We start from the raw sequence: 138,200 nt of genomic DNA, 5'->3' as shown, positions 1-138,200 counted from the left end.
AAATATTTAGATTCAATTTATCAAAGAGAAAGCCAAACACGTACCTCTCGTATTTCTTGGAGTCAGAGATGATTCCAAAGTTTTTGGCCTGAGCAGCCAAGAAGATAGAGTTGCTACATACGGAAATGGGAAAGACTGCCAGAAGAGGAAGTTTGAAACCAGGAAAGTTCAGTTTTGGACATGCTGAATTGGAAATGCCCACTGGGGACACCCAAGTTGAGATATGACTTAGGCAATTGAATATCTGAGTCTGAGCAAGATATAGGCGAGAGGTTTAAGTTTGGGGAATCATCAGCATATAAAAATCATGAGACTGGACGAGGGCATAAGCATAATGGAGAGGAGATGTGGAGTAACCAAATGATACTGAGATGGAGCAGCCAGTGAGTGAAAAAGAAAAGGGGGTCTGGGCAACAGAGTGGTTCCAGTTTCTTCATATAAGTGAAGCTAGTGTTTCAAGAAAGAGGGAGTAAGCAACAAATTTCTCCACACTCAGTATAGATTGGTACAGGTGTCTATGGAGAGAGGAATATCTTTCCTGCATACTAAAAGTAACCATTTAGATAATATAATAGAGTATGCCATTGTACAGCATCCATGAGGAAAGAAAGCAAAGTATAGGGTATCCATAAAATCTTTATACAGTTTGAATTTTTAAGAATCTGTTTCTGTATTTTATATAAATATTCTATAAAATGCAACAGTATATTTAACTCGAGATTTGGCATAGTAAAATGCAAAGATATTAACTTTTAACCTATTCACCACTATTTTAATTCACCTGGATATAGCTGTCCAATATAATGTAGGGTTTATTAAGTGAATATAGAAGAAAGTAATTTGAACAAATGACTCATTAACAGTTTTGTTTAAATCTTGATACATTTCCTCTGTTGTATCTTTACAAATTATTTATATCAAGTAGCAGTAAATTTGTTAAAAATTCAAAGTGTGCTAGTACTTTAGGGACATCCTGCACAGTGGGAAAAAAAGATCTTATTTATAACTGGCACAAAATATAAAATGCTCAAGTGACTAACCTTAACAAAAAATGAGGCAACATATATGAAAAGAACAACAAAACTCTAAAAGGAAATATAGGAGAGCATGTGGTTTAAAATAATAAATATGCCATTTCCTAGGTTGTAACCTAAATACTGTACAACCATCAGTTTTTCCCAAATTAATTTCTAAAGTTAATGTAATTCAAATCAGAATCTCAAAGGAATTCTTTTTCTGGTAGAGCAAAGAAAGTTTCTCAGCAGACTCCATCTAAAATAGGATGAGCAGGTGCTGTTCACTGAGAACACAGGCGCTCAGACTCCTCAGGCGGCTAGAGGATGTTTAAGGCTGTCAGCGCTTCTGAGTGCAGCTTGGGCACACGTCGTGTGTTTGAAATAAGGAATTCTCACTGTCTTTCATTTCTAAGAGAGTATTTCCAATTTCAATTTCTTTTACTCAAGAATTGTTTTAAAACTGTTATATATGACTAATTTATTTCATTATATTGTGGCAAAAAAATTACTGCAATTTCTCCATTTTTAGAATATATTGAAATTTTCTTTTAGGTGTCATAAATGAATAAATATTTTTAGAGTTCTTTGAACTTTTAAATCAAAATGTATACGAATAGATCAATGGAACAAAATAGAGAGCCCAGAAATATATACACACAAATATAGTCAGTTCATCTTTGACAAAAGAGCAAAGGCAATTCAATGGAAAAGGGTAGTCTTATCAACTAGCGGTGCTGAACAACTGGACACCTTTCACAAAAATTAACTCAATTGATTGTAACCTAAATCTAAAACACAAAACTAGAAAATGCCTAGAAGATAACGTAGGAGAAAATCGAGGTGACCTTGGGTTTGGCATTGACTTTTTTTACATACAACACCAAAAGCATAATCTATGAAGGAAAAAAATTGATAAACTGGACTTCATTTAAATTAAAAATGTTTGCCCTATGAAAGACAAGCCACAGACTGGAAGAAAATCTTTGCAAAACACATATCTTTCAAGAACTGTTATCCAAAATATACAAAGAACTCTTAAAACTCAATAATTAGAAAGCAAACAGCCTGATTTAAAAATAGGCAATGGATCTGAACAGACACTTCACCAGAGAAGATACACACATGGCAAATAAGCATATGAAAAGATGCTCCACATCATATGTCATTAGAAAATTGCAAATTAAAAAACAATGAGATACCACTGTACATCCACTGTAGCTCAAAATATAATGGCCAAAATCCGGAACACTGACTACACTAAATGCTGGCAAGGAGTGGGGCCAGGAGCTCTTGCTCACTGCTGGTGGGAATGCAAGTGGTACAGTAGCCACTTTAGAAGAGAGTTTGGCAGTTTCTTACAAAACTGACACCACTCCAGCCAGTCATATGCTCAAGGAGTCCCTGATATCAGCATCTGGTCCAGAAAGCCAGGGTATTTTACTGGTGCCATGACTGAGCAAATACTGGGCTCCTCCCAGAATGGGCTTATCTGACCTAGTCAGCAACCCTCTTAAGCTGAGCATCTCAGCTTTGGAAGCTTGCATCTTTTTAGTCTTTGCTAACTACGTGTGTGTGCAAATGTTTTTATAGGCACTGGGGGTAACGCCTAGAGGAATGAAGAGCTCTCTGGGTCCCTATTTAGATGGGTTTATTTTTGTATTCAATATATAATAGTAATCCATAGTATGGCTGTGGTAACAGCAATAAAAGAAATGAATGATTTATTCAGCAATAATAAGAAATGAGCCATCAAGCCACAAAAGACATGGAGGAACCTTAAATGCACATTGCTAATTTTAAAAAGCCCATCTAAAAACACTGCATACTGTATGACATTCTGGAAGAGGCAAAACTAGGCGAACAGGAAAAGATCAATGATTACTAAGGGTTCTGGGGGAGGGTGGAGGGATGGATAAGTGGAGCACAGGAGATTTTTAGGGCAGTGAAACTATTCTGCATGATACAGTGATGATGAACACGTGTCATACATTTGTCAAAACCCATGGACTATACAATGCAAACAATAGACTCTAATGTAAACTGTGAACGTCAGTTAATAATGTATCGATATTGGCTCATCATTTGTAACAATCATACCACACTAAGATGCTAATAATAGGAGAAACTAGGGGAGGACACGGGTATTACCGGGACTCTATGTACTCTGCTCAATTTGTCTATAAACCTAAAATTGCTCTAAAAAGTTAAACCTATTTATTAAAAAAGATTTTTGTATATGTTTGTATGTATATATGACTGATTTTTTTTCTGAGTCGAAGTAGATGTATGGCTAGATTGAACCAACCTTGAGTACAGAATATCCCCAATAATGTTATATAATATTTTGTGCCTTGAATTCAGTTCTACTTTGATATTTATATTACTGTTCATCTCTTGTCTTATTTTCCTGATTTACCTTTATCTACCCATTTCATTCGTTTCAACCTTTCTGTTTCATTTTGTTTAAGTATATTGTTTTTTAATTGGGAAAAATATTTGTTTTAAGAAATAGAAGTCATAGGTTTTCTAATTACACATTAGCTTCCAATAGCTTCACATGTACTTCACATCAAATATCTATTTGTTACTCATTTTAGGGTTAAAATTTGTGCCTTTCCTCCTTTTCATATGTTTGGAGTTTGCTGTTTTAAAATGTTCCTACTATATTAGGTAGTTAACAAGTCTTTGAAACTGCTCTAAAATTACTTTATTTCTCTTTTCTCTAAAACCTTTAGGACAAAGTTGCTTTAGGAGCTAAGCCCTATAAAGAAGAAATTGAAGAGCTCAAAACAAAGCTGGTGAAAATAGACCTAGAGAAGATGAGAAATGCCAAGGAGTTTGAAAAGGAGTATGTCTTTGTCTTAATTGAATATGACTTTAGTAGCTTAAACTTCCTTTCTAAACTGTATAAATTTAAAATATATTAAGATATTGTTATTGCTTTTTATAAAATAAATACAAACATCTACAGATTTTAAAGTTATTAAATTCTCATTATGTATGCAAAGGTTTTGAAAACAAGCACAATTCTGATCAATTACTGACATACTATGTCTTTGGATACTTCTTGTTCAATCATATAGGAACAGCTTAAAAATGGCCTTTTTTGTTTGAAAGTGAATATTAAGAACGTGTGTGTGTTTTTAGCAGTTTGTCTAAGGTTTCTGTTGGTTCTCTTAATTTCATTTGTTCTTCCTATTGTATTTTTGTGTAAGGTTTTATTTCCTTTTAAATTGTAGTACTTAGTGCCCAAGAGCATATTCCCTTTTTATTGATTTATTTATGTATAGTACCATATACAATAGCATGCCTAAAGTTCTTTGTGGTATAGCATAATGAAAAGAACATTAAACAGAGAGTCAAGGAAACTGAATTAGAAATATAATGTTGCCACTTATTAATATGTCACCTCTGACTCCTCACACTTTTTATTCTTCCTGTAAATGTTTAATAAATGTTTAATGATGATATCTAATTTTGCCCAAAAAGTCGCACTCTGAATCTTCATGCATTCTAACCAGCCTTCTATTGATAGGACTGTTGGTTTTAGTGGAGCATCATTAAAAAGGCAATTTTAGTGGCCAGCCCAGCGGCACGGTGGTTAAGTTTGCACATTCCACTTCGGTGGCCCAGGGTTCACCATCCTAGGTGTGGACCTACACATCACCTGTCAAGCCATGCTGTGGTAGGCATCCCACATATAAAGTAGAGGAAGATGGGCACCGATGTTAGCTCAGGGCCAGTCCTCCTCAGCAAAAAGAGGATTGGTGGCAGATGTTAGCTCAGGGCTAGCTAATCTTCCTCAAAAGAAAAAAAATTTTTTAAATAAATGCAAAGCAATTTTATATAGAATAGAATCAGCAGATACTTTCAGTCTCTAAGAAAGGCAGAAAGTCTCATAATTTAGCATTGCCAATTAACACTCAAGCAAATAATTAACAGAATGTCTTTTTCTCCTGGGTGCAATGAGCAGACTGTGACCTCTGACTGTGTCACCTCAGATCAGAGCTGCAGTCGAGTGTGCTTTCCTTACAGTGTATACAGAAGGTGCTTTTGGTTTTACGCTTTGGTAATTGTTGTACCTTCAAGAGGTTTCTAGGACCTCATGATAACAACCCAATTATTTGTTTTATGGTGCCCCTGAATGTAATTTTGCTCAATATCCAGTTAATGATACCTATTGGGCTTTCAGAAATTTTAAAAGAATTGGTTTCTCAATGTTAAAAAAAAATTGCCCCTGCAGCCAAACAGAACACTTCCAATTTGATGGTGTTATTTATGGCTATAAAGTGCATGATACCAGGGGGTATCGTGAGGGCTTACCTACTGCTGCTTATGCATATCATATCAATGTGATGTATCTTATCAGAAAATTCTTGACAGCAGTTCTGTTTATTCTTCCATTAAAAATTAGTGGCTGGCCTTTTACATATTTCTGTTGTTATTCTTAATAGAATTACTTGTACAAAAGCCACTGTAGAACATCAAAAAGAAGTTATAAGGCTATTGAGAGAAAATCTTAGACGAAATCAGCAGGCCCAAGATACTTCAAGTAAGTAGAAAATGCTGATATTTCCAGATCTTTTTCCATCTTACTTCTCAGTATACTTACACATTTTGAAGACTGCTACTATATATATGACAGTCAAGAATAAACCTGTTAATCACTAATTTATAAAGAACTATTTTTAAAATGAATTCATTGAGATCATATTTATCCTGTGATACCTCCTTAAGTTTCCTGTAATCTCAACTATTTATCCATTATAGATTCTTAAAAACTATGAATGTAACCTGTGCGCTATCAGATCTTTACATATCAGTGAAGATACCTTCAGTAGTATACAAGAATGACTTACCTGTCAAGGTAGACGTACCCTTCCCAATAAAACACAAGCATATCTTAATAGATTTTAACCATGTGCACTGTAAAAACATAGTCAGTATACAGTAAATATTATCCTACTTGTTGTTGGTACTGAAAATACAGACTTGATGCTTACTGGCAAACTCTTTGAAACTTATCTTAGATACAGTTTTCAAATCTAATCATCAAATTTCTGCATATACATTCCTCAAACTGTATCTTTTCCCATATTTCTGTCTCTTATGTTTCATTTGAAAAGAGAGAATGCTGAACAGTACTTGGGGCAGCTTTGTGTAGTGGGTCCAGCATCGAAATAACGTCACGAACAGTTCTCTAAGCTGACTGCCCTCACTTAACAGCCTGTGAAATCATGAGGAGAACGCCTGACCTTCTAGATTGGATATAGACTTGTAAGGATCAGGCTAAAAGTTGTGTGTGAAAGCACACTGAAAATTCTAAATGTCAGGCAAATGCAAGATGATGTTTGTGTGCATTATTGTCCACGCATTGTCTGGTGCTTGTTTAGTTTGAACTGCCCTAGTGTCCATTGCAGGATAATTGCAGCTCCTACCTGGAAAACTTCAAGGGGTAAAAATAGAACTTTTGTTGTTAGAGAAGGGTCAGGATGATTCCTTCTAATTTGTGACTTTCAGGTACGTGTTGTACCTGAATTCAGAATAATTCAAAAGGAAATGGACATTGAGTGTCTTCCCCACACTCATCTTGCCCCTCCCTTGTAAACAGTCAGTGACCCAGTGGATCATTCCACTTTCTAAGCACCTCACACTTTTATGCAATTTTACCTAAAATTTACAAAACAGTTCTTTACATTACTTGTACACATATGGTGTAAAATACTGAATAGTATATTCTTTAATAGCAGTCTAAGGTTTATTTAGTTAACAAATACGTGTTGAGTATTGGGAGCACATTGACTGCCTTGGGGTGGACCCCACACACGCTGTGTGGTGGAAGCAGCCCTCCAGGGGACCCCACTGGCGTCGAGAGTAGACAGTGAAGGGCAGCTCCGACTGCTGCCGTCACCGTGAGTGATCCTAGCAGGTGGTGGTGGTGGAGGTAGTGGATGGAGAGAAGCAGGGGTTCCGCAGATACTTAGAATCCATGATGGAATTGGCATAGGAGGTGAGGGAAGAGGAGGAAGTCAAGGATGACGTTCAGGGAGATGGTGCTGAGATGTTTTGTTTTTTATAGTGATTTATTGAACTTACTAATGTTTCCTTTATTGTGAACTTTGGAGATAATTAAAATTATCACCTGTCTGTGTGTTTGCCTCCCACAGTGATATCAGAACATACTGATTCTCAGCCTTCAAGGAAACCCTTAACCTGTGGGGGTGGCAGCGGCATTGTACAAAGCACAAGAGCTCTTATTTTGAAAAGTGAATATATACGGCTAGAAAAGGAAATTTCTAAGTTAAAGCAGCAAAATGAACAGTTAACAAAGCAAAGGAATGAAATGTTAAGGTAAGATCTGCTTACCTGATACAGGAATTATGCTTATGGTGGTACGTGTGGGAGAGGATGATGCCTACACATGCATATATATTTTTTGCAGTGGGCAACCCCTCACACATATAGGGGAAGTAATTTTTAGAGCTCATGTAATGTGTCTTTTTTAAAAGGAATGAGAATATGGTAGCACCATTCCAGAGGTTTGCTATCCATCAACTGACCTTTTTTTTTTCCTGAGGAAGATTCGCCCTGAGCTAACATGCCAATCTTCCTCTATTTTTAGTATGTGGGCTGCCAGCACAGCATGGCCACTAACAGAGTGATGTGGGTCCACACTCGAGAACCAAACCCAGGCTGCCAAAGTGGAGTGCCCGGAACTTAACCACTAGGCCACAGGGCTGGCCCATCAACTGATTTTAGCTAAGCCTGTTTTTAACTAAGCCAAGAACCAAAAAGTAAACCAAGATCTTTGAGGGGAGCTTAAATATGCCACAAATATGCCCAAGTCAGTGAGGCTTTACTCAAAGGAGAATCCCTGAGGTCCATTATTGTAGCCCATTAACCTTTATAAACAGTTGTAAAAAATTTAATTAATTGGCTTCTACCAAAGATTAGAATCTTGTGCTAATCTTTACTAATGATGCAATAGAAGAAAAATAGGCATTAAATAAATATGCAAATAGCTACTGTTCTGTGTGAGGCTATTAAACAACAAAAAAAGCAAACAGGACATTATGAAAGGGTCCAACAGAGGGATCAGACCTTATCTAGATGTGGGGAGGGGCGGTGATCAAGAAACTAATATGTAAGAGTAGATCTGAAAATGAGTAGCAGTTAGGCTTGATGACAGGAGAGATGGCTAAGCCTTCTAGGCTGAGGGAACAGCATGTGCACAGGCTTTGAGTCAAAGAGGAAAGTGGAACAGAAAGACATGCAGTGTGGCCAGAGCATACAGAATGAGGCAGAGTAAGTGCAAGATGCGATGCCAGAGGCCACTGGTCCAGATTACACATTGCAGGTCATTCTGAGGCAGCTGGGGTGGTCTCCTAAATGTAACGGGAGGATTACCACCACTGGAGGATTTTAAGCTGGGGCCTAATGAGCTCATACGGCGTCTCTAGCTGCTAGAGCAGAATGGGGGGGGAACCCAAAAGTGTGAGGTTGTATCAACACACTTGGCTGACTGATCAAAGAAAGGAGAGCAGGGCCTAGGATTGCTTCCCAGGCTTCTCTGAAGGAGTGAATAAATGCAGGCAGCATTTCCTGTGGGAAGCAACACTATAAGTAATCCAGAAAAGCACAGTGTAATATATCTTTTAAAATAACAAAGGTACATTAAAGATTCATCCATCCAGAAGACTAACTTATCAAATTATTGCCACAGAGTATCAGTAGATAAACCATGCTGGACGACATCACTGATTCATTTGAAACCTAATATCATACTTTTCAAGATTCTGTGATCACGGAGATTTAGTACAATTTTTCAATTTATATTGACCTGATTTCATTTTCTGAACTGTGGAAATAATCCAAACCTAGGAAGCATTAGCTTGAAATTAAAATGTAAATATGATAAAATGGTAAATTATATGTCACATATATTTTACCACAATTAAGAAAAAAAATTTTATGTAAATATGAATATATTTCTGGAATTGAGCAGTCTTACAGTCTCTTTTATTTTTCCCCACATTTAAGCAATAATCATCATCTTTCCAATGAGGTCAAAATGTGGAAGGAGAGAACTCTTAAAAGAGAAGCTCACAAAGAAGTGACTTGTGAGAATTCTCCAAAGTCTCCTAAAGCGACCGGACCAGCTTCTCAAGAGAGACAGCATACGCCTTCTCAATGCAAGGAACAGAATTTACAAGATCCTGTGCCAAAGGACTCACCGAAATCTTGGTTTTTTGATGGCCGATCAAAGTCTTTCCCAGCACCTCACCCAGTTCGCTATTTTGATAACTCAAGTCTAGGCCTCCGCCCAGGTGGGTAAATATACTGGTTACTTGGGGATCGGGGATAACGGTTGGAACTCATTTGTCACCTGTGGCCCCAAAGGGCAAGTTTAGACAAGAGAAGATGTCATGGAGAAGCTGCACTGCAGAGATGTCATTTGCTGTCTCTGTGAGAAGTTTCTCCAAAGCACAGCACTGAAGTGAAATCACTTTTTACCCCGAGGGAAGTCTTATTCTGCCTCCTGAACCTTCAACTTTTCCCTCAGATAGACAAGCAGCTCTCGAGGACACAGAGAGACACCATCCTACAAACATAACTACTTTTACTGCAAAAGACCTTCTTATCAATTCAATGGGCCAGTATTTCCAGTAGCATTATATTCATTTTACACAAGCCAGATCATAGACTTATATCATTTACATATTCATTCAATGAACAGAAATTTTTGGTCTCCACCTATGTGTCACATATTGCACCCTGATGGTACATTGATAACCAAACCAGATATGGCCCCTGCCTTCCTGGAGTTCACAGTCTAGTGGGTATAGACGGTGATCAAGTAGTCAAAAAAGGAGGTACAGTTCTAGAGTTCAAAAGCCTATGAGTTTTTAATAGGTTGTTTTAGGAACATAAGGAAGTCTTCCTTGAAGAAGGGGACTGAGATCTAACAGGTTAAGGTGAGTTAGCTTAACAAAGAGGGGAGGGGAAGGCGATTCAGGCAGAGGGAACAGGGTCGGCCCAGCTGGGAGAGACCGTAACCAGGGGAAGGGTTGGAAAACCACGTGTGGCCAGAGCGCAGTGCACACAGGTTCCTCTGGGTGAAGTCGGTGAAGCCAGAGAGAGAAGAGCCAGATGCGCAGGACTTTGTGGGTTGTGGAGAGGAATTTTTACTTCATCCTGGGAGCATGCTAGAGGAAGCCGTTGAAAGATGTTAAAGAACAGCAGGAGAACATAATGGGTTATCAATTTGAAAACATTACCTCAGCTGTAAGGTAAACTGTATATAAGCTGTATGTTGTGTTGCAACCAAACGTGTTTTTTAATAAGATGACTTTTGCTTTCCATTTTTTTCTCAGAAGAACAAACTGCTGGAGCAGAGAGTGTGGATCCTCAGCCAGGCCCTTGGCACGCCTCCTCAGGACAAGCTGTGCCCGAGTGCAAGACTCAGTAAACTCTGCTGTCACTTTTCTAGGGGCCTAGTGTTCCTTATTTAGAAATGACTGTATTTGTTACTTTATTTTTCTATCCCTGGCAATGATGTCACAGTCCAACTTAATTTCAATTCAGTTTGCACTTTGCCATTAGAAATTGAGGCATTCCAGTCATTTAGAATGGTGATAGACTGCCTTCTTCCTGAATGTGGTAATACTTTAGAAGTTGAATTGTTTTATTTATTTATATATTTTGTGAAGAATAAAGTTATTGAAGGAAATTTCCAGTCTTTCCGTGTATACATAAAATGTATACATTTTCATTAATCTCGTTATCCACATGTGACTTAGATAATACATAAATTAAAGCATCATTTAATTAACAAAATTCCTAAACCTGGGCTCCCCGCAACACATAAAGCATCTATGGATGGGCTTCACACAATCTGTAAAACCTCTGAAATTTTATCTTTTGTGTGTGGATTCAGTTTTCTAGGATACTAGGGTCCCTACTTTCTTATAACATACTCTCTGAGAGGTCTGTTACTCTATAAGAGGTTAAGAACTGTGGTTTTAGAGAGTATCTGATAGTACTTTTATATCATATGACTTTGAAAAACCATATAAAACAGCAAGTTGCATAAGGTTTAGAACAGAGTTAGTGATTTCAAGGCATTCTTGGCTCTTTGGTAAGAAGACTTATTCAAAGGGAGAGATTATTAATTGTATCATAGCCATCACTGTTAAAGTCTATGAATTGGTTATTTCCCTTACCTTAACACACTGTCACAGGTTCACTAGGGTGAAGTGAAACTGTGCCTTCCTATAACGCTGTCCCTCAGGCCTGTCCCTTGGGAGTTTGGTTTCTCCTCTGCACCCAAACCAGACATGATTACAGAGCTGCAGGTTGATTCTCTACGATGTTCACTCCTCCACTGAATAAGAGTAATGCAAAGTAGTAGGTATGTTCACCTGGGTAATAAAACGACTTTAAGGCCATTAAAAATATAATCAGTCTTAAAAATAGATGATGACATAAAGAGATGGAAAGAGATTCCACGCACATGGATTGGAAGAATAAACACGGTTAAAATGTCCATACTACCCAAAGCAATCTACAGATGTAATGCAATCTCAATCAGAATCCCAATGACATTCTTCATGGAAACAGAACAGAGAATCCTAAAATTCATATGGGGCAACCAAAGACCCCAAATTGCTAAAGCAATCCTGAGAAAAAAGAACAAAGCTGGAGGTACCACCATCCCTGACTTCAAAGTGTACTACAAAGCCATAGTGATCAAAATGACATGGTACTGGTACAAAAACAGACACACAGATCAGTGGAACAGAACTGAAAGCCCAGAAGGAAAACCACACATCTATGGACAGCTAATCTTTGACAAAGGAGCTGGGAACATACAATGGAGAAAGGAAAGTATTTTCAACAAATGGTGTTGGGAAAACTGGACAGCCACATGCAAAAGAATGAAAGTAGACCATTATCTCATGCCATACACAAAAATAAAATGGATCAAAGACTTGAAGATAAGTCCTGAAACCATAAAACTCCTAGAAGAAAATATAGGTAGTAGACTCACTGACATCAAACTTAAAAGGATCTTTTTGAATACCAGGTCTTCTCAGACAAGGGAAACAGAAGAAAAAAATAAGTGGGACTTCATCAGACTAAAGAGCTTCTGCAAGGCAAAAGAAACTAGGATCAAAACAAAAAGACAGCCCACCAAGTGGGAGAAAATATTTGCAAATCATATATCTGACAAGGAGTTAATCTCCATAATATATAAGGAATTCACACAACTGAACAACAAAAAGACAGCACAATCAAAAAATGAGCAGGGGATAAGAACATTTTTCCAAAGAAGATATACAGATGGCCAAGAAACACATGAAAAGATGTTCAACATCACTAATCATCAGGGAAATGCAAATCAAAACTACACTAAGATACCACCTTACACCTGTTTAAATGGCTATAATCACTAAGACTAAAAATAACAAAAGTTGGAGAGGGTGTGGAGAAAAGGGAACCCTCATACACTGCTGGTGGGACTGCAAACTGGTATAGCCACTATGGAAAACAAGATGGAGGTTCCTCAGAAAACTAAAAATAGAAATACCATATCCAGTTATTCCATTACTGGGTATCTACCTAAACAACTTGCAATCAATAATCCAAAGAACATATGCACCCCTGTGTTGATAGCAGCACTATCCACAATAGCCAAGACCTGGAAGCAACCCAAGTGCCCATTGACCAATGATTGGATAAAGATGATGTGGTATATATACAATGGAATACTACTCAGCCATTAAAAGAAGACGGATCCATCCCATTTGCAACAACATGGAAGGACCTGGAGGGAATTATGCTAAGGGAAGTAAGACTGAAAAAGACAAACACCAGATGATTTCACTCACATGTGGAATATAAACAAACACATGGACAAAGAAAACAGTTCAGTGGTTACCAGGGGAAGGGGGGTGAGGGGTGGGCATAGGGGGTGAAGGAGAACACTTACGTGGTGACAGACAAGAAACAATGTACAACTGAAATTTCACAATGATGTCAACTCTTATGAACTCAATAGAAATTATATATATATATAAGATCAGTCTTCAGATATCCAGTCTAGTAGAATGTTGCTTAACTCTTGAATTTGGATATCTTTCATTCCTCAGATTTGGGAAGTTTTTGGCCATTATTTCCTCAAATAAATCTTTTGTCCCTTTCTCTTTCCTTCTGGAAGTTCCATGATGCATATATTGGTCCACTTGCTGATGTCCCATAAGTACCTTAGGCTCTCTTCACTTTTCTTTATTCTTTTTTCTTTTTTCTTCTCTAACTGAGTAATTTCATATGACCTGGTTTCAACTTATTGATTCTTCTGCTTGATCAAGTCTGCTATTGAACCCCTCTGTGAATTTTTCATTTTAGTTATTTGTATTCTTCAGCTCCAGAATTTCTGTTTGGTCCTTTTTTATAGTTTCCATCTCTTTAATATTCTCATTTTGTTTGTGCATCATTTTCCTGATTTCATTTAGCTGTCTATTGGTGTTCTCTTGTAGATCATTGAGCTTCCTTAAAACTATTATTTTCAAGTGTTTGTCAGGTATTTGTTCATAGGTCACCATTTCTTTGGAGTTGGTTTCTGGAGATTTAGTTTGTTTCTTTGATTGCATCGTGTTTCTCTGTTTCTTTGTGTGCCTTTTGATTTTTTTGCTGACTTTTATGCATTTGAAAAATAGCCACCTCTTCCAGTCTTTGTGGGCTGCTTCATACAGGGGAAGACCTTCATCAGTCAGCCCAGTTATAGATTGTGGGCCCTCTGAAAGCTTTTGGGCAGATGTGACTCTCTAGGCTTGTGTATGTGATTTGCCAATTAGAGAGGTTTGCCAGTTTCTTTTTCAGGAGCTCATAATCTCTTGCTCCCTCTAATATCTGTCTGTAGTACTGCAGCTTCTTTGGTGCTGCAGCAGGAAGCCACCCCACTCTCCTTTGTTCTCATTGGCCCCCAGGCATCCAAATTACGTCAGCTCCCATCAGCACCCCAAATCAGGTGAGATAGAAACCAGTCCCAATGGCAGCCCTCCAAAACGCTGGCACATAAGACACACGCTCTGCTCTCCTCCCTCCCTCCCTCCCGAGGATGAAGCTTCGAGTTGGGCACCTACTCCTGATGGTGCTGAGCCACACTAGGCTCTGTCTGGTGCCAGACCATGCCAGTTCCATCAGCAGTTCGGGTCAAGTGAGACAGAAACCAGTCCTTCAGGCAGCTCTCCAAAAAGACGGAACTGTGACTGAATTTTCGTCTCTTTTCTTTCCCCTGCTCCTCACGATGGAGGAGCTGTAAGCAGGGGTGAGCTGTGCTGGCTTGGGGGAGAGGTGGTCGCAGGGAAAATGAAAGGGCTCTTCTGCCTAGTTTCAGGGTGGAAGTTGTTAGCTTTGCCCTTACCCAGGGGACTGCAACTTCTTACCTGGCTTCTGAAGTTCTCACAAAGATACTTTGGTCCATGTATTGCTGTTACGACAGTGTCTCTGTCAGGGAAAAAGAGCCGGGACTTTGTATTCCTCCGTCTTGCTGATGTCTCCCTCAGAATGTTGCTTAACTCTTATGACCTGAGTTTCAGTGTCATGATGAAAGATTGTGAAGGAACAATGATGAAAGTTAGCAATGGAAACTTGCGAGAATGTTAAAAAGCAATAAGATGGTCAGACAACACTAAAATCTGAAAAGTCAAGTCAGGACCAGAGAAGACAAAATACAGTATTGTTCATAGGAAACATTTTCTTGAGAGCCTAGCAGAATCATGTTCAGGAAACTTATTGAGAGCCTGCCATTCATACTCAAATATTTAACTACCTTCTACTGTGTGCTGATCACTGGTCTAGGCACCGAAAGGCACTGCCTTTGTGGGACTCATGTTGTAGCTGGAAAACAAATAACTCATACTTTTAATATGAGCTGATCACAATGTAAGGGTGAAAAAGATATGGTCCCTAACCTTAAACAAATTTAGTCCACTGACTATACAGAGGGGTAAGCAAATATCTGCAATACCATGTGACTTAGGCGGTCGTAGAGTAAGCATAATTGTTGAAGATCTGTGAATAAAGGGAGGCTGAAGACAGCTGCATCGAGAAAGAGGTACCTGAGTTGGCCTTGATTAGGGAACTCTCATATTCATAAAAAGTCTATTCCAAAATCCTCAAAAGTCAAAGGAAAGGTATTGGCGCTGGCCCCATGGCCAAGTGGTTAAGTTCGCATGTTCTGCTTTGGTGGCGTGGGGTTCACTGGTTCAGATCCTGAGCGTGGACCTACCACCGCTCATCAAGCCATGCTGTAGCAGTGTCTCACATAGAAGAGCTAGAATGACCTACAACTAAGATATACACCTATGTACTGGAGCTTTGGGGAGAAAAAAAAAAAGAGGAAGATTGGTAACATGTTAACTCAGGGCCAGTCTTCCTCACCAAAAAAAAAGCATAAAAAAAAAGAAAGGAAAGATGTTGTTAGGAACACAAGGAGCACAGCTGCGTGTGATTACAGTCATTAGACCCAGTGTTAGAAGCTACAGTGGGGCAATGAGAGACAGTTTTACCAAAGACCTTATGTGAACACAAGCAGAAACTAGGGCAGGGTTTTAAAAAATCTTTAAGGGTAATTTTTACCATCCATTATAATTGAATTTCTAATAATCATTCACATTTTTAAGTACAAATGTAACAAATATTGTACATGCCAAGTCCTTCCTCCTCACAACATCCCTGAGGTAGGTGCTATGCCTACCTTCATTTTACAGACGTGAAACAGGTTTGGTCAGCTGTGTAACTTACTCACTTAGCTGGTGAGGGAAAGATGTGGGACTTACCTGCATCTTTCTGACTCCACAGTCTGTTCTTAACCACTGTGACTGTTACGGATACACTTAGCTCCAAGAACGAAAAACCTGAAAAGTGACTAAAGTTTATTTTTCTCACATAAGAAGTCCAGAGGAGTTAGTTTAGGGATTTTGTCTTAAGCCTGTCTTCAAGGAACTAGGTTCCTTTTCTTCCCTATTGTCCTTAGTGTGTGCCTCTGACCTCAGACCAAGTCACAAAATGGCTGCTAGGTCCCAAGGCATCATATCCACGTTCCAGGACCGCCCCCCCCAAAAAAGGAAGGAGCAAAAGCCAAAGGCCTTTCTATCCAAGAAGAAAGGCCTCCTCAGAAACTCCAGCCCACATTTCATTGGCCAACCCTAGCAGCAAAGGAAGCTGGCAATTTGAGAGTTTTGTTTTCAGCCCCTTGACACAAATAATCCACATCAATCTACAAATCAAAATTGGGGTGAATTTATTATGAGTCAGGTCTGAGGACTAGCCTGGGGCCTTCCTCCCCCAAGGAAGGAAGGGCACCAAAGAAGTGGGGTGTACCAAGTGGTTATACACAGTCTTGGAACAAAGAGCATCCATCATATATGGCAGGAATATCCCTTTTACAATTATCGCGAGATGCTTTGCTGGCCCAGCAGGTCAGAGGTCAGTGGTCACAAGGTGGGTGGTCACACGGTGAGCACAGCAGGTCCATAATTAATCCTTAGTTTAGGGAGAGATGCATATTAAAGGAAATGCCGATGTGGGGGGAAGCTACCTCCTTATCTTTAAGGGCATTGTTCTTATCTTTGGGACATTGTAAGCGTTTAAAGCAGATGTACAATGCATGCTCAACAGACCTTTCTGGAAAAACAAGGTCAGGTCAAATTAGTTTCAAACCAAATGGCTTCCTCATATCCTCCAATATAGCCTACTGCTTGTCATTTATTTATCACCCTTACAGTGTAGGAGGCAGGTGAAAGTGAGTTGGGTGGGTGCTGAGTGAAGCCACTTAAACAGCACGTGCACAAACAACCTACACACTCACTCTGCTCAGTTACCTGCCTGAGAAAGTTGGAGTTACGAAGCCTAGTGTAGAGGGCTCACGTGACCCAGTCCTTTCTTTTCCTTCTTGTGTCTCTGTTCTCTTCAGCCAGACTTGGCTTTTTGCTCTTACCCAGCATGTTCTTTCCTTGAAGCCTCCACACTCCCACTGAGGCTCAACCTGCTCCCTGACGCCACCGCCAGTGCAGTCAGGACGCCTGCATTCCGCCACTAAGCGTGTATTAGTGTTAGAAGAGACGGCGCGTCACAAGAGAACCACAACCATACCTTCAACGCGAGAGAACGTGTGCTGCCCTCTCAGCAATCATGTCAAGGGCCAGGAGAGAAGGCTCTAGTATCTTCAGTGACCTGGGCTCCTTCTGTTTCGCGGCTCTGCCGTCTTCCACGTGCGACTTCTGCCTCATTCCATCTTGAACACCGCAGAACAGCACGTAGTAGACACAAACGACAGGGACTGAGAGGGGTCAAAGCCAAGGGAGTGGTTTCCAGTCCTGAGCATGCTGCGGGGGCTTTTTCCGCTTTTCACCGTTTACTCGGAGTTAGCAGTTCGACCTGAGCTCCACTAGACGGCAGCACGTACACACATTGAGTATACCAATGTGCGAATCCTTAAAAACTCAAGGAAACAGAACCAGCAAACTAGGAAGAAACCTGAACTACACATCCCAGCATTCATCATTAAGCGCCTGACTTGTCTGCACGAAGGTCGGTCTCCGTTTGCCGCTCGCGCAGTGACCTGGAGGACGCCATCCACCTGCTGCTACTCTAAAGTAAGATTTCCTGGTATTTTTTCAATGAAACTTTAAATGGACTGGGAAAAGGAGATGTTTAATTTTTAGATGTTGCTTTGCTCTGCACGTTACTTATTTCAGGAAATCTTAGCAGTTAGATCAGGATAAGGATGCATTTGGAAGTCTGGTATCTTAAGTTTTTCAAAATAACCAAAGAAGAGAGGATTTTTCAGTGTTTTAAGTGAACATTTTTCTTCCGGGCTCACGAAGACAGAATTCCTGAAAATGCTCTGTCTCTGATAATGAAAAATTAACACTTTGATTCCAGTGTTTACAGTAAGAAAGCCATCAAGTTTGCTTTTCATATTGGATTTTACCATTTCAGTCTATGTTTGCAACTCATTTTCCCAAAAACTCTGTTTTAGCGTGGCAGTGCAGTTGACCTAACAGTAAACCTTCGGCTCCAAACTCCAGGCCCAGAAAGGCAGGGAGGCCGCCCGGAGCACGGCGCCCAGAGCCGCGGGGCGCACGGTCTCAAGTCACAGCGTTTGATCCGCACGCTCAGGACTGGGGGTGGGTAAAGGTTCCTGGAGTCTCTCATTCCTAAAGTACATACTGAAAATATCTCAACTCTCCCCAAGTTTAAAGTGAGTATGAACCTCTCGTGTAAGAAGGGGGAAAACCAGTGAAAATTTCGTTGCCTCAGAGTGGCTGGGCTTCTTGGTGGCTGGCGAGGGCGGCCGCGGTCGGAGCGCCTCGGGCAGCGGCGAGCTGGTCCCGGAGTCGGGCGCCGGCAGCTCGGGGCAGCGCTGGGAGCAGAGGGAGCGAGCGCCCGGGCAGGGGCGGGGACAGCGGGGCACCCCCTGGAACGCCCGCCGCCTGTCCGCGCGTGGACGCCGCGGGCCCCGGGCGGCCGAGGGCTGGACGGCAGGCGTCCGGGCGACACGAGGCCCGCTGGGCCGGCTGGTGGGAGGCCCGGGTGCGACGCCGGCTGGGACGCGGGAAGGAGCGCGCGGGACCCGGCCGCACCTCGGGCCTTCGCCCCGCGCCCCGCCTCCCCCGGCGCGCCCGCCCCCGCCTGCCTGACGCCCCCCGCCCCGCCCCCCTGGCGCGCCCGCCCCCGCCTGCCTGACACCCCCCCCGCGCGTCCGCCCACGCCTTCCTGACGCCCCCCGCCCCCGCTTGCCTGACGCCTGCCCGCGTGAGCGCCCCCGGCGGGCGGAGCCGCGCGTGGCTGAGGAGGACGGAGTGGGGCTCGGGAGGAAAGGGCTTCGGGGCCCAGGCCGGAGAAGCCGCCTGCGCCTTCTCGGGCGCGGTGTGTGTGCGCGCGTGCTGCTTGAGTGCGTTCGCTCAACGCCCTCCCAGCTCGCTTCCCTGCCTTTCCCATCCTGAGGGGGGAAGACGGCGCCCCCACACGCCGGCCCCCGCGGCTGCTAGGGCTGGCGGGTGAAACGTGGGCCGGGGTTCTGAGCAGGCCTTCCTTCTTGGGTAGAAAGACCTTTGGCTTTTGCTCCTTCCCTTGGTGTTTTTTGACGCGGATGCGGATATGGTGCCTTGGGACATAGCAGCCATGTTGTGACTTGGCGCGAGGTCAGAGGCACACGTTGAGAACAGCAGGATGGGGGAGAGAGCCTGGCTCCTTGAAGACCACCTCATTTGATCATCGTTTGACTCCTCGCCACCCCGACCTCAGCACTAGCCGTTCCGCGCGCCCTGCAGTCGGCACTGATCAGACCTGATGCACGCCACCTTTCCCCCGGTCACAGTGTCTCAGTCCTGCCTGTCAGAAGTGACTGACTGTGGCTGTTAAAGCGTTAACTCCCGCCGGCTTAAGCTTGAGAAGAGGATTGGCAGCGTTATGGGGAGGCCTGCGTTTCGTCTGTCTCTCTCACCTGGACCAGGCCACATCAGTTTCCTCATCTGTAAAATGGGGGTATTGGACATGATTTGATTTTCCGGTTCTTTTGTTCAGTGACTTTCTGAGGCCGATGGTGAAATCTTTCCAAGGGACAAGGAAAAACCACAGATGAGAGCCAGCCCTGATGGCTTAGTGGTTAAAGTTTGGTGCACTCCACTTCAGCCTCCTGGTTCAATGTTAGCTTAGGGCGAATCTTCCCCTGCAAAAATAAGAATATAAATAAACAAACTAGAAATGATTGATGGTGCAAACCCAACGGAAGTTTACAGGACAGAAAGCAGGAAGGACATGCCCAGTGGCATAGCAGTGCGTGCGGGCACAGCGGGGAGGATGGGCAGGGGAGGACTCCACCCCTTCTGGATCAGCATTGGGTTCTCAAAAAACCGAAAGGTGGGTCAAGTCCAATGTCTGTCTCTTACTGAGTATCAGTTGAGTGGGCTGTGCCAAATGGTTTTGATGTACAAAGCTAGGTATCTAGAGTGGGCGCTCTTGGAGAATTCTCATGGTGGGAATATTTGTGCTGAGGTGCCATCTTCAGGTTCTTAAAGGAGTACATTGAACCATTCATTCTAGATGTTACTGCATAGGACCATGTCTACAGTGCATGCCATTAAATACACGTGTCTGTAGATTAAACCGCAGGTTCCGTTATGGGTCGACTTGATGGGAAGGTCATCGTCCTGACAGCTGCTGCTCAGGGGATCGGCCGGGCCACTGCCATAGTAAGTTACTATCTCTGTTTGCTTCCTGCCTTTGGAGGTGTTGAATCACGTGGACAGATCCCATGGCTGTTTAATTCTGCTCTACTTTTTTTTATTGGCTTTTGTGCTTCTGTTGTCTTAAGTTACAAAAATAAAAGTTGCTACTCCTGATCCCAGGCGGATGAAGCAAGGCTTACCTCACATATTTATTATGTGACGTCTCATAACTTTTGACTCTGAGAACTTATTTCTTTGCCTCAGTTTCTCTGCACTGTAATAAATTTATTACAGGGGGCCTAAAGGAGTGCATAGCCCTCTGAAATCATGTCAGTTCAGACATAGGACTCCAGAGTTCTAAGACTATCAGGTTACCGTTACCTTTACCTTGTAATTTATAGCAGCTTCTTGCACATTATATTCCTCACCTGAGCTAATAATGCAGCTTAACTGTAACGGTAGGATATAGTTTGATATTTGTGAAAACACTAGTATACTCTTAGGAGGAAAAGTGTTGAAATAACCCATTTTTCTCATTATTTGGGGTTTAGTCACCTGCTCAGAAATGGAATAAAGGCTGTCAAATCACAGAATAGTAGTATTTTGAGAGGTGTTAATAACAGAATCCTAGTTTTTTAAAAACACTATTGTATTTGATGTTACTAAAAGGGACAAAGTCAGATGACAAGCACAATGTATGTCATGTTGTACTAATTAATGATAAAAATAACAAAGGGAAGGGCGAAGCGAGACTAGATAGTTTGAAATTCCACCCATGTATAAGGAAAACAATGAAAATAAGATAAAGGGAGAAAAGGCTAAAGGATTTTCTATTCATGAGAGCAGCTTAACCAAGTAAACAAAGGATTCATTTGTGTGTTGTCTTCCAGGCTTTTGCAAGAGAAGGTGCCCAAGTCATAGCCACAGATATCAATGAGTCCAAACTTCAAGAACTGGAAAAGTACCCGGGTAAGCAACTCAGCAGCTTGAACTTGGGATTCAGAGTCCATAAGGTATTATAAAAAACAGTACTCGTCTGCTGAAAGAAAATTACTTGGCTGGTCAGCTCCACCGGCCTTCTTCTTAGAGCCTGATTCTTTGATATCAAATCTATATTCTGTGAACCTACAGACAAAAATCTGTATACTTAAATATATAAAAGTTGTATACTTAAAATTTTTTTTATCCAGCATGTTGAAGGATTCAGTACCTAATTACAAAGTTGTATGTGAAATTTAACAGTTGTTGCGTTAACTTTTAATGACAACTTTCACTTCTGTGCCCTACTCAGCACAGTGCTGTCCAGTAGGAAAATGATGTGAACCACGTGTGTGATTTAAATTTCCTGTGGCTACATTTAAAAAGTAAAAAGAAACAGATGAAAATTAATTTTAGTAATGTATTTTATTTAACTAAATATATCTAAAATACCATTTTAACATACTCAATATAAAAAAAATTTATGGAATATTTTACATTCTTTTTTCATACTAAATCTTTTAAATTCACGTGTGTTGTACACTTACAGCGCATTTCAGTTCTGACTAGCTGCATTTCAAGTGCTTAGTAGCCACATGTGCCTGGTGGCTACCATATTGGAGACAGCTCAGCCCTAAAGTCACATATGATCAGAAACCCTAAGAGATCATGCAAATTATTTCGCTGTGTATCACCCCTTACTGCACCACACTGAACTCAACTCCAGCATCAAAGGACTTCAACTAGAGTTCCTCTGAAAGAAATCAGAACAGACAGCTCATTTGAAAGTTAATTCTTCCAGCAAAATAGAACAGGTTATATAATCAAATGCAAATTAGCACATTGAATTCATGAACGGAATTAGACTATGCTATTTTAATTATTGGATTGTTTATTTATTATTGGAAAATTATTTAATTTTAATAATAGGGAATTTTAACTCCAAGTCAGAAAAACGCTGTTGTACTGAAAAAGTACTAAGGGAAGAAAGTCCTCCCAAAACTTTCTCCCCTTTCTCTCCTTTTCTATGTTTATAATCTTTTCTTTCTATATCTATAAAAGAATAATAAACCATATTTTTTTTAAAAACATTAAAATAGTGACTTTCTTTTATTAGAGAATGTTTGGGGTTTTTTAGTAACTATTACAGTGTGTCTCTGAGATCCAATGCTGGATCTCTCATGTCTAGCTTTCAAGTGTTTCATCCCTTCTCCTGGCCCCTCATTTCTTCTCCTTGCAATTTAGTGCAGAAATAAGTGATTATACCCTTGACTGACAAAGTTGTTTCCAATAAATAATGGAATTGACATGAAGGTAAAGTGCACAAATGGAAACAGTCTCCTGTCTCACTGCCCTGCCCTTCCCTACCCCTCACTCAGATAGGATTCAGTGTTCCTGGGGCAGTGACTCGCCTCTGGGGAAAGAGCAAGCCTGCGCTCTGTTATTACTGCTGGCTCACTGAGAAGCATCTAATATAGATCATTCATACTTCACTGTAAAGTCTTTTCTCAGAAAAGGCCTTTAGTATTCAATTTAGAGAGTGAAGAGAAAGGGAGGGAAAGAGAGGTGTGTTATTGGGAGTTCAGGATGGGGAGGATTTTAAGATTTTTATTAATGAGATTCTTAAGATTCTTAAGACCCTACCAATGGTCAACAATCCTATGAAGGCAAAATGGACAGATACTGTAATCTTTGTACTTCAAAGCAGCTACATCTACAAGACTAAACATTTTTTATGGGTATAAGTAAATAGTTTCCCTTGTTTTATGTTTCAGGTATTCAGACTCGAGTCCTGGATGTCACAAAAAAAAAAACAAATTGATGAGTTTGCCAATGAAATTGAGAGAGTTGACATTCTCTTTAATGTTGCTGGGTAATTCATAACTTTTTAATTTCATTCTCCTCACAGAAAGTTTTCTATGTCTTTTATTAAAAGAAATTTGATAATATGGCCAAATTATTCTTTGTGAACCCTAATATATTCCTTAGGAAATAAAGCTGGATTTTGGACAGAATTTTTGTTACAAGTAAGATTCAGCAAGTAAAACAGCCATAGAAGTTGACATGTGCTTGGGGCCTAAAGGCACTTAAGGATACTCAAGACAACTGCTACCAATCCAACGCTGTTGATCTACCTAAGGCTGGGGACAGGCTCACACCAGTGGACTTGTCACTGATGTTCCACTAAGACTTATAAAATAAAATTAAAAACTGTTTTCCAGGAGTGTCTTTAAGGCAAAGTATATCTGCCAAAAACTGAGTACTCAGTTTATTGAAATGCGAATGTTCCCCATTTGTTGGCACAACATTCTGGCAAGTTCTTTCTACCTCCCAAGCGCAGCATTTCTTATTAGGACAATTAATCCCAGCAAAAGAAGTTTCACTCTGTTGCTTTATATACAGCACAAAGAGAATGGCTTAATTGAACTTGATAGAGTAGTACCAAACTTGCTGAACCATGCTTGAAGGATGAGAGACTGGAGCTGGAGCAGCCCCATGTGGAGCAGCTAGTGCTTGTGCTCACTCTCCCTTTTCAGGCATGACAGTAGAGATGAGGACAGTTGAGGCTTACGCAGGACTAAGTAGATAGAGTCTGATGTTCCACTTTTCTTGTGTGGTGTTAACGTTTATACTGTGGCATTGATAGAAAAATCCTAGAGCCTTCTTATGTATTTTTATGATTCTTCCTAATCATGTTTCAGTATGAAAAAAGTCTGTCTATTCATAGTTTATCATGTGTTACAATGTATGGAAATTAAAGCAACAATTTATGATTATCTATTTTATAAATAATCTGCTCATCTTTCATAGAAGAATATATTCAGAACCATGAAAAAATCAACTAGCAAAATTATTTTTTGAGCATCTATTAAATTTTCAGCAAAGTAAGGGATATAGAAATATAGCATGTGGTTCTTGCTGTCATTTGATTGAACTGGAAGTACAGTGGTACATGGGAATCACAACTGACAATATTTTATAAGTAATTACATAATTTTGGTCCAGGGGACAGTGAAATCAATTAGGACCCCATTGTTATAAAGCTTCCTTGAGGAAATGTGACTTGGAAAATAGCAAAGGCTATTTTGAGGGTTTTCTTTTGTTCTGCTTTGTTTACTCAGTATGTCAGAACTGTACAGTAGCGATATTACTTTGCTGCCCTGAGATGGTGAGATACTTGTTTTCCCTGCAACTTTGATTTCCCTTGAGAATGATAAGTTCTTGCCACCTGAGGGCACTGCTGCTCTTGAAATCAGAGTCCACTGGGGCAAGTGTCCTCAGTTGTTTGTAATGGCGTTGATATTTCCTGTGCATTTGGTATAGAGCTTCTTATGTTTGGGGGCTCCAGACACTTGCCGCCTTCTTTTAAAAGAAGGATCTTGTTTTCAAATAACAAATTTTTTACCTTAAGTTGTTGAGACACTTACTTACCTAATGTACCAAGTGATACTATGTTTGAATTGTTAAAAGTCTTGGTTAGGGAAGGGACAATGGTCTAAGTCAATAAATGAAAATAAAAATGAAAAGGAAGTGGAATAGAAATCGTTTTTAATGATAACTTTTCCCCATTGTTTAATTACTCTTCCAGTTTTGTTCATCATGGAACCATCCTGGACTGTGAGGAGAAAGACTGGGACTTCTCAATGAATCTTAACGTCCGCAGCATGTACCTGATGATCAAGGCCTTTCTTCCTAAAGTAAGGTGACCACCACCAGGATGACCACCACGTTAGTCTCCAGGTCTCCATCCTGGGCATCCAGAAAGAATCCTCACATGTGCTGAAGAGTAATGGTAGTTAACGTAATGACTAACATGTAGTGAACATAAATACCAAGGCATTTAGTATAAATTAATTCGTCTGACCTTCCAGTTCATCCATTCAAAGAATATTTATTAAGCACTTTCTACATGCCAGGCTCCATTCTAGGTGCAGAAGACAAATCAGAGAACTAAACAAAGTCCCTTCTGTCAGGGAACTTCCATTTTGGAGAGGTGAGACAGGATAATATGTAATCAAATAAACATATAACATGTGAGGTAGTTATAAGTACTATGAAGAGAAAAAAAGCTCAGTTATTAGAGAGGTCCCAGAGGGCCTCACTGATAAGGTGAGATTTTCATAGAGGCCGAATGGAGCAACGGAGCTAACCATTCAGGTGTTTGGGGAGAAGCTTCCAGGGAGAGGGACAGCAGGAGGCCTGTGGGACCAGAACAATCCGATGAGGTAGGTACTACTTTGTCCCATTCACTGTACAGAGAAAGAAACTAGGAGGTTAAGTAACTTGCCCAAATCACATAACTAGCAAGTGGTTAGAGCTAAGATTAGGCACACGCTCTCAGGATGGATGTACCCCACTGCTTTTCTGTACCTTGAGTACCCTCCTTACTCTCCTGTCTTTAGCTGAGCCACTGAAGTTCCAGAGAGGTGAGAGACAGCATGTGCTGAAGAGAGAGTATTCCTCCTGAGTCTGCCACCCTTGAATTCTCCAGCCTTCACACAGCTCATCAATGTTTTTCATTTTGTTATACAAATAAGCTTTAAGTACCTTTTGATACAAAGCACCACACCAGGTGCTCTAGGGGAGACAGGTGTAAATATGAAAAATGTTGACTTCAAATGAGCTTGTAAGCCAGCAGTAGCAGACAGCACGGGCTCAGACAATGGACGGGTTGACTGTGTACAGAACCAGCTCAGTTCAAGGTTGTAAATTAAATCCTAGTGAAATGCAGAAGAGCCATTCTTTCCATCCATCCCTGCTGGATGAGATGACTGGAGTACTGAATGCTGCCCTGTGCGGGACAGGAGAAGAGCTTTTTAATGGCGCAGCAGGACTGATACTTTGCTCTGAACATTCAACCTAACGTCAAGAAGGATGCAGATGAATGCTAAAAGGAAAGTTAGAGAAATTGACTTAGTAACAAAGGAATTTGTTTTTAATCTATTTGTTTAGTGCCTAGAAGGGATCTTTGGGTGGGCCCACAGATTGTTGAACTAGCAAATTTTTTAAAAATATAAATTGCCTTTTTTACCTATCTGGAGGTGATGAAAATCTGTTATTTGGAACTTGGATGCATTTTTTGAAGGCTGGTCCTTAACACAGGATTTGGGGAGAAGCAGAGGCTGTGGTAAAAGGGGAGAGCGTCCGTCACAGCTGGTGAGACGTGTGAGACTCATTTGTAAAATGAGCTTGTTCGTGTCTGCAGTGCTTCACGAGTATCAGTGAGGAACGTAGGTGTGAGGCACAGTGGAGCTGAAATTTACACTTGTAAGTGTTAACTTTTAAAATATCGAACAATAACTTGCAAATTAGTGAGTTTGCCTGTGATTTAAAGCACCTCAACAATAATCCATATGAAACAATGACACTCGTTTGTAAAAAACGAAAAGAAAAAAATCCCCCAAAATATTAACCAGTGGGATGGGGAATCAAAAGGAGTCAGTGCCACTTGTTAAGGTGACCCTAACCAACCTGACCCCAAGGTCAGACTCTGGTGTCAAAAAACCTTCGGCACAGCCTGAGCTCTGCCCCTAATTCGCCAGGTGCCCTAGGAGATGGTACTTAGGCTCTCTCAGCATGTGTTTCTTCTATTTATTTATTTACTTTTTTTTTTTTCTAAGATTTTATTTTTACTTTTTCTCCTCAAAGCCCCCTGGTACATAGTTGTGTACTTTTAGTTGTGGGTCCTTCTAGTTGTGGCATGTGGGATGCCACCTCAGAGTGACTTGATGAGCAGTGCCATGTCCACACCCAGGATTCAAACCAGCAAAAGCCTGGGCCACCGAAGCGGAATGCGCAAACTTAACCACTCAACCGCAGGGCCAGCCCCATGTTTCTTCTGTTTAAAATGAGGGTGATAGATTACACAATCCCTTCCAGCAGTAATTGTCTAGGATCCTCTTGTGTTCGTTAACCATGACACACATATACCCAGTTAGAACTTTCCAGAGGAAGCCAGGATTTGGAGTCCAAGCAGATCTGCAAGGTCAGGTGGTCAAAATATAGGAACACTTGTAGGAAATTTCTGTTCATGGATAGACATTCCAAGACTGAAAGATCGGTCAAAAGGCAGAGGACAAATTGAAGATTCTGTAAGAGGTCAGTGCAGAATCCAAGGTCCACTAGAAAAGAAGATCCATTACGACAAGGATCTGGGGAGGGCTTGGATGTTTGGGGATTTTTCCTCCTTTGCTGTATTGTAGAAGAGTCCCTAGCACACGGAAGTGCTTAGCAAATGTTGGTTGAATGAGTAAGTGAATCTAGGTTATCAGTCCAGGTTGGGGTCAGGCATGGAATCACTGAAGACCCAAGGAGCCAAGGTCTGCCAAGTTTAGGAGCTGAGTTCTGGTTGATGGGGACAGAAGAGCTGAGTCAGAGTGGGACTGACTAGATACAGCTAGAGGAGATCTTTAGAGACCTTTGTAGCCCTGCCTGAGCTTCTGGAAGATCAGTCCTATGTGGCCTTACTATGTACAGACACTCCACTTTATGGGCCACAGAGGGCTGCTGCTTGGCAGGCAGAGGGAGCATCACACGGGACAGCAGGTTCTGAGCTGGGGGTAGGAAGGCAGCATGGAGGGAGGCAAGGACTTTGGGCTGGAGAATCAGCAGACAGGCCCAGCCGAATGTATGGTACCAGTGTTGGGGCAGCAGTAGCATCTCTAGGCGCGAAATTCTAGTTTGCCTGAGAGATTATTGCATTTCAGAAGATTGGAGACTGAACTCACTTAATAGCCCATTTTTATATATTAAGTTGGGCTATATGTATTAAAAATGGATTATGTATGTTAATTATATTTCAATAAAACTGGAACAATAAAGTAAAATGGGTTATTTGCTAAAATGGATAAGAAAGAATAATTTTAAGGCTTAGTTTTCAACACCATTCTACTCTACTAATTTTCCTAGTGTTTTTTATGAGGACCCCATTTCATTATGATTCTCTTTATTTTATAGACACACAAGTTGAGTTAAATATATTCTCCCCTCCATCTTCCTTGACTTGGTGGGTCACCTCAGCCTCTCCCAGTGTCCTTCGCTGTCTCCAGCACCATGCCATAGGCTGGTTTCAGACTCTCTGCTTTTAGTATGATTGGTAGCTAAGTATCAAAACGGAAAGTAGGAAGATGACCATAAAGAGATGTATAATCTTGGCAGCCTCATCCCTGATCCATTCGATCATTCACCGTCTCCATTCCTGCCTCTGTCTGAAAGCTACTGGAGAAACTCACCCCAACGGAAGTGACTTTTTTCTCTAGACCCTTTACACTGCCTCTCAAGACTCTGCTCTTTTAGAAACTTCACTTGATTTTCATGATAGAGTATATCCTGGTTTTCCTTCCTCTGTTCTCTAGTTGATATTCTCCCTTTTCCTCCTGGCAGTTATTTGAACTCTTCCCCACTGTCTCGTGGCCACCATCTCCCCTTGTTCTCTATAGTCATCCTCCCAGCCTCTGACTTCCATGAAAAGTTAGTGCCCATTAGGCCCATTCTCTCAACCTCTTGCTTCTTCCTCCAAAACGTTTATGAGTACCCATGCCCTTGCATGTACATAATATTATCTTGAAAACATACGTATATGTTATAATTAATAAAGTGTAAGTTCATTGAAAACAAAACATTTTTTAAGTCATAGCAGCCTGTTTCATTATATATTCTTTTAGGTCTGGGGCAGGGCCCAGTAATCTGCACTTTAAACTAGCACCTCAGGAGATCTTAATTCATCAAAACGTATTGACCGCCTACTGTGCCCCTTGTCTAGGAGGACAACACAGCCCCAGACCCTCCTCTCTCAAAGTTCACAATTGAGTGGGGAAATCCTGCAGGACGTATTTTTAGGAAACACTGCCCTTGACAGGAGGCTGCCATCAGTGCATGTGGCCATGGACTGAGCTCTGCCTGCTGTGTCTGCTTTTACCACTCCTTTCCCGAACCACTACTGCAGCTTCCAGTCGTCTCCAGCATAGGCTGCCAGAGGAACCTGTAATCCCCGGATCTAGACATACCGCTCCTCCTCTGCACTAAGGCCTGCCTTATCTTCAGGGGAAATCCCAAATTCCTAAATTTAGTCCCTGTTGGCCTCTAAGGCCTCTTTCCTCCCAGGGCCTGCCTTCCAGCCAGACCCATCCCTTCCCCCCAGTTCCATAATAGAACCTTTATACCTATGGTTCTCATTCCTTAAAACACGCTTCTCTTTTGTTTTTCTGACTGTTACTCCACAAAAATGGGGTTATCCTACCCAATGCACGTAGAAAAAAAACAATTAATTACAGCATCAGATTTGGGGAAAGAAAAAAGCTTTATTGCTAGCTTGATCTGCAAAGAGACAGGAGGCGTATTCTCTCAGATCTGTCTCCCTGATCAAGGACTTGGGGCAAAATTTATGGGATGAAGGGCAGGGTGGTCTGAAGGGTGGAGACGGATACTTGGAGGTGAGAAATGAGGTGAGTGATGATCTGTGCAAGTGCAGTCAGCTCCATGGCTCTTCATAGGACGCATATTCACAGAATGGTGATGTTGGCATGATCTGAGGGTGGAGTTTTCAGCCCTTTGATGTCAAAAAGATTACTTAACAGGCATTTGCGCAGGCCCACTTGATGGAATGGTGGTCTTACCTGGCCTGAACTGGACAAGGGGGGACTCTCAGTTCCTGAAAACCCACTCTTATTACTCTGTTGGTAAGACGGGGTCAGTTGAACTGGTCCTGGAGGGCCCACGGTTACACTAATACTCTAGTTTTCAAAAACCGACCCACATATTTCCTCCTAGGAGCCCTCCTCTGAGTGTCCAACAGTGGATTGGCCCCTTCCTACCACCCACCACCTGTTCTCTGTGAAGGCCCATGCTGTCTCTGGATGCTGATTATGTCAGCCGCCCAGTCAGACTGGCAGCTCTCCATAGGCAGGGACTGTGTCACTTATCTTTGAATCTCCTGGACCTACACAATACCCAGCCACTGTAGGTATTCATCAAATAATGTGTTCACTGGAGTAAGAGTTTTCTAACATCAGGAACACAGTAAATATGAACATTCATTTGCACTGGCTTAGAGTTCATCCTCGGTCTTGCTGATACTCTTGTGACAGGGGAGGTGGTAGTCCCCCTGGGAGATGTTCTTGCCAGTGAGAGTGTACTCTGCCATCAGTTCCCAGCAGTGATGAGGAGGTTGTTAAGACTGCTTAATAGTACTTCATGTTAACAGCTAATAAGATGGTTCTGCAAACCCAGAGTAAATGCAGATCTTTTAAAGAGGTAGTATTTTTAGCCTGCAGAGTGGCATTTTTTTTTTTATTATTTGTTTTATTTTGGCAGATGCTCACAAATCTGGCAATATTATCAACATGTCCTCTGTGGCTTCCAGCATCAAAGGTAAGTCTGTTTTCCTCTGGGGGTTGTGATGAACATACTCATAATCTTCACAAGCTAAGGGTTTTGGAAACAAGCATAGCAGATATGATAAAACTTACCCATAACTTCAAAACTGCTCTTTTAAAATTAGTATTAAGTTCCTTGTCTACCAGTCCTTTCACCTTACATGTGATCCAGTGACATTAAATGAAAGTTTGTTTTTTGTGCTCTCCCGTTTAGTTCTTCTAATGGATATGGCAGTGGAGATCAAAGTGGGAGAAGGAAACATTTATTCATTTGATTAATCAAAAATGTATTGAACACCTACTGTGTGCCCCTGCCCCCAGAGAGTTCACAGTCCAAAACGGGGAGTGGGGAGAGGCTCAGGCAAACACACGTCTTCCACCATGTGATAGTTCCACTAAAGCGGAACACGCGCACTTAACCACTGAGCCACCAGGCTGGCCCCAGCTATTTCATTTTAAACTTGAAAATCCATGTGTGCCAGACTGTGCCCTTATCTCCATCTTGCACTGCAATCCTGGCCCTTCAACTTGACTTCTCGTTTAGGGCCCAGATCAACTGTCTTTGTGAAGCACCCCCCCAAGCCCACAGGCAGAGTTACTTCCCGTATTGTCACAGCACTTCATACAAAGCTCTGTTACAAAAAAAAAACAAAAAAAGAAATAGCCACTGCTGAGAGAACATTCCTTCTCTTTGCGAGGATACACACATTAAGCCTGCATGAGAGAGAAATGCAAAGAAATGCCTAAGCTTCTTGGTCTTTTGTTTTGCTTTGCTTTACCCTAATTTTCTTTTCTTTTCTTTCTTTTTTTTTTTTGAGGAAGATTAGCCCTCAGCTAACATCTGCCGCCAATCCTCCTCTTTTTGCTGAGGAAAGCTGGCCCTGAGCTAACATCCATGTCCATCTTCCTCTACTTTATATGTGGGACACCTGCCACAGCATGGCTTGATAAGCGGTGCTGTGTCCACACCCGGGATCCAAACCGGCGAACCCCAGGCTGCCAAAGCAGAACGTGCAAACTTAACCACTGCGCCAGTTTTCTTTTTTTATCTTTTTTATTTTATTGAGGTCATAATAGTTTATAACACTGTGAAGTTTCAGTTGTGCATTATTATTTTTCAGTCACCATATGTTGCCCGCAGCCGCAAAGGGCAAGGAATGACAGGCACCGCCAAGGCTATTTGGTTGTTTCAGCAATCAAAGGTTTTGGATAAAGGGAAACAGAACAAGGAGTGGGCATAAGGGAGAACAACAAATCGGTACTTACAACATCCACACCACAATCAGCTGGGGAAGTCCCAATAGTTTGTACGGCGGGTGGGAGTGCCGATTGTCCGGGTCTGAGGCAAGGTGTCCTTTCCTCAGTGAGACTCCCAATTGTTCTATGCCTGTGACTCCCTTTTACCCTAAGGTTTCTCTGGGTTCTGACTCAGGGTTTTAGACATTTGGATATTTTGAGTTATTTCTTCTTGTTCCCACAGATGGGGTGCTTCTATCTTTTTCGTTCCCATGGATAGGATGTTTCTAAAGTCCTGTCAGGTGCCCGTCAGGGTGGCCAGCCCAGACAAGGAACATGACACAGGACTCATTCTTTGTAACTTGTGCCTTAGAGTCAGGGCCGAAGTGGCCCTGAGCCCAGACACATTCCTTTGTGTAGGGCCCAGGCCCAGTATCCTTGGAAGGTGGGGAGGTCAATGAACTCTGTGCACCTTATAAATGGTGCCCCTTTACCCCTTGTGCCCACACCCTAACCCCCTTCCCCCTGGTAACCACTAAACTGTTTTCTTTGTCCATGTGTTAGTTTTTCTTCCACATATGAGTGAAATCATATGGTGTTTGTCTTTCTCTATCTGGCCTATTTTGCTTAGCATATTACCCTCCAGGTCCATCCATGTTGTGGTGAATGGGACAATTTTGTCTTTTTTATGGCTGAGTAGTATTCCGTTGTATATATACCACATCTTTATCCATTCATCAGTCGGTGGACTCTTGGGTTGCTTCCACATCTTGGCTATTGTGAATAATGCTGCAGTGAACATAGGGGTGCATATATCTTTACACATTCATGTTTTCATGATCTTTGGATAAATACTCAGTAGTGGAATAGGTGGGTGGTATGGTTATTTCTATTTTTAACTTTCTGAGGAATCTCCATACTGTTTTCCATGGTGGCTACACCAGTTTGCATTCCCACCAGCAGTGGATGAGGCTTCCCTTTTCTCCACATCCTCTGCAACATTTTTTGGTTTTTCTCTTGGTAATTATAGCCATTTTAACAGGTAAAAGGTGATATCTCATTGTATTTTTGATTTGCATTTCCCTAATAATTAGTGATGTTGAACATCTTTTCATGTGCCTGTTGGCCATCTATATATCTTCTTTGGAAAAATGTCTGTTCGTGTCCTCTGCCCATTTTTGGATCAGCTTGTTTGTTGTTGAGATGTATGAGTTCTTTGTCTATTTTGGAAATTAACACCTTGTTGGATTTATGATTTGCAAATATTTTCTCTCAGTTGGTGGGTTGTCTTTTTGTTTTGTTCCTGGTTTCCTTTGCCTTGCAGAAGCTCTTTAGTCCAATGAAGTCCCATTTGTTTATTTTTTTCTTTTGTTTCCCTTGTCCAAGTAAAAATGGTATTCGAAAAGATACTGCTAAGACTGATATCCAAGAGTGTACTGCTTATATTTTCTTCTGGGAGTTTTATGGTTTCACATCTTAGCTTCAAGTCTTTAATCTGTTTTGAGTTAATTTTTGTGTGTGGCAAAAGATAATGGTCTAACTTCATTCTTTTGCATATTTCTGTCCAGTTTTCCCAGCACCATTTATTGAAGAGACTTTCCGTTCTCCATTGTATGTTCTTGCCTCCTTTGTCGAAGATTAACTGTCCGTAGATGTGTGGGTTTATTTCTGGGCTTTCAGTGCTGTTCCATTGATCTGTGTGCTTGTTCTTGTACCAGTACCATGTTGTTTTGATTACTACAGCTTTGTAGTATATTTTGAAGTCAGGGATTGTGATGTGTCCAGCTTCATTCTTTTTTCTCAAGATTGTTTTGGCTATTCGGGGCCTTTTGTTGCCCCATGTAAATTTTAGGATTCTTTGTTCTATTTCCACATCATTGGGATTCTGATTGGGATTGCATTGAATCTGTAGGTTGCTTTAGGTAGTATGCAAGTTTTAACTATGTTTATTCTTCCAGTCCATGAGCCTGGAATATCTTTCCATTTCTTTATGTCATCATCAATTTCTTTCATTTAACGTCTTAAAGTTTTCATTGTGTAAGTCTTTCACCTCCTTGGTTAAATTTATTCCTAGATATTTTATTCTTTTTGTTGGGATTGTATATGGGATTGTATTCTTAAGTTCTCTTTCTGTTAGTTTGTTATTAGAGTATAGAAATGCAACTGACTTTTGTAAGCTGACTTTGTACCCTGCAACTTTGCTGTAGTTGTTGCTTGTTTCTAATAGTTTTCCTATGGATTCTTTAGGGTTTTATATATATAAAATCATATCATCTGAAAACAGCAAGAGTTTGACTTCTTCCTTGCCAATTTGGATTCCTTTTCTTTCTTTCTCTTGCCTAATTGCTCTGGCCAAAACCTCCAGGACTACGTGGAATAAGAGTGGTGAGAGTGGGCACCATTGTCTCGTTCCTGTTCTCAGAGGAATGTCTTTCAGTTTTTCCCCATTGAGTATGATGTTGGCTGTGGGTTTGTCATATATGGCCTTTATTATGTTGAGGTACTTTCCTTCACTACCCATTTTATTGAGAGTTTTTATCATAAATGGATGTTGGCTCTAGTTAAATGCTTTCTCTGCATCTCTTGAGATGATCATGTGGTTTTTATTCCTCATTTTGTTAATGTGTATCATATTGATTGATTTGCAGGTGTTGAACCATCCCTGCATCCCTGGAATAAATCCCACTTGATCATGTTGTATTATCCTTTTAATGTGATGCTGTATTTGGTTTACCAATGTTTTGTTGAGGATTCTTCGTCTATGTTCATCAGCAATATTGGCCTGTAATTTTCCTTCTTTGTGTTGTCTTTGTCTGGCTTTGGGATCAGGGTGATATTGGCCTCATAAAATGTGTTAGGAAGTATTTCATCATCTTCAATTTTTTGGAATAGTTTGAGAAGGATAGGTATTAAATCTTCTTTGAGTGTTTGGTAGAATTCTCCAGAGAAGCCATCTGGTCCTGGACTTTTATTTTTTGGAAGACTTTTGATTACTGTTTCAATCTCTTTACTTGTGATTGGTATATTCAGATTCTCTGTTTCTTCTTGGTTCAGTTTGGGAGGTTGTATGAGTCTAAGAATTTATCCATTTCTTCCAGATTGTCCAATTTGTTGGCATATGGTTTTTCATAGTATTCTCTTATAATTCTTTGTATTTCTGTGGTATCCATTGTAATTTCTCCTCTTTCACTTCTAATTTTATTTGAGCCTTCTCTCTTTTTTTTTAAATTAGTGAGTCTGGCCAAGGGTTTGTCAATTTTGTTTTTCTTCTCAAAGAACTAGGTCTTAGTTTCATTGATCCTGTCTACTGTTTTTTTGGTTTCAATTCATTTATTTCTGCTCTAATTTTTATTATTTCCCTCCTTTTGCTGACTTTGGGCCTTTTTTGTTCTTCTTTTTCTAATTCTGTTAGGCGTAATTTGATTGCTTATTTGAGATTTTTCTTATTGGTTAAGGTGGGCCTATATTGCCATGAATTTCCCTCTCAGGACCACTTTTGCTGCATTCCATGTGAGTTGGTATCGTGTATTTTCATTTTTATTTGTCTCCAGTTGTTTTTTGATTTCTCCTTTAATTTCTTCAATGATCCATTGGTTGCTCAGTAGGTTGTTGTTTAGTCTCTGCATGTTTATCTCTTTCCCAGCTTTTTTCTTGTAGTTGATTTCTAGTTTTATAGTATTATGGTTGGAAAAGATGCTTGATATGATTTCGATCTTCTTAAATTTATTGAGGCTTGCCTTATTTCCCAACATGTGGTCCTTCTTTGAGAATGTTCCACGTGCACCTGAGAAGAATGTGTATTCTGCTGGCTTTTGGGTGGAGTGTTCTATATATATCTATTAAGTCTGTCTGGTCTGTAATTCATTTAGTTCCACTATTTCCTTGTTGAGCTTCTCTCTGGATGGTCTATCCATTGATGAAAGTGGGGTGTTAACATCACCTGCTATTACTGTGTTGCTGTTAATGTCTCCTTTTAGGTCAGTTAATAGGTGCTTTATGTACTTTGGTGCTCCTGGGTTACATACACATATGTGTTAAATCCTTTTGGTGGAGTGTCCCTTTTGTTGTTATATACTGCCCTTCTTTGTCTCCCATTGCCTTTTTTTTTTTTTTTGGGTGAGGAAGATTGGCCCTGAGCTAATGTCCATGCCAGTCTTCCTCTTTTGTATATGGGATGCCACCACATCATGGCTTGATGGGCAATGTGTAGGTCCACGCCCAAGATCTGAACCCATGAACCCTAGGCCTCCAAATCAGAGCACGTGAACTTAACCACTACATTACCAGGCTGGCCCCATCTCATTGTCTTTTTTATCTTGAAGTCTACTTTGTCTGCTGTAAATATGGCAACACCTGCTTTCTTTTGTTTGCCATTGGTTTGGAGTATTGTCTTCCATCCTTTTACTCTAAGCTTGTTTGTCTTTAGAACTGAGACGTGTTTCCTGGAGGCAGCATATTGTTGGGTCTTGTTTTCTAATTCATCCAGCTATTCTATGTCTTTTGATTGGGGAATTTAATCCATTTGCATTTAGAGTGATTACTGATATATGAGGGCTTAATGCTGCCATTTTATCACTTGTTTCCCAGTTGTTCTGTATTTCCCTTTTTCTTATCCCGTGTATTTCAGACGGATGATTCAGTTTGGTGGCTCTCTATGATGGTTTTCTCAGTTTTCTGCTTATTTATCATTTGTGTCTCAGTTGTGATTTTTTTAGTGGTTAACCTGCACTTTGTGTACAAGATCTCATAGATGAGATAGTCCATTTCTGATAGACTCTTATCTCTTTTGACTAAGCAGTTTCCATCCCTTTCCCCTTCGCCTTCTGCATTATTGTTGTCACAACTTGTTCCATTTTGTATTGTGAGTTTGTGGTTAAAATGATGAGACTATATTTATTCTTGATATTTTCCTTCCCTTCATCTTTAATGTTATGCTAATCTGTTCTGATAAAGAGTTGCAGTTTTCTGATTTTGTCTGCCTGTTTATCTCCTTGCTGAAGGCTGTGTAAACCCTTTCTTCTTCTTTTCAGGTATGAAGGCCTTCTTGATCAAATCTTGTAGGGGGCCTTGTGGCAATGAACTCCCTGAGCTTTTGTTTATCTGGGAAAGATTTTATTTCTCCATGATATCTGAAGGATATGTTTGCTGGATAGAGTATTCTTGGCTTAGAGTTTTTGTCTTTCAGAATTTTTAATATATCATTCCAGTCTCTCCTAGCCTGTAAGGTTTCTGCTGAGAAATCCAATTAAAGCCTGGTGGGGTTTCCTTTGTAGGTGATTTTCTTCTGCTTTACTGTCCTTAGTATTTTTTCCGTGCCATTAAGTTTTGCCAGTTTTACTAATCCATGCCTTGGAGAAAGTCTTTTTACATTGATGCAATTAGGAGTTCTCTTAGCTTCTTTTACTTCTAATTCCAGCTCTTTCCCCAGGGTTGGGAAGTTTTCAGCTATTATTTCTTTGAACAAGTTTTGTGCTCCATTCTCCTTCTCTTCTCCCTCTGGAATACCTGTATTTCTGTTCACTAAATTGCTAATTTTATCCTCCGTAATATCAGCTCTGTCATTCAAGGTCTCCAAATTTTTCTTTATCTCATTTATTGTGTTTTCATCTCCAACATTTCTGATCGTTTTTTTCTTTATAGTTTCAATCTCTTTTGTGAAGAATTCTCTCCGTTCATTAATTTTGTTCCTGATTTCATTGAACGGTCTTTCTGAGTTCTCATAACTTATTGAGTTTTTTATGATGGCCATTTTGAATTCTCTGTCATTTAGATTGTAGACTTCTGTGCCTTCAGGATTGCTTTCTGAGTATTTGTCTTTTTCCTTCTGGTCAGGAGTATTAATATACTTCATACCATTCAATGGGGTGGATTTGTGCATTTGCATACTGATAGTATCTGGTCATACATTCCACCTGCCACCACTGGAGAGGGGGCAGCACCTGTGTAATCTGAGCCCACCGTGATCCCTGTCAGCCCTGCTTGTCCGAGCCTGGGCCACTTGTTGGGACTGCAGAGGCCCTGTGGGCTCTCCCACCAGACAAGAAAGCAATTATGCAGGAGCTCAGGGCTGCTGCCTGCTCCCACAGTCCCACTGAGTTGCAGTCCACCCCTTGGGGCCGCAGTGGTACTATGGGCATTCAAGGCAGCTGGGAATTTGTTTGCCTGGGTGCACAGCTCCACTGCCATCTGCTCCTAGGTCACACCAGCCATTAGTGCTTTGTGGGCAGGGCCTCCCCACTGGGTCTGAGCCTAGCCATTCCCTGGGACTGCAGTGGCTCTGGGCTCTCCCACCAGATGAGAAAGCGATCATGCGGGGGCTCAGGGCTGCCATCACCTGTTCCTGTGGTCACACCGAGGCATGCTCCCACCCTTGGGGCTGCAGCAGTACTATGGGCCTCCAGCTGGGAGAGCAGCTGCATGCGTGTACAGGTCTGCTGGGGGACCAGAAGAGTACTCACCTATCTCCACCACCTCTCCAGGGGTAGTCCATCCCCCTTCAAATGTATAGCTGCGCAGGTCTCTCAGGCATCCTGAGGTGCTGTGTGGGTATCTTCTGCTGATCAATGAATGACCATTTAGTTGTAGTTCGAAGAGGGAGAGACAAAGGGAACAGCTCACTCCACCATGATGCCGATGTCACTCCTAATTTTCTTTTGGAATCTGCCTAAGGTTTCTCCCAGCTGATGATGAAAAACTAAAACCACTTGTCATTTAAGTGCAGCATCTCAACACCTGAGTCTCAGTTGAGTTGTGCCGATAATGATACTATTTTCCTAAATTCAGAAACTCACCCTATTAAGGGAGAAAACCTGATATCAATTTTTAAAAAACAGTGGGGTGAGAGGAAGCATGACACTGGTTACTGGGGACACTAATTTGTGTTCCCTTTCTAGAGGAGACTGTGTTTTTCATTCCTTCACTTGTCGAACCTTCTCTTCATCCTCAGGAGTTGTGAACAGATGTGTCTACAGCACAACCAAGGCAGCCCTGATTGGCCTCACAAAGTCCGTGGCTGCAGACTTCATCCAGCAGGGGATCAGGTGCAACTGTTTGTGTCCAGGTGAGTTAGGCTCCACAGGGCTATGAAATTGTCCTTTGTGACATCCCACTTGCCACTGTGAGAGAGATCTCCATAAGCTTGTTTACTACCTGTTACTGTGGCCTGTCATTGGGACAAGTTCAAAAGGGAAAGAGTCCCATCCTGTTAAGGTAACAGTCTAACAGTCAGTTGGGAGAGAGATCCTAAGTCATCAGGAATAAGCCACTGAGGCAAACAGTTTACATGCTGCTCATGCACGTGGCGGCAATTCTAAACCACTGGGTTAAGAGACATGAGTCACCAGGGCTTACTGTTTTGGAAGCAGACCAGGGATGACTGTGTCGGGGGGAAGATGAAAAGTAGCCCATGCTCACAGGACAGCGGAAGAAAGTAAGAGGAGCCTCCCAGAACACAGGGGCTCTGCCGTGGAAATCACCTGGGTTGGCCCAGGGATAAAAAGGAGGGATTAATACCTTCCTTGATGCTATACAAAGTGAGTCAGCAAACTATGGCCTGCAGGCCAAATCCAGCCCACCGCCTATTTTGTAAATATAGTTTTATTGGAACACATCCACACCCAGTTTGCTTCTTGTATTGGCAATGACTGCTTTCATCCTACAACAGCAGAGTTGAAAACAAATGGTTCTTAACACCAAGAATATTTACTGTTTGGCTCTTCACCCAAATGTGCTGACCGCTCATAAAAGAAAGGAGAAAAGCAGAACTTATTAGTAGCAAGGACATTCAATGTGTCCAAACTAAAGCATTCAATAACCTATTTCTTAGGAATGACTTCTCATTTTCTTAATATCTGTAGGTGTGTCTATTAATTAGATATGCCCTTTCACCTGGTTCCACTGACCAACATGAATATAGGCTACCTAAGAAGAATTACTAACTTCCTCTCTGGAAAGAAATGAAATGAACATCCAGGATCCAGGTTTTTCTCAGTAGTTCACAGCTGGTGTGGGGATTGAGGAGGGGAAGCATTGCAGTTCCCTGTGGGACCTTTCACGACCTGGAGGGTATGCTAGGATCTGGGGGGGAGTTGACGGGGAATAGGCTGGACAGCCCCACAGGAGATTCTGATGTAATCCAGCCTGGTCTCCCCTCAGGTTGAAAACCACTGATTTATTAAAGAGGGAAGACGACTATATACCTTTTGTTGACACAGAATAACTAATAACCATTTTATAGATAAGAAAGATAAGGTGCGTTTTACTTGAATCAGGCAGTCTCTACAAAGGAAGAAAGCGTTCCAGAGAGGCATGGTTTTCAGTACAGTTTTATACCTTTTTAGAACACAGAACATCCATAAAACACACCCAGGATACATATTCATCAAAGTTTCAGAGAGATACTCAGTTGCAAATTAGCAAGCAGGTCAACATGACCCTGATGTCAGGAAGGGGAACCTATCTTTAAAGAGTTCTGATACTGGTGGGCACAGGAGGGGAAGTGTGCATCCTTATCTTCAAAGAGTGCCTTCTTTTACTTTGAGATAATGCATAATGCCCTCTTTAATGGTTAAGGCAGATGTTTGATAGGCTATAAGTCAGGTGTCTTTAGTTCAAGCCAAATCAGTTTTAAACCAAAATAGCTACCCCATATACCTCAATATGTGAAAATTTCTTGTCACTTTCAAGCTACAGCATTCCCCTTATGGAGGTGTTGTGTATAATTTTTCTTGGACTAAAAAGGTAAACATCGGTAACACTAAGAAACAGGAGGATACAGAAGAGACAGTTTCACTTGGTTTTAACATACAAACTGGTGATACCTGAGCCTAGCTGTTCTTGGTACCATTTACCCGGTGGAATAAATGGCAAAATGATTTGGAAAATGTGATTGTTTTAGCAGCTAGCCTTTTCAGAAGATTGGAAAATATGTTATCAAATTCTCTGGGACAAGGAACTAGCTGTGACTCACTGAGCCAGTCCCAGAAGGAAACATGATGGGGAATGAGTGTGTGTGGGATGGTGCTGATGGCTGTAGAGTCACAGCTGGTCAGCACGACTTGGGTAGACAGTAGCATGGTGTGTCAGCCTGTGCCATGGACACAGCAGAGTCAGGTGACAGTGGAATGAAGCAGAAGGCATAGGCTTGATCCACAGCTCTCATTTAATGGCCATTCATACTGGCCACATGTAAGATGTGACGCTCATTTTCCTCAGTGGGAGGAAGCTGTAGAAGCTGTAAGGATTTTGAGGAGAGTGTTAGAGAAGCTCAAGGCATCTTGAGCACACTGCTGGTGAAATTTTGGACTTTAAGGAGGCTGTTGATGAGAGAAGTAAGCAAAATGTTGTCTGAGGGGCTGGCCCCGTGGCCGAGTGGTTAAGTTCGCGAGCTCCGCTGCAGGCGGCCCAGTGTTTCATTGGTTCGAATCCTGGGCACAGACATGGCACTGCTCATCAGACCACGCTGAGGCAGCGTCCCACATACCACAACTAGAAGGACCCACAACGAAGAATATACAACTATGTACCGGGGGGCTTTGGGGAGAAAAAGGAAAAAAATAAAATCTTTAAAAAAAAAAAAATGTTGTCTGAAACTGGATACAAGGGGGTCTTTGTTATGTGGTTTCAGAAATTTTATCAGCACTATTGGCTGCAGTGACATGGAAGGTATAAAATGTTTCTAATGAACCAGGCAATGTAGCGAAGGCAATTTCATCCCAGAGTGGGGAGAGTGCCGCCCCTCCGAGTAAAATGTGAGAGGAGAAAGGGTTCTTAGACAGAAAAGTGTCAGAAAGTGCAAATTTTGAAGCTTCCCAGCCTCTCCAGAGAAATGGCAAATGGTCATAAATTTAAGGAATTATTTCTGAGCAGACCTCAAATCTGCAGTGCTGTGAGGAGCCCGCTCTAAAGATGGACCTGAAGGATGACTGCAGATCATTTTCCGTGACCGTAGGAAGACCGTGTGGCCTCCTGGAGTACTGTCAGTCAGAAAGAGGCTTCCTGAGAATTTACAGGTTACATACGTTAACAAAAAAAGTCTGGGGAACTTGCTCTGTAGGAAGGTGAACTAAGTGGGGTTGTAAAAATTTTAGTGTCATTCTTATTTTTCTTTTTTTAAGTAAAATATTGTAAATTATATTTTTCAATGAAAAACATGAAACAATGTTAAAATAGGAATTTGAAGCCAATGAAAACTGGCAAGATAATGAGGAAAATTTAGAACCAAGGACTGTGACAAGCATGGAGCTGTCCCTGAGGATTCAGAGTGAACGTGACAGCAAAGAATGGTTTTGAGATCATTGAGACAATGTGGGTCCTTGTACTGGTAAAGAATTGTGTGATATTACCTAGCCCTCAGGGTTGTTGTGAGGATTACTGAGATAATACCTGTAAAACTGCATACAGTCCATAAAGTATCATGTCAGTGTAATGCGACTAAAATGCTGGTGTTTCACTCAGAGTCCCTGCCTAGTGTCATAGTGAATTGTAGTCTGTGCTTTTAAAAATCATGGAAATGCTGTTAAAGAAGTTATAAGCCTATGAAATAAAAGGGCAGGCAGAAGAGGTGAAATTGCTGTTCCAAGTTATGGACAGGATTTCTCTGGTACCTGTATCCTACGGAAAGGAAGTTTAAAGTTGAGTTGCCAATTTCTTTTTCAGTCTAAGTAAGTAACCAAGCTGAATGTCACCCTTTGATTTAGGAACCGTTGATACCCCATCTCTGCAAGAAAGAATACAAGCCAGACCAAACCCTGAAGAGGTATGTCTCCTATTTTAAATGTGTTTAAATCTTTTAGTTAAAAAAAATGCCCTCTTCCTTACGCAGAGTAGACAAATGCATAGAGACAGAAAGTAGAAGGGTAGTAGCCGGGCCTGGGGGAGGGGCCTGGGGAGTTAGTGTTTAGTAGGCATAGAGTTTCAGCTTTGCAAGATGAAGAGACTTCTGGAGATTGGTTGCACAACAGTGTGAATGCACTTCATGCTACTGAACTGTACACTTAAAAATGGTTAAGATGATAAATTTTATATTATGTATATTTCACCACATTTTCAGAAAAATTTAAAAACCCTCTACTTTAAGATTAACTTCCTGATCTGTCACAGTGTCTGTAGGTTTTAGTATAACACAAATAGTTTGAGCAGCGTAGGAGTCACCATAGTCCTGCGTGGCCCACAGTTAATAATATTAATGATACTCTCATGTATCATGCGTGAATAATCGAGGCAGCAGGCCAGTGGCCTCTGTAGATCTCTCTTGCTTTGCCTCCTGAAGGAGCTGCCAGTGAGTTCATACTTTAGCTCACACCACTGATGTCTGGTGTGGTGTCTGGTCACAGGCACGGAGCGACTTCCTGAAGAGACAGAGGACGGGAAGATTTGCAACCGCAGAAGAAATAGCCCTGCTCTGCGTGTACCTGGCTTCTGATGAAGTAAGCGCTATTCTTCCCAGGGAGGTCATTATTCTCAATCACATTGGCCCGCTATTTTTGCTCATCAAGTAATGTCATTTTACAGAGTTACAGCATATGATCGTTAAGTTGCTGCATTTACGAGGTAGGGATAAGTTCTGATTTAATTTGCTCAAAGAAAGACCACTTTGATCTGAGCCACTAACTCTTCCTCATTCAAGTTTATATGTCACCAAATCTTGTAGCAAATAAAATGGAGGATGGAAAAAAATTAAATCACTCAATTTTATGAGAAACAGTTACTTTCAAAAATTACAGTTGGGGAAGCCTTGATTAAGTGTAAATCAAACGAACCTCCAAAATCATGAGAGCTTCAGGTGAAATGGGGAGAGAGTTAACCAGATATAATTGTGTCCAGGAGACACAGAATTGGCATCTGGTGTTCTTAGTTTTACTGGAAACTTATTTAGAAGAATCCCACTGACTCTTTTCCTATGAATTTTTACTGTTTGTCATCATATATGGAAATTCCTAATTCTGTCTCTTTCCACTTTGCATCTATTTAGTAACCAGTTTCTTCCTTTTTTTTTTTTTTTGAGGAAGATTAGCCCTGAGCTAACTACTGCCAGTCCTTCTGTTTTTTGCTGAGGAAGCCTGGCCCTGAGCTAACATCCGTGCCCATCTTCCTCTACTTTATATATGTGGGACACCTGCCACAGCATGGCATGCCAAGCGGTACCATGTCCACACCCAGGATTCAAACCAGCGAATCCCGGGCCGCTGAGAAGCGGAATGTGCGAACTTAACCACTGCGCCACCGGGCCAGCCCCCCAGTTTCTTCCTTAATGGCTATTGTATATTTTTAAATGGCTTACAACTGTGAAGGCAGAAACTACATTTATAAGGAATAGAGCACAAGAATATCCCCCTATGTTATGTCTTGAAATGTTACATGCCCTGGAAACTAACGTGTGAGCAGAAAGAAGGAAAAGGGAGCAGGCAGGAGAGAGGTGTGTCACTGGCCACTTAGCTCCTCTTTACAGTGATTTGGTGCACATGAGGTGGTTGATGAATGTGGCAGATAGAAGGGTTGAAATGTTTTAGTGACAGAGCAGTTACTACTTGTCAGAACTATTACAACAGCTGTTAATAGCTGGGGAAATTGCTAGGCATTTGATTAATGGAGCATACATTGGCTTTTGTGATTTCTCTGAATCTATATCTTCAGAAGAGCTCACTTGATTTTGAGGTACTGCTGATAAGCTAAATTGTCCTTGTTTAGCCAGAACTTAAGTTACCAAATATTTAGAAATGTTCTGGCTTGAAATGTGCAACAAAAGGACCATTGGCCTTTTAGAGGAGACCAGAGGAGTCCATATATAAAACAGAGAACTTGCCTTTTTAAAAAAACTTGAGGGAATTGGGGTTGTTTCTTGATAAACTGATTTATCTGCTTTATATGATCCGTTTTCATATATTGAACTTGGGGCCAGCCTGGTGGCGCAGCAATTAAGTTTGCAGTCTGCACTTTGGTGGCTAGGGGTTCACTGGTTTGGATCCCAGGTGTGGACCTATGCACCGCTTGTCAAGCCATGCTATGGCAGGCATCCCACATATAAAGTAGAAGAAGATGGGCATGGATGTTAGCTCAGGGCCAGTCTTCCTCAGCAAAAAAAAAAAAAAAAAAAGAGGACGATTGGCAGTAGATCTTAGCATAGGGCTACTCTTCCTAAAAAAAAAAATTTCTGTTCTTCTATTATGATGTCTTTCCTTCTTGCCTCTTCCATTGTCTCAGGCTTTAGATGAGTTTAAAACTAAGAACACAAATTAGAGTCTTTATTATCCATGTTTAAGTTAAAAGACTGTTAAACCTCTACCACAAGGATCACTTCACCTTGAATTCTTTAGAAAATGAAAAATTCTGTGGGGAAAAAACAGTAATATTTTTAACTCCTTTAGTTTTACACAGATTTAGATGTCTGAAGTTAGTATAGAATATTTTTTTGTAGTTCAATAGATAATTATTAGTATTCACATAAATTTTAAAAACACATTTAGCATGCTCCAGTTCGTGGAATTACCTGTGTATGTTGACCAACTAAATATACACCATCTTTTAAAACAATTCTATTTGTAAATTGACACCACCACTTTATGACTGACACACTTGATTATGTTCAAAAGTTTATTAGTGGCATAAAACTCAGCTTGTTTAGAATAGTTCTGAGTCTCAAAATTAAAGTGTACTATTTTAGCCTCGACTTTATCCTAATTTGGAGAATGGGTATATATCACCAAACTGCTTAATTTTCTGATTCTGAGACCAAATACCTAATAGCCCCTGCGTAGAATGTGATACATGCTCAAACACCAGCTAGAGGCCACTTAGCTCTGGATCACAAGAACACTCAGAAGTTTTAAATCACCCAAAACTTAATTCTAATTTTCCTAAATTCTGTTTGTTAAGTGAAGTTTCCTGTTACCAGGAGAGTAAATTGTTTAGTTATCTCAGTCATACAAAAATTGAAGAAACACAACCTGTGTTAAACCTGGCTAATTGTTGGGTCTCCTTGTGTTTATCACTACAGTCTGCCTACGTCACAGGTAATCCTGTCATCATTGATGGAGGCTGGAGCTTGTGATTCAGGATCTCCTTGCTGGGAAGGCAGGCCCTTCCTATACACTGTAAACCCGGCTATGAAGAAAACTCACTCATCATCTCTTTCGTATTAATGGAATATTAATGAAAACAAGCCCTTTTTAAGGATGTCATTGTTCACAAGAATTTGATTCTTTAAATATATTAATCTCTTTTGAAATCATTGTAGCTTAATAACATCACTGCAAAAGAATAGTTTTTAAAATAAGCCTCAATTTGTAAGCATATAAAATTAAAATATGAAGGAAAAAAGTAAGTTTTTTAAAAGAAAAGTGTATTCATTTCTATTTCCCAATATTCAGATGTTTTTGTTCAGGTCTGCATTGGTCTGTATGTGGATACTAATTTAAAATTTTTACACCGTTATAAATGAACAGCAAAGGTAGGAAGGAGTTTGCCTTCACTAACTTATGTTAAAAGAACTATAGACTATTCAGAACTATATGTTGGTCTGTTATATAAAATAAAAATAATCATCAGGTGTTTATACTTAATGGATGTTATCACTTGTAATTAAGTACTATTTTCTTAGTCTAACTAAAAGATCTTTATTAAAATAAACAATGACATTTGACATGAGCCTAAGAAACATAATAGTTAACTAACGCAGTGATGCAGTCTTGGCGAGCCGAGGAGTCAAAAGAAAGATTTCTTGGACTCTCGAGGTCTGGCAGTAGTGCTCTTTTATTAAGAGAATAGCATGGAGTAGCATGGGGACAGGACCCATGGACAGTGAAGAGCTGCAGGCATGGGGACAGGACCCAGGGGCGGTGAAGAGCTGCAGCATGGGGACAGGACCCAGGGGCGGTGAAGAGCTGCAGCATGGGGACAGGACCCAGGGGCGGTGAAGGGCTGCAGGCATGGGGACAGGACCCAGGGGCGGTGAAGGGCTGCAGGCATGGGGACAGGACCCAGGGGCGGTGAAGAGCTGCAGGCATGGGGACAGGACCCAGGGGCGGTGAAGAGCTGCAGCATGGGGACAGGACCCAGGGGCGGTGAAGGGCTGCAATGGGTTGACGGTAGGGCTAAATTTATAAGGCATAGGTATGTGAGTTATTTCTTTACAAGACAAAGGAAAGATCATGAAAAAAATGTTAAAATGGTGTCTTTGCAGGTGGCGTCTGGTTATTGGGTGGTCCTAGAACTTTGGGTAAGAATCAGATCAATGAGGTCAGGATGTCCTGTGCTTCCCGGAGGATGATGTAGATGGGTATGTAGGCCAGGACGCCTTGGGCTTCTCTCCAGTGGGCAGCCTTAATCTGCATCAGCAGTATCATCAGTGTGAGGGATATTTTTTAGATTAAGTATAGATTTCTTCACCAAATTCCAGGATAACAGACAGGAGGATATAAAACTTAGAAAGTCTCTGGATAAATAAATATAAATGAATCATATAACAGGAAACAAAACTAAAGAAAATAAAAGTTCCAAGAAAAAGTTCAAGTAAATTCATGTATGAGAGAGTACTAGGAAGTTTTTTCTTGTTCTTTTAGTTTTAGCGTTTTGTGTTTGTTTTTTATTTGTAGCTACCTCAAAAGACCAAATGGTATGATGCACATATAGATAATAAATGAGCAGTCTTTTCTCTTAGAATGTTAATTAATATTAACAAGGAAATTTTTAATGGACAATGAAAGGATAACATTTTGTTATAATAATTGCACTGGATTCTAACATTAACACATGACCCTCAGGGTCAGTTCTCTCAGAGCTAACTGTAAACTATAAAACAGTGTCAACAATAAAAGTAAACTGGAGCCCAAAAGTTCATGTTCTCTAAAGTAAGGTTAATTAATCAGGTTGATGGATCAATGAGGAGCATATGACTGAAAGAAAAGGAAAAATACATTTCACTCCTGTGGTAAGAGGAAGCTGGATGTCACCAGAAGCCTTTCAAGCTTTAGGGAGGAAGAGTCAGTGTAGGAAAATAACCATTGTAGACGGCCTGAGCCAGGTCATGGGACGGGACTTGGGTTCCTCCATCCTGTCCACAAAGGAGCACCTGAGAGACGAGGAGGAGCGGCTCCTGTCTGCTGGGGACGGTCCTGGACACTGTCTGTCTCGCCTGAACAGCGGTGATTAAAACTGGCAGTTGCTTAAAGGAGTAAAAAACAGGTAAGAAATTCTTTATTTCTGAAGGACATGGAAATGCCCCGGAAGGGGCGCGCGCCCAGGCTCACACTCGGGTGGCGGGGTCGATCAGGGAAGGCAGACCCGAAGCGGAAGGGAGGGGAGGGGAGGGGAGGGGAGGGACGCGGGCTGCCGCCGGCACCGCAGCATCCACGCGGGCCAGCGGGAGGCTCGAGCCAACACGCGGCCGAGGGGACGAGCCGCCCGCCACGCCGCTCGCTGCAAGGGTCCTGTTCTCGCGGCGCCTCGGAGAAGACGCGCCGCGGTGCGCCCGGAGCGCGCGACGGCCCGGCCCGGGAACCGGGCTCCCCGCCGCGGGCTGCCGGCCCGCCCTCCCCGCGCGGCCTCGCCCGACCCTTCCCGCCGGCTCCCCGCCCGCACAGCGCCTAAGGCCGCCAGCGCCGCGCCGCCGAGCCCCGGACCCGTGGAGGCCGCGGGCCCGCCCGGGTCTCCCGCGCCGAGAGGGCGGGGCGCCGCCTGGAGCGATGCGTGCGGGCGCCCGCCCGGCCGTCCCTGGGCCGCGGCGCAGCCGGGTCCCCCGCGGGCCCGCCCGTCCCTGAGCCGCGGCGCAGCCGGGCCCCCCGCGGGCCGCGAGCTGGGGCCCCGAGACGCCAGGGTAAGCGGAACCGGCGGGGCCTCAGGGCTTGCGGGCCGGGGGCGCGGAGGCGGGCGTGGCCCTGGGGTGCGTGGCTGTGTGCACGCTCACTTGTTAGTTGTTGCTGCCGTGGGTTTCTCTCGTTTATTTTAGTTCTTAAAACAACCGGAGGGTGTGGCTCCTGTGGGCCGAGGTGCCGCTGCGCCCAGACGCCGCCGCTGGAGCCGGCACCACTGTCGAGTTGGGGGCGGCCGTGCTGCCCGGGCCTCCCGCGGGGGCGTCAGCGGCCCTGCAGCCGGCGGTGCGGGCTCTGCCGCCGGGGCTGTGTGCGCGCTGCGGGGCGCGGAGAGATGCTCCTCTGCCTTCCGGCTCTTCTGGCCGCTCTATGATCAGATCGCCACGAGAGACTCTAACGGGAGAAGGAAAGCCTAATAGCGTGTGTACAGGAGAGAAACCCAGGAAAACAAGTAACTTGCCAAAATGGCCGAGGCCCTCGCCTTAAATGCCATCCTCAGCTGAAGACAAAAGATGTTGGGGGTGGGGAGAGCCAGGGGCTTCAGAGGGTAGGAAGGCAGTTCACAGGTAGGAGAAAAGGAGCAAACACTTGGAAAACAAGTGTTTGGCCACGCAGAAACAGAAGACAGAGGGGAGCCCAGCAAACAGGCTTTTCTAGGCTCCTCCCGCTCTACTGCCTCGTTCTTGTCACACCAAGGTGACATAGCTCGCTTCCTGAGACAGGTTTTTGTATCACTTTTAGGCGCTTAAAGTGAAGGTAACAAGAAAAACCTCTGAGTCTTTTTTTTCTTACAAATAATCCTAAAATAATGTTCATGTTGAAAGAACACATTTTGGGGTCACACATTTTGTTCCGCTTCAGTACACTCTGATGCTTGCACAACAAAATTGCCCGAGAACGCATTTCTCAGAACTATCAACATGTCAAGTGACTGTACTTCCCAGGCAGCAGCCTGTTATCTCACCCTAGAAGCTGGTGTACTTGTTGCCCTAGAAGATTAACAGCAGGAAGCCACATTTCCTTTAGCCTCCGGTCAAGAAATGGATAACATGAGTGGATAGAGAGAGGCAGATACCCTACTGAGACAAGTCAACCTCTGTTTCCACTGAAAGACTAAAAGCCCTTTTCAACCCCACTCCATCTCTCTAATGGGGCCTCCGCCTGAAGTTATTGCTGCTACAAAGTGCTCTCGTGAAATTCTAGTTTACTGTTTCTCTCCAAGTCAAGAATGTAACGTTTCAATTCAGCAAGTACCCGTGTGTCTTCTCTGGGCCACGCAGGCATGGGGACAGGAGATACAAATATGAATTAAATAAAGTTTCTGCCATTCAGTAACTCAAAATCCAATGGATCAGAATATACCTAACAAAAAATTAGGTAGTGGATTCATGGTATGCTAATGATGTGAGCAAAGTGACTGAATCGCATAATATATTTTCCAGCATATTTTGCCTGTATTTTTATTTTTTAATTTTTTCCTTTTTTTAGGATTTCCCTAGAAGGCATTGTAGAATAAGTGGGAAAAGGTCGATGATGTAGGTCTGAGCCCTGGGGCCTACACCAAAAGTTGCTATCCTGGATGTGGAAGTTTGGCCCTCACATCCATTCCTGCTTGCTTCTTGTATGCCTCTTTGTACAGGCGAAACTGGAAAGCTAAAGTATTTCCTAGACTCCCTCGCAGGTAGAGTTCTGGATGTAAAATTAGCGTCTGGCAAGTAGATGACTTGCCTGAGATTTCGAAGGCAGGGATGAGGCAGAGGCATCTCCCTGCTATTTTTGGCGAATTTCTGTTGACAAGGACGGTGCAGGAGATGCGAGTGTCCAGTCTCCAGAACTGTGGGTGTTGGGAGGGCCTTACAGCAGCAGGGACAGCCAGGTCAGCGTTGTCGTGTTGAAGCACCAGCTCTCTGGCTGTCCGGAGGTGGTTGAGGGAGGTGGGAAACATCTTCTGTGTTCTCTGTCCAGGCAGCTTCCAGATCCCAGCCTCTCTGGGTCTCAGCTACAGTGTTGTTCTTGAACGCTGTAGTCCCTGTGGGGTCTCCTGATTGAGGCAAAAATAGTACATTCCCCAGTGGTTCAGTTACTAGTGTTCTAGAAGTCCTTCCTGGAGGCCCAGCGTAGACCCTGCTCTCTAGCCCTTTCAACAGTTCACTCAATTCCCTGTAGAATCTCTTTCTGCTTAAAATACCTGGAGTGGTTTCTATTTTCTGCGCTGACTCATTAATATGTTTGCTCTGTAGCCTCCAAGAGTCATCTAAACCTAATCTCTTCAGTTTCTTTTGATGGGAAGTGAAGACATGAGATGAGGCCCAGGGGCCTGCAGTGATCTGATGCCTTCAGCTGGGCTGTGCCCTCACCGGGTGCTGCAGACCCCACATTGAGTTTATCCCTGAAGGTATTTGAGTTTGTTACGCATAGACTAGATTATCTCTGACATCTCTTGCTGTACAAATATAATGTAAACGCCTTCTTCATTTAAAACATTTACAGAATGTATTCTGTAACAAGAAATTGTTGAGTATCTGGTTCATGCCCAACTGTTTCCTAGTCCTATTGATAATTGATAGGCTGCTCACAGACCCCAATGATAGAACAGATGTTTCCTCTAGGGGAAAGGATTTACATCTTTTGCACACAAAGCCTAGGAACACAGTATGTGGGGAATGGAGCTGCCTGTATATGCACTTGTGTGAGGCGGTGGTGTTCTCAGTGTTTTTAGAGTCATGTATCCTGCATGTTAAAGAAAGCACAATTATGATAAGTTCTAAAGAGTTTTTAACAGCTTTATAAAGTTATTAAAGATATCTTGTTGATATCATAAAAGCTCTTTGCCTTTTTCGAAATCCATTCCTTTATTTTTCTGTGGTTTACATGAAGGACTGAAAGGTTTGAATTTACCAGTGTCCCTTCAGCACATGTATGCTTTCTTCTCAGGGAAAATCCTATAAAAGGAGGAGAAAGCATTGAGGGGACTATTTTGGGACTGCATGATGTACTTAGTACTTTTTTAAGATTTTCTGTGACATAGGCATTTTCACCATTTTACTGATGAAGAAACTTATCTGTACTGGTTAAGTAACTTGCCCCAAATGGCCCAACTAGGAGGCAGTGACACAGGATTTACAGTAAGGATTAATCCCATTGTCCTCTAACCACTCCGCATCTTGCCGTTTATGGTGTAGTTGATGCAGATATACACAGAGTTCCCTACAGACACATTCTCTTTCACCTCTCATCCTTTAATCCTGTGGTTTCTCTGCCTGTACTGGTCTTTATTTTCTTCACAAGAGTGGGTCCTCTTTCAAGGCTTGACCCCAGCCAAGTAGGCAATACCTCCTTTCTCCGTTTAACTATGTGACTGTACTTCTCACATCACAATTAAATTACCTTGAGGTAACACTAGCTGCTATAACAGATAAACTCAAAATCTCAGTAACAACACAGAGGCAGCTTATTTCTCCCTCATGGAAAGTTCAATCAGGTGTTCAGCTAGTGGCCTTCTACTCAGTGATTCAGGAACCCACACTCTTTTTATATTATGGCTGTGCCATCCCCTAAGACCGTCGAGTCCTTAGTTTCCAGGCAATGGACAGGAAAAGAGAGGGTATGTGGAAGACTGCATGAGAGGTTTCTTACAAGTGAAGAGTAGAAGTAGCAGACATTGTTCATGCCCACGTCCTGTGGCCAGAGCTCAGTAACATGCCACACTGACTTGCAAGAGAGGCTAGGAAATGTCAAATACCTGTGTGTGCAGGCAGCAGGGGAAACTGGTTTGATGAACACATATCAGTCTCTGTGCCTCCCTTAAAGAATAAAGACTGCATCTCAGTCATCTTGGTATCTTATCCAGTGAAAGTCTGATGAACGTCACTGATTTTGAAGTGATGGGGTTGCTGTCTTATGTGCCCCAAATTGAAACTTACTACATTCTATTATGGTTGCTTAAGGAATGATCTGTCATTCTCTGATTAGGTTTTAACCTCTGAGTAGAGGAACTATGTCAGACTGTTTACTTTTGAATCCCCAGCACAAGGACTAGAACATAGCAAGAGCTTAATAGATGTTTGTCAAATAAGTGAGTGAGTCCTCAGAGAGAAGAAAGAGGGACAGAGCTAGTCTATGTGGAGTTAGGAAATACTAATTGACAAGGTGACTTGTAAGTTAAATGTTGAATGACTGATAGAATTTTACCAAGTAGAGAGAGCAAAAAGGAAGTGCAGGCAGGGATGGTAGTGGTGTTGTGTTACTGTTTTGTTTGTTTCATGGGTAGAAATTTAGAAAACAATCACATGTTTATAAGCCCAATTTTTTTTAATTCGATATTCAAATATTACAAATGAACTTCAGGGATGGGGAGGGAAAATATACAACTTTACAATGTATATGATCTCTATTGACTAAAAGGGTGGTCCTAAAAACCTTGGTATTGGTCTTTAGCTACTAAAATTGTTATTTTCGGTTTATTTGTTGAGATATATCAATACAAAGGCAGTGTTCTGGTTGTGTGTCCTCTGAAGATTTTGCACCATGTCAAGAAGCTAGGGAGATAGATATGTGTGAGCCAAAGGTCCCTCATCACTGCTCCTCATCAGAACTTCTCAGAGCTGGCTCTGCATCAGAATCACCTGTTGGATTGGTTAGGGTGCTTTTGGCTGCAAGTAACAGGATATTTGGCCAAAATTACTTTCAAAAATACAGGTTTAATTTTTCCCACACAACAAGATGTCTGAAGGTAAGCGCGTCCAGGGTTTGTTCGGTCCCCAGTGATATCAGGCTCTAGGTCACTTTCTATGAGCCAATCTTGCCTTTTTCTTCATGGGTGAATGATGGCTGCTAGAGTTCCAAGAAACATAGTGCCCCTCCACAGCTCCATTTCCACACACACACACACACACACACACACAATTTAAAGGCACAAAGAGGAGAGGGTTTTCTTGCTTTCCTGTCTTTTTATTAGGAGTCTTACCCAGTGGCCTCCAATAGCCTTGCTCACAAACTTCATTGGACAGAGTGAATTACGCTCAGCTCTGAACCACCAGCCGGCAGAGAGGAATGGTGTTAGAGAGATTGATTTAGCCCAGTCGTGATTTACCCCTTGGGGTGGAGGAGGGCCCCACCGGCATGCCTGAGCAGTGGTTTTAGGTAGTTAGTAAGTCCTGTCTGCCACACTTGGGGGGTTCAGTCTCTGGAGATTCTGATTGTAGTAGGCCTAGAAATAATATTTTAAACTTTCAATTAAATGCTTTTTTCCTAGGTGAGGAGAGAGATTACAAAGGAGAAAAGCAAGTACTGGGTCCTTTCTTACCTAGGGATAATTTCCTTTCATTCATATCTCATTATACAGTGTTTTACTTTACGGGTCTGTATCAGTTAACCAAACAGCAGAGCAGTTGTTTTTCTCTGATAACTTGGTCCCATGTGGTTGGCACGCTAACACTTTCAGATGAGGTCGTTCTTGTTCAGGAAAACATTCTCAGTCGTTTCAGTACTTATTTATCAAGGACATTTTAAGCCCTACTCTTCACTTGATCTGAATTCGTCACGGCTGGGCAGTGCTCCTTTTGGAAAATGAGCCTTAGATCAGAGTTGGTTAGCAGGACCCAGGAACTGGAAGGTTTCTGTATGTTCTATATAGAAGTACTGCGTGAGACTGAGAACCCCCCCTTTCAACACGTGAATGGATAAACCCCGAAGGTAGGTGATGTTTATCATTGTAATCATTATAGAAGGCTTCATGAACAGTCCTGGAGATGCTCCTTCAAATGTACGAATACAGCACATATTGTACTCCAGCAATATATGTAAATTCTCAATAAGAACATCCCAGTAAATGTTGGACAGTCCATATCACAGACAACAAACAACAGGAATAATCAGCCTTTATCCATGTAATGATCTTTTAGCAGTAATTCAGTCGATAGCAGTAAGCCTTTGGACATTTGCAAATCATAGTTCTTTTATTTCCTCTGAAATATTACTGAAAGCACTTTTTTTTTTTAAGGAAGATCAGCCCTGAGCTAACATCTGCCTCCAGTCCTCCTCTTTTTGCTGAGGAAGGCTGGCCCTGAGCTAACATCCATGCCCATCTTCCTCTACTTTATATGTGGGACGCCTGCCACAGCATGGCTTGACAAGTGGCATGTCAGTCCGCACCTGGGATCCGAACTGGGGAACTTTAGGCCACCGAAGTGGAACGTGTGAACTTAACCACTGTGCCACCAGGCCAGCCCGCAGAAAGCACCTTTAAACATTTAGATTAATAAGATAACCTGAAAAAGAGAAGGCTGATTTAACAAACATCTCCTCTATGTGAAAGCGTGTTTACAAAAGGGTTTTAATTGTGCTTCACTTGCCAGAAGGAGCAGGGCAAGTGATAGGCTCCTGCAGCTCCACCTTTTCTCTGTCCCATTTGTTGGGTTTCAGGAAAAGGTTTCATTTGGTGAAAGATTTTTGGCTTAAGAAATATTTGAAAACTGCTGTAGAAGATTCTAGGCAGTTCTCCATTTTCTTAACCACAAAAACAAAAATGACCTTAAATTGTAGCGAGATTAAGTTACCTAAAGTCAAATGACGAGATTCTATCTCTGAAAAATAGTGTTACCAAGGAAAGCTGTATTCCTTTTCTCTAAAGCTTTAAGAATTGCATAAATTTTTTCAATGTATTTTAAATTGCGTAAGAAAGTCTTCTTGTAAAAATCCTAACAGTACAGAAATATAGAGAATGAAAATGAAATTTCAACCTCTTCAATTCCATTTTCCACCCCAAAGGCAACTACTATTAACAGACCTTTTTTCTCTATTTACATCCATACTCATATACAGAACTGCTCATCTTCTTGATGTGCAGTTTTCTCTCAGGTTTGGAGGAAAGACTAAGGAAACTGTTCAGGTCCACAGCTCTATGATTTTGGTGGCATATATCCATAATACTGGAAAGCAAAGCTCAAATTGAGCCAAGATTGTTTCTAAGTGTTTGGGTCAGTCCTGTAGGAAATTCTGTATACTAAGAATGCTAGAGAGTCAGCAGCCGTTGGCGTGTGTATGCAGGTGACACCTGACCTACTGACCTACATGCAAGTGGACAGGCAGATGGTCTTAGCAGCCACGTCCCTGGGCTCAGGTCAAACCTCCTTCTTCTATTGAAATCTGTATTTGAGTCACAGAATTTGATTAAATTCATGTTATTTACTGAATTTATGAAATCTATAAAATTTCACCATTTGACGCAGGATAGGTTTTTTTTCCTAATATAGTGTACAGGTTGTGATATCAGTCTGAATAAGGCACTACCTTGATGGAGAAGCAGAAAAAAACTTGTTTCTGTGTATAGGCGCTTTTATCTAAAATATCTTCCGAGTTCTCAGTGTAATTTTCTGATAAACAAAAATCTCTCAAAGCCTCTCAGCTTAACTGGATTTTTTTAAAAGAAAACCTCCTTAATTCTTAGAATCTTAAGACATGGTTAAGTGGCAAGGTGTCAGCCAGTTAACTATTAATTGAGAATATGTAAATAATATTTGTCATGAGAATAGGACAAAAGTTCTTGTTCCATTCATTTTGTCACCAATGTTGTACAACCATTTAGGTTAGTACAATTTTTTATTCATAATAAACTCTATTAACATTTCTAACAATGGGAAAGAGTAAAGCTGAACATAATACAAGGTAGAAAATAAAAATATTTGTATTTGCTTGTAGAAGATGTTTTCAAACTTCTTGTGGAATGTGTTTTCAAACTTAGAATTAACTATGAGTATATATGAGTGGGATTTTAAATAAAATATTATAGCAAAAATGTAAAAATATAATGTAGTGATTTGGTAGAGATGCATGAAGTCAATGATACAGATTAAAGAACCAACTCATTTCACAAGTTTTTACACGGTTTTACTGTGAGGCTTGGCTGACATTGGCTATTAGTTGAAAAAGTTACTTAGCTTCTCTAGGCAGTAGTTTTCTCATTTGAATGTTAAAGAGATTAGACTAGGATATTTCTAAAGACCTTTCCAACTTTTTTTATACCATTACCCTGTGATTCTTAATTTCTTGGAAACCACCTAGTTTCTCTGAATTTCCCCACTTTTTCATTTTTCCATCCCAGATACTCAGCATCTCAGATGCTTAACAGCACTTAAACCTTCCCTGGGACTGAGGACTTCAAAAGTCTTCCGTGAACACAATGAAAAAATAATTAAGGTCCATTAACTAGAGTATTTTATTTAACCAACATTGTTTAAAAAAAGAGCATTTCACTTAAATTTATTTTTTGGATAACTGACACCTATTTTATTGAATACCAGATTTTTGCTTATTTTAACATTCTCTTTAAAGACAATCTCTAAATTGTATTATATATTTTAATGCCTTTAATAACAGAAAATATCTCCACATCATTTTCTTTTCTTTTCTTTTCTTTTTCTTGGAGATGTAGAATCACCTTTCTAAACATCTCTTATAATACTGGGGATCTTTCAGGGCAGTTCAGGTATGAGGGTTCTTATGAAGGATGCATTTGGTGGCAAGTGACAGGAACCCAGCTCGAACTGGTAAGGAATTAATTGGCTCACCTAACTGAAAGGAGCTGCTTCTAGGTGTACCAACAATATGAGTATTAATCTGGAGCTCTCTCTCTCTCTCTCTCTCTCTTTGCATATTCAGAATCTGCTTTGCTCTATGATCATTCTTTGGAAGGCTTTTCTTATATGTCACAAAGATTGTCAACAGCAAGTCTGGGCTTAGCAACTCTAAAAGAAAGCAAGCTCTTTCCCAGTGATTCCAGGAAACACCATAAAGCTGACTCTCATTAGCCAGGTATGAGTCACTTGCTCATGCCTAGAACAGTCAGTGTGACCAGGGAAGGAGCTCCTCATTGTCTAGGCCTGTCCCCCTCTCTGGAACATTGGTGCAGTAGGGGGTTGGGGAGGTGAGGATGACGTGAGCCTCACATGAACCATGGATGGAGACTAGGGGAGCTGTGGATTCCACAAGAGAAAATTAGTGTGCTGTTGCCAAAAAAGGAGGGGAAGAGACACTTGGCAGGACAAAACTGTAAATACTCCTGTGGAAAAGAGATTTATCCCCACGTTTTGTACACCTAGATTGCTCTTTTCCATCTCTTTCACTATCAGCTGTCACTCGTGCTGTTGTCAGTTTGCTTCTTTACAATCTCTTCATTCGTTTGTTTTAATTTATAACGTCTTATCTTCTGAGGGTTTGGAAACCAGATGAGCAGAGTCATTAGAGTTGTTTTCAAAATAAGAGTTAATCGGCTCTGAATGAGGACTGGAGAGCCTCTCTCTGAGTAAGGGGTATAAACTTTCTACTTTTTAATGGATTTCATCACATTTCTTTTGGCCCTTCAAAAGTCATTTCTGGGGGCCAGCCCTGTGGCCGAGTGGTTAAGTTCACACGCTCTGCTTCGGCGGCCCAGGGTTTCGCTGGTTCAGATCCTGGGTGCAGACATGGCACCGCTCATCAGGCCACGCTGAGGCAGCGTCCCACATGCTGCAACTAGAAGGACCCACAACTAAAATATACAACTGTATACTGGGGGGAATCTGGGGAGTTAAAAAGCAGAAAAAAAAAAAAAAGATTGGCAACAGTTGCTAGCTCAGGTGCCAGTCTTTAAAAAAAAGTCATTTCTGCATATTTTCTGATTTCTTTGCCAAAACTGCTTTCTTAATAGGTGATATACTATTGTAATTTTAAGATCCAATGACTATGAACAGTAAATGCCATGAACACGGTTGCTTTAAGTAAAAGTTACATTTTTGTGATTTTTCTAAATTTAAGTGGGTTTCTGATGATAGCTTACGTGTTCTTTTGGAAATGAAAACAGCAGAGAATAAACAAAGCTGAGCAGCTGTAAGTTGCTTTACTGGACTTACTAAAAGACTGGCATTTTATTTTACCTTTCCTCTTTGTAATACTGCTCTGATTGCAGATAAGTAGTTTAGCATTCATGGTGGAGTTTAGGGGAGAATAGGGAAATTTTTTTGAAACACAAAACTATGTATTTCCACAAATATCATATACTGTGCAACACACCAAGTTTTGATCATTTATGTTAAAAAGGACCAGAATAACATTAATAAAATAAATTCTCAAAGGCTTCATTTTAGTCAATAGTTTATCTCTACTAGAAATAATCAGTTGTACTTGTTGGCTGTTTAAAAATACTCTTCGTAAGTAGCATAATTGGCTGATTTTGAGAATTTGGTGGAGGTAGTTCTAGTGGCGCTGCCCAAGAGTTTCTATGTAATTCTACTAAAGAAAAAGGTGAAGAAATGACAGTGGTGAGTGTTACATCCACCTAATCAAGAAGCTGGCCTTGACAGAAAGAAGTAAAAAATATGGTCAAAGAAAATCAATGGGCTTAAGTAATAAATTCTTCAAGGTTAATAGGAAAAGCAGAAGGATTCTTAGAGATTTATGATAATTAGAGAGAAGGAATATGAGTGGCTTATAACCAACACTGTTGGATGCTTATCGTGTGCATGGTTGGAACTACTCTTGTCTCCATTTTGTAGATAAGGAATTAGTTAGAAAGAGGCTAAGCGATTTGGTATATGATGGAGCTGAACTTCAGACCCAGGTTTGTCCAACTCCAGAGCCAGCAGACCTGGTCACTTACTCTGAGATGAAGGGTCATTCTCTACAGAGGGTAAAGGCCAAGCCCCATGGTTTTGGACGTGATATTCCAAATCTCTACCCTCCTCCCCCGTTACTCTCAGCCTCCTCCTACATGCAAAGTGGGAGCAGCAAAGTTTCCCTCACACCCCACTGGCTTTCATGCTTCTATGCCCTTAAGACAAGGGTTTTCTGAGCCCAACATTTTCCTGTCAAAATGCTGTTCTTTCTCATTATGAGTCTAAATTTTGGAGTAAGTTTTTTAATTCAAAAAATTATATATACATATATATAATATGTCATCATATATGCATATGTTTATTATACATAATAAAAATCAAGCTGAAGGTTCTTTGAGATGCCTTTCTGGCTAACACTGTGTTTTGTAAGGAAGAAAAATGGTGGTGATGGTGGTCGTGGTGGAAAGGATATAATTTTCTTTGAAATTTTAAATTCAAACATCTTGGCACTTTGTTAAACAGAAAATGATTCCTTGAGGCAGGAGTCCTGTCTAATTAATCTTTGTCTTTATGGCCTAGCATAGTGCCTGGCACATATTAGGCACTTAAATATGTGTTGAATTAGATTTTCCCTTATCTTACATAATTTTTCCTTTGGTCCTACCTAGGTTTGTAGTTTGTACCTCTACTATAATATTCATCATACATGTTGCATTAGGAATAACTTTGGTTACTAGTAAAAAGAAAACTTGACTAATAGTGGTTTAAACCATTACCTCAAAGCTTGGCAGCCCAAGACTGATGCAGCAACTCAAGGATGTCATCAGGGAACCCACTCCACTTCTGTACTCTCTTTGGTATAAGGCTTTTTATTCTCTTGGTGGAAAGAGGGCTGCTGTCCCCCAGGTAGTGTATCTACATCCAAGGAAGGAGAAAGGGAAATGTTAGAGGTGAAAAGTAAACAGTATGATTCTCAAAAGTCCTTCCCTTATTATTTGGGAATGAAAGCCCTTCCCAAGGACTCCCACTTATGTCTCATTACATAGAGCTGGGACACATGGCTACCTCTAGCTGCAAACATGGCTAAGAATTGGATTATGTGGCTTTTCAGCCTCTATAGCCTGGGCAGCCAGGGGAGAAAAGGTTGAAGTGGGTGTTTACGAAGCCAACCTTGTAGGTCTGCCCTACAAGTTTTTAGTTACTTGGTATAAGTTTATGTTTCCTGGCATACCATAAGCCTATGGAAAACAAAGAATGTGTTTTGGCAATCTTTGAGTTACCCATAATAACCAGCAGGAGACTACCATAGCACTTATAGTGTCTAAGACATTGTGGCTACTCAATCAATGTTGTATTTTTTTACTTTAATTCAGAAATACGAGCCGGGCAGGAATTAGTGACTCTGGTTTCTCTGAAAATGATGGAGTCCATAGATTTCTCTTTGGTGACTCATTTCCTCTATCAACATTGGAAAATTACCTGGAGCTTTCCTGCTTCATCAAGTTGGCCCATTACAGAGGACAATTTAACAGTAATATTGCCTGGAATGTGTAAAGTATAACTCAAAAAACAGGATGGGAGAGAAATCATGAACATATGATGGTCAACAAGGGCTTTTTTAAGAGAGATAAAAAGGTAGATAAGCAATAGGATAATATATTGTAATCAAAGAAAAGATTAGCAATTGAAAGTTAAGAATAATCTAAAATATCTTAGCCATTCAGAGTTCTAAGGGGAAAAATAAGTACAATTCATTCCTTTAAATGGCTCAAATTGCTGTCTGATTCATTTATTTAAATCCCAAATTGCTATTCTATATCTATACTGTTTCTCCTTCAGAACAGATCTTGTTCCTTTTCCCTCTATCATCTTACTCTTAATTATCAATCATGGAGAATGAAGATAAGACAATTGAACATGAAGATTTGGCACCATCCACAGAGATGAATAACATAGCCTCTACGGATCAAGAAACCCAGGTAAATCTGTGATCAAGTGTAGACCATCTCAACCATTTCCTTAAGGAAGGGACTTCCAAATCTATGATAGCAATGTGTCCTCTTCGTTCTCTGTCACTCAGTTAACAATTCTCCCATTCTTAATCCCCAAGCTTGTACAGTAGGTGTGACTACCAATTTTCCCAGTCATTTTAGCAGCTAGCCCTACATAAAACTGCAGAAATAGAGAGCCTGTGAAATGCTTTGTGTTCGCAGCCTAAACCCTAGAATGCTTCTGGTTTCTTCCCTCTCTGTTTTTATTGCTTAAATTTAAGTAGATGAATGAATGTGAATTGTTTTTCATCACAGATAGTTATTTTTTTTTCTGAACCACTTTGATATATTTACCAACTATTGCTTTGAATCATATCTTAAATAGGCTAATTTTTAAACAGTATTGCAAATGTAATGACATTGTATGTGACTCAGGCATTTATAATGCTACAACAGTGACTCAGTGGTAAACACCCCTAAGAGAGTTCTTGTTCCAAGCAGTAGCTGATTAGCTAGAAATGAAGCTGTATATTTCCCCTATGAACTGTTACCCTTAATTCTAAAAACGGAAATTTTATTCGTGATGTGGTGGCTCAGTGAGTATAAAAATGGACAGAAAATATACAGTTTTAAGTATTTTTTAAATTGCTTTAAACACAGGAGGAGACAGTTATGAACCTCAAAGGTTCAGAGGGAAATGAACCAACAGAAGGAAGTAACCTATTGAGTAGCAGTGAAAAAAGGCTGCAGGAAACACCAACTGAATCAACTCATTTGCAAAGACTGAGACAAACATTTGCTTGCCCTCCACGTGGTTTACTGGATAGAGTGATAACAAATGGTATGTAAATGGTACGGGTGAATTCAGAAAGATGGTAAAAGATGAAGTTGTCATATAATGAAAGATTTCAAATAATATGGTTTAAAGGACAAAAAGAAGTTTATTTCTCTCACACATAAAAACTACTAGGTGGGGTCAGCCAGGTGGTGTACTGGTTAAGTTCACATGCTCCCTTTCAGCAGCCCAGGGTTTCACCATTCGGATCGTGGGTGCAGACGTAGCACCCCTCATCCAGCCATGCTGAGGCAGCGTCCCACACAGCAGAACTAGAAAGATCTTCAACTAGGATATACAACTACGTACTGGGGCTTTGAGGAGGAAAAAAACAAGAAAAAAGAGGAAGATTGGCAACAGATGGTAGCTCAGGGCCAATCTTTCTCACCAAAAAAAGGATACCTTAAAACCATATTTAAAAAAAAAAGAGGGGTCGGCCCCATGGCCGAGAGGTTAAGTTGGCAAGCCCCACTTTGGTGGCCCAGGGTTTCACCAGTTCAGATCCTGGGCGCAGACATGGCACCACTCATCAAGCCACACTGAGCGGCGTCCCACATGCCACAATTAGAAGGACCTACAACTAAAAATACACAACTATGTACCAGGAGGCTTTGGGGAGAAAAAGGAAAAATAAAATCTTAAAGAAAAAAAGGGGAGAGTAGAAACGGGTGGGCTTCCCTTCTGAAAAGAAAAAAAAAAGTTACTGGGTGAACAATTCACAATGGTATGTGTCTTTATTCCACACAGTCACTAGGGGCCCAGGCTGAAAAGCTCCACCATCTTCAACATGGAGGGCTTCCAAGAGCACTGTGGTCACCACCATTCCAGCTGTCAGAAAGAGGAAAAGAGCAGAGATCAAGGACCTTTTCCTCTTCTGCGTCAGAGTAATCTCACAGGATTATGTTAGACCTCCAATGAGAAAAGTGATTGAGAAATCAGTTGTAAACAGAAAAGCATTACATAAATGTTGGTTGTTATTACTGTTAAGTAATGCAACTAAGGTTTAAGCCAACACAGCTACACTTCCAAATGTCACATCATTTTATAAGGAAGAATCCTCGTTTGCAATTCAATTTATTCCCATAGAGCTGCTATTACTTAAAACATTTGGGAGGAGTGACGTCAGCAATATGGCTGAGTGAGCTAGTCCCTTCCTCGCTCTCCCTTTTGAGTTATAACTAAATGGACACTTACTGACCAACAGAGGAAACCCACACAGCACAACAGGATGCCTGAGAGACACACGCAGCTATAAATCTGAGGGTGGGTGGACTGGCCCCCCAGGAAGTGATGGAGACAGGTGAGCACACCCTGTTCTCCCCGCTAACCCTGTGCATGCAACACGAACACTCCAACCTGGTGCAAGCACCTGGAAAGTGGGAACACGCAGCAGGGCAACCATAAGAGGAGGCGGCGGTAACCCTTAGCCTGCACTCGTGGTTGATCTCCCAGTGGAGAGAGGGAGCCCACCACACCCCTGTGCGGTAAAGGAGCAGCCATAGCCCAGGTCCCAGCAGGGAAGCCCTGCCCACCAAGCTCAGCAGCCCCACGGACTGCAGATCGTAAACAGGGACCTCAGCAGATTTCCAAGCTGGGGCAAATACTTCGCAGGTGTGCCTGAATGCTCACAGTGCAGCTGTGCTCCCAAAGAGGTAACCAGTCCAGGCAACTGTGGGAATAGGTGTGGCAGCTTTGAACCCACATGCACTTACTTTCCTGGCGGGGAGGGGGAGCCCACCATGCCCCAGGGCTGTCAAGGAGCAGCCATAGCTCAGGTCTCTGCCTGGAAGCCCTGCCCACCAAGCTCAGTAGCACCACGGACTGTGGATCATAAGGGACCTCAGCAGATTTTTTGTGCTGGGACAAACACTTCCAGGCACACATGAGTGCTCCCAAAGAGGGAACATGTCCCAGGCAGCTGTGGGAATAGGTGAGGTAGCTTTGAGCCCACTGGTGATCACTTTCCGGTGGAGAGGGGGAGCTCAGAGTGCCCCTGAGGCACCAAAGAGTGGCCCTAGCCTAGTGAGGAAGCCCCGCCTGACAAGGACAGTCCACACAAGTGCCTGAATGCATCCCAGGCTGGGGCAAGCACCCATAATACCCCCACAGCTTCCAGCAGATGGGGTACGGCCAGAAACACTACTCCTGCTCCCCGCTAGCGGTAACAGGGGGAATCTGCATCCTAAGAATACCACAAATGCCACAACAAAAGATTAGTTCATCAAACACCATGAGAAACTGCAGCAACAATTCAGACCAGGAGGAAAATGACAATTCTCCAGAAACCAACATGGAAGATACAGAAATATACAAGCTAAATGACCAAGAATTCAAAATAGCCATCATAAGGAAACTCAACGATTTACAAGAAAACACAGAAAGACAGTTCAAGGAGCCCAGCAACAAAATGGATCTCTTCACCAAAGAGATTAAAACTATAAAAAAAATCAAGCAGAAATTCTGGATATGAAAAACACAAATAATAATCTAGAATCATTAAGAAATAGAATTGATCTTATGGAGGAAAGAATTAGTCTTCTTGAGGATAAAAATGTAAAAATTCTACAGGTGGAGGAGGAGACAGAACTAAGATTTTTTCAAAATGAAGGAATTCTTCAAGAAATATCTGACTCAATTAGGAAAAGCAACATAAGGATTATAGGTATCCCAGAGGGAGAAGGGAGGGAGAAAGAAGCAGAGAGCTTATTCAAAGAAATAATTGCTGAGAACTTCCCAAACATGGGGATGGTTTCAGATTTACAGATAAACGAAGTTAATCATATGCACAACTTTATCAATGTGAAAAGACCCTCTCCAAGGCATATAATAGTAAAAACGGCAAAAGTTTGGGATAAACAAAGAATATTAGGAGCAGCAAGGTACAAGAAGATAACCTACAGAGGAAGCCCCGTCAGGCTTTCAGCAGATTTCTCAGCAGAAACCTCACAGGCTAGGAGAGAATGGAATAATATATTCAAAATACTGAAAGACAAAAACTTTCAGCCAAGAATACTCTATCCAGCAAAACTTTCCCTCAGATACAATAGAGAAGTGAAAGCTTTCCCGGATGAACAAAAGCTGAGGGAGTTCACTGCCACCAGACCTCCCCTACAAGAAATAATTAAAGATGCCCTCACACTGGCAACAAAAAGGCGAAGGTCTACAAAGCTCTGAGCAAGAAGGTAAATAGACAGACATGATCAGAAACCTGCAGCTCTCTACCAGAATAGGAAGGTAAAGACTCAATTACAACTTAAAAGAGAAAGGGAAAGAAAGCATCAGAAGCAATGGTAAACACTTCAACTTAGCCACAAACTCAGGAAATTAAAAACAGAACATTGTGTAACAGCAATTACCCAGAAGGGGAGAGGAAATGGAAGGAACTTGCTTAGGTTAATGGCGATAAGAGGCTATGAGAAAATGGACTGTCTCATCTCCAATATCTTTCATACAATCCTCACGGTATTCACTAAACAAAAAAATCAGAGCAAAACCACAATTCACAAAGAGAGAGAACTGAGAAATCCCTCTTGGAAAACCAACAAAATGAAATGGCAGTCAGAAATGCAAAGGAAGAGAAACAGTGGAAACATAGAACAACTAGAAAACGAGATAAAATGGCAGCATTAAGCCCTCATATAACAATAATCTCTCTAAATGTAAATAGACTGAACTCTCCAATCAAAAGACATAGAGTAGCTGGATGGATTAAAAAACAAGACCCAACAATATGCTGCCTCCAGGAAACGCACCTCAGCTACAAAGACAAACATAGGCTTAGAGTGAAGGGATGGAAGACAATACTTCAAGCTAATGGCCAACAAAAGAAAGCAGGGGTTGCCATACTTTTTATCAGACAAGGCAGAGTTCAAGTTAAAAAAGACAATGAGAGACAAGGAGGGGCAGTATTTAACGATAAAAGGGAAATTCCATCGAGAGGACCTAACACTTATTAATATATATGCACCTAGCACAGGGTCACCAAAGTACATAAAGCGATTATTAACAGACCTACAGGGAGAAATTAAGAGCAACACAATCACAGTAGGGGACCACAGCACCACACTTACTTCAAGGGACAGATCATCCAGACAGAAATTCAACAAGGAAATTGCAGATTTAAATGAAACACTTGACCAGATGGAGTTAATGGACATATATAGAGCATTCCATCCAAAAACAGCGGAATATACGTTCTTCTCAAGTGCCCATGGAACATTCTCAAAGATAGACCATATGTTGGATAACAAGGCCAGCCTCAATAAATTCAAGAAGATTGAAATCATCCCAACCATCTTTTCTGACCACAATGCTAGGAAGCTAGAAATCAACCACAAGAACAAAACTGGGAAAGTCGGAAATATGTGGACATGCTATTGAACAACCATTGGATCATTGAAGAAATCAAAGAGGAAATTAAAAAATAACTGGAGACAAATGAAAATGAAAATACAACATACCAATTCTTATGGGATGCAGCAAAAGCAGTCATGAGAGGGAAATTCATAGCAACACAGGCCCACTTCAACAAGCAAGAAAAATCTCAAATAAGTAATCTTAACATACAGCTAACAGAGCTAGAAAAAGAAGAACAGATAAAGCCCAAAGTCGGCAGAAGGAGGGAAATAATAAACATCAAAGCAGAAATAAATGAAATATAGACTAAAAAAGCAGTAAAAAGGATTGATGAATCTAACAGCTGGTTCTTTGAGCAGATAAACAAAATTGACAGAACCTTAGCCAGACTCAACAAGAAAAAAAGAGAGAAGGCTCAAATAAATAAAATTAGAAATGAAAGAGAAATTACAACAGATACGGAAGAAATACAAAGGATTATAAGAGACTATTGTGAAAAACTGTATGCCCACAAATTTGATAACCTAGAAGAAATGGATGGATTCCTATACTCATATAACCTCCCAAAACTGAATCAATAAGAAACAGAATCTGAACAGACCAATCACAAGTACAGAGCTTGAAAGAGTAATCATAAACTTCCCAAAAAACAAAAGTCCAAGACCAGATGGCTTCTCTGGAGAATTGTACCAAACATTCAAAGAAGATTTAGTACCTATTCTCCTCAAACTATTCTGAAAAATTGAAGAAGAGGGAACATTTCCTAACACATTCTGTGAGGCCAACATTACCCTGATACCAAAACCAGACAAAGACAACACGAAGAAGGAAAACTACATGCCAATATCACTGATGAACTTAGATGCAAAAATCCTCAACAAAATATTGGCAAACTGAATACAGCAATACATTAAAAGAATCATACACCATGATCAAGTGGGATTCATTCCAGGGACGCAGGGATGCTTCAACATCCATGAATCAATCAGTGTGATACACCACATTAACAAAATGAGGAATAAAAATCACATGATCATCTCAATAGATGCAGAGAAAGCATTTCACAAGAGCCAACATCCATTTATGATAAAAACTCTCAATAAAATGGGTATTAAAGGAAAGTACCTCAACATAATAAAGGCCATATATGACAAACCCACAGCCAACATCATACTCAATGGGGAAAAACTGAAAGACATTCCTCTGAGAACAGGAACGAGACAATGGTGCCCACTCTCACCACTCTTATTCCACATATTACTGGAGGTTTTGGCCAGAGCAGTTAGGCAAGAAAAAGAAAAGGAATCCAAATTGGAAAGGAAGAAGTGAAACTTTCACTATTTGTAGATGATGTGATTCTATATAGAGAAAACCCTAAAGAATCCACCAGAAAACTCCTAGAAATAATCAACAACTACAGCAAAGTTGCAGGGTACAAAATCAATTTTAAAAAATCAGTTGCATTCCTATACGCTAACAATGAACTAGCAGGAAAAGAAATCAAGAATACAATCCCATTTACAGCTGCAAGAAAAAGAATAAAATACCTAGAAATAAACTTAACCAAGTAGGTGAAAGATGTGTACACTGAAAACTATAAGTCATTACTGAAAGAAATTGAGGAAGATGTAAAGAAATGGAAAGATTTTCCATGCACATGGGTTGGAAGAAGAAACATAGTCAAAATGTCCATACTACCTAAAGCAATCTACAGATTCAGTGCAATCCCAATCAGAATCCCAATGACATTCTTCACAAAAATAGAACAAAGAATTCAAAAATTTATATGAAACAACAAAAGACCCCAAATAGCCAAAGCAATCCTGAGAAAAAAGAACAAAGCTGGAGGTATCACAACCCTGACTTTAAAACATACTACAAAGCTACAGTAATCAAAACAGCGTGGTAGTGGCACCAAAACAAACAGATCAATGGATCAAAATTGAAAGCCCAGAAATAAAACCACACATCTATGGACAGTTAATCTTTGACAAAGGAGCAAAGAATGGAGAAAGGAAAGTCTCTTCAATAAATGGTGTTGGGAAAACTGGACAGCTACATGCAAGAGAATGAAAGTAGACCATTATCTTTCACCACACACAAAAATTAACTCCAAATGGATTAAAGATTTGAATGTAAGAACTGAAACCGTAAAACCCCTACAAGAAAAAACAGGCAGTACACTCTTTGACTTTGGTCTTAGCCACATCTTTTTGAATACCGTGTCTACTCGGGTAAGGGGAACAAAAGAAAAAGGTAACAAATGGGACTACATCAGACTAAAAAGCTTCTACAAAGCAAAGGAAACCATCAACAAAATGAAAAGACAACCCACCAACTAGGAGAAAATATTTGCAAATCATTTATCAAACAAGCGGTTGATATCCAAAGTACATAAAGAACTCACACACCTCAACAAAAAAAAACAAACAACCCGATCAAAAAGTGGGCAGAGGATATGAACAGACATTTTCAAAGGTAGATATACAGATGGCCAACAGGCACGTGAAAAGACGCTCAACATCACTAATTGTTAGGGAAATACAAATCAAAACTACAATGAGATATCTCCTTACACCAGTCAGAATGGCTGTAATTGCCAAGACCAAAAACAACAAATGTTGGACAGGATGTAGAGAAAAGGGAACCCTCATCCACTGCTGGCGGGAATGCAAACTGGTGCAGCCACTATGCAAGACAGTATGGAGATTCCTCAAAAAACTAAAAATAGAACTACCATGTGACCCAGCTATGCCACTACTGGGTATCTACCCAAACAACTTGAAATCAACAATCCAAAGTAACATATGCACCCCTGTGTTCATTGCAGCGCTATGCACAATAGCCAAACATGGAAACAATCCAAGTGCCCAACGACCAATGACTGGATAAAGAAGATGTGGTACATATATACAATGGAATACTACTAAGCCATAAAAAGACAAAATCTTCCCATTTGCAACAACATGGATGGACCTGCAGGGTATTATTTGCTAAGCGAAATAAGCCAGACTAAGAAAGACAAACACCATATGATTTCACTTATATGCAGAACATAAACAAACACACGGACAAAGAAAATAGTTCAGTGGTTACCAGGGGAAGGGGGCTGGAGGGTGGGCACGAGATGAAGGGAAGCACTTATGTGGTGACAGACAAGAAATAATGTACAACTGAAATTTCACAATGATGCAAACTATTATGAATCTCAATTTTAAAAAAACAAAATATTTGGAAGATTTTTCCTTGAGAATTTATCTCAGCACAATTTTGGATATTGTTAGAGTTGGGGTATATTTGTCTTTTAGGAATGGATTTGGTCTTTGGAGGCAGCCAAACATTAAGCTGATATCAATTTGATTAATAAATGGATGTTCAGATTCAGTAATGCTGTTTTTTGTTCAAAAAAGAAGTGTGTGAATGTACCTGTGTGTGTATGTACGCTCTGAAGCTCACGAAATGAAAATGAAAGACATTTTACCATTCTCAACTGGAACAATGGTATGTTATACTTTAGACTCTGAATATGTTTTTACTGAAATTAGTTAATTTTCTAAACTAGCATGAGAAAAAAATCTCAAACTTTATTTAAAACACATGGAGAAAACCAGGTTCCAAAATGTACACTAGTTCATAAGGCAACAGATAATTTAATACCTTTTCTGTCCTTTTTATTATTTTTTTAAACTTTTACCCTTCAAATTATGGCACATTTCTAGTTAAAACATTTACAGGAAAACTGATACAGATTGACATAGGAAAGGTGTAAATGAACGATGTGGTCTGGAGACTCACTGTTTTGAGTTCTGTAATCGTTGTCCATCAGCTGCCTGAGAAGTGGACTCACGTGTGTGAGCGCCTCTTCTCTTGTTTTCTGTACTTCTGTTCCTGAGGCTCACAAGAGGGCTTTCTCCTGTACTCCTTCCTGTGCCCATTTAGAATACATAAGTATTTGTCTTAAGAAGTCAATCTTACATGTGAAAAAATGATTTTCCAAAATCATAAATGAGAAGTAAATTATTAACTAAATTAAAGATGATTTAGAGAAACCTTATACACATATATTTACTGTGTATTTAGAACTGAATTTTGAGTATGGGAGAGGAAAGGAAAATTAGAGATTTTTTTTAAAAGTGGTCTTGAAGTAGAAAACTACCTTGCTGAATTTAGTATAAAATCAGGTTCATGCTGTGATACAGTAAAATTTAGTAGCTGGTAATTCCTACTTTCCCATTATACCTTCAATACTGTATAGAAATTTCAGCCCCTATAGCCAACTGGAAAATACTGAAGGCCTTAAGTTATTTATTTCATTGTAACATCATCATAAGCCTAGAAAATCAGGAAGAATTCTGTGAGGATGTAAAAACTGGGGCATTAGATTCAGTCTCTAGCAGTATGGTAGACAAGATTCAGTGAACAATTCTCTCACTTATGCCAAGATGAAAACAGTATTTTAAGTCTTTTTAAATGTACCTTTTTTCTGTGAAGAAAACAGGAAGTCATTGGACACCAAAACCAAACTGAGCAGAGGAGATAAATATGCACTCAAGCTGGCCTTCACCCTGGAGGCTTCTGCAAAACACCTGTGAGCTTGAGAGTCATTCTGAGGCCCTGAGAGCATAGGGGGCTGCGCTGGAGCTGGTCCAGGTGGGCAGAAGTCTCAGGAGCATTCATCCTCCCTCACCCACACAAAGCTGGAGCCCAGCGTGGCAGCTGCAGATGGGGCCTGCACCCACACCTATCTCAACTATGGTGCTGGCTGGGGGAGAGGAGCGTCCCACTAAAAATGTGTAACTCCATGCTGATCTGTGCTCCAAATTCACATAAAAAACACAAGCTGAAAATATATCTAAAAGTGATCCCAGATTGGAAGCTTCTAAGCACATGGTAGAAGCAAATGCAGATCCGATCCAGGAAAACTCACATTCAACCTAAGGCTCCAACAATCCCCAAAGGTAAAGTTCCAAGGAAGAGGTCACTGTCACAACAAATTTTAAAAGATCACAACATGCACAAGGAAACAGAGATTTCAAAAATTTGCATTATCAGAAAATAGAATAGAAAATATTTTTGGTATCTGTAAAGAAATTAAAGAGGAGATAGCAAATATAAGTACAAAACAAGGAACTATTTTTAAAAAATAAACATTTTGCTAACGACCAAGTCGAATTTCTAGAAATGAAAGATATAGTACAGTAATTGACATGTAAAACTCAGTGGATAGATGAAGCAGTGGGTTAAGTGACAAGAGAATTGGTGAACTAGTAAGAGATCTGAAGAGATTATCTAGAATGCAGTTCACACAAAGATGGAAAATGTGAAAATGAGGGATAGCAACATGGAGAAGAGTATGACTGTCTGATCTTAGTTCCAGAAAAAGAGAATAGAGAATGGAGAAGAGGAAATATTTGAAGAAATGAAGACTGAGAATTTTCCAGAATTAGTGAAAAACTTAAATCCCAAGCAAACCGAAAGGAAGTCATACCTAAATACATCAAACTGAAATTGCAGAAAACCAAAGAAAAGGAAAAAATCTTAAAAACAGCCAAAGAAAAAGAATTCCCTAAAAAAGCAGAAATTAGACGTAAAAGCAGCAATGAAAGCCAGAAAGCCAAAGAGTAATATTTTAAGGACCTGAGAGAAAGTAACTCTCAACCTAGAATTGTATATGCAGAAAAACTCTGTCTTAAGAATGAAAATGAAGATAATTTCAGACAAAACTAAGACTTTACTACCAACAGAGCCTTATGAGAAACATAACATGCTTTGCTACAGAGAGTTTCTGTACCATCAATTAGCTCTTATGCGATGGTAAATAGGGAATTGTGTGAGTGCCAGATGGAATTTGCATTTTTGTACATAATTTTTCCTGTCACCTTAGTATTTTTCATCATCAAGCAATAGCAAGTGAATACAAAGTGAATTGAAAACAAAAATCAGATAGATGTTTTCTTACAATTAAAGATAAAGCCTTATCAACTTGAGGACCTTTTAAAAAGCTGAAATCTCTGTGAAAGTGCGTTCTTTTTGGGCAGTTAGTTGCTGGTTTAGGGGCTTCAAAGACTTTTTAAACTTCCCACAATGTTAAGCTATCTAATGAAACCACACGTGGATGAAGAAGCTGACAGTACAGGTGAAGAAGCTGCCAACACTTTTCCCTCAGTTAAAAACAAACAAACCTTTGTTTGATGAATAAGCTACAATCTGCATAAGATTTTGATGGAGCTGCTCTCTATTTAAAGCAAATGCCCTCAAGATTCTACATCTCGGGAAAAAGGAAGTGTGGTTCCAGGGTTTAAGTCTGCAAAGAAGAGACTGACTTTAGATGCGATGTCAGTAGAGATTTAACTGTGCTGATACTGTATTAGAATTGTTACTGTTTTTTAGTGCTTTGGTCACAAGTTTTGAGTTTTGAGTTTTGGGTCGTCTGCTCCAACTCTGTTTTTCCCATAAGTCTTTTTGTTTTCAGTGTCTGATTTTGTAGAACACAAGGTTTTTGAAACAGGGAAACATATTTTGCATTCTAACAGAAATGCCTCTACTAAAGCAAATACTTCAGGTAACCAGATGATTGTCCCAGAGGAAAGGTTTGAGGTGCCACAATGAATGATGGCCCCCCCAAAAAGGTAAGTATCTGAGTAATTCTAAACAAACGTCAACATAGAAGAGAAACAATGCTAATGTTTAATTCAAGGCAGAGCTAAAATAGGGGAGTGTGGTTGTTCAAGTATTCTCATGCTCCTGTGAAGAGGTTAAAGATAGTGATTGTTTCTCTTTTTATTAACTACTGATATATTTATAGTAAAATTAAAAAAAATAATAAGGGAATGGTAAAAAGAAAAAAAGTTCAAGGTAGTAGTTGTAGCAGTGTGGAAGGCGATGGGGGATGGGATTAAGAGGAACACAGAGGTGCCTTCAAGGCACTGGTAGTATCCTATTTCTTCAGATGGTTGGTAATTACCCAGTTGTTCATATCACTGGTGTTCTTCAAAACTTACACATGGTTGTAAATATTTGTATGTGTATTCAGTATTTATTTTTAAAAACTTTTAGATTATATCAAAACCGACATATGACAACCTATTGATAGAAGTTTTCCTGGTTTATTTCAGTTACCATCCTTGTTCTTCTGTGGGCTGTAGTGTGGTCAATTACTGGCAGTGAATGTCTTCCTGGAGGAAACCTATTTGGAATTATAATCCTGTTCTATTGTACCATCTTTGGAGGGAAACTTTTGGGGCTCATTAAGTTACCTACGTTGCCTCCACTGCCTCCTCTTCTTGGTAAGTACCAAACACTTCCTGTGTCCTTCAGAGTAAATCATATTTTTAAAATAGTAGTTTGGGAAATAAAGGAATAAACTATTTCTGTATTTGCTGTGCTGGCCCTTAAAGCTGATTGTTAAATTGTGATGAGTTTTATGAGCCAGTTGGTAAACAGCAATTTGAAAATTAAATTATATATACTTACAATTAAATAACTTGCATTAAACACAAGAGCAATACTCAAAACCAATCACTTCTTAATTATTTTACTACATTTTCCTCTTATCTCTCCTCTTGAGATTATGGAAATACTATATCACGGTGTGTCACTGCCCATCTGTTCCCAGCTCCACGTTCAATGACGTCAGGTTGGTAGGTTAACATCAGCCCTGGTAGAAGTATCTGTAATACAGAAATCAGCAAATGCTGCAGCCCAGGGCTTAATATGTTGTCAGTCACTCACATCATTGACAAACGAGTGAAGTTCCAACATGTATTACAAAACTATTCTTCCAGAGGCCATGAGAACTGTGCAGATACGACACGTAAAAATTAGTCTTAAAACTAGGTATTATATCTTTAATGTTTCTTTTAAAAATTCCATATTACAAAATTTCAGTGTACTACTTTCAGGGTACCACAAAAGACATTTTGTGTCCCTTTCTCACAGATTTATAAATCATTAAGTTTTATTTAAAAACCATGTACCTTTTACACATGCATATTTGCACACATCTCCTTTTTTTATTTCAAAAGATTGGCCCTCGGCTAACATCTGTTGCCAATCTTCTTTTTTTTTTTATTTCTTCTTCTCCTCAAGGCCCCCCAGTACATAGTTGTATATTCCAGTTGTCGGTTCTTCCAGTTCCTCTATGTGGGACACCACCTCAGCATGGCCTGATGAGCGGTGCTAGGTCAGTGCACAGGATGCGAACCAGTGAGACCCTGGGCTGCCAAAGCAGAGTGCATGAACTTAACCACTCAGCCACAGGGCCAGACCCCCCCACACACACACATTTCCTAAGTAAAAATTTTTTTCTATTAGTGAGGACCTCAGGATTGGTTAACATAGACCAAAATTATTTTCTTGTGAATTTGTGGTGAGCAATTGAAACTAAATGTAAAAAGAAGTAGAATTATTTACATCTTACTCTACACTGTTTCTCAATATATTTTTCAATTTAGGTAAAATTCAAGTTATTTCACTTAATTCATATTGTTTATCATGGGTGCTTTTTGTTAAAGTTTTTAATTGAATTATTATGACAATGGGTTGTTTCTAGGCCAGCCCGGTGGTGTAGTGGTTGAGTTCCGTGCACTCTGCTTCAGTGGCCCATGTTCGTGGGTTCCGGTCCTGGCTGTGGACTACACCCTTGTCAGCTATGCTGTGGTGGCGTCCCACATACAAAATAGGGGAAGCTTGGCACAGATGTTAGCTCAGGGCAAATCTTCCTCACCAAAAAACAAAAGGGGGGCTGTTTCTAAATATGCCTGTGTGCTATGATAAAGGGTTGGCAAACCATCTCTTCTTGTAAATAAGATCTTATTGGAGCACACTCATGCTCATTCATTTACATATTGTCTGTGGCTGCTTTTATACTACAGTGGCAGGGCTGAGAACTTATAACAGACACCATGTGGCCCACAAAGCCTGCAGTGTTTCTTGTATGGCCCTTTACAGAAAATGTTTACTAACCCCTGCATCTAAGTCAGAGCTTCTCACACTTTATTATCCAGAGAATGACCTTGGATCTTGTTAAAATGCAGACTCTAATTCAGTAGGTCTGGGGTGAGGCCTGAGATTCTGCCTTTCTAATAAGCTCAAAGACCACACTTTCCACAGAAAAATCATAAGTTTTCAAACCTGGCTGCACGTAGGAATCATCTGGGAAATTTTTTAAAAAGCTGATGCCTGGGACCCACCCCAGAGATTCTGAACTAATTGAATGGAGTAGCCCTGGGTATCAGAATTTTTAAAAGCTCCCCAGGTGATTCTAATATGCAACCTAAGTTGAGGACTACTGTTCTAGACGCCATGAAAAGGCCCTTTACACCTCATCCTTCTCTTTTCCACTCCATGCCTGTTATTGCAACAAGCAAAATACACATGTTGCAAAATGATAAATCCTTGGGCTTTGTGATTACATGAAATCTCCTGAGGTCACTGAAATCATTCTTAAAAGTCACGTACGTAATGTGTCTTACCATCCCTTTCTATAGTGGTACGCTTGTGACAGAAGTTTACTGGCTCTTAGCGTATTAGGGCCAGTATCTAAAACTGAAACATTATCTGAATCCATAAAGAAGACTTGTTAAGGCAGACATGTGTGGTGATTGCCTATTCCATATTTTTAAAAATTCATTGAAATAATTGCCAGAGATGGAGGATGAAGGAGCATTTTTTATTCCAAAAATGAATGTGAAAACAACTTTCCTAGGACACTGTTTCCTTTGCTGATGGTCTGGGTTGCTGGAAATTTTTTTCAATAATGATTTGCTTCAAAATAACTTGAGAGTAGATGAAATAAGATTGGCCATGTATTGATAATTTTTGCATGTTTTAAAAAATTTCCGTAATAGAAATTAAGGAGGAAAGAAGAATACTCCTTATCAAAGAAGGTATTCTTTTCTCCACACCCAAGGGAAAGGCCCCCCCAGGGGCTCAGAGGCCAGAGGGGGCGCCTTCCTAATCACAGTCAGGTGGCCACATCAACGGAGGCCATCGGCAAACAGAACTGTCTCAGGGAAATTGTTTGTACATTCATCTCAGAAATGAAAAATGCTCCTTCATCCCCTCCAAAACTCCAAAAGAAACTCCTACATATTTGTGAGTTCTTATTAGACTATTATTCCTTTTGATTTCAGGTAGTTGTATGCTATAATCAATTTAGGGCTGGTTTAGATTCACATTTTAAGTTTCAGTAAAGAACTGTTGACAAATTAATGAAATGTAAGGTTAGTGCAGCATTTTTGGCTGGTAATTCATTAATATCTATAAAAATGATATACACTGTACCCTGGAGCCTAACATTTCCACTGCTAAGAATTATCCTATGGATATACTTGCACAAACCTACAAATATGTAAGCTCTATGTGGACAAGGCCCATGTTGGTGTAGCTCGCCTCTGCATTACCAGGGTAGAGTAAGGCTCTGGCATGCAGTTAATAAATACTGTGCTCATTTCAGCACTGTTTGTAATGAAAAGTCTGGAAAGTTCCTTCAAGTCCCTTACTTAGTCCAAAAATTATGGTACTTCCACACAACGAGAAACTATTCCAACTATTAAAAAAAACAAGGCAAATATATATGTGCATCATTGGGAATATGTCCACGATATATTGTTAAGTGGAAAAGAAACAGATTATACAATGGTATTTAAACATGCTCTCATTTGTGTCCAGTGCAAAAGAGCACACGTACACACACACAGAGAAGCATGCTTTAATAGGTAGAGAAACTTTCTGGAAGGGCACAGAAAACTCTGGACAGTGGAAACCTTTGGGGAATGAAGCTGGAAAGTTGCACTTGGGGTAGGACATGTACTGGTCACTTTACATTGTCTGTCATGGTTTAATTTTATCATGAGCAAATATATTATTATTCTTTTAAAAACAGCTATTGTAGGCTGGTTCTTACTTTCAAAAATTCTAGAAAGATCATGACTGCAGAATTCATAACTTGTTCTAGATTAAATGGCAGCAATGAGAAATGCCTGGAAGAGATGCTTCCTTGCCTAATGGTGTCTGGAACAAGTCACAAAAAGCTATACTTGTAATTCATCTCTATTCTCATAGCTTACATATAAAACAACCCAAAGTTAGTAAATTTATTTAGTCCTTTGAAGTGTGGTCCATATAAGGACGTGGTAAGAAAAGAGTCCTGCTGGAGAAGAACGGAGTGTGGACGGCTTGCAGTCTCTGAGGAGAAATCCTTCCCCTATCTGGGCATGTGGTATCAGGGAGGGCAGGATTCTCTGACAAACTACCCGGCTTCCTCAGGCACACTCAACTACTTGCAGTTCCCAGAATGTGTCACACTTTCCCTTCATACCTTGGAAGAAACTGTTATTTCTCCCAGAAACTTCTCAACTTCTCCAGCCCCTTCTTCATTCCCCTTCCCCTTCTTTGGCCCCTGCTGACTCACCCTTCCTTGTCTCAGCTTGTATAAGGCCTCCTCATGCTTCCATAAAATTGAGGTTGCCCCCATAGACTGAAAGCTTGTTGAGGGATAGTACTGAGCCTTTGTTCATTGCAATATCTCTAATACCTACTATAGTGTCGAAAGTACCGAAGGCATTTGATAAATGTTGAATGGCTGAAGGAAAGAAGAGTCACCAGCTGACATGACAGAACAATGTCTATTTCATGATAACTCACTTCTAAGCCTTTGCAAAGCAGGTTATATGTTTTTTATTAAATTATCTGGTTTGAAAATAGGTAAAATAGAGCCCATATAGGTATTGATATTTCAAGTAATCTGACATGGTAAATAATTTTAGAATCTTTCTGCTGTTTGCATACAAAGAGATGACTGAATTGGGCCTTGTATTAAAACATTTTATATTCAGAATTTGATCATACTTTCTACCCAAATACTACATCCTGTTTCTCTCTTTCAGGTTCAATTATTAATGAATTATTAATTATTCTAATCTTTCATTTTTATCTGCATATTAAAGCCTTTTCTTAGCTCCTGTAATTTTTTTTTTCATTAAAAGTTTGACATAATTTCATCTAAGGACTAAGCATAAAAGAAGTGGTTCCTGGGATTATAATCCTGGGATAGTCTCTTCTACATCTAAAGTACTGAAAATATTTTCTGTATTTGAAAACTAAAGATTTGTTTGATTTCTCCATCCCAGGCATGCTGCTTGCTGGGTTTCTCATCAGAAATATCCCTGTCGTCAATGATAACGTACAGATCAAGCACAAGTGGTCTTCCGCTTTGAGAAGCATAGCACTATCTGTCATATTGGTTCGTGCTGGCCTTGGGCTTGATCCACAGGTATTGAAGTATAAATTTCTAATTATTGACTTGGAATTTTGTTCTTCCAATATTGCAAGTATTTAGAATGACTGAGCTTTAGGAAATGGATGTGGACACTTTGCACAGCATTCAGAACGACAGAATGAAATTTATTTCATACAGGACTGTCCCAAAAGATGTTCCCATACTCTCTCTTGGAGAAAGGTGGAGTTACTGTCTATCTAGGGACAGCACCAAGAATAAAGGCTCCCCTTTTCTCTGACAGAGATACAGGCCGTAGTTATAAATAAGGGTTGTGAGAGAGAAGACATCATATTTTTGGTGTGGAAAGCCCTATACGAGTGTTTAGGACTAACTATGCTGGCTCAGAAAACTGCCTAGCATACAGAATGAGTCTCAAAGTGTGCTTTTTTCGTGTTTGCTTTTGAAAGCAGGAATGAATGTTCTTGAGGATTGCCTTTACATCAGGTTCATTCTGGGGCCACAAATTATACATATGGCCAACACCGAGACGGTTAGATCAGCTAGTGTGGAGGTTATGAGCACAGACTCTGAAAGCAGCCTGGCCGAGCTCAAACCAAGCTCCACCACTCACTAATTTCATGATCTTGGAGAACAGCTTTAACTTGTGCCTTTTTGGATGAGAAAATCTAAACAATGATGATAATATTATCCCCTGTGTCATAGGTTGCTATGAGGACTAATAAGCCAACTCTAAAACACTTAGAACACTGAAATGTTTGTTAAATAAAACTCATTACCTGGAAAATTCATGATGGATGATCCAGACAGTCTGAACACTGAAGAAAAAGCATTTAATGTCATTCTCTCTGTGTGTCTTTAGAGGGTTATTTCGTATGTCTATTTTTATATTTCAGGCCCTGAGGAAGCTGAAGGGTGTCTGTGTAAGATTAGCCATGGGTCCCTGTCTTGTGGAGGCATGCTCATCTGCTCTTCTTGCCCACTTCCTAATGGGTTTGCCGTGGCAATGGGGATTTATACTGGGGTAATGATTTTTCTTTGTCGTATGAAAATACACACGGACATTTAGGACTTTCTCTGACGCTATACAAGTGAATGCATAATATTTTCGTAAGGACATCAGAAAATACAATACAGATATTCCAGCATAATATTATGACTATTAATATACCAGCATATAAACATTATAACTTCAAAATATAGTGTATGTCTTTGTAGGTGCTAACTTTGACAGTTTTATAATAATTTAAACTATTGAGGAAGTAATAGACTTTTATTATGCCTGATTCCATGCCAGTGAGAGATGCCAGATCTCTCCTCAAAGTCCATACAAAGGATAACGAATGCTCAACGGTGATCCACACCTAGCACAGGCCTCCTCCTCCTTTCACCAGGCTCTTATGATTATCTGTTCTGCTGTATTTTCCTCCTGCTGTTAGTTCTTTCTTCTTCTTCTTCTTCTTTTTTTTTTTTTTTGGTGAGGAAGATTGGCCCTGAGCTAACATCTGTTCCCAAGCTTCCTCTTTTCTTTTTTTTTCTCCCCAAAGGCCCAGTATATAGTTGTATATCCTAGTTGTAAATCCTTCTAGTTCTTCTATGTGGGATGCCACCACAGCATGGCTTGATGAGCAGTATATAGGTCCACACCAGGATCTGAACCAGCAAACTCTGGGCCGCCGAAGCAGAGCACATGAACTTAACCACTATGCCACTGGGACAGCCCCCGGTTCCTACTTCTAAGATTTAAGAGCCATAAGAAGTAAATAAATATGAAAGTACTTGGTAAGAATTTGGTGTTGGGGCCAGCCCCACGGCTCATGTTGAGGTGGCATTGGCGTCCCATATAGCACAGCCTGAGGCACTCACAACTACAGTTTACAACTATGTACTGGGGGGCTTTGGGGAGAAAAAAGAAAAGATTGGCAACAGATGTTAGCACAGGTGCCAATCTTTAAAAAAAATAATAATAATTTGGTGCTGATAAGTAGGCAAGAAGTAAGAACTACTTACTTCTCACGGTTAACACTCTCGAGCTATACTGCCTAGATTCAAATCTCGGCTCTGACTTTCCAGTATGTGATCTTCGGCAAATTACCTAATCTCTTTGTGCCTCCATTTCCTCATTTGCAAAACAAAGATAATGATTGTAGCTACCTCATAGGGTGGTTGTGAGGATTAAATTAGTTAATATATGTGAAGTGCTTAAAATGGTGTTAGGTACATAGTGAGCTTCATAAATGCTTTCTGCTATCCTACTGCTGCCGTTATCAGTGTCACTGTTACTGTCACTATGGCCTTCCTCTTCTAATCTGTTGTCTGATTTTTACATGCCAGGTCCTGATAGAAGGCCTCGCATCACTGGATTCCAATCCAAAAAGTCCATGGCCGTGTTTTTCAAACCTCATGCCGTGGATGTTTTGTTTAGATAGAAGGCAGATTCCTGGGGCCTCACCCCATTAGGTCTTCCAGACCAGCCGTAAATACAGATTTCAGACAGGCTGCGTAGTCCCAACGCAAGTTGTCCATGGCCACGCTCAGAAGAAGTGTTCTGTAGAACTTGTAGCTGTGCGTGTGTTTCTGTTTGGGACTTCACTGCCTTTGAAAGACTGTAATTGTCTAAAGTGTAACCTCTGAAAGAGTGGAGGTTATTATAATTTCACTAATAATAGTAATAATGAAGAAGATGCTATCATAAATATTTAAAGTGCTGCCTGCTTAGTTTTGTCTTAGGTGCTGTGTCTCCAGCTGTGGTGGTGCCTTCAATGCTCCTTTTGCAGGAAGGGGGCTATGGTGTTGAAAAAGGTGTCCCGACCTTACTCATGGCTGCTGGCAGCTTTGATGACATTCTGGCCATCACTGGCTTCAACACGTGCTTGGGCATGGCCTTTTCCACAGGTAAACTGATCAGTTCATGTGTGCTGTTCTCTTATGCTCTAGCGACATAGATATGATGTTGTGAGTGTGGCATATTTCCTTGATAATTGATTAAGGCAAATTAAAATAGAAAAAGCAACTCCAAGAGTTAGTTCTATACCTAAGGAGAAACCAGTGGCTTCTTGTCTTTACTCCCTTCACCCTCTAAATATAAAATGCTCAAGTACTGTGGTAGGTGCGTGAGGGGGCTTCAAAAGAGCAAAGTCGAAAGAAGGAGAACAGCTTCTGCATGCAGCCACCCGGGAGGGTCAGCCTTCGAGACTGCGCACAGAGGGTGAGCAGGTGTTTCAGTGAGCACAAAGGACAAAGTAGTCCAAGTGGGAGGGACAGTTTCTGTTCTCTCGTCTTTAACATTTTAGGGGAAATAATTATTTTAATGTGTATCTTATTAATACTTAATAACTGTCTGATACAGACATATTTTGTTTTAAGTAGTAATAAAACAGGAACTTAAGGCATTTTTTCCCTACTGTTATTCAACACCTTTATTATCCTTTGGGACAGCACACATTTAAGTTCACTTTTTAATCTGTTTCCAAGACTGGAAGATAAGATTTGCAATTTCATATTATTGACAAAATGTAATTGTGGGCTAAGTTTAGCTTCAGATTATTTAGTGGGAACACACCTTAGAAAGTCTTGTGTTCTCAGTCTCTCTGCCCCATGGTTATCCTCCCATTTTATGACTATATTTGACGTATGCCAATTACCTAGTACTTCACCTCTTCCCACACCCTGAAGTTGCCTTACGTCTAGTCCCCACCGTGTATCACTGGTGAATTAATCTTCTCAAAGCATTGTTTTGATAGTCTTACTTTCTTGTTCAAGCACCAGCAAGGATTCTCTATTACCAATTAGGTCGAATCTACACCCTTGTCTCTATTTTAACTCTACTGTACCTGTCCAATCGTACATTCTCCCTGCTTCCTGGTATACACCTTTAAAACAATAGTTCTCAGCCTCAGCTGCACACTATAATTACCTGGGAACTTTTTAAAAATACTCATATGTGGGCCCTACCTTAGGCCACTTAAATCATAATCTTTGGGAATGGAAACCACAGCTTTAGAGCAACAGAGTTTGCATTAAAATCACACAGGAGCAGGGTAGGGAGGGCCGTGGGGAGCGGCTGCTGGGGTTTTCATAATCTGAGGGGTGGGGGTGGGGGTGGGGCTAGCCTGAAGAACCTTCCTACTTGACAATACTCTGTACCCTCTGCCCTGCCCTACTAAATGCAGTCCTTAGACCATCTGGATAGGAGCTACCTGGAGCCTCTTTAAAATGTGGATCCCAGGCCCGGCCAGACTTACTGCATCAGAATTTTCAGAGGTGGGGCCCAAGAAGTCTTTTTTTCTTTTAAACAATCTTACTACACGGGAGACTGAAAGTGGTTAGTTACTTTCTACACATTTATAGTAAATTATTTACTGTAATATCTTGCAACGTATACTATTATCACAGATAAATGTTTTTGACAGTCACACTATTACCTAATAGAGAGCTGTCCTAGCTAAATAAAACTACTACAGAGGTAATCATTTTTTTAAATACAAGAGATAATTGAAACTGTAGGGGAGGAAAAACCGTTTCCCACACCAGGTTCGTTGACTGGGGCCCTGTAATCAGACTGACAAGAGACAGACTAACAAGAGAAAAACAGTTTATTAACGTGTGCATTGTGCTTACACAAGACCTCAAAGATGAGTAAGTCAAAGGAGCGGTCAGAATTTGGGCTTGTTCAGCATTTTAGCAAAGAACAATAATTATGTGGAGAAGCACAAGATAAAGGAGCTTTGAGCTTCTAGAGGCAGCAAATTGTGGGAAAAGAAACATATGGGGACCTAACGGTAGATAAGGGCTTGTTTTAACAAAGTTTGTGATGTGAATTCCTCTGGTGCTGTCTTGGGGCTGATAAGGGCCCATAAGTGTCCCAAGTTGTCTCAGTGATTAACTTCTGTCCTTCCTGGTAAAAAGGAGAGGGGACACCTTTATGAATGTATGTCCTGCTTTTGGGCAAATAGTGAGAGGGCAGAGAGCTTTTCTTATATCTGCTTCTTCTCAATTGCCTTCAACTCAGAATAATCCTTATGCCCCAGTGGCATATTTGGGGTGACATATTGTGTACTCTAAACCACAATGACAAAAACCCACAATAACTAGTTAGTACATTTTTTCTTAGAATAGTGTGTGAAGAAGGGCTTTATGTGTTGAACAACTTTTTTTTTTTTTTGAGGAAGATTAGCCCTGAGCTAACATCTGCTGCCAATCCCCTTTTTTGCTGAGGAAGGCTGGCCCTGAGCTAACATCCTTGCCCATCTTCCTCTACTTTATATGTGGGACGCCTACCACAGCATGGCTTGCCAAGTGGTGCCATGTCTGCACCCGGGATCCAAACTGCCAAACCCTAGCCGCCAAAGCGTAATGTGTGAACTTAACCATTGCACCACTGGGCCGGCCCCTTTGAGCAACTTTAATATAATTTTCTGCACAATGTGTTCACAAAGTTTTTTTAATTAAAGTTTCCTAAGTTCTGTATGATATGGGGGAAAATATTGGTTCTACTTACCTCTCTATTATTTCAAAGAAGCTGAGTAAGAAATAAAGATTCTTCTAAGAGCAATTTCAAAAATAATTTGTTTTCAGTTTGCTTTTAGAATAAACATTCAAGAAGGAATGAGTCCTTTACACTCATCATAGTAAGAAAAGATTCTTGATTTTAATTCTCAAATTAAGTTCCTGTATTCTATACATATCAAACCTACTAAAATCAGTGTACATTTGTTATTTTAAAATCAGGCTCGTAGGGCCAGCCCTGTGGGGTAATGGTTTAAGTTCGTGTGCTCTGCCTTAGTGGCCCAGGATTCGTGGGTTCAGATCCCAGGCACGGACATAGTGCTGCTCTTCAAGCCATGCTGTGGCGGTGTCCCACATAAAATAGAGGAAGACTGGCACAGATGTTAGCTCGGCAACAATCTTCCTCAAGTAAAAAGAGGAAGATTGGCAACGGATGTTAGGTCAGGGTCAACCTTCCTCACACACAAAAAAATCAGGCTATTAAATGGCTGTTTGAAAACTAGGTCAGTCTACTCACCCAGCCTATGCATATCATACCAATTAGCTCTGAATCATGAATTTTATCTTTCATATTTTCTTAGGCCCTTTAGGTAAAGTTTTTTGAAGTAAATGTACAAAAAAGTGCACAAATCATAGTTTATGCCTATTTTGAAGTTTATCTCTAATAATGCATACCTTTCTTATAAGATAGGCCCATTTTATTAGAGACTTTAAGTCACATATATTTAAGACTGTGGAGAGCAGGAAATATCTGTAAACTTTTCCTTCTGTGTAATCAGATGCTTTGTGTGATGATTGAAGTAAAGTCTTTGTATTTATGGATTTAGAGTTCTGACTGAAGATTTTTTTTTATGTGTGTTTAAGGTTCCACGGTTTTTAATGTCCTCAGAGGCATTTTGGAGGTAGTAATTGGTGTGGCAGCTGGGGCTCTTCTTGGATTTTTTATTCAGTACTTCCCAAGCAGTGACCAGGTAAAGGAAACCATCTGTGGGAAAGTCGTGCTCTAAAATGTCACGGGAAAACATTCTGGAACACTCCCTCAGAGCCATGTGAAGGACGTGATTTAGCAAATGACCCCCATTTTAAAACTGCTTGCTGCTCTGTCAGTGCTGTCTGTGAGGCTTAGGAAGACAGCTAAACCTTGAAGATGTTAATGCAGTCCTGGGATTTTCTTCTCCTATTTATATTCTGTACACTTCAGCTTGCGCTGTAAAACAAATAACATGAATTCCAAACTAATAGGATATGCAAGTCTTATTTTTATTTTCATTTTTTTGAGGAAAGATTAGCCCTGAGCTAACATCTGCTGCCAATCCTCCTCTTTTTGCTGAGGAACACTGGCCCTGAGCTAACATCCGTACCCATCTTCCTCTACTTTATATGTGGGACGCCTGCCACAGCATGGCTGGACAAGCAGTGCATAGGTTGCACCTGGGATCCGAACTGGCCAACCATGGGCCGCCGAAGTGGAACGTGCGAGCTTAACCACTGCGCCACCCAGCCAGCCCCGCAAGTCTTATTTTTTTAATTAATTTATTTTTTATTTTTATTATTATTCATAATACTCAACTAAATCAAGATATAAAATGGTTCTTTGGGCCCACGGTTTTAGTGTCAAAATACCTTAGATTCTAATACTATCAAATAGATAGACCTTAACATTTCATTAAAATATAGTCTCTTTCTCACCGAGTAGATTGAAGTTCTTTACTGTACATAGTGATTCTTAATGAGAAACAAAGGCTTGTTTGTTTTCCTTTACCCTCTTTAGTCTCTTCTGATAGGTAAACATATAAAAATCTTTTCTTTTCTAAAAGAATTGGTGTTATTTTGAGATTTCAGAGCATTTTGAATGGAATTCAAATCTTAACTGAAGTAAAACTTTAATTAAGAAAATTAATGTTTGCATTATCAGAATGTATGTTGATGTGAATTTTTATTGTGCTGCAAAAAAAACTCCAAGTAAAATAGTCTGTAAAAGATTTTATGAATGCATAAAAGAAAATTCAAGGATTTTCTAATTATGCAACAAAGTACAAAGAAAAATGATGGCTTACATTTTGTTGCTTACTGTGTATAAAATGACAGGTGAGTTGAGTAAAGTCCCGCTGTGCTCATCAGGGCAGCGACTATCTACATGCAGCTCCAGCAGACACAGGACATTTCCAGAGACAGTACAGACATAGAAATTTCCAGCATCACTGATCGTTCTGTTGGGAAGCGCTGATCTAGTGCAATCCACACAATAACCCATGAAGAGAATACCTTTAATATGACCATTTCACTGCTGAGGCTCAGGGAGAGATGACTTAAACAAGGTCACGTAGCTAGAACGCCGTAGAGCTGGGTATGAACTCAGTTCATCCACTGCCAGGGCCTGTGCGCTTCCAGTCGAACCCTTCTAAGGACCTGCTGCCTTCTAAAGCAATCAAGAAGTTTAAAGGCTGAACAGGGACAAGTAACGAAAGAGAGGAGCACATTGCTTAGATTTTAAAAATCAACACCACAGACTCCTCTCAGTCTACAGCCACCTAGAGTTTCTTGGTATTCAAAGATTTAGAAAGAAGAACTGGAGAGCATCACATTAAAGAGTAAATAGAGAACCTAAAAATAATAGAGATATCATATCTTTAAGCTTCACAAAAACCCCATGATGTAACTGCTTTCAAGGAGGAGGAAACAAAGCTTGGAGAGGCTAAGTAATATGGCCACTGCATAGCCAATGGTGGGAAAGAGCTTGCATTTTAACCCTAATTTGTCCACTTCCAAAGCCCACACACTCTTTTCTGCTGCTCCGTTCAGCCCTGCGGACTTCTGCGTCAATGACTTCAGAGGAGGCTCACTGAGGTTCCTGAACGGGGAAGCTGCGTTTGTACACATGCTAACTCTACTTTTGTTAAGGAAAAGAAAGTAAATGTTATGTCATGCATTTATGTGCACAGATACAGACATTTTTATTTTCTACTAAGTCCTGAATATGGAAAAATCAATAATTAAAAATCAGTTCTATGAAATAATTGAGCTAATCCACGTTTTTTCTCCTCAAGGACAAACTTGTATGGAAGCGGGCGTGCCTTGTTTTGGGGCTGTCTGTGCTGTCGGTGTTCAGCAGTGTGTATCTTGGTTTCCCTGGGTCAGGAGGACTGTGTACGTTGCTCATGGCTTTCCTTGCAGGCATGGGATGGAGCAGTGAAAAGGTGAATTTCATTTTAAGTTCTTCTTCTCATGACTACTTTCTGATTAGATTAGTTTTTTTCCAGATACTTTCATAATATCAAGTTAATAAAATTAATCATAAGAGCTATTTTCTGTACATATACAAATGTATGCCCAAATGCACACATACACTTCCTTTTTTCCTGTTACATACCAATCTATAACTTGATGTTTTTACTTAAAATGTATCATGGTCATATTTCCATGATGCCTCCCTTATTCTTTGTAAGGGTTGCAGAGTATTGCATTGTATAGCTGTACTGTACTTTATTTAACCAGTTTCCTGCCTAAATTTAATTTAACAGACATTTAAATTGTTTCTAATTTTCTGCCAAGACAAAAAGTGCATCAATAAAATATCCTTGCATATACCACTAAGACACTATCAAGTCTAAGAAGCACCATTATTTTACATGCCACCAAGAGAGAAAAAGAATGCTGCCAATTAAACTATGACATCACTTCCTAATTTCAGAAATGAAAAAGTGTGTTTCTTAAAATCAACAAAATATAGCATATCTTTGAGTGTATCTATAGGATTAATTTCTAGAAATAGGATTTCTCTATGAAAGAGTATGCACATTGATACTTTTGATAGTATCAATTTGCCCTTTTTTTAACGTATGCTTTTTAAAAATTTTTTGGTGAGGAAGATTGGCCCTGAGCTAACAGCTATTGCCAATCTTCCTCTTTTTTTCCTCCCCAAAGCCCCAGTACGTAGTTGTATATCCTAGTTGTAGGTCATTCTAGTTCTTCTATGTGGGACGCCGCCACAACATGGCCTGACAAGCGGTGTGTAGTAGGTCTGTGCCCAGGATCCAAACTGGTGAACCCAGGCCGCCAAAGCAGAGTGCACGAACTTAACCACTCAGCCATGCAGCCAGCCCCTTGAGTTGCCCTCTTAAACAGCAGTACCAATTTATATTCCCACCAACAGTTTGTGAAAGGATCTGTTTTTCTGATCTGTGTACTTTCAATCTTTAGATATTTTGCTAATCTGACAGGTGAAAAATGTTTCTCATTATTGATCTGATTTGTATTTCTTTACAAGTGGAGCTAATCATCTTGTCATATATTTACTAGCCAGTTTATTCAAAAGCCTGTGCCCATTTTTTATGATTGTCTGTTTTTCTTACTGACTTTCAAGATCATTAAAATTATTCATTTCCTTTATGTGTATTATGGAAATTAGCTGGTTGCCATTTATTTAATTTCAAGGTACATTTTTATGGATTTGAACTTGAGAGGATCATATACTATTCTGCTTCATGAAGAAATTAGATGTGGGTGACCTAAACTAAATACACATATATCATTTGGGAAAACCAAAGACAACTGTTGAAAATAATTCAGCTTAAAATAATACTACATGAAAAATATATGTTGGTTATCAGTCCTGAGGTTGGGTGTGCAGTGCCCTGCAGGTGAGCGGTCTCTGCAGAGGTCTGTAGAGGCAGGGCTTCACTGTGGGCACATGGCACTCCGTTGGAGGCTTTCACTCTCGGGAGGCAAGACATGTGCAGTTGGGCATCCCTTTGCTGTAGAGGAGGGTGGATTGGTGGGGCTGCCTGGAGCCTTGTGTAGATAAGGGACTGAGGCCCCAGAAAAGCAGGCCGCAGTGGATTGGGCTTTGCAGGCAAGGAGCAAGGCTCTGCAGAGCCCTGCTGCAGGCACTGCATGGGCCCAGGGCTGCTGCGTCCTCCTGGGGAGGCTTGGCTGTAAGGCTTATTTCAGGTCTACTTTTTTTTCCTTAGCAGCACCCGTATTATTAAATTCTCCTTTGTGATTTCACGTAACTTAACATCTGACAAGAGGAAAGCTAAAACATAAACTTCCCAGTATAAATTGGGTCCTCTTATCATCCCTCATCTCTTGTAAACATTTGCTCTTGTCAAAATTTGCTTTTCCGTGGCTTCACTTTCCTTGCAGGCCGAGGCAGGTGATCACACATTGCTGTTCAGTCTCGGGTCTGATCTCAGCTCCCTGGCTCCTCGCTGAGCGCTCACTGCTGAGTGCCTTCCATCCTGCCTGGGCTGCTGACCAGCGCACTGCTCTCGGAGCACTCTGGCCCCCTTGTCCGGGACAGAGCTCGCAGTCTTCACTCCGTGAAGGCATGCCACTGTGTGTGCACTGTGACCCTTGTCGAGCATCTGGGAGCTTGCCTGACATTAGCATTTTACAAACTGTCCCTTCACTTTTGAATGGTAACCTTTTTTAGCATTTAAAAAAATAAATTACCAAAGAGAATATTGTTTAGAATAAAGTTTATTTGATTTCTGAGTATGAAAGCGGTATATGCTTATTGTAGAACTTTGAAAAATTTTTTAAAAGTCAGATAAAAGGAAAGAAAAAATGATTTGTAATTTCTCCACCTAAAGCCAACAGCTCTGTAAACTATTTTGGTTTATTTCCTTTCATTTATTCAACAGGAAAATTCTCAAATATGCTTGTAGTAAGTTTCTTCAAATTGAATTTTATAGGTAAATGCTTTCTGTTGTCACTTGTTTAAAAGTCTTCAAAAATTACAACCAACTCATTATATTATACTGTCATGGGTGAAAAGAGGGAAGAGAATTAATCAATTTTTATTGCCACTCCGTATGGCCCTGTGCTAGCCAGTGAGGGGATATTCTCATTTATTCTCATCAAAAAAACCTTTGAAAAAATATTACCATTTACATTTTATAGAGACTGTAAGTCAGAAGGACTTAAATAACATGTCCAAGGTCACAAAATTAGAAAGTGGCACTGGGATTTAACTCAGGTTTATCGACTCCAAAGTGACCAGAATATACCATCATTGTGCAGGGCACGTTTTTATGTTTCGACATCTATTCGAATAACATATAGCAAGTGTATTAAAAACATTATACTTCCAAACTTTGCAATTTCAGATTGTTTGTAAATTAATAAATGATAGGATAAAAAATAAACAGTGAAAAGGAACCATATCATTTGGAATAGAACATAAAAGAGTAGTTTTAGCAACAGACGTCGAGGGGAAGACGGGTGCCCACCACAAGTGGACGTGAGCCACTCGCGCAGAAGACAAGGGAGGGGGCCCGGCCAGTTCCGGTTACACGATTCTTCAGAAAACGAGGATGTGAGTCATGTAGAAAAGACCGTTATAAACCAAACAAATCATCTGTTTTTCTGCATTTGCCATAACTTTGCCTGAATTGCCAGCAGCCTGGCTGATTACATAGAAGATCAATGTAATCCCAAAACCCGGAGAGAGAACTGACAGCTTTTTTTTTCATATTTACCTCTGGTTAATCTCCTATGTATGTCTCTTTACACACACACACACACACACACACACACACACGTGGATGCACCATAAGCTTTTTAAAACCAGTCTCTGCTATTTTAAATTATGCTGAAATCCAATATCGTTTCCTTAGGGCAGATTCTTAATGCTAAATTTTTTGGGTCAAATAACATGAACATTTTTAGGTTTTTGACACGTATTACCAAACTGGTTGCTTTCTAGAGTTGTATCCATTTACTTTTCCACCAGTAATATGTGAGGTACCTATATCATTACATCGTCATCAGCTTAGAATAATGTTTATCCAACTTTAGCACCACCTGGAAGTCTTGTTAAATTGGACTTGTGGACCCCACCCCGAATTTCTGATTTAGTTAGACTACGGTGGGGCCTGAGAATGTGTACTTCTGATCAGTTACCAGGTGATGCTGATGCTGCTTCCCTGGGGACCACACTTTGTGAAACACTGCCTTAGAATATTATTGTTTTTAATTTTTATCCTTACTGATAGTCAAAAGTGGTATCTTTTTTTGTTTTATGCCTCCTTGCTTAACAATAAAATTGAATGCTTTTTCATATATTTAGCTATTTGTATTTTTTCTTTTTCTTTGATAGGTTTTTTGTCCATTATCTCCTAAAGTTGAATGTACTGATTATATATATGATATTAGCCCTTTGTGCCTTTTTTTATTGTTCATTTTTAACACACAAATATCTTATAGTTTCACGTGGTCCGATCTATCAATCTCTTATTATGACCTTTCCTCAGTTTATTTTTTCTTAAAGATTCCTTTCCTAGTGAAATCTTACCTATGTTATCTCATTTATTCTTTGCAATAACCTTGAGAGGTAGATAGGAGACCCATTTTACAAATGAGGATACCAAGGCCTAGAGATAGTAGATAGAGTGCCTAAGGTCACCAAGCTAATAAGTGGCAGAGCCAGGATGAAAACACACTGTTTGAGTATATGAAAATGATTTCCTAAAGACAGGGTAAAAAAACCTTCATTGAATCACTTATATGGCAGACACTCTCCATATCTTTTCTAATTTAGTACTCAGGCAAGTCCCTACTTCTGGAGGCACCAAATCAATGAGTCCAGGTTTTGGACTGCTTTTCCTCCTTGTTCCATGGTGTAGCATAGGGTCTGAGCACTCAGACTTCCTGGATTAAGCTCAGCCCTACACCTGAGTAGCTGTATGCCCATGTACAAAGTATCTGACTTCTCAGTCTTCGATTTCCATATCTCTCAAGTGGGGAATGATAATAGCAACAACTTCATAGAGTGGAGGATTAAGTGAAATAATCTATATAAGGCAAAGTGCTTAGTCAGAACACACTAATAATTTTTATGACTATCTCTGAGCAGCACAATGTAATAAAAAGAGCATAAAATTTAATCTATGGAAATTGGGATTCCAGTCCCAGAGATTCTACTGTCTAGATGTGTAATCCCAAGCAAGTCACTTACCTTCTCTAATACTCAGTTTCCTCAACTGTACACTGAAAAAAATAATAATAATCACTAAAGAATTATTGTGGCTATTATGTGGGAAAATGGAAATAAAACACTTGTAAACTCAGTGCTGTAGCTATATTGTTGTTGAATTATGCTTTGACAAGCTACAATATTTTATAAAATTTTGTTTGCGCCTGTAGTTTTCTGACATTATCTCATACTTTCCTGCTTGGTTTTCCTTATAATCTTGCCATTATTGTATTCAAATGCACTCACTTTTTTAAGGCCTTTTTCATCTATATTTTTCATCTGTTTTCAAATGCAGTGCTTCTTCTGATGACTTTAACAGCTACAGGATGTTTTTCTTGATATATTTTCAATCTTCTGAATCTTGAAATCTTCTCTCTAAGAAGAGAAGTGTCAGCTTAAGTAGATATTTAACTCATGATGAAACTTCTGTTTCTCTTAACTTTCTCTTTTTGTCCATAATGGAAAGTGATTTCCATTGTTGAAGATTCTTACTAATGGTGCATACAGATAGGTAAAGTGGCCTTAACTTTCAGTGGACACCACAGTCTTCATTCCTCTGAACTCATGTCTTCTTTTGTACTTAGCCTATTTGATGACTCCTTTTTCTTTCTTTTTTTTTTCCTGAGGAAGATTCACCCTGAGCTAATATCCATTGCCAATCTTCTTCTTTTTATTTTTGCTTGGGGAAGATTGTCACTGAGCTAACATCTGCACCAGTCTTCCTCTACTTTGTATGTGGGTCACCACCACAGCATGGCTGATGAATGGTGTAGGTCCACGCCTGGGATCTGAACCTGCAAACCTGGGCCACCAAAGTGGAGTGTGCCAAACTTAACTACCACACCACGGGGCCAGCCCCTCTATTTTCTTTATAAACAGATTCATTTTAGTTTTGAAGTTACAAAAAAACCCACAAGAAGGTACATTGTGGCTCCTCTCTCATCTTTAAGTTTTACAATATATAGGGCCATGTCTGATATTAAATTAGTCTACAGTATTACAATCAAAAACCAAATCGTGGGGCCAGCCCTGGTGGTCTAGTGATTAAGTTCAGCATGCTCCGCTTTGGTGGTCTGGGTTCAGTTCCCAGGCACAGATGTACACCACTTGTCTATCAGTGGCCATGCTGTGACAGCAGCTCACATACAAAATAGAGGAAGACTGGCAACTGATGTTGGCTCAGGGCGAATCTTCCTCAGCGAGAAAAAAAAAAAAACCAAATTGTGGCCTTTGTCCAAGTTTAGAAATAAAAACAATTTGATAGAGAAAACTCAATATGCCTCTGCTTTCATTGGAGTTCTCAGTACATGAAATACTTTCGAGGACTTCTGTTAAGCCATTAGTCATGGCAACAGAAGGCTAAGTAACCTAAAATTAATAGAGTTGATTTTTGTTCTTTACAACTATGGATATCAGCTAAAGTCTGAACTTTAGCTATGATATACTCTAAAAACTAAATTAAAAAGTAAAATTTAAAGATATGTAGAAGGGTGGCATCTGGACCTTAGTTTGGCAGACGATTCACTGTCATTAAGTGATAAAGGATCTTGGACGTTATCTAATGTAAACCTCTCATTTTACAAATGAGGAAAATTAGGTGCTGAGAGGCGAGTGGCTTGCAGTTGGTGTGTGGCAGAATTTGAACCTCAGTCATGATCTGATTCCTTACGATGTGAAAACATAACTTTATAATGATATAGGAATAGAACTATATAAATAAATCAACCAACCCCTCATATACGGTGTCTTTAAACATTTATAAACTAAGAGGAAATAGAATCTTCACCTTAATAAACATACCAGAAATAACAAAAATTAAGAAAATAGGGAAACGAGGTAATCCTCCTTTGTCAAACTGCTGAGTACGTAAATGAAAGTATAGATCCTTAGATGTGTAAAAATGGTAAAAAAATGTTAAAATGTCGTTCAAAAACATAGATTCTTATTAGTTGATTGAAAAAATCTGTTAAATGTAAATTCTTAGACACTGTTAAGGGTACTGCTAAATTGCCCTACAAAAAAAGCATTATCAATTTGCTCTCCTACCAATTGCTGAGTTTCCTTACAGTCTTATAAATACTAGACATTATTAAAACTTTTTAGTGTTTTTTTCCAATATGATGGCTCCCCCCCCAAAAAAAATATATGGTATATCATTTTAATTTGTGTTTCTCTGATTACTGAGTTTTAGTATCTCATGTTTTTTGGCCCTTGTGTTTCTTCTGGTACAAATTACTTGTGTGTATGCCTTGCCCATTTTTCGATTAGGTTCTATGTCTTTTTCTTATTGATTGGATATTGCTCCTTATTCTGTTACACATGGTACAGATATTTTCCCCTGGTTTGTCACCTATCCTTTTTTATGGTTTCTTTTGCCACAAAATATTTTCGTTTTATTCTAGTCAATTATGTCAATCTTTTCCAAGGGTTTTTGTATTGTGTGTCATAAAGTTAGTACTTATATCAATTAGGGTCTTAGAAGGAATGAGAAACCATATAGTAACTGGAATAGGGAAAGCTTATTATTAACCATACTGGGGATTGTCTTGTAAGATGTAAAGAGGCCCCTAAAGAATATAGGAATAGAAGCTATAAACCCCTAGGGCTGAGATGCAGCATCCGCTTCCACCTCCCCACCCCACCCCACCTACTTCGGCACCCAGGGCTGAGAACCCAAGCCTTGTTAGAGCCTTGGTTCACTGGATGGCAGAGAAGTCACCATGGTACCCTGCCTGCAGAAGTTGCTGGAAATCTACCCTCTAAAGGTGTATGGGGTGGTATGTTGCCCAGGGCAGTTGGCTATGAAATCACCCGAGGAGGAGGCTGGGGGCAGCTGCTGACCGCTGAGTGCTGCTGGCCGCCATACACCCTAGGAGCCTGGCTCTGGAGAAGCCACCCGGGCCGCAGGACCCGGTGCGGAAGCATCCTGCTAGGAGGAGCCACCGAACCAGACGAGCGCCTTCCTCTTGGAGTAGCTCTTGGGCGCCCTCTAGTGGCAAAATTTAATATGGTCCAGCTAGCAAAGGGGAAAGACTTAAAAGGGTCCAGCTCCATCTTCTTTTTTTTTTTTTTTTTGAGATTTTATTTTTCCCAAGCCCCCCGGTACATAGTTGTGTGTTTTTAGTTGTGGGTCCTTCCAGTTGTGGCATGCGGGATGCCACCCCAGCATGGCTTGTTGAGCAGCGCCACGTCCACATCCAGAATTCGAACCGGCGAAACCCGCGGCCGCCAAAGCAGAGCGCGCGAACTTAACTACTCGGCCACTGGGCCAGCCCCTGGCTCCATCTTCTGCAGAGCAACAATTGAAAGGAGGATTTGGAGCCGAGGGGCAGTAAGTTAATAACTGGCACAGCACTTCACTATACCGGAATTTTATTTTTGTGCATGATTTGAGATAGTCATAAACAGTATTCTTTTATAATAAAATAAAATTGGAAACAACTTAAAAGTCTATTAATAAAGAAATGGTTGAATAAACTATGGTACTTCCATATCATACATTATTATGCAGCAATAAGGTGCATTTCTAGATATATGTATAAATATTACAAGATCTTTTAATCATATTGTTGAGTGAAAATTAACTATAAAGTAATACTAAGTATTATGGACACACACATCATGTATTCAGAAGTCGAAGTCCTCCTGAGATGACTTGATGAGATTCTTTATAGTTAACATCCTTTTGCAAACCAACACCAACGCACCTTATGTAATACCTTAACTGTTAGAAGTATCTTTATGCAATTTTTTGCTGTATTCTAGCTACCTTCTTATTTATAGATGCCACATAGATAAAGCCTATCTCAGGTCAAGTTGACTCAGATTTCAAATTAGTAAAATTCTTAGATCTTCTAACTTCACATAATAAAAATCCCTGTATGTGTATGTGTGTTTCTTTTAGGCAGAGGTTGAAAAGATTATTCCAGTGGCCTGGGATATCTTCCAGCCCCTTCTCTTTGGACTGATTGGAGCAGAGGTATCTATTGCATCTCTCAGACCAGAAACTGTGGGTGAGAATTTCAAAGTAGTGTTTTTGCTAAAATCAACTTTTTATATTCAGTTGTAGTATCTGTAGTAGGTTTATATTTGGTGGTTCCCATTGTCACAATTATATAAAAAGTTAATACTGATCTCTTAAGCAGTTGGTTAGAAAAGAATGTTTGTCAATCTAAGACAGTAAATTTTATGCCTTAAATATTGTTGCTTGTAAAGAAAAGTGTCGCTCTTAACTACTATCAAGAAAATGCAGGCCTTAAAATTTTTTTCCAACGATAAGAATGTTCATCTAGGCTTGTCCTGACCAAGGGCCAGAATTTTAAAGATAATTAGGCAGTTCTATAATATGTATCCATGGGATAGAAATGTTTGTTCATTCATTCTTTTATTCATTCATACATTCAAAAGCCATCATATTAAAACTGTTGACTTTTAGTACCATACTCAAAAATTAATTTGTACACGTATACAGATGGTCCCCGACTGACGATGGTTTGACTTAGGATTTTTTGACTTTACCATGGTATGAAAGTGATATGCAGTCATTAGAAACCATACTTCGAATTTTGAATTTTGATCTTTTCCCCGGCTAGCGATATGCCATATGATCCTTTCTCGAGATGCTGGGCAGCCGCCAGTGAGCTGCAGCTCTAGTCACCACAGGATCATGAGGGCAAACGACCCATACACTTCTACCCTTTCTGTTTCTCAGTTTCAGTAAGTATTCAAGAAATTACATAAGATAGTGAACATTTTATTATCAAATAGGCTTTGTATTGGATGATTGCCTAACTGTAGGCTAATGTAAGTGTTCCTAGTACATTTAAGGTAGGCTAGGCTAAGGTATGATATTTGGTAGGTTAGGTGTATTAAATGCATTTTTTTCTTTTTCTTTCTTTCTTTCTTTCTTTTGGTGAGGAAGATTGGCCCTGAGCTAACATCTGTTGCCAATCTTCCTCTTTTTGCTTGAGGAAGATTGTCGCTGAGCTAACACCTGTGCCAGTCTTCTTCTAATTTGTATGTGGGATACCGCCACGGCATGACTTGAGAGCGGTGCTAGGTCCACACCTGGGATCCAAGCCTGGGAACCCTGGGCTGCTGAAGCGGCAGGTGCGAACTTAACCACTATGCCACCAGGCCAGCCCAAAGTGTATTTTTGACTTACAATATTTTGACTTAAAGTTGACTTTCAACTTATGATTGGTTTATCAGGATGTAACCCCATCGTACATCAAGAAAGACCTGTACTCATTATTTCCTTCTTTTCTTGCATCACAGTATTATTCCGTCCATACTAGGGATTCCATCCCTGCCACCTCCTTCTAGATCTCACACAGAGTCTCCCCTTTTTCTGACACATCTTCAGATATCCTTGTCACAGCTTTCTCTTCTGCAGAATTGAAACAGATTTTAATCTCTCCTATCTTAAAATAGTATCTTTCTATTCTGACGCATGTGACAACATAGATGAACCTGAGGACATTACACTGGGTAAGATAAGCCAGTTACAGAAAGACAAATCCCGCATGATCCCACTCCTGTGAGGCATCCAGAGGAGTCAAATTCATAAGGACAGAAAGGAGAGCGGTGGCTGCCAGGGTTTAGGCGGGGAAATGGGGACTTGCTGTTTAATGGGTGTAGAGTTTCAGCTTTGCAAGATGAAAATGTTCTGGAGATTGGTTGCACAAAAATGTGAGTGTTTAACTTAATGCTGCTGAACTGTACACTTAAAAATTAAGATGGTAAATTTTACGTGTATTTTACCACAGTCAAAATTTGAATAAATATATATACATATATATATATCCCTTCTTCATTTCACTTCCCCCCTCACCTACCACTCTCTCTCTCTCTTCCTCTTTTCAAACTTTTCTAAAGAGGTAACTGTGTCCCCCTTTTCCATTTCAACTCTCATGCCCTCCCTCAGAACATTTCAGCCCAGCTTCTGCCCCATTCCACAACCAGCCCCGCCCTCACCACGGTCGTATTGCTGGATACACGAAATACGTGTTAGTCTTGACTTGACTTGATCTCTCAGCAGCATTGGACGCTATTGACCTCTTTACAACACTTTTTACGTTGAATTTTTACATTTTCCAGTGCCCTCTGAGTCTTCCTTTACACTATATATGGCTTAAGTGCTGCTCTTCCTCCAAGTTCTTTCAAAAGATTTCTACACTTCACGCTGGGTATCATTTCTCTGAGCTCAGCTACACTCAGTGGCTTCGATTATAAACTATGTAATTGCAAAATCTTTATCTCGAATTCAACATAGCCAGTTGCTGCTTGGACATCACCACTTGTAAATCCCACAAAACTTGAGGCTCAGTGTGTCCAAGGCTTCCTCATCATCCTCCCCAGACTGCTCCCTCCTGGGAATGGGATCGTCCCTTTTGTATCTTGTACTTAAGGCAACAAATACTTTTGAAAATCTACCACGCTGGGAAAAATACCCTCCAATAAAGAGCCACAGAACCTTTTCATAAAGAAACCATGTTGCAGATTCACAATAGAGCATCAAGCAATGTCTGTCTGGTGTTTTACCAGCCTCTTGAACTTGAGAAAGTTATTTATCCTTTCTGATCTTCATTTTTTTTCAACTGTAAAGTGAGAATAATTACTCCACAGGTTGTAAAGATTAAGTAAAGAGATGCATTTAAAGCTTAATACAGAACCTAGCACAGAGCAAGCACTCAACAAATGTTACTTTTTCAAAAACCACCCTATTACCTAGTACTCACCTTAGCTTTGCCTTTCTCAGGTCCGGTAGCTTGCCTTGCCCTAGTCACAATCTCTTATTTTGCAAATCAGAATGAACTTACCTTTATCAGCAAAGGATTCTGAAGGACTGAACGAAGTAGCTGTACACATCAGCCAGGGTGATGGGCAGTCAGTGCACACACCAGTATGGGGAAACAGGTGTAGAAGCCAGTGTCTATTCTGACTGGTCAGTGCCCAGCCAGCTCTCTTCTGACTGCCTGATTGCCTCCATACTTGCTGATAAATATTTTGAATATCACCTCTGGTCTTATCCTCTGTAAAGAATTCTCAACCACTTTGATGAAAATATTAAGTTTTTTCTCTTCTTCGCCCTCTTACCGGTATATTTACACTGCACTCACCTTTTGGTTCTTTATGTTTCTGTCTTCCTCTGACTTTGGAGTTCATGGAGGCAAAGTCTGTACGTTATGCGTGTTTGGGTATCAGAACCTAGTCCAAATTCTGTTATGCGTAGTTATAGTTTAATAAATTCTTGTTAAATAAACACATGGGAAAAAGTGTGGTTCTTGCTATAAAGCATAAGATAAATAACATTCAAATCTCCTTTGTGGAAATTCAAATATATTTAGTTAATTTCTGGCTTTAATTTAGGGCAAATACCTTCTTTTAAACAAATGGTCTGATTGATCCTTAATATTGATGTTTTGACAAATTATGCCTAATCATTTTTGTATTTTTAATCTTTTAATGTTTTTAGATTATTTCTGTTGATAGAATTTTGAATCAATAATCAGGAGATTCCATTTCTTCCCCAGTATTTCGTTATGTCTAAAAATTGAGTATTTCTTACAGGCCTTTGTGTTGCCACCCTGGGTATTGCAGTACTGATACGAATTTTGACTACATTTCTGATGGTGTGTTTTGCTGGTTTTAACATAAAGGAAAAGATATTTATTTCATTTGCATGGCTTCCAAAGGCCACAGTCCAGGTAATGATGGATCTTAACTCCTATTTCAATATGATCCCTTAAAATTTTGAATAAGAGGGCTTGTCCAAATTTGGTGAACAAAAGTAACTAAAGTTTGATTTATGAAAAGAATTTTTACTAATCTACTCTAAAAGTTTTATTTTTGGTATGCTGATTCCTTTAATATGATGGCTCATTTAAATTTCTTTAGATCTCCAGGGTACAACTGAAAATCCAATAAATCCCTATGTTACTAGAAAGCAGTAGTAGAGGGAGGGAAGAGTTTGAATTTTCATCAGTCAGAGCTCTCTGAATCACCTAGAGATTTTTCGTTTTGATGTCTTCTAAGAAGAGAGTGAAACAGAAATAGCGCGGCCCATGTTAGTGTTTGGAAATACTTCACTGTCAATATGATTGATGATCAGTTATGCTCAACCTCGGTCTTTATATATAATGGAGAAAGATTTATTGAGAAACAACTCAGAAAATGCTTTATTGATTTCCTAGATTATTAGTTAATATTAAATTTTTCAAACTAGCTGTACTTCCTGTCAGTTGTCTCAATCACATGACCCAAAATTTGTGCACTCTAACAAGGCACTAACAGGTGCTTGAAATTATTGACCATGCATTTGGTAGAATACCTATAATTGCTAATTAAATTAGAACTGTATAGATTATCATTTGTTGCAAATAGCCCTGATTGTATTGTATATTTTCAGACTAATTATAGCAAACAAGATTTAACTGTTGCATCCTTGATTATTTTGCAATTATTTAAATATGTAAATTTCTATTTCATGAGATGAAAATCAGATATTTTTAATTTAGGAAACTTTGAGGGTTGTGTATGCTCTGTAACTATATGCCAGATTTGGTGTGGCTATAGGTTTGGGCATTATCCCAGAGAAGTTTTTTTTTCATCAGACTTTGAAAGATGTCTGGGACATAATGGCTAAGAATACTGTGAGGTTTATATGGTACAATAAGTGGAATAGTTTCTCCCTCAGTGTCTCCAGCTTCTACACTACTTCTGGTAACTTTATTAGGTAACTATCAAAATAATTACTCTAGTAGCTTTGGTTTGAAAGATTTGTTTCTAAAGGTTAAAATTTGAAAGACAGCACTTTCCTGCTGTCAAAGCAAATTTATAATAAGGAGAAATTATCTTGGATGTGGTGAATAATATATGTACTGTGAAGCAAGTATTGTATGGAATTTTCTTTTTTCTTCTTTTGCCACTGCCTAAGAAACAAGACTTTCTTGTATGTTTTTTTCCATATTAGTGTTCTTCAAACTTTTTGGTCCATGACCTGCTGTAAGAAATATATTTTAAATCACAATATATTTTAAATCAGCATACCTACAAACCTCAAAACATACACACACAACGGAGAACTGAAAGAGAAATATACATTGTAATGAGTGCAGTTCTTGCCAAGAATTCTTGAAATGTTGAATTAGTTATGGTACAAGGAACCTGAAATAACAAAGAGCCCTCACATACAGGGACTAAGTGAGATAGATTTTTCCTTCTCTCCCACCAGCAGTCCAGCATGGACACTCCAGAGCTGGCAGGGTGACACTGTCCTCAGCATGTGCCTTCCATCAGTTCACCATTTCTCATCAGGGGGAAGGGGAAAAAGAATGATGTGCAAGTGTCCATTTCTCTTCAGGGAACAATCCAAAAGTAGCATTTATCACTTCTGCTCACCTCTCAGTGGCCAGAACTTAGATATATAGCTTCATCTAGTTGCAAAGAAGGATGAAAAAAAGTCTTGGTTTGGACAGCAATGTGACCAGCTAACACTCAGGAGTTCTAGTTTAGAAGGGAAAAGGGGCATTCAGATATTTGTGGGCAATTAGTAGTCTCTGCCATTGTGTCTCATCCACACCAGCATTCTCTCTTCTGATTCATTGTCCTAGAGGACAACATTGTTGTGTTTTGTGGAATAAGGGAATAACCAGATTGATTAATATATTATTTTCCCAAGTGCACTAATATGGCATTTTGCCTCTAAAAGAAAATGAAGGTTTTCATAATACTTCCCAGTAGACAAATTTTAAATAAAACATTTCACCAAGACCTAAGGCAAAGAGTTCACCAAATACCTAATAAGATTACCTTCAAGTTTTGACAGTGCCTACCACTTTCAGGTTTCTTTATGTTTAACAATTAGTTTAGCTCTATAGCAATACATATTCTTATGTTTTTTCATTTAAAACTTTGCCATCTTCCAGTAAGTATCACTACACTTTTTTTAAAAGATTGGTATCTGAGCTAACATCTGCTGCCAATCTTCTTTTTTCTTCTTCTTCTTCTCCCCAAAGCCCCTCAGTACACAGTTGTACATTCTAGTTGTGAGTGCCTCTGGTTGCGCTATGTGGGACGCCGCCTCAGCATGGCCTGATGAGCGGTACCATGTCCACCCCCAAACTAGCAAAACTCTCAGCCGCTGAAGTGGAATATGCAAACTTAACCACTCGGCCACAGGGCTCACTGCACTTTTTCATCTTGTTCTTTTTTAATTCCAGATTCCTGAAGATAAAAGAGTGAGATGACCAGTGACTTTCTTTACTCATAAGGAATTTAGTATACAGAATCGTCTTATAGTCAATTATATCATGAGGCTGTATTTACCTTGTGTTTTGAAATATATTTGCCTGATATTTTTGTAACCCTGCCTTCTGCAACTAAGTACATATGAATCACCATCCCTTCCCCATGCCAGGGCAGGAGAATTTTCAGAATACCAAAACCAATTGCAGTACACTTTGAAAGAAAGAACTTTCTTAGTTGAACAAAAGAACAAGCAGTTTGTTTTTGCAAATGATAAAATAATTCACCTTTTTTCTATGTGCCTGTCTTATATGCCTGTGTCCAACTTTACCATTAAACTTTTACAGGCTGCAATAGGATCCGTGGCCTTGGACACAGCAAGGTCACATGGAGAGAAACAATTAGAAGAATATGGAATGGATGTGTTGACAGTGGCATTTTTGTCCATCCTCATCACAGCCCCAATTGGAAGTCTCCTCATTGGTTTGCTGGGCCCCAGGCCTCTCCAGAAAGCTGCACATCAAAATAATGATGGAGAAGTTCGAGGAGAGCCCTCTGAAGAAGTTTAGAGGTGAAAAGAGAGAATGCTAAATATATGATTAGAAAGCTGTACCAGAGGCTGCTTTTATCAAGATAGATATTGAAATATATAATATTTAAGCTTAAAATGTAACAGAACTTAAAGTGTGGTTATTTCTTTAAACAGCATTTTCAGCCATTACCCTTTCCATGTAGGTGGTAATGTTCTACATTTCTAGCCTGATTTCTCTATCTTCTTCTTTTTGCTTCAAACACTCCATCATTATCTTAATCTGTGTGGGGAGAAATACTCTTTAATGTACTACCACGATATCAGATTAACAGGGGAAAGACCGAGTTCGGTGTGGCGTTCTGCTGGCCAACAGCTCGCTCTGAGTGACTGTTGCCGCCACAGTTTTATGATGCGTGGCCACCTAGCCTCTCATGCCTTGAGTTGTTTTTGGATCCTCTTTTCTTTTTAAATACATTGTAATCTCTCATCAGTTTCTCCCCTCGCTTTCCCTGTTAATCTGCCTCTTCTCCATTTCTGCCCCTCTTACTACCTTTCTGTGAAGTATTGTAACTGATTGGCCCCACCAAAATTTTTATGTACACAAAGTATCTTCATTGGCTCTTCCTCTTGCACCTATTTGGATGACAAAAGCCCTCATTCAACTTCCTGCCTGGCTCCACAGAGTCCCCCACTTCAGTGGCCCCTCTGAGTTTGCCTCCCGCTAAGACGTGCCCTGGTCTAGCCCTTTCTTAGTTGTTTCTTGTGACCCACGTCTTCAGGCTCTTCCTGTTCTCTAGGTGACAGAGAGCCAATTTTCAAATCTATGCCACTCTCAAGAATATCATATTAATCAGGGTAAGTTAAGCTGCTATAATGAAGAAACAAGAAATACAGTACTTAAAAGAAAATGGAAATTTATTTACCTCTCATGAAACTGGCTGCCTGGTCGATGCTGACAGGGTTACTCTGCTCATGAGGTCTACTGAGATTTGTGTCCTTTTTTTTTTCGGAGGAAGATTAGCTAACATCTGCTGCCAATCCTACTCTTTTTGCTGAGGAAGGCTGGCCCTGAGCTAACATCTGTGCCCATCTTCCTCTACTTTATATGTGGGACGCCTGCCACAGCATGGCTTGCCAAGTGGTGCCATGTCCGCACCCAGGATCCGAACCAGCGAACCCTGGGGCCGCCAAAGTGGAATGTGCGAACTTAACCGCTGCGTCACCAGGCCAGCCCCGATTTGTGTCCTTCTGTCTTGATGTTCCGCCACGCCCTAGCTTAGGACACAGGTTGGAAGTAGATCTCTCCCATGTCTCCTTTCTAGCCTTCAGGAAGAAGGAAAAAAGAAAGTCCAAGGCAAGCAATTTATTTTTAAGAAAGTTGTGAGGAAGTTAGACACATCTCTTCTCTTACCTTCTATTGGTGATAACCACACCCAGCTATGAGGAAGCTGAGAAGTGTCTGTCAATAAACATTCACATTCCTATGAAGATGGAAAGATCAGATTTGGGAGTCAGAGGTACCATTGTATTGGGTGTTACCATCACTTAGTAGCATGTTCTTGCATGTTAACAAGGGCTTTCTAAAGATAGTACCTTTGACCAAAAAACTGACTTCTGTGGCAGGAATTTCAGACGTTGTGACATGACAACAGAGATGATATTAGAAGAAAGGCTTATCTGCATAGGTCATATTTTATCCCACTTATTCAACAGACCATCTTGGCTTTTGTGTATCACCCGTAAGTTTCTCTTTAGTCTAGGTCAACTCCTGCCTAGTTGCTAGAATAATCATGTTTAAATACAGTTTACACCTTTTATCATGCTGTATACCTGAAGCGTTTATTACTTATCACTTCCCATCTAAACTCTTTAATCTAGAATTTGAAGTTGAAGCTAATCTTGAAGGAGATATTAAATACGTATTAAATGAATGAATTAGAATCTTCTGATCCCACCAAGCTGATCTGCATATAGCCTGTCCACTCCTCTCGTCATTAGACTACCATTCCAGCCACTGCCACCATGACTTTCACCCCTGTCCAAAACTAGCTTAATTCTTATTAAGCTAACACAATATGAAGCCTTAACAGGCTTAATTTTTATGTCAGCCTGACACTGGTTACTCCATGGTAATATATTCCCTTAGTGTTTGTGCTGTCAGTTTGGACTGGGTTAATTCATGCCGAAGTTCAGACAGATGTTTCAAACTGCACTTCGTTGGTTAGGTGCCCCTTGGTGGTACCATAAACCGAATGCTCATCTGGTCCTCCACTTTCACAGACTCTGAAACTAGATCCATTCAACAAATACTTACTAAAGGGCTTTGGTGACCCAGGCACATTATTAAGACTAATATTGTTCGTGTCCTTAAGGATCTGACAGTCTGATAGAAGAGAGAGACAATTAAACAAGAGATTGAAGAATGGTGTGATAAGTGCTGTGAGGCAAGAAGTACAGGAGTGCTAGGGAGCTCGCAGCAGGAGCCCCCAGCTAATCCAGGGGGTGGCCTCGGCTGGGACATGGGGGACGATGAGGACCTGGACAGCAAAGGGCACGTGAGACCGAAGGGCGCAGCAGTTAGCGCTCGTTCCCCCCTTCACCAGTAGTTTAAGTACCAGGCTTTGAATACTTACTAACTTATACAAAGTACAGTTAGTATAAGTAAATGAGAATGTTATTATAAATATCCAAGTCCCCAAAGAAGTATCAGAAATGGAACTTCAGTGTGAAGAAATAGTTGAAGAGCCCACTAAGCCCCTGCCGATAGCGTGTTCCATTTTGCACAGCAGGCAGCAAGCTCTTTCCTCCCTCTCCTCGGTGGATGGCCACTGTCTAAATCTCTGTGACTCTGTCCAGTACTGGCCTCTGCAGGGCTCACCGTGTGAAGTCTCAGGTTCATCACCACATCCTAAGTCACAGTTCTTGACTTGGTTGGTGAACTCAGAGTTAACTTGATACAGAGTGTTGACTCCCACCAAGCTAATTTACTCCACCCCAACCACAGATAGAAAGGGTTACTTTAACCTCTGGGTGCCTGAAAGAAGGCTGTATGTACCCTACACACACTTCTGTCAGAGGACTTAGAACCTTTTTTCAGTTTTTTTTTTTTTTTTACAGGTTTGTCTCCTATTAAATCAGCCCCTTAGGGGTGGGAGCCTTGCCTTGGTCATCTTTGAATCCTCAGCACTTTGCACAGGGCATGGAACACAGTAGGCATTTAATAAATGTTTGTTGACCAAATCAGGAGATCCTCTTCCAGTATCAGAAAACTCCTTGCCACTTAAGAGTTCAGATCTTAGACTGCTTCATCTGTCTCAGTCAGCGCGGGCTACTACAGCAAAACACCATAGACGGAGGGGCTTAAACAGCAGACGTTGACTTTCTCACAGTTCTAGACACTTGAAGTCCAACAGGAGGGTGCCAGCACGATTAAGCTCTGATGAGGGCTCTCTTCCTGGCTTGCCGATAGCCTCCTCTCCCTGTGTCCTCACATGGTGGGGAAATAGAGGGGTTTGGGGCAGAGTGTGCAGCCTCTCTGGTCTCTTCTTATAAGGCACTAATCCCATCATGAGAGCCCCACCCTCAAGACTCGTCTAAACCTAGTCACCTCCCAAAGGCCCTACCTCTAAATACCATCACACTGGAGGTTAGAATTTGCTGCGACACAATTCAGTCCACAGCAGGGGTGTCAGAGTTCCAAGGATGGTGCTAGATAAACAGAATAAATTCTTGTTCTTCAGTGCCCTTTTCTCCTAGGGCTGGTGTCATCCATCTTCCCTCTGAGAAGCTCTTTTTTTTTTTAAGCAGACTAAGTTTCAGCTCTTTAAGTATTAACTCCAAATAACCCTGATGAGATTTGAGTGTCCTCAAAATTTCCTCAGCCATAGATTTGCAAATGATCTCATCCATTACATTCTTTAAAAATAATATTATTTTTTTCTGATTACAAAATAATATATTTCCATTGCAGAAAATTTAGAACACAGAAAAGTGCAAAGAAGAAAACTGAAACTACTCTTAATGTAAACACCCATTTTATGATTCTTTTAAATTTTGCTCTTACAGTTTTGGGAGGTGTCTTATTTTCAGAAAGATATATCATCCACTGAATTAGTTGGGTGAAAGGTAACATAAATACTTTATATTTGAGTTCCGTGAAGATATATAGATTGAAGAATTTTTGTTGTCTATAATGAATGCTAAGCTTTCCAAAAAAATCATTTATTCACCTGGTAATATTCAAATATTCACTTTGCAATGAATAAAACAGACAAATCCCTGCCTTCATGGAGCTTATGTTTTAAAATCCATTCATTCACTCACTCGAAATATTCTCATAACATGCCTACTATGTGCCAGGCATTATGGTTGCTGGGGAATACAGTGATGAACATGATAGTCAAGGGCTCTGTTGGTGGAACTTGTATTCTAGTTGGGAGATTGACCCTGTGGGGAATACAAATATGAATGAGACATGATACTTGCCTCCAAGAACCTTACAAGAAAATAAAATATGTACAAATAGCTGTAATCCAAAGGAAGGATTCAGAGTCTGAGTGAGGGGAACTTCTTAAAGGAGATGACACTTGAATTGGACCTTCAAGGGTGGCTATGGTTTGCATTGGTGGGTTAATATTAGGGAGTAAGGTGAAGAAAGGGTTAAGTAGGTGGAGGGCCAGTATATTAGCAAAGTTTAAAAACAGTAAAGCTTAGGATATAGTAAATGATTGACACTTAAGGTTGATAGAATTAGTGAGAGGTAAGACTGGAAGAGAAGATTGGCACTTAATTCATACCAAATATATCATTAGCCAAATTTCTATTTTTATTGAAGTGCTTTCAGAAGTACAGAACCATTTATATAGAAGATATTTTAAAAACTATTTTTGGGGCCAGCCCCGTGGCTGAGTGGTTAAGTTTGCGTGCTCTGCTGCGGTGGCCCAGGGTTTCGCTGGTTTGGATCCTGGGCTCAGACATGGAACTGCTCGTCAGGCCACATTGAGGCGGCGTCTCAAACTCCACAACTAGAAGGACCTGCAACTAAGATATACACCTATGTACCAGGGGGGATTTGGGGAGATAAAGCAGGGGAAAAAAAAAAACAAAGATCGGCAACAGTTGTTAGCTCAGGTGCCAATCTTTAAAAAAAAAAACTATTTTCATCATATTAAATTTATTCAAAACTGCTGTCATGAATAAGGTTCTCCTTGTTCCTCAGAAGTTTTTTGCTTTCAATGGCATTGATGCTAATATAAACAATTTAATTATTTTTAAGTTGCTGTTAATTTTTTACGAAAAAAAATATCAGATGTTTCTTTAGATGTTGTTTAATCCATTATTAGATGTTCATCACATTGTCCTTAAATAAATGAAGGACATTATTTTTTAAACATTTCTGAACGTATTTCTATATGAATAATTTCTGTAGTTCTCCGTAGCAGGTGGGAATTGCTTCATGCCATTTTGGGAGCAAGTAACATCACAAGTGTTAGTTGACTAACTCAAATCTGGCCTGAGCCCTCTGACCTGGTGAGAATTCCAAAACGCCATTTGTTGATGTGCCCTTCACTTCTTTAGATGGACCCGGAAGCACTTCACCTCCAGCAGTCCACTGCATCTGAGGCACAGAGCCGTGCCCTGGAGGTCATCGGACTTCTCTCAAAGGTCCTTCCTCCCAGTATCCTTGGGGATCTACCTGCTTTCCCTTTCCCTACCATGAGAACAAAGCGTTTAACCCTATAAGCACAAAAGACTTTGTCTACTCTTCTAAAACAAGGAGGAAAATAACTTTCCATCTTTGCTGAGATGTCTACACCATGCTGAAGGTGGGAGGGGGTTACAATGAAAAGAGAATTTCTCATTGTCACCCAAGAAAGAGTTGTAATCTGAATCAGATCTTAAGTGATAAATAGGAAAAGGAGAAAGAGAACACTGCCGATAGACAAACTAGAAAAAACACAGAGGCAAAAAGGAGTACTGTCTGCAGGAGGAAAAGTTCGGATTATCACAAGAAAAATTAGATACAAAAGAGCAGTTTGTCCTTCTAAGAAGTTTGGATATTCTCCCATAATAGTTGTTTTTGTCTATATTTTAGGAAGCTTGGAGGAACCTTATAGACAACCTTTGGGATTGAGAAATCAAGGCTTCTGGGCCCACCTTCAACCAGAGCAGTTCTGCTTTCATTTGTTTCCTATGAAGGTTATTTTGTGAGGGGGGAAAAGCCAAAGGTTCTATACTGATAACAGGATATTGTGTTTACTTTGTACCAAGCCCTATTCCAGACACTTGCCAGGTATCAATTCATTTATTCTCACCACCACATCCTTTACAGTGAGAAAACCGAAGCTCAAAGAGATCATGTAATTGCCGGTGGTCCCATAGCTAAAAAGTGGCAGCGCTGAACTTTGAACCCTGACGGTCATGACCCCACAGACTATGCCCTTTTACGATTGCACTATACTTAAGCTGATTTAAGGGGAAATACGATCTGAGTTTTGATAAATTACTTCTGGCACGTGCAGCCCCTGGCGCTGTTTTTTGGCTAACGGGCTCTGTGACGTCAACTCTGTCCCTGGACTTGTATAACCCAGTAGGTCAATAGTCAGAAAAGACTGAAAACACATCAGGCGGTCCCAGGTGATCCTGGAACCCACGCCTCCGCAGGCCAAGGCGGCCGCCAAGCCACTGGAAGGCGCCGCCGCCGCCAGCCCCGCCCCGCCCCCACCGGCCTGCACCCTCAGGCCCCGCCCCCGACCCCCGACCCCCGACCCCTGCCCCCTGCCCCCTGCCCCGCAGGCCGGCCCGCCCGCTCAGGCCCCGCCCCCGCCCCGCCGCCGCCACCCGCCCCGCCCCGCCGCCCCCGCAGCGCCCGCCGCCTTCAGCCTGGCCCCGTGACCCTCGCAGAGGTCCGCTCCTGGCGGCTCCTGCCAGAGCGGCGCGCCGTCTCCGCGGCGGTTGCTGGGTGCCAGGGCCGCTCCTGGGGCGGCGGGGGATGCTAAAGGAATTGTAGGTAGGGTCCATTTTTCTCGACACTGCCCCTTTCCAGGCCCCGGGGCACCAGCGCCTCGTCCCCCGCGCTGGTCCCTTCCGGCGGCCGCGGGAACGCCGCTCCCCCTCCATTCGAGGGAGCGCCCGTCTTCTCCCCACGACGCGGGGCACAGCCGCGGACCCCTCCTCTCCCCCGACTCGGTCCTTCACGCCCTCGCGTCCCTCGCATCGCTGCTCCTGTTCGCTGCCTCCTCTCTCTCGTCTTACAGGTACTCACAAGTAAGAAAAAAGCGGGTCTGTCAGTCCAGACCGCACAATCCATTTTATTCAGCGCAGCCTGTTGTACAAATAGTGAATACCTGCACAGGAGCCTTCACGCGCGCCTGTGACTGGAGACGTGGCCCAGGATTGGCTGCTGATGCAGGGAGAGCGCTCCTCCGTGCTCCTTCACCCTGCCCCGCTCCCGGTGTTGGCTTTCTCACAGTGGACCGCGCTGTAGCTCAGTGCGTTTAGAGGATGGGACAGCTGTTGCACATGCACCGTGTGTCAGGCGCATCATTTAGGAGGCCGCCCAAGAGCTCTGCAGGCCCACGCCAGGCCCCTGACGCCCTCCAAGTGTGCCCTGTAGTCTGTGACAGATCAGACGCAGTGATGGAGAGGGCGATTGGCCCGGTGGCACTGAGGGAGGCCACACCCTACTCCCTGGTTTTTCGCAGGGAGGTAAATAGAACTGTTATTTGTGCAATACAAATGCAGAAAATTAACAGATTATTATCACATCTAAAACATTAATGCGCCAAACGTCTTAGTCGTTTGGCACATTATGAAAACCTATGAAATGCTATTCATATTTGTTACTTTCTATGAGTACCAGAATTTATACTTGTGTTTCTGTCAGTTGATTCTCTCTTGTCATAAGCTCCTGCCCATTACCAGACAAAAAGAAAGAGGCAGGTGCAGGGATAGTAATATATAAGGTAACATTTTGATAGCAGTCCTCTTTTTGTGCATAATTTTCATACTCATCCTGTTTATACACTCTGTGAGATAGAGTTAGTTAACAAAACTCCATTTTACTGAAGAGGGAACTACATAATGACATTGAACAGGACCTGGAACATAGTAAAATATGCATTCAGTATATATTTGTTGAAGAGATAAATGGATAAGATTCTCAAGGAGCCATGCCTTATTCACCTTTGTAATCCCGACACCCAGAGCTAAGTCTAGCAATAGTAGCCCCACAAATATGAGTCAGAGAAGTTGAGTGACTTGCTCAGAGATGGGCATATGTCACATCTTTTTAAGGAATCTACTGCTTTGCCAAGCGTTGTGAATACAACGGTAAGGAAGACTGGTAAGATTCCTGTTCTCATGGAGGTTAAATTCTGGTGAACAAAGATAGAAAATAAACAGGTAATATATGAACAAGGAAGTGTTGATAATGGTGAGTGCAGTGAAGAAGTAAAACCGTGTGAAGTGAGAAAGACTAGGGGAGGGGTTACTTTAGATTGATTGGTTAGGGAAGGCCTCTCTGAGGAGCTGACATTTGTGCTGGCCTCAGTGATATAAAAAAGCCAGCCACAGGGGCTGGCCCCGTGGCCGAGTGGTTAAGTTCGCGCACTCCGCAGCAGGCGGCCCAGTGTTTCGTTAGTTCGAATCCTGGACGCGGACATGGCACTGCTCATCAGACCACGCTGAGGCAGCGTCCCACATGCCACAACTAGAAGAACCCACAACGAAGAATACACAACTATGTACCGGGGGGCTTTGGGGAGAAAAAGGAAAAAATTAAAAAATCTTTAAAAAAAGCCAGCCACAGAAATATTTGGGGCCAGAGGATTTCAGGTAAAGGGAACTTCAATTGCAAAAGCCGTAAGGTATGAAAGAGCTTGACTCTTTCAAGGAACATCATAAAGACCGCTGTAGCTGGAATGTAGAGACAGCGGTACAGGATAAGCATGAAGAGATAGGGAGGGGCGAAATCAGGTAGTGCTCTGAATCAGCCATGGCAATATACCCATGGTATACATTTGGAATGTATGTAAAGTGTGATGAGAAACTAGTACAGAGTGTTTCGGAAGGGAGTAATCTGATTACTTTATGAAAAGGTTTGTTCCACCTGTCATGTGAATGGGTCATAGGGATGGGGAGCAGATTAGTAGCAGAAGACACTTGCAGTAATCCAGGAGGGAAGGAAGGACAGTAGCTTGGGCTAAAGTGGTAGGAAGTAGATGGCTGTGAGATAGATTTGGAGGCAGAGCCTACAGACTTGATGATGTTTTAAATATAGAGGTGAGAAAAAAAAGGGGAGCTCCTGATTTTCATCTTGAGCTTGAGTGGATGGTTGTGCCCTTTACCAAATGGAAAAGACTAGGGAAGAAATTGTGTGTGTGTGTGGGGGGGGTATATTCTTGTTTTGCTCACCTTAAGTTTGATGTGCTTATTAGAAATCTAAAGTAATTTGGGAGTCGAGTTCTGTGTAAGGGACGAAAGATAAAAGTTGAGAGTCATCAGCATGTAGGAAAAACTACCTAGAGAAAGTGTGTTTGTAGAGTATTCCAATGATCAGAGGTAACGCCGAGGAAAAGAAGCAACCAAAGGAGATGGAGAAGGAGTATCTGGTGAAGAAAACCTGAAGAGTATGATGACTTAAAAGCCAAGACAACAAAGCATGGCCAATGGTATTGAAACATGCTGAAGAGTCACGTAAATAAAGAGATCTGACCATTGGATTTTGGCAACATATGGTGATGTGCTCTGACAAGCACAATGAAGACGAAACGTGACGTGAAGAAATGGACATAGCACAGACTTCTCAAGATACTTTACTATGAAGAGTTGAGAAACGGAGGTAACAGAGGAATATGTGGGGTCAAATTAGGGTCTTAAAGATGGGGATAAAAAGGCTGATGGGAACGATCCAGTAGAGAGGGGGAAAAATTATAGTATAACAGAGAATGTGTATATTAGAGGAGTAAAGTCTTTGAGGAAACAAGAAGGAATAGGATCCAAAGAACTTGTATGAAGTATTGGCTTAGAAATATGAACATAAAATTTACAGTAATAGGAAGAAAGGTAATGAGTATAAGTAGAGATGCAGGTGGATGGGTAGATTCAGTGATTAGAAGGTGAGAGAGTTTCTGCCTGATATTGATTCACTTTTTCTCAATGAATTATGAGCATGATCAGTAAGAGGAGACTAGGGATGTTTGGGTAGGCAGTTTAAGGGGCAAAGGGAAAGTAGAAAATAATCATTGGGAGGACAGAAGGCAATCATACTTGTCTTAGTCTGGGACGCTGTTATAAAAATACCATAGGCTTATAAAACAACAGAAATTTAAGAATTTTTTTTTCTCTAAGTATACTTTTTTGGTGAGGAAGATTGGTCCTGAGCTAACATCTGTTGCCAGTCTTCCTCCTTTTATCTTTTTTCCTCCCCACAGCCCCAGGACATAGTTGTATATGCTAGTCGTAGGTCATTCTAGTTCTTCTATGTGGGATGCTGCCACAGCACGGCCTGATCATAGGTCCACACCCCGGATCCAAACTGGCAAACCCCAGGCCACTGAAGTGGAGCACACGAACCGAACCACTCAACCCTGGGGCTGGCCCCTAAACAACAGAAATTTATTTCTCACAGTTCTAAAGGCTAGGAAGTCCAAGATCAAGGTGCCAGCCTATTTGCTGTCTGCTGAGGGCCCAATTCCTGGTCCATGGATGGCCAAAAGGGGCAAGGGAGCTCTCAGGGTCTCTTTTAATAAGAGCCTTAATCCCATTCGTGAGGGCTCTGCCCTCATCACATAATCACCTCCCAAAGGCCCCACCTTCTAACACCATCACGTTGGGGGTTAGGATTTCAGCCTAAGGATTTTGAGAAGACACAAACCTTCAGTATATAGTAATACTAGAGGAGCATGGTAGCATCGCTGGGCTCGATGGAGTGGCCATTTGATATTTGTGGCCTTCTGAGTGTGTGGCTGAGATAGGGTGGAAAAAAAGATGATAGGAGCCAAGGAGATCAGGAGCTGAAAGACCAGAGTGTGGGGTGGGTAGACTGCCTGGGGATTACTGGTTAGGTTCGTAGCTAAACTAGTTCTTGAACCCAATCTCCTGACTTTGCAGCTCAGTGGGTTACCATTTTACTGAGAAGTGATTCAGATCATTACTCTTTTGTGCCACTTACCCTTCTAGTTAATATAAAAATAAAAAAGTAATTGTGGCCTGATTTTTTTTGGTCTATATATCAAAATTCTAGACTTCATAGGCTGGTGCTTCTGTCTCTCTTGTCCCTTTAATATTTACTTGTTAAATTTTTTGGCTTGGTTTTCCTGGTGTTGTGGGGTGTTTTTTTTTTAACCATTTCCATCAATATGTGTTTATTAAAGTACAGAAGCCTACCTCTTAAATGATAAAGGGAAGGTGAAGGATGAGATTTGGAAATCTCGTTGCCTGTAGAGCTGGGATGACCAGTGACAGGGAGGCCTGATCTGTGTTCACTCTAATAACAATCGTAATAATGGCATTTGGATAGCCCTTTACATTTTGTGCTATGCTTTTATTTTCTCATATCTCATTTGACTTTGTAACTAACTTTTTCAGATGAGGAAACTGAGGCTCAGAGGGGTTAAGGCTCTTGGCCATGGGCACAGCCTAGTAAGCGGCAGCATTATTACACTGTTCTGATACTGAGGCTCACGTTTTTCACTGCTGAAGTTTGCCTAAGTGTTTACACTCCATTATATCCAAAGTGATATCAAAGAAAAACTCTGCTAGGTAGAAAGTAATGGCTGGGTGCAGTCCTCTTACAATGCAAAAATTGTTTGTATATGTTTAAAATCCAACAGTTAATGAGATTAGATATTTATCTACCATCCACTGTGTTAGGTAATTCAAAGAACTCGGAAATGATTATGAAATTTAAACTGGTAGGGAAATAGATGGAAATGCAAGTCATTAAGAGACATTTCTTGGACCGTCTCCCACATACCTTATGTGCTTACACAATACCCTGAATTGACTAAATTCTATATGCAGAGGAGAATGCAGTACCAGTGACATAGCGGACTCTCAGTGAATATTTGTCAAATAAAAGAATGATAATAGTTAAACAAGCAATTACAGTAGTAAGGTGGATGCTGTGAGAAGGGGTAGATGCTATGATAAGGATGCATCCTGGGGGCCGGCCAGGTGGCATAATGCTTAAGTTTGCACACTCCCCTTCAGTGGCCTGGGGTTCACAAGTTCGGATCCCAGGCATGGACCTATACACTGCTCATCAAACCATGGTGTGGCAGCATCCCAGATACAAAATACAGGAAGACTGGCACAGATGTTAGCTCAGTGGCAATCTTCTTCAAGCAAAAAGAGGAAGATTGGCAACAGATATTGGCTCAGGGCCAATCTTCCTCACCCCCCCAAAAAAAAAAAAAAAGAATGCAAAGTGAAGAGAGCTTCCACAAGAAGGACTTCTTACACTGACATAGAGTTTGCTGAGCAAAAAGCAGGGGTGTGGGGTTAGAAGGCAGCATACAGAATGTAAAGTCTCAGAGATGTGATGCATGGCAAGTTTGAAGAACTGAAATTTCATATGCCTGAAGTTTAGAATGTCAAGTGAAGAATGAAGAGATAGGCAGGGACAAGGTTAGCCCTTATTACAGAGGGCTCTGTAAGCTATGTTTAAGGAATTTGGACATTTTTCTTCTATGGGAAGCCATTGATGAATATTAAGCAGGAAGTTCTCATAATTGCCCTACATTTTAGAAGATTACTCTGGATTGTGGAAATTCCACTGGGGAGGACCAAGACTGGAGGCCCTTATGGTGTTTTGGGGGAAAGGTGCTTATGGCCTGGACTGAAATAATGGCAATTTATATGGAGAGAGATGGACAAAGTTTTTAAATATTTAGGAGCCTGATTTAACATGATCGAGTAACTCAGTGGATGTCAGCAAGGAGGGGTAGTGCATAGAAGGAATGACTCCTCGGTTTCTAGTTTGAGCAACTAGGTAGATGGTGGCTCCAATCTCTAAGACAGGAAATTCTCTGAAGAAGGAATAGGTTTGGTGGGGAAAGGTCTTGAATTCAGTTGTGCGTATGTTGAGCTTAAGATACTTGTAAAGACAATCAGGTAGAGATATCCAATGAATAGTTAAATATGCTAGTCAGAATCTCAAGAGAGCTTCTCTAGGCCAGGCTCATTAGCATACTGGTCACCATTAGAGCCACAGGAGTGAAATACATTGCTTAAGAAATGTATGGAGAGCAAGAAGAGAAGAGGGCATAGGGCAGAATGCCGAGGAAGTCTAACATTTCAGTGCGCATTGAGGAATGGACAGAGGAAAAGAAGCCTGTAAAGAAGACCAAGAAGGGACAAGCAGAGGGAGAAGGAAGACAGAGCAAGTGACAAAATGATGTAAGAATTCCAAAGGGGAAGACGACTGCCAGTTTGGTGGTACACCTGCAGGAAGCTTTCCTTGGAGTGACCCTCAAGCGATAGACAGATATCATTTACAAAGAAGAGATGCGGTGGGAAGGTATTCCGAGCAAATAAAAGAAAACAAATAATGCGTGGGAGAACATGTAACAGTTTAATTGACTGAAATGCAGGGTCCAGAGAACTCAAGAGAAAGCTGACAAGATAGTTTGTGCCATGTTGTGGAAAACAGATTCTGGGTAAGTTGTTGGCAACTGTTCTATAGGTGAGAAAAACCAATGTGTTTGGTGCTAAGGGAAAGAGAATAATATAAAGCATACTCTGAACCGTGGAATGCCATTTTATTGTGGAAACAAGATCTAGGCACTTGAAAAGAATATAAATTCAAGATAATATCTGATTATTGAGAACAAACACCAAATACTATAGGAATTTTAACAGTAGCAAAGTCTATTTGAATTGGAATAGTAGTTTTGCCCAGAGTTGTATTTTTCTGATTGAACCTTAATGCCAGCTAGTCATTATCTTAAAAAAGAAAAAATAGATCTAGTTTGAATGCTCTTTATAAAGAATATTCTGTTTGTGGGTATGACTCTCAAATTCATTTGTTAAAAGATTTATACTGTAGTTGTTTTTAGTTGATGACCTTTGATGTAAACTCAGACTTGTCTGAAAGACAGCAACAGTTCCAAAGACTTCAAAGGAATACAGCCTCACAAACACAGAATTGATGCACATTGATTTGATTTTGGAATGCTGATACAACCTTGCATACCTGAATAAATTTCCTCTTTGTCCTGGTGTATGATTGTTTTACATTGTTGGCTTCAGTTTTCTAATATTTGTAGAAGACAGTAATTGCTCATTTCTGAGACTTGCTGTTCTCAAGTTTTCCCTACTTTTAAACTCTAGTTTTGCTTTTAGGGTACTGCTGGGCTCATAAGATGAGTTGGAAAGTGTTGTCTCTGGTTATATTTTCTGGAACAGATTGTTGGGAGCACTAGGTTTCTGGAGGGAGACCTGGCTGAGGCCCTAAAAGCTGCATCCCACAGCTTTCCCCTTGGATAGGCAACAAGCAGGAAATGGTATTCGGAGTCAGGGACCAGAAGCCCAGGGGGATCCAGTCTAGGTCAGAGGTGAACAGGGAGCCCCTAGTGGGCCCGAGAAGGAAGAGTCCTGCCTGCCCATGGTCCATGTCCACAGGACCTTCCTCTGGCCTCGTCCTCTCTATGTGCACGTTTTGAGCTTTTGACGGTATTTTCCCCACTTAGAGCTGAAGCCATTGCGGAGACTGAATCAGAAAACAAGGTCCTAATCTGTGTGCAAGAGAAACCGGGAAAATGTTCCCTCTTCCGGCAGAGTGTCGAAAGGCAGCCACTGTCCTGGGCAGGACGTGTGCTAGGGACAGGCACGTGCTAGTTTGACAGACACGCCCAGCTTAGTGGTTGTGGCTCTGCCTGAGAAAACGCCTCCAACCGCTTAGTCCCAAGAGGTCGGAGGGGCCCTCTCTGCTCCTGGACAGGGTGAACCACACTGCAATGATCCTGTTCTCGGCGGGAGGGGCACTTGGGCACGTCCTTCAGTAGCCAGGGAGGGGACTGGCACTTCTCCCTTCTCCACATAAACTGAGCCGCTCACTCTGGGAGATTTCTAAATTCGAGGAGGAATGTGAGTTTCTGGATCTGGTTTCCATGAGCGCTGCGAGCGAAAGACTCACACCTCCACTCCCAGGATTAGAAAGAAGCAACAATTTAATATAATACTCAAACGGAGCATTTACCATTGACAACAAAATATGGCCCCGCCAAATAGGGAAATAGGTGCTGGGCAAAAGGGGGGAGGGGGAAGAGGGGTTGGTGCCTTCCCTCGTGGCCAACAGGGGACCCCAAGAAATGGATCACAAAGTTCTCCTCATCAGAATCAGGGGAGGTGGCCCTGTGCACCCTGAGTATCAACGCTGTGTCCCCGCTGTAGCTCAGCTGGTCTCAGGAGGGTCATCGACCACCACCACTGGGCCCTTGGTTGGGGGTCTGGTGTCTGGAGAAAGAGAGGCATTTCCTGAGCGGCCTGCCCTGGAACCACAGTGCACACCGCATCCCGGCCCCCACTGCGCTCTGTGCTCCAGCCCTGTGCTCAGTGCTCAGTCAGCCAACAGCACCCCATCTGTCCCTGACACAGGGGCTGATATTTAGCGTCACCCACTTCACAGAGGAGGAAACCAGTCCCAGAAACGTGAGTGCAATCGCCCAGGACGGGACTGCTCAGCAGTGGAGCTGGAACCCAGGGCCAGCTGTCTGCCTCCCCAGGCCCACGCTCAGCCTGAATGTTTCCTGAGCCCATGGTTTCAGCCACTGCCGGTCTGGACACTCACTCTGGCCTGAGCGGTTCTTCTTGCCTTTGAAGAAGAGTCGAATCTTTCTGACCCAGTGGTATCGGGGCTCCAGCTGGCAGGACAGGCTGTAGCTATGGGACAGAGCGGAGCTGGGAGCTCTCAGGAGCCACACATCACATGTGCGTCCTGGAGCCTGCCAGCAGCTGGGGTCGAAGGGCCCCAGGGGTCGCCATGCAGTCAGATCAGGGGCTGACCATGGAGCAACGGCCATGGGCTCTGGAGCTGGTCAGCAGAGAGAGGCTGCCCTGCCCTCCCCCAACTCCTGACCCGACTCACCTCTCCTCCTTGCTCAGGGGCTCCACGGCCTGGAACCAGGCCCCAAAGTGCTCGTCGGGCTGCACGGTGTACAGATTTGCAGCCTCCTGGAGCAGCTCGATCTCGTCCATCAGTTTGAATTGCTAGGACAGAGCAAGCACAGGATGCCCACAGGGCCTGAGTGGGGGACCCTGCAGGGCTCGTGGAGGGGGTGAGGAAGGGGGCAAGGGGCCAGTCTGGGGCCTTTGCCCACTTGGGAGCCCTCCCTCCCTGCGATTCCAGTCAGGGCTTGCCTGCTCTCACACTTGGCCCAAAATAGCTCCTCCTCCAGGAAGGAGTCTTTGATGCCAGCCCTTCCCCCACCCGCCAATGCCATAGGATCCCTAGCTCTGTATATCGAAGTGGGCAAATAAATGTTCCACCCTGGGGATTGGGCCAGAGGGGGTCCTGCCCACTGCGGGGGGGGGTCTCTGATTTCCAACCCCCACCCTCCCCACCGGGAGGCCGCAGCCGCTTACCTCATTCCATTTCCGACAGTTGAGCACATTGCCCTGGAAAGCAGACAGCCGCAGTCCATCAGAAACAGCCCCCTGGGGCCAGCACTAGCCCCCGTCCACACCTCTTGCAATGTTGCACTACTGCCAGTGGGCAGGCCCATCCAGAGCCCGGACTTGGACCTGGGCCAGTCTCTGGGCTCCAGAGCAGGGGGCGCAGAGCAACTGAGGCAACAGACCTTGTGACCCAACCCTCTCTGATGACACGTGGGGAGACTCAGGCCTCAGGCAGGAAGGGACAGCTCAGCGTCTGATGTGCTTCCTGACTGGGAGGGGCCCGACTTCTCTTCCCTCACTGGCAGGGCCAGAGGGAGACGCTGAGTCCAGCTCAGACACCACCTCCTGCGGCCACACAGTCAGGCAGCTCTGAGCCTCAGCAGCCCAGGGAACCTGGACGGTGGCTTATGCAGAGCCTGCATCACCCACTGGGGAGATGGGCCTGACACCCCAACTCCCACACGAGGCTGGAGGCCCTGCTGAGAGGACCTTTGCCAAACGCAGAGAGCTCAGGGCTCAGGACAGGACTCTCTCCTCCCCACCCTCAGGAGCCTGAGCCCCCGGACCCACCTCCGGGCTCACTCACCTCCACAAAATCCTCCATCGTAGCGTCCAGCAGCTCCAGGGACTGGAAGAACGTCACCAGGGAGGGGACGACACCCTGTGCCGCCATCGGGATGGGCATGGCGATGAGCTCCCGCTCTCAGGTGCCCCCATGAACCTTCCCCTGAAACCCCTCAGCCCAGCCTCCTGCCCACCCCACGCTCCCACACAGAGCAGCCTAGGATCCTCGGGACACCCCAACACACACAATTCCCTCCCCCGCTCCCCGCCAGGAACACCAAACTCCATCAGTCAAGTCCCAGGGCTGGCTGTTGGCCCCTCCCAGGGGCAGTGGCCCCTGCCCTTCCCCACCCCAAATCTGCCCTGCTGCCAGCCCTTCCAGGCCTCCTCCTGCTCACTGCCACTGCAGGCCCGTCATGCTTGGCAGCCACAGCAGATTCGCCTGAGGAGGAAGGCCCCTCTCCTGAGGGAGGTCTCCAGCTGGGAGGGGGAGCCCCCTCTCCTCTGACTCCTAGGCCCCTCCTCCACAGTCACCCTCACCTGCTGCCGGTGCCTCTCCTGGGCTCCCTGGCGGGCCCTCTCTGCAGTCTTTAACACGGAGGTCGCCTCCTGTCGGGGCCGAGGACAGGGTCAGTGCGCCCATACTCCCCTCCGCATGTCCCCCAAGGCCCCTGATCTCAGACCCTGGCCATCGGCTCCAGTCCCCTGCTGCCTCTGCTGCTCCCACCTCCAGGGTGCTCTGATTCTAGACCAGTCCCAGCTCCAGGACTCAGCCCTGTGTGACCTTGGGCCTGCCCAGGCCTCCCTGGCCCTCTTTCCTCAGCTGAAAAGTGTGAGGAGAATGTCACCTGCTTCCAGGAGTCTCCTGAGCACTCAGAGTCATCTGCGTGTCATCACTGCTCTCCCCTCACCTCTCGAGGAGGAGCCGGCACAAATCTTGCGTTCCTGTCCTCCCTTGGATGGTAGCACCTCGCTGGGAGGTCTGCACCACTGATCAGTTCCCTCCACTTCCCAGAGGAGGAGACGGAGGCCCCCAGAGGGGCAGTGACTGGCTCAAGGACCCACTTGGAGAGGCTGCTCCCCGTGCCAGCTACAGGCCCTGTCCCCGCTGCCTTCACCCCAGCCCTGGCTCCAAATCTGACCAAGGCCCCGACCTCTGGACTGCAGGGGTGCGTCCAGACCCCAGCTGAACAGACAGGGAGGGGGAGGGCAGGGTGTCTTGGGGGACCTGGCCGAGTGGCCCCGGCCTGCCCCACCCTCACAGGGCTGTCTGACACCCAGCCTGGGCCAAGCCTTGCCATAGCCTCACCTCCTAGGATCCCCTCAGGATGCTCCCCTCCCCTCTCCTTCTGGCCTCCTTCCAGATCTCCAGCCTCCAGGTTACCTGCACTAGCAGCTCCCTGCTCACGCGTTTCTCTCTCCTGACCCACTTCTTCCAGGTTCGAGAACTCTCCCTGCGGGGTGGGGAAAGAAAGAAAGCAAGCAAGCAAGAAAAACTGTGGGATGCTTGAAGGCAAATCCCATTTGTTTGAGAACCCAGCAGATCCAAACTGCCTGGGGCCTGGATGAGGGATTTCACTGGGGTGTTCTGAGCTCTAAGGTCCCCATGGGACTGCGGAGGGGCCTCTCCTCTTGTCCCTTGGGGCCTCCATTCCCAGATGTCCCAAACAGATCTCTTTGGAACAGTGTTGGTTTCAGCTGCATAGAGGCTTCTGTTGCTGCAAAGGAAACACCTGAGAATCTCCACCTGGGCTCAAGCCAGGATCTGGTCTGGAAGGAAATGAATCCCTGGGACGGAACTGCTGGCTTAAGGGCGCTGAGAGACTCAGAGACCCAGCACCCAGGTCAGTCCCTGTGCCCGGCGTTCGCTGTCTCCCAGGTGGTCTCACCTGACTTTGGGGGACATGCCGGCCCAAATCAGGCTGCCTGGGCCACCTCACCCTCATGGTGTTTGGCTGGAGAGCAAACCACCCACTACCCACCTGGAAACTTGTCCCCAGGTGTCTTGGAGACGGGCAATGGCAGGGCTCTGCAGGGCAGAAAGGATTGTGTGGAGGGAACAGAAGTTCCCGAGGCCTCGACACTCCTGGGGAAGCGAAGAGATGGAGCCGTGAGGGGGAGCTGAAGCTCTGCTGCCTCTGGTTTCTGTCCCCTCACGGACTTCCCCTGTCCTGGAGGAGACACATGCCCAGGGAAGCCAGGGAGGGCACACCTGCCACCCGATGAGTAACACTGCCAGGCACAAGGATTTGTAGCTCAACACAAGGGAGGAAGTGAGCTTGTCCCCACTGGGACCTCAAGTCAAGGTCAACGTGGCCCTGGCATGAGGGTCAAGGGACAGTCCAGGGACTAAGACCCCAGACTTCAATCCTGAGAGCTGAGAAACAAGAGGCAATTCCCACGCATCCAGACAGAGCGTGCCAAGGCTTACCTCAGCCACCCTGATCCACAGCTCAACCACCCTGGCCCTGTCCCGCGCTGTCATGCTGGGGTCCCCAAGGCAGGTGACGAGGATGCAATTGGCCACGGTGTTGTCGTGCATCACACTGTCACGGACAGTGGGTGCCAGGTACTCTCGTTCCCTGTTGTCGCACTCGGACCAGATGGAGCCGAGGCAGTGGGCGGGCACCAACGTCTTGAACAGCTCCTGCAGAAGATTCGGAGTGTCACCCGGTCCTGCCGCACCCCAGCTCAGCGTCCACATTCCCCCATAGGCCCAGCAGGCTGAGATCAGAACTGGAGCTCAGGAAGCAGAGCATGTGGCCTGAGGCTTGTGGGAGTCCCTGGGTTTTGTCTGTGTCCACTGAATGCACCCAGTCCAGGATGACCCCGGACACAGTACTGTGGGGAAGGGAGGGGACATTTGCTCCCAGCCCCGTCTCACTTCCTCCAAGCTCCAGAAGGCAGCCCACACATGCCCACCAGAAGGGCCATCATCCACCCATCCCAGTGCCCCTCAGGTCCCACTCCCCATTCCCATGCACATTCCCCCTGAGGCAGGGACAACCCCCGGCTTTGTTTGACTGTCTCCACTGGAGTCAATACACATCACCTTCCTGCTAAGTGCTGAGGCTGTCCGGGCCACCTGCACAGATGGGGGATCCACCCAAGGACCTGGCAGCACTTCAGTGAGTGCCCATCCCCCACCAAAGGGCCAGACTCTGCCCACCTTCCACTCTCTCCCACCTCATTCACCGGCACAGCCACCCTGTACAGCAGGTGCTCTGAGTGTCCATCTCTACTGTCCCCTGTTCTCTAGGGGACAGTGAAGGCTTGGGGAGAAAGAAAGCTGCCCAGGTCACAGTGTTGATAAGGGAGGGAGCAGGGATTTGGACCCAGATCATCGGAATCCCGAGCAGGGAATGGCAGGTGTGGGGCGGCTCATGGCACCGGGAAGGCAGGGGCCACCCGCCCCGTGAGCTCCTCTGCTCACCGCAGCCATCCTCGTCAGCTGCTCTGCCACCAGCTGGGGAGGGAAGTCCAAGATGTTCAGCTTCTCCTCCCGCAGCTGGTCCTCGGTGGTCACGGCCCGGGGGCAGCTGGGCTCTGGGGCTGCCTCTAATGGTGGCCCTTGCTCTGGTCCTGGAGTGGCCGACTCAGGGGCTGCTGGCTCCAGCTCTACCACACGTGGTGAGACTGGAGGTGCAGCTGGCTCCAGCCCGGGGGCTGGCACTGACTCTGGCTCTGGAAGTGGCAGGAGCTTTGGAGCTGGCTCTGGAGCAGGATAAAGAGAAAGTTGCACCCACACACCTGACAGTTTCTGTGCCTTTCCAAAGATAGGAAGGGCTCCACTGCCTCTAAGGGAACGCTAGCCCATGAACCTCAACACAGACAGTCTTCCCAGACTCCAGTCCCCTCACCTTTCCGTTCGGCCTCAATGGCCTTGAGATGCTCCAGGTGGCCTGGCAGAAGGTAGGCATGGCCCTCCACGTGGGAGCCACCAAAGCTGACGTGCAGAGTGGCCAGCTGCAGGGTCCAAGAGGGAAACCGCAGGGGCTCCCTGCAATCCTGCCCTTGGCCCAGCCAGGTTCCCAGCAGGAAATAGATAGCACTGCGTGGAGGCAGATGGGCCAGAGAGTCAGTGGCCTGGCCTTTCCTTAAACACCGTCCTCCCAAGGCACTCTTGTTAGCATCTGCGCCCCTTTGCCAGACCCTCCCCCTCCAGAGGAGGGCCCCATCCCAGCCCTGAGCCCTGGCTGGCTGTCCTGGCTGTGGCAGGCCTGCTCATCCAGCAGGCTGAACACAGAGTCTGTGAGAGTCTCTTGTTCCCACCGATACTCTCCTCCCCAAGGGTCTGGACAGAGCCCACCCAAGCCCTGCATGAATGTGGGCCACTGGAATGAAGACTCCAGCAGATTTGGGAGCAGCTTGCTCACACACCTCCTACTATGGACCTGGCGGTGGTGCTCACAAGGTGTGGATGTGGAGAAAGGGAGGCAGGAGGGGCTGGGACTCTGCTGGGAGTGGGTCTCTTGGGGACAACGCAGCCCAGCCTCCCTTCCAATTCTCAAGGGGCCTGGGACCCATGCACAGCTCTCTTTGAGTCCAGTCCTGCCGGAGTGGAAGCCACCAGAACTCAGCCCTCCCATGGGGATCAAAAGATGGGTGAGATGCAGGGTTCTCCCAGGCCTGACCCGGCCACAGCCTCCATCCTCTCCCCACACCCTGTTTGCTAGAGACAGGAGGCCCTCCTTCTTGACCCAAAGACCACTCACTTTATGAGGTGGTCCTGTCCTCCAGCATCCCGCACGCAATGGGCCAAGCTGCCTCCATGTGTCCCAAAGGGGATGAGGGCATCGCCCGGGATGGAGGGTAGATGGGACCTGTGAATGCTGTCAAGTGTGACTGTCTGACTCTCAGATTAGAGGGGAGGGCCAGGGAGGCTGTCTGCTTCAGTCACTGAGTGACACTTAGTGTGTCCAGAAGTCCTGCTCAGAGTAGGTCCTTCATAGACATTGTTGAATGACCTCCAACCAGAACCACCCCGGGTGTCTGAGTGGGCCTGTGGCCCCTCTGTGGCCCTAGAGATCCCTAAGTGGCTACACCAAGGACAAGCACCAGGACCAGCTGGATGGCATCTCAAACTCCTTGACAGGGTGCTCTCCAGGTGCTTTTCCAAACTCAAAAAGCCACAAGCCAGTGAAGGGAGAGGAAGACTACTTTCCGTGGGGGACAGAGAAATAATCACCACCAGCAACCATAGCATGGCCCACCACCCTCTCTGCAGAGCCGGGCACCAGGGCAGCACCTGGAGGGCTGATCCCATTCATCCCTGGGAGAAGCCTAGCAAGTTCATCCTCTCCCACCCCACGTTTCAGAGGAGCCAACTCAGGCTCAGAGAGATGCAGTGACATTCCCAAGGCAAGACACACAGCTGGCAGTGGGCAGAGTCACCACTGTGCTGAGGAGGAGGCGGGCAGTCACCTGGGAAACAGCTGGTCCAGCACCTGGTGGGCTGTGCTGGAGCCTGAGTAGCTGCAGAGGGAGGTGATGACACTGCGGAGGACTCTGCTGGGGAAGGCTGGCAGCACAGTCTCTGAGAGCCTCTGCATCATGCCTGCCCGGAGGGCACGCATCCTGCAGGCCTCAGTGACAGACAGAGTGGACTCATCTTCACTCTGGGTGGGACGAGGAGGGACACAGAGTCAGGGTCACCACTGCCAACCACCAGCGTTATCAGGGTCTGCAGCTGACCCAGGAACTCCTAGGCCCTCCCAGACGTGTGCGACAGGAGAGACAGGGGTCCCAACTCAGCAAAGTTCTGGGCTCTCAAAGCACAATCTGACTTTGGTCCTGCGAAGGATTCCACATTGATCTCCCTCAAGGCCATTTGCTCGCTGAGGGACAACAGACCTCCGTCTGTGCAGAGCACCAGCCCAGTGAATCCTCAACAGACACCCCTCTCTAGAGAGGAGAACAGAGGCTTAGGCATGCCAAGTGGCTTCTCTAGGTCTTGTGGCTCAGAACTGAGAACCGCCCAAAGTGAGGGCTGAGGGACATCCCCTGTAACTGCCTGAGGCTTTATCAGACCCTGACCTGGAGGGAAATGTTATGTGGCCACCTCACCCCTCCCAGGTCTGGAAACAGTGTACAGGGCAGTGACACGTTCTGAGAATCCCTTTGACTTTCAAACACGCTGATGGTTATTTCTTTTACATTAAAGGGAGTTTGGAGACCCTTGTTATCGAGGTTTCATTTTCCAAAAAAGGCGAAATTCAAAGATACTCAGGGCCTATTGGGAAGTGACAATGACATCAACGTTTTCTCTAATCTTCCTAGGAAAATGCAAAGAGTGCCCTCCTACCCTCCTCCTATGCAGCTGGTGGGGAGGAGCAGAAGTCCAGATTCCTTTGGGAATGGGACTGTGGGACACTCATGGGGGACAGCCCTGTTAGGGTCCCAGGAGAACGGCAGTTTGAGGTTGGATTCTGGGCTGGCCCTGGTCATCTCAGGGGCCTGGGTGGGAAGACCCCTCCGTGCCCACTCTCACCTCAGAGCAGCCCTGGTTATTGATGGTGGCGCGGTGCAGCTGGTCCCTGTCCAGGGAGATGGAGTACCCGAAGCCATCCGTCAGCTCTTCCACCACCTCCTGCGTGCAGCTCTGCAAAGACAGTGCCCGAGAGCCGGGCCGGGAGGCCTGAGGGGCATGCCTCGACTTGGCCACAGGAGGAAACCCCAGCACAGATCAGGTACCGAGCAGCATCTGCATAGACCTCTAGCCAGGGAGGGAATGAGATGACACCTGGATGGCTCGGGACTAACCTATGGGTAGAGGAGCTTGGTTCCCAGCACCCACTCTCCCATCCTGCTAGCCACCACCTAGGCTGGGGACACGACACACTGCCAGGCTTCCAACACCGAGCAAATGGCTCCTGCCCAGGGTGGGTCCCCGCTCAGCACCGCCGTCCATCTCTCACTCCCCTCCGACACACAAGGAGGCTCAAATTGTGCGGGTGGCATCCAGTTGTGGCCTAACCCGGTTGGCTTTCCCTGTGTTACCTGAGTGCTCCTCCTGCCAGTTGGACAGAGGCGGTGCAGGTGAGGGCCAAGCCAGTGTCTATAGTGACTGAAAAGGCTCTTTTTCTTGGCTTTCCTGAAGCCAGAGCCTCCACAACTCGGGAGACAGCAGGAGAACATCCTCTTGTCTTCAGTGTCGCCACTCAAGTGGGCTCAATAGGATGCTATGTCTAGAATGTGGGCGCCTGGAGACCAGTGTGCTAAGTTCTGTTGGGGTCTGTCTCCAAGGAAGTGAGGTCACTTCCTCAAGTTTCCCTTACCTGGGCGCCTTCTTCAATCACACCCACCGAAAACCTCTCTGGGATCTTGGCTGCTCACCCTCCTTGCCCATGTCACCTCCAGAACTGTACACAAATAGCCAGCACAGATCCCAACACAGGACCTTGAGATGGAACCAGGGTTCCAGCTTGAGGACATGCAGCTGAGTTCCGACCTCTTTTTTCCTACAAGCTCTGTGTCCTGGAAATGCCAATGGGCCTCCCAGGGCCTCCTCAATCACCCAACCTGCACAATGGGGACGAGGCCAGAAATATCTCCCTCGGGACGTCCTCAGGTTTAGAAGAGACAATAGCAACAACACCTGTGGTCTGGTTTGCATGTGTCTGATGCACACACTTAGAGATGAAAGAATGACAAGAAGGGGTGGGATGTAGTGTGGAGTACCCCTCAAAACAGGACTGGGTTCCAGCTCTGTGACCTTGAGAAAGTCACTGCCCCTCTGGGCCTCATTTCCAGGTCTGCACCTTTAAGAGGTGGAAATTAGGGGAAATTCAGATACTTCCATTCACTGGCATGAAACCTTGCAAGGTCTCCTGTTTGACTTAGAATCAGACCCAAGTGCCTCGTGTCGGCCTATGTAGTGGGCAGCCTCCACTATGGCTCCTGGTGCTCACTGTCTTCTGCTGTGCACGTCCTTGTGGAACCACAAGTGGTCAGGAACTGCCTTCTGAATAGAATGCAGCCAAGGTGATGGGATGGCCTGCAACCCAGGGTTAAGAACAAAAAGCCTGGCCCTTCCTTCTTACTCATTGGCTTTAGTCCCCTCCGTCTTTCCCTCCTTCTGTTTCCATCTCTCTCTCTCTCTGCATCTTATATCTCTGGAACTGGGGGAGCAAGTGTGCATGTTTTCAGTTGCCCTATGAAGATGTTCCATAGGAGAGAAGGGAGGGAATGATTGGCCAACAGACAGGCAGGAACTCAGACTTTCAGTCCAAACAAACCCCGTCAACATGCATGTGAGTGAACTTGGGAGCAAACCCTCCACAAGTCGAGCCGCAATATAGCCGCAGCCCCTGCTTCACAGAGACCTTGAGGCGGAGGCACCCAGCTAAGCTGTGCCCCATTCCTGGCACACAGAATTTGTGAGATGTTAAGGATTTGTATTTTCTAGGTGCAATGTCTTAGAGCAGTGTCATCAGAGAGCGACGGGAAAAGCACAGTCTGCCAGTTCCTGCCCTCTGGCCCTGCCTGTCCCCATCTACCCTCCTCTCTCTTCTCAGGCTCCTTCCAGCTACACTGCCCTCTTTCGGACATTGGTCAGACCCACTTCTTCCTGTGAGCCTCTGCGCCAGCGGTGCCTTCTCCCTGACACTCAAACTGTTCCCAGACACAAGCAGGCGTGCCTCTCATCTGGCACCCTGCTGACAGCAAATGTCACCCCTATGATGCCTTTCAGAGCCTCCCAGGCACAGGCTCCACTGTCACAGGTCTCCCACCTGCAAGGGCATCTCATGATGTCCTCCTTCTTGGTCTCATCTGGATAAAGTGAGTCCATGAAGGAGGGCTTTCTGCTTGGCGGACGAGGAGGCAGCTTCTTCTGGTTTCCTCAGGATCATGACTGTCTCTTCTGGGCTGAATGTTTCCCCTCCCAAGTCCATCGTGAAAGGAAATTCTCATTCCCTTGCTTTCAAGGGTCTGGTTTCCCCAAGAACACAGGGAGACTGGCCTCTCCCTGGAATGCGGCACCAGCCCCTACACCCAAAGCCAGAAAATTAGCACCCAGCTTGAAACACCACCAGATCCTGAAGTCAATTCCTGCTGAGGTCCCCCATCCATTTTGTAACCCCATAGTATCTCCTGATCTCACCTTTCCGCTAAGACACAGCTCCCAGCCTGCCCTTGGCTTCTTACAGGAACAGTGGGATTTCCCAGAAGCACTCCCAGCCTGGGCAAGAAATGTTTTGAAATGTTCTCTATGTATTTTCCAGGACATGGGATATGGGGAGAAGTCATTTTGGTTGTGTATGTGCAACAGTTTTGATGCGAATAGCATCTTTTTCAGACAGAGATCAAAGAGTGGGGCTACCGGGTGTAACAAGAAAATGGATACACTGAGCCAACGTCTTCATGGTGTGAAGTCATAGGGAGCAAAGAACATGGTTAAGAGCAGAGAATATGGAGCCACAGCTTATGTTCAAATTCCACCTCAATCACTTCCTAGATATTGGTAGAGGGCAAAGTACTTACCTCATTGGTGCCTCAGTTTCTTCATCTGTTGTTGGCAAGAAGGATAAGCGTACCTAATTTGTGAGGATATGGAGACTGCTAAAGGAGTTAATGTTTCAAAACACTTGCAACATCCAGCACATTGCATGCCCTGTACGCATACATTACAAATGAAATGTAAATGTTCTTCTGACGCTGTCTGTTTGCTCCAGACGGGAGACTAGGGGCTGGAAGGATGTAGACAGCACTCCCTGAGACAGGATGAATCGATGAATGAACAACCCTGTTGAAGGCATTACCAATGGCAAATCCGCCTCCCTATGGACATTCCCAAGGACAATCACACCCAAGCATCCCTCCTCCGTCCTGCATCGTCTTCTGGGATTCTATCCAGGAATCACGGGGGCTTCTTGAAACCTGGGACCCACACCCACCACAGGTTCTCTTCTGTCTGACAGCAAACCCCAGGCCTTGTCCTAATGGCTGCAGCCCACAGGCTCTGAACTCAGATCCTTTTCTTCACTTGAGGGAGACGTGTCATTCCCAAAGCTGGGCACACAGAGTGTCAGCCTTGGAGGAAATGCCTCCCTGGCCAGTGGCAGGTGGAAGAGCGCCGTGACGGAGTAGGATTTGTGGAGAGTCCTCCAGGTGTGGTCAGAAGGGGCCCAGCCAGGGCATTTGTCAGCAAGGTCTGGTTGGTGGACCTTGGTGGCAAAAGAGTGGTGGGGACAGCATGTTTTAGAGTTCCTGGCATGAGACAATCCACAGCATGGTCATGAAGTCAGAATCAGCCTAATGAGGTCCAGCTCAATGCACTGTCATCTGTTCCCTGACTGGCTCACTAATCCAGGAGTGATTTACAAGGGTGATATTCGTGTTCTACCATCTTTTCGTTGATTGGCAGGAGCTAGTATTCTTTACGAAACTTGTGTACTTTTACATAGGAAAGGATAGGTGAGTTCTGTAACAACCCTTCTTGCAAAGTTCTCGCTAACGTATTGAGTCTCTAACAGAATCCACCACTGGGAACTTCACCAAAGATCCTGACCTTTACTCTCTGGTTTTAGATCTTCCTGGTTGGTAAATTTTCTTGACTCCTGGCTCCTTTCCTGAGGTTCGTCCACTTAGAACAATGTAGGACTGCAAGCTCTTGCCACTTGAGAAGTAGTGGTTCAACTCTATGATGATGTTGGTCTTGCTTTCTAAGTGTGTGTGTGTGTGTATGTATGTGTGTATGAGACTGTTGTCTGCATCTTGCCACGTGGGTCAGATTGACTCCTTTCCTTGGAAAAATTGTCCCTAACCACTTTCTCTGGGCTTTATTTTCACGTCTTGAACAGTGCTGTCCAACAGTAGAATTTCACACTCTATCTAATGAAATTTAAACTTTTTTTAAATACTGACATTGAAAAAAGTAAAAATAAACAAGTGAAACTAATTTTTAATGGGATATTTAAACCCATTATAACCAAGATATTACCATTTGTCCAGGCAATCTATATAAAAATTAATAGTGAGATAGTTCACATTTTTTTTTTATTGGGATCAACAAATCCATTTACATAGTCTCCGTTTGTAAGTTGAAACTTTTTACATATGTGGTTTCTGTGGCCCCCACTCAGAACCTGGGCTGACGTGTTAGAGAGGAAATAAAGCAGAACAGGCATAAGTAACGATCACTGTCAATCCAGCTCAGCACGAGCACTCACCACCGACAAAAAGGCTGTCCCTGACCAGGGAGTAGAGGCCCCTCGGGGTCACATGGTGGATCAGCTGGTTCCGCACCCAGGAATGCTGCTCTCTGTCACATGGGGTCTCTGTCACATTCTCCATCATGAGCCATGGGGTCAGGGTGGTAGGTGCAGACAGCTTCCATGCTGGAGGCTGCCCCTTCCTCCGCAGGCCCGGGGAGAGAGGAATGTGGGGACTCTAGAAAGATGTCCTGAATCCTCTGATAATGGGGGCCAGAGGGAGGGAGGAGCAAATTGGCAGTCAGTGGGAAGAGTGATAATTGGGGTGGTCACCAAAAGTGTTCATGACTCTCAAATGCTCAGAAAAGGGACTTCCCTGAGGGAGATCAGTCTACAGCCCAAGACAAGGGGCCCAGGCTGCTCTTCTTGAACAAGGATCCAAGCAGGGGAGGAGGCAGGAGGAGGACGAGCAGGAGAGACAGCAGGTGGGGTGCGGCTGGCTGGGACTCATCCTGCCGGGAGCTGCTGGCACCAGGGTCTCATCAGGTGCTGCAGGACTCTCTCAGTGGAGTTCAATGTGGCTGAGCTCTTGCTCATGTCTGTCAAATACTGGATGTTGGAGATGGTGGAGTTGAGTGTGAGGGCCTTCAGGTCGTGCCCCTTGGCTGCAAGAAGAGAGGGAGAGAGATGGCCATCACTGAGAGCTGGGCTGAGACCAGATCAGAAGCCTGAACTCAGTATCATCTGTTGCCTTTGCTCCCAGTGGAACCACCACCCAATGCTGCGCTCATCCAAGTTGAAGCCAGCATATCTCTTAGCTCCTCCTCCCTCCCCTGCCGGTAACACCAACTGCACCTACAGATTGCTCCTCAATGCATTCCTTCTGTTCATTCACATCCCAGGTAGGTCTTATCTTTTCTCACCGGAACCAACACCCTAACATGCTCACTGGATGCATTGTCTAAAGGATGTTCTCTGCCTTGAACATTAGAAGCATTTTTCTGAAATGAAGATCTCACTAGAACACTCCTGCTCTAGCATCACCCATGGCTCCCTAAGGCCTTCAGGGTTAAGTTCAAACTTCTTGACCTGGCACTCAAAGCCCTTGCACATCTGGCTCCTGCTGACTCTTCAGCCTCATTGATGCATTCACTCTGAGTTAGGCTTTGTGCTTCAGGCAAACCAAATTCCTGTCACTTCTCCCGTACACTATGCTGTTTTTGCCTACAGGGCCATTGCTCATGCAATTTCCTCTGCCAGGAACACGCTCCACACCTTATTTCCCTATATAACTCCTACTCCTTCTTAAAGACCCCAATTGGGCAAAACTCCCTCCAGAGAGCTCTTCCCACCCAAAGGATGCCAGGTGCTTCTCCTAAAAACATCCCACCTTGTATTAGAATTTTCTGTGACTTTCACAAGACCAGGGGCTCTCTGAGGGCTGCATCAGATTGAAATATTGCTATAATCCTTGTGATCAGCATGCTTGCCCTCAAAGCAGAATTGCACACCTCGGCTTCCCAGCTGCCCAGTAAGAATTGGTCAGTTGAGGTGTGGGGCTGGAGAGCTCCTCTGGGGAAGGAAGAGGGGCCCCCTAGGCCTGTGGTGGCTTCTGGTTGCTCAAGCAATGAGGAAGTAGGCAGGAACATGCTGCCCAGCTCAGGAGCTGTGGAAAGGGCTGTCGTCTGGGAGACACAGAGACCCCACACAGTGGGTGAAGCCCCACAGGCTCATCTGCACTCCAACAGTGGCTGTCCCAGGACAACCATTCACAGGTGAGCCATAAATGTGAGTGACAGAAGGAGGGATTGTGTGAGTAGCGGGATGTTCGAGCCTGTGAGTGAGATGAACCCAAGAGAGACAGTGTGCTTGAAGAAGAGAGAGACGCAACAAAGAGACAGGTAGAGGCACAGATAGAGGGGATACCTGGATGGACAGAGGAAGAGCGGACAAATGGAGGGTCACAGGGAAAGCAGGAAGAACAAAGACAAGGAAGAGAAGTTGAGACATGGGAGGAAAGAGGATGGAAGGAGAGAAGAAGGACAAACCGGCGAACAGGCAGGAGGACAGTTGGACAGATTGATACCTGGACAAATGCTCGGGTGGATAGATGGAAGGAAGGAAGGAAAGAATGGAGGGAGCGAGGGAGGGAGGAATGAAGGATAGGAGGAAGAGAGGAAGGAAGGAGTCTGAGAGGAGGGAGAACTGGGAAAGTCACCTGCCCACGTTCAGAGGGTGCTTTAAAGGGAGGGTAAGGCTGAGAATACAGGACCCCTAACTCCCAGGCTTGTGTCCACCTGTCCCAATGCTGCCTGTTATTACTCGTAGAGACGGGCATGTGGATGTAAAGGAAACCTTGAGCCCTACCCTCACAACACACAAAACTCAATTCCTGGACACTTTGACCTAAAGGGGAAAGGTAAAATAATGAAACTTCTAGAAGACAACATAAGAAAACATCCTCGGGACCACAGGGTAGAAAAAACTTCTCAAAGAAGACACACACACACACACTCTCCATAAAAGAAAGATCGGTAAACTGGGATTCATTAAAATTTAGGCTTTCAGTTCATCATAAGACACATTACAAGAGGGAATTTGCAAGTCACAGGATGCGAAGAGATTGTCCCAGTTTCAATATTCAACAAAGGATTCACATGCAGAATACAGAAAATCTTCAGCATATTTATTAGATAAAATGCAGTGAAAGAGATACATATTAATGCTGCTTATTTTAATGAGCCACATTTATTTTACAAGGACAGTGAACAAGGCAATCTGAAAAGCAGGGGGTGAAAAACGAACAGTAGATAAACAGAATCCCAGGAGGGTTTGGGAAAAGCAATTGAAGCCCCTTACATAACAGTTCATTGGCCTTAGAAAAGGAAAGTACTACTGGATTCTGTTAGGAAGTCAGAAAGACTGAAATATCTAGTGACTTCAGTGGAAAAATAAGATAGGAAAAAATAACTATGACAGTTATTTGATTTTCCTCCAAATGACTTTATCCCTTAGAGAGCAAGGCACTTTCCTTTTCAATCATCAACACATCAAAGTTTAATTTCCCTCCATTTAGCCTTTTTCGTGGCCATAGGTTAGAAGCAGCAAAGGGGCTCAGCAGGCTGAACCACTCTGCAGACATACTCTGTCCTGTTCCACACTGGCTCACACACGTGCAAAGTGGGCGCTTCTCACAGGGGGAAAGCCTGCAGGGCTGAGGGGCAGACACCCCTTGGACCCTGTTTCTTAGTACCATTGGAAATTTCTCCTGAGTCCCTACTCAAAAAGGAAGTGGGTGGGGGGTAGAATAAGAAGGCCATATATTTGAAGGAAATAGGAGAAAATATTTCATTGTGAGAGTAATAAATGTTGCTTTTCAGAAGTCATGTGTATGTTGAAAGTCTATGTCTTAAGGTACCATAATGAAACAACGTACACCTCATCTTCTCCCTCTTTTATCTGAGCATTAGGTTAAAATCCATGAAATTCCTAAGCTTAAAAAAACACACAAAAATCACAAGGAAAGTTTTGGAGGTCATGGATGTGTTCAGCACTTGGTTGTGGGGATGATATGATGGGTGTATGCATATGTCCAAACTAATCAATACACATATAGAAAACGTGTGCATTTTTTGTCTATTACTCATACCTCAACAGAGCTAAAAATTCAAATAAATTCCTAATTACTTTTTGAGGGTGCATAAAAGTCAAAATTTCTAATAAAATTCAGATTGTTAATTTCTCAACATAAATAGCATTCCTGCTTTGATGGGTGACCCCACAACTCTCAAAAAAAATCAAGAGCAGTTGCTACTGTCAATCTCAGTGGAAGTTATTTTCAACACCTCACCCCCTCCTTTACACCTCATTATTTAAAAACCAAGGAAATAGTCTTCAGCTTTTAAAATGAACGAGTAAATGAGGCAGCTTGACATTATACTTTATTCAAGATTTAATGTTAAGTAAAGGAAATAACTGAGCATGAGCAGAATCCCTTCCATAACTCATCTTTTCTCCTATGCTGATAATAAAAATGACACTCTACTGAAACATAGTTTGCATCATATATTCTCAAGTAAATATATTTCACTGCTGGAGATTTGATTTCGTTTTTTTTCTTTTTTTAATCAATAATTTACACAAAAAAATCAATTTAGGAGATAAAACGTATTGCTATTTAGAATTACTTCCTGATTGTAAATTACTAGAAGTGTAAACATGAAGTCAACGCTAAGGACGTTTTAAGTCCTTCAATTCATTTTGCCAAATTTCTTTTTTAGAAAATAATGTTAATATAGGACTTTGAGAAACCTGTTTCATGACACCCTAATCTGTTGAAGGATAATTTTGAGATTCTCATTCAATTTCTTCATATTCATCTATAAAACTTATTTGGCATCTTTCATCTTTTTAACATTTTCATCTTTTTAACTTTCGAAGGTTTAACTTTCCAAGAGACGATTTTTTAATGACGAGCTAACTGATGAATTTGTGCACCGACTGTTTTTTTGAGACTGAATATACAAATGGACAAAGGACAGATCATATATGACAGTATAACTCTGACCCCCAACGTGGGGAGCAAACATCCCAAGAAGCCAAGTCACAGCCCCTGCAGCATTCAGCACAGAACAGTCAGCACTTGGTCAGTAACTGCCAGTTTCCAAAACTCTCGTTCTGCTTTCAACACAGGACCGCCAGAGAAAGCCACGTATGCTCCCTAAACCATCACATAGGATGCCTGCCTTCTACTTAGTGAGCTCCGGCTTCCCCGTGTCAACAACTTCCAATCAGGCCACCCCTCCCCCACTCCTCTGCCCTCTGCCACCCTCTCCCCCCCTTTCCCTTCTCTCCTCTTCTTGTGCATGCAACAATCCTCTCCTGTCGCATTACAGTCTCTGCAATATTTTTAACTGTGATAGAGCAGCTCCTCCCTCAGAGTTCTTCCTGGTCCATATTTTCCTAGCTTAGCTTATGCGTTTATTTTTTCCATGTAGGATCATTTATCTAACTCAACAGGAAAGCTCGTTAAAATTTTTATTGGCATTGTATTCAATTTATAAAGTAATGGGACTGACCATTTAATGAAACTTCCTAACTTAAAACATAGACTGACTTTCCATTTGCCAACTATTTTTAATTGAAATTTATAGTGTGATCGTTGTAGATTCCACACTGCTGTAAGGAATAACTCCAAAAGTTCCAGTGTACACTTTACCCAGTTCCTTACAATGATAACATTCTGCAAAACTATAGGACGATACCACAGCCAGCTTGTTGGCATTGATGCAATCCACTATCTTATTCAGGTTTCTCCAGTTTTACTTGTACTAATTTGTTCCTGTGTATTTAGTTCTGTACAATTTTATCAGATGTGCAAGTTTCTGTATCCATCACAGCTAAAATAATGACCAGTTTTATCACTACAAGGTATTCTTGCATTGCCTATTAAAAAATCAATGGATGTTATTTTTTAGAGCAGTTTTACGTTTACAGCAAAATTTAATGAAATACACAGTGTTCTCACATAGTCCCTGCCCCCACATATGCATAACCTTTCTGTTGTCAATACCCCTCATCAGAGTAGTATACTTTTCACAATTGATGAACATACATAGGCACATCATTATCACTCAAAGTCCATAATTTACATTAAGGTTCACTCTTGGTGTCAGAGATCACTAGGGTATAACTCTGTGGTCCATTTCTGGATTCTCTACTCTGTTCCATTGATTTATGTAGCTGTCCTACAATGAAAATGATGATGCTGTGATTACAGTATGTACAAGGCAATACTAAATATTGTTAAAGTGTTTACTGCCGCATTATTCTTCCTGTCATGATTGTTTTAGCTACTCTCAGCTATGTGCCTTTCTATATAAATTTTAGAAAAAGGTGTCTCTGTCTACAAACTGTGGTGGAATTTTTATTAGAATAATATTAGACCTATAGATCAATTTGGGGATAATTGAGACCTGTCCTCATTATTCTATCCAGTAACATGGTGAGGACTGCAGAATTCTCAGCACATAACAACTCCTTCCAAACCCCCACACCAGGAGGAGACTCAACCAAACTCTGGCGTGGCTTCTAGCAGCATAAGGCTGTGTAACCGGAATGACTCCAGCCCACCATTAAAATGCCTTCCTGAGAGCTCAAAGCTGACAGAAAAATTTGCTATTTATTTTAGTCAACACCCAATTATAGGCCTCTGATCCCCCTTCTTAGAGTATTTACTAAAGAGGGCTTACAACTGTCCATATGTATCTCTCACAATTCTCTAAAGGACCTAAGAGCCACTCCTTTGAAATACGATCATTAAGACAGATAGAGCCTCTTTCTCTCAACTTCTGAGTGAGGATAGAATCCTAACTTTGATAACTGCAAAGTAACGAACACAGTGGGTCTAATCACAGTTACACTGACCAACGTTTGTACTTTTTTACCTCCTTGACTCTACTGAGCCCCTGAACCCTGCTCCTTCATTCCGTCTTTAAAATTCTAGATTCACCTCCGTACAAATCTGAGCGCAGCTCAGCTTCTGTCAGCTGTTACTGAATAAAATCTGCTTTCACCATTTTAACTAATTACTGCTGCATTTGTCTTTGACAATAGTAAGGCTCTCAATTTATTTGCATCTTCTTTAATCACTGTAATCAGTATTTTATAATTTTCAGCATCAGATCCTGTACACATGTTCTTGAATATATGCCTGAATATTTCATGTTCTTCGGAGTGGTTTTAAATAATACAGCATTTTCAAGTTTATCATCTGCAGGTTCCTCATTAGTTGTAGAAATAAAATTGTCTTTTGTGTGTTGATCTTGTACTTTGTACTTGGTGAACTTTTTGTACTCATGTATTAGTTCTGATTTTTTTTTTTTTTGTAGATTCCCAGAGTTTTTTTTACACAGACAACAATGAAACTAGGAATGATTACA

The 138,200-nt window shown here is 42.4% G+C and overlaps 3 protein-coding genes across 15 annotated transcripts; 2 read left to right on the top strand and 1 right to left on the bottom strand.

The window, feature by feature from the left end:
* Nucleotides 1–17,619: 17,619 nt before the first annotated feature.
* LOC139043209 (dehydrogenase/reductase SDR family member 6-like) lies at nucleotides 17,620–31,418 on the top strand. 4 transcript variants are annotated; one of them, XM_070503506.1, is made up of 6 exons: nucleotides 17,620–17,677; nucleotides 20,187–20,278; nucleotides 21,145–21,223; nucleotides 23,008–23,105; nucleotides 24,822–24,930; nucleotides 30,545–31,418. In XM_070503506.1, the coding sequence occupies exons 3-6, from the start codon at nucleotides 21,188–21,190 to the stop codon at nucleotides 30,779–30,781; spliced, it is 480 nt and encodes a 159-aa protein (XP_070359607.1). In that variant the 5' UTR covers nucleotides 17,620–17,677; nucleotides 20,187–20,278; nucleotides 21,145–21,187; the 3' UTR covers nucleotides 30,782–31,418. The 4 variants fall into 4 exon arrangements, with proteins under 4 accessions (XP_070359607.1, XP_070359609.1, XP_070359606.1 ...); XM_070503508.1 differs by having other exon boundaries at nucleotides 25,636–30,601; XM_070503505.1 differs by lacking the exon at nucleotides 17,620–17,677 and adding an exon at nucleotides 19,806–19,946.
* Nucleotides 31,419–41,402: 9,984 nt separating this feature from the next.
* On the top strand, nucleotides 41,403–103,068 carry LOC139043208 (sodium/hydrogen exchanger 9B2-like). 8 transcript variants are annotated; one of them, XM_070503500.1, is made up of 14 exons: nucleotides 41,403–42,598; nucleotides 43,176–43,268; nucleotides 47,903–48,021; nucleotides 61,081–61,215; nucleotides 61,888–62,068; nucleotides 73,534–73,704; nucleotides 78,550–78,692; nucleotides 79,553–79,680; nucleotides 81,376–81,551; nucleotides 85,029–85,135; nucleotides 87,212–87,361; nucleotides 96,047–96,155; nucleotides 99,715–99,851; nucleotides 102,738–103,068. In XM_070503500.1, exons 4-14 carry the CDS (start codon nucleotides 61,126–61,128, stop codon nucleotides 102,957–102,959), a joined length of 1,614 nt encoding a protein of 537 aa, XP_070359601.1. In that variant the 5' UTR covers nucleotides 41,403–42,598; nucleotides 43,176–43,268; nucleotides 47,903–48,021; nucleotides 61,081–61,125; the 3' UTR covers nucleotides 102,960–103,068. The 8 variants fall into 8 exon arrangements, with proteins under 8 accessions (XP_070359601.1, XP_070359602.1, XP_070359600.1 ...); XM_070503499.1 differs by having other exon boundaries at nucleotides 41,404–42,598; nucleotides 61,076–61,215; XM_070503501.1 differs by lacking the exon at nucleotides 47,903–48,021 and having other exon boundaries at nucleotides 61,076–61,215.
* Nucleotides 103,069–118,079: 15,011 nt separating this feature from the next.
* On the bottom strand, nucleotides 118,080–119,764 carry LOC139043205 (ral guanine nucleotide dissociation stimulator-like). Of its 3 annotated transcripts, none has more exons than XM_070503494.1 (4): nucleotides 119,510–119,764; nucleotides 119,013–119,134; nucleotides 118,716–118,807; nucleotides 118,080–118,381 (listed from the first exon to the last, which is right to left on the bottom strand). In XM_070503494.1, exons 2-4 carry the CDS (start codon nucleotides 119,120–119,122, stop codon nucleotides 118,320–118,322), a joined length of 264 nt encoding a protein of 87 aa, XP_070359595.1. In that variant the 5' UTR covers nucleotides 119,123–119,134; nucleotides 119,510–119,764; the 3' UTR covers nucleotides 118,080–118,319. The 3 variants fall into 3 exon arrangements, with proteins under 3 accessions (XP_070359595.1, XP_070359597.1, XP_070359596.1); XM_070503496.1 differs by having other exon boundaries at nucleotides 118,740–118,807; nucleotides 119,510–119,750; XM_070503495.1 differs by lacking the exon at nucleotides 119,510–119,764 and having other exon boundaries at nucleotides 118,081–118,381; nucleotides 119,013–119,268.
* Nucleotides 119,765–138,200: the final 18,436 nt, after the last annotated feature.

Source organism: Equus asinus, unplaced genomic scaffold (genome assembly GCF_041296235.1).
Source record: "Equus asinus isolate D_3611 breed Donkey unplaced genomic scaffold, EquAss-T2T_v2 contig_193, whole genome shotgun sequence".
Classification (NCBI taxonomy): Eukaryota; Metazoa; Chordata; class Mammalia; order Perissodactyla; family Equidae; genus Equus; species Equus asinus.
This window is presented reverse-complemented; position numbering and strand designations above follow the sequence as displayed.

Coding starts and splice junctions, on each gene's coding strand:
- LOC139043208 (XM_070503501.1), top strand. CDS start 61,126: ATGGAGAATGAAGATAAGACAATTGAACATGAAGATTTGGCACCATCC. Junction 79,681..81,375: donor CAATGGGGATTTATACTGGG/GTAATGATTTTT, acceptor CTGCCTGCTTAG/TTTTGTCTTAGGTGCTGTGT. Junction 99,852..102,737: donor TTCCAAAGGCCACAGTCCAG/GTAATGATGGAT, acceptor AAACTTTTACAG/GCTGCAATAGGATCCGTGGC.
- LOC139043205 (XM_070503494.1), bottom strand. CDS start 119,122: ATGGACGAGATCGAGCTGCTCCAGGAGGCTGCAAATCTGTACACCGTG. Junction 118,808..119,012: donor CCCCTGAGCAAGGAGGAGAG/GTGAGTCGGGTC, acceptor TCTGTCCCATAG/CTACAGCCTGTCCTGCCAGC. Junction 118,382..118,715: donor GAAGAACCGCTCAGGCCAGA/GTGAGTGTCCAG, acceptor CTCTTTCTCCAG/ACACCAGACCCCCAACCAAG.
- LOC139043209 (XM_070503506.1), top strand. CDS start 21,188: ATGAGTCCAAACTTCAAGAACTGGAAAAGTACCCGG. Junction 23,106..24,821: donor ATTCTCTTTAATGTTGCTGG/GTAATTCATAAC, acceptor TTACTCTTCCAG/TTTTGTTCATCATGGAACCA. Junction 24,931..30,544: donor TCAAGGCCTTTCTTCCTAAA/GTAAGGTGACCA, acceptor TTATTTTGGCAG/ATGCTCACAAATCTGGCAAT.